Source organism: Girardinichthys multiradiatus, chromosome 20 (genome assembly GCF_021462225.1).
Source record: "Girardinichthys multiradiatus isolate DD_20200921_A chromosome 20, DD_fGirMul_XY1, whole genome shotgun sequence".
NCBI classification, from domain to species: domain Eukaryota; kingdom Metazoa; phylum Chordata; class Actinopteri; order Cyprinodontiformes; family Goodeidae; genus Girardinichthys; species Girardinichthys multiradiatus.
In genome coordinates, this window is record NC_061812.1 from 37,117,853 (window position 1) to 37,262,031 (window position 144,179).

The 144,179-nt window shown below is 40.3% G+C and overlaps 6 protein-coding genes and 1 long non-coding RNA gene across 13 annotated transcripts in view; 2 read left to right on the top strand and 5 right to left on the bottom strand.

The window, feature by feature from the left end:
- Positions 1 to 14,623: 14,623 nt before the first annotated feature.
- drd5a (dopamine receptor D5a) lies at positions 14,624 to 17,979 on the bottom strand. The gene has a single exon (XM_047348175.1). The coding sequence runs from the start codon at positions 17,708 to 17,710 to the stop codon at positions 16,328 to 16,330; it is 1,383 nt and encodes a 460-aa protein (XP_047204131.1). The 5' UTR covers positions 17,711 to 17,979; the 3' UTR covers positions 14,624 to 16,327.
- Positions 17,980 to 21,763: 3,784 nt separating this feature from the next.
- On the bottom strand, positions 21,764 to 34,405 carry otop1 (otopetrin 1). The gene is made up of 6 exons (XM_047346836.1): positions 31,026 to 34,405; positions 30,067 to 30,203; positions 29,675 to 29,733; positions 29,315 to 29,445; positions 23,949 to 24,841; positions 21,764 to 23,098 (listed from the first exon to the last, which is right to left on the bottom strand). Exons 1-6 carry the CDS (start codon positions 31,375 to 31,377, stop codon positions 22,928 to 22,930), a joined length of 1,743 nt encoding a protein of 580 aa, XP_047202792.1. The 5' UTR covers positions 31,378 to 34,405; the 3' UTR covers positions 21,764 to 22,927.
- A 3,059-nt stretch (positions 34,406 to 37,464) lies between these two features.
- Positions 37,465 to 57,413, bottom strand: tmem128 (transmembrane protein 128). 4 transcript variants are annotated; one of them, XM_047348711.1, is made up of 5 exons: positions 57,231 to 57,412; positions 53,620 to 53,752; positions 49,861 to 50,022; positions 47,429 to 47,539; positions 37,465 to 37,795 (listed from the first exon to the last, which is right to left on the bottom strand). In XM_047348711.1, the coding sequence occupies exons 1-4, from the start codon at positions 57,328 to 57,330 to the stop codon at positions 47,440 to 47,442; spliced, it is 495 nt and encodes a 164-aa protein (XP_047204667.1). In that variant the 5' UTR covers positions 57,331 to 57,412; the 3' UTR covers positions 37,465 to 37,795; positions 47,429 to 47,439. The 4 variants fall into 4 exon arrangements, with proteins under 4 accessions (XP_047204667.1, XP_047204671.1, XP_047204670.1 ...); XM_047348715.1 differs by lacking the exon at positions 37,465 to 37,795 and adding an exon at positions 43,111 to 43,132 and having other exon boundaries at positions 57,231 to 57,413; XM_047348714.1 differs by lacking the exon at positions 37,465 to 37,795 and adding an exon at positions 45,891 to 46,587 and having other exon boundaries at positions 57,231 to 57,413.
- Positions 57,414 to 59,174: 1,761 nt separating this feature from the next.
- lyar (Ly1 antibody reactive homolog (mouse)) lies at positions 59,175 to 65,650 on the bottom strand. The gene is made up of 8 exons (XM_047346669.1): positions 65,214 to 65,650; positions 63,311 to 63,425; positions 63,117 to 63,224; positions 61,660 to 61,740; positions 60,084 to 60,402; positions 59,881 to 59,949; positions 59,568 to 59,653; positions 59,175 to 59,435 (listed from the first exon to the last, which is right to left on the bottom strand). The coding sequence occupies exons 1-8, from the start codon at positions 65,333 to 65,335 to the stop codon at positions 59,298 to 59,300; spliced, it is 1,038 nt and encodes a 345-aa protein (XP_047202625.1). The 5' UTR covers positions 65,336 to 65,650; the 3' UTR covers positions 59,175 to 59,297.
- A 1,366-nt stretch (positions 65,651 to 67,016) lies between these two features.
- zbtb49 (zinc finger and BTB domain containing 49) lies at positions 67,017 to 81,579 on the top strand. Of its 2 annotated transcripts, none has more exons than XM_047348909.1 (8): positions 67,017 to 67,086; positions 67,453 to 67,623; positions 69,437 to 70,566; positions 70,672 to 70,718; positions 70,806 to 70,879; positions 74,817 to 74,899; positions 75,001 to 75,162; positions 80,346 to 81,579. In XM_047348909.1, the coding sequence occupies exons 2-8, from the start codon at positions 67,472 to 67,474 to the stop codon at positions 81,065 to 81,067; spliced, it is 2,370 nt and encodes a 789-aa protein (XP_047204865.1). In that variant the 5' UTR covers positions 67,017 to 67,086; positions 67,453 to 67,471; the 3' UTR covers positions 81,068 to 81,579. The 2 variants fall into 2 exon arrangements, with proteins under 2 accessions (XP_047204865.1, XP_047204864.1); XM_047348908.1 differs by lacking the exon at positions 67,017 to 67,086 and adding an exon at positions 67,311 to 67,327.
- Positions 81,580 to 83,547: 1,968 nt separating this feature from the next.
- On the bottom strand, positions 83,548 to 84,750 carry LOC124856158. Its single transcript, XR_007035262.1, has 2 exons — positions 84,520 to 84,750; positions 83,548 to 83,977 (listed from the first exon to the last, which is right to left on the bottom strand). It is a non-coding gene; the product is annotated as an uncharacterized LOC124856158 (long non-coding RNA).
- Positions 84,751 to 97,129: 12,379 nt separating this feature from the next.
- Positions 97,130 to 144,179, top strand: part of synpra (synaptoporin a) — a 57,053-nt gene continuing 10,003 nt past the window's right edge. The window contains exons 1-2 of one of the 3 annotated variants that reach the window (XM_047347107.1): positions 97,130 to 97,394; positions 97,533 to 97,598. In XM_047347107.1, the coding sequence (XP_047203063.1) occupies positions 97,377 to 97,394; positions 97,533 to 97,598 (84 nt within the window). In that variant the 5' untranslated portion in view covers positions 97,130 to 97,376. Of the gene's footprint in view, positions 97,475 to 97,532; positions 97,599 to 144,179 lie in introns of all 3 variants that reach the window. The other 2 variants (XM_047347108.1, XM_047347109.1) reach the window with 2 other exon arrangements.

The window sequence follows — 144,179 nt, forward strand, 5'->3', positions numbered from 1 at the left end:
GCCTGAGGCCCGTGAGCCATAGATTGTGGGTCAGTGAAGAAAATGTAAATAAATCAATAAAGGTATGCCATTTAACAGAACAGAGTACATTCAAATAAAAAAAACAACCCAAAATACTACACTTATTAAATAAACGATCTAAGGCAATGAGGGGTTCTGGCTTTAAAGTCTATTAATACTCAGATTAGGTTTCTACTCTGGGGAACACAGACTGAGGCTGAAGGTTGTTTTGGAGCCAGGGCTAGGATTCAGGAAATTAAAACTCATAGTGACTAAAGTCCTTTATAACAGAATGAAGGCAGAAGTAATTAGGGTTCAGGAATTAAAATCCTAGGAAAGACCATTATGGGACATAAAGGCAGGTAAAGTCCTTCATTTTAGAGATAAATAAAGGCCCCTCTTTTAACATTAAAGAGGAAGAGCGGCTCAAACTCCAGTCTCCTCCCCGGCGAGAAATGATTGATTTCATGACAACTTGGATGAGTTTGAAAATGTTCAAATAAAGGTTTCATTTTTGGGGACTTATAGGATAAAAGAATAATTAAATCCTTTACTACCTAGGAGTACCAAACAAATTTCAAATTAGTACAAAAGATTATTTCAAATGACCAATATTTCAAATAATGGAACATTTTCTAGCATTTGAATTATAACAGAGGGGTCCTGAGAATAACTTTCTTCCCCAACTTTAAAAACTTTAATAACCCTGATTTAAAGAAAATTATGTCCAATTATGTCTTTTGAAGTGCTATAATGAAATAAAATATAATTGGGGATTAAACTTAATTGTTCATTTGTCTGTTTAAGTTTAAACCCTGCAGTGTTTGTGTTTGTTTAGTGCCTGGGTATAACCATAAAATGTCAATGCGATCAAATTAAACTTAACAAAAAGAGAACTTTAACAGCAACTCTGCTGTCATTACAATGTTTAAAGTATGAAGAATTAGCAAAGAGTTTCAGCAGCAAAACATTTGGATTCATATAAGAGAAGACTGCTGCTGTGCTTCTAAATTATTTGAGATCTCTTTGGATTGTGTGCACTTATCTTTAAACAGGATCCTGATGATTATCAATCAAAGCATCTGGAGATATGCTAAGAAAAACATTTTTGAAAAGAGATTTCTTTAAATTCCTGAAGCTTCATTAAGTCACTGAGTAGATTTGAGACCATTAAAACATTTATTAAAATTGATATTTACAATTTGATCGGGAAAAAAAAAACAACTAAAGTTTGGCCAACGGTGTCTCTGTCTTCTTAACTCCTAAGAAGCAGCGTGTTTTTGATGTGAGTTGATGTTAATAGTTCTGCAGTCTAAGGTCCACTAAGATGGGTTGGAAGGACAGAACCGTGTGGACTGCCCACAGCCCACCTACAGACAGCCTATCAGAGGTTGGTTCCGCCTGGCTCCGCCCACCTACCAGGTTTGAACACACCTTAACTTCCATGGAAACGCTCACCCCTCCCTTCCTGAGTTCAACACTGTTTGAAAGAAAAGTGAGAATAATAAAGGGGGCTTGTTGTGATAACTGCGTTAAAATGCATGTTTATAAAATGATTGACTAAGGATAAAGCATGAAATTTAGATTTATGTGTTTTATAATTAAAATGTTAATGAAATAGTTTAAACTTCTTCAAATTAGTTTTGCTTGCAGAATCATTGGGGATTTAATGGACTGAAAACATTATCCGGGTGCCAATAAATTAAACAAGCTGAAAGTTCAAGATATGCCACAAATAAGGAATATATTTGATAACAAACCTGAGTCATGATCCTATACTATAATTAATGATTAGGTTCAATTGGTAGGATTTATGCATTAAACCTGCATGATTTAAATTTACTCATCTTAAACCAAGACAAATCAAGATGATGTGACTCATTTATAATTGAAACATAAAAATTAACTCCATAACATTTAATGTTTTATTGTTAAAACTGAGGTGACTGCAAATAGAAACAACCAGGTTGTTTTTTCCAAATGTTATTTAGGTAAATTCACAGTGGTGAACTCTGAGACCAATTTAATTAATACTAATTCATTTGAAATACATGACAATAAATTAATTCATTATTAATGAATAATTCTAATGATGTAAATGGCTAAAAAAAAGCTAACAAAAGCTATAAATATTTTAAATACATCAATCCTATGTGGTTCTAACTAGGTTAAAATTATATGCATGACTTCAAATGAAATTTAAAGGAAAATGCCACATTACCTACACAAACTGAAGCTAACGGAATTATAAAATAAACAGTCTAATAGGGAAAATAGACCTTTATATTCATGTACAAAATGAACCTTTTGAGGAGCAATCTACTGAAATAGATTCTTAATTTTTTCTTTAAATTATATTTAATGTGGTCTTGGTTGCTAAAACATTTTTTTCAATCATTAAAGACAAAAGACAAATGCTAAATTGACTAATTGGTTGAACCATGCGTAAAAAGAGGGGATGTCAGCCTTAATAAAAAAAAATGAAACAATGGGTTACAAAAGTTTTAGTACATATGGGAGCAGTACTGTAACTATGGGGAAGGTTGCTCATATCTCCAGTGAGGACATAGTGACATTGTGAGAGAAGATTACACTTTGTGTTTTGTCTAAAAAACTGGTGCCCAGCTCCCCAAAGCCTCATCTTGAGAACCTGTCTGAATGTACGGGGTTAATTCTTCTAAATTAGTCAAAAGATTAATTCTCCTTTGCTGGATATTTTGATGAAGATCCATGTAATTATTAAAGTAGTTTCTGCTTAATGGAAAAGGTAAAAATACAAACAAAATGATTTTAACCCTCAGTAACTGAACCAACTGTTGGAAATAAAGGAGTTCAGACTGCAGCAGATCTAAAGTTTGACATCGCCAAGTGATACAGTGGATAAAATGCAGACTCAGAATGGACCAGTCTTACTTATCAAAGTAAATATCCCTATTTGAAGAGTTTTGAGCTTTGATATGATGCAAACTGAGTTAAGCACCTGGGGTAATAATGAACCACTGCATTTGAATTTCATGCAAAATAAGAGACATAAATTTCATTGTTTTGGTGCAATAAAACATAGAACAGTTTATTTATTCTAGAACTGTTGAAGGCCACTGAAAACAGCTATCTGCAGCAAGGGTTATTGGACCAGCCAAGGACGAGACATCGAAGGTCCAAATGCAAACAGAGACCATTCCAAGGTGCTGCTGGTGGCTCGAACAGTGGCTTCTTACCGCAGACGGCTTCCTAATCCACCAGACGACTCCACTCCTGAGGGACGTCGGCCCAGGCCAACAGGCTAGAGCACTAGGCCTGCTCCAACCATCACAGGATGTAAAGAAAGGAGATCACCCCATGAAGGACAACGGCCCACCACAAGAGAAAGAACTGTGAGCTAATCACTGGAGAGTGATTGAAGAGGTGGAGGGCATAATAATCCCTTGGGCAGTGCAACGTTTGCTTTAAATAAGATCACGGATGAGAAGAAAATGTCTTTTATCTACTTCAAGTCTCCCAAATTGAAGATGTACAGAAGATGGGACTTTTTGCATGTTTGTTCTCTGTCTTCATCATTGTTATGTTATGTTGGTTTATTCTTTCCATGTTTTTTTTTAATCAAAGCTTATCAGGTCTGACAGAGTTGTCTCCACATCAGAACAACTGAGACAGGCAACCTTAAAGGTAACCCTAAGAATACCACAGTGGAGCAAGGATTGACCTCTGTGATGTGGTCCCCTGCAGAGGTTATGACAGTTGGTTTCAGAATGCAGATGTGTACATTTGTGTCCGCACACCTTGGAGGCTAGCAATTGGAAAATGGTGTCCGGACTGGACTTATGTGTACTGGAATTCAGATCCAAAAGGTTATGTCAACCCGAACTCTAACTATATTCCACAGGGCCTGTGGCAACACATCAGTTTGATTAGAGACAAGTCCACCCAACGAGCTGACACCACTAGATATAATCCCCTGGTAATAACAGTCAGAGAAATGTGGAAGAATCCTTGACCTACTGTAAATCATGCAGAACTTAATGAACTTGTTTTGGTTTTAGGAGCTGATGTCTCTGGAAGAGACCCACTGGGATTGTTTCAAATTCAGTTTGTGGATCTACCTAAACCTCCTGATGAAGTTCTAGATATTACTGGTGTTAGCCCTTCTCCTAGCCCAACCACCTCCTCAATCATTGGTCACTTACTTAAATGTCTCATCACCTGAAGTAATATTGCAGGTTGAAACTGGATTTTCTGACAAAAACACCTGGTTAGAATGGATAACATTTACGCTAAAAGCAATAACATGACAGAGTGTATTGCCTGTTCATCAGCCAGACCACAACTTTTCACCACTCCTGCACTCCCACGTGGTGTTAGCCAATCCTGTAGTCAATGGGTTTGAATCAATATTTCTTTTGATTACTCTTAACAAAAACGTTGATCGCATTAAAGCAAACATCACCAGAGATGTAATGGTCAGCGTAACTGACCAATTATCCTCCAGTTCTCTTATGTCTTGGCAAACCAGAATGGCTTTATACATGTCGTTGGCTGAAAAGGGATGTGTTTGTGCCATGTTTGGTCCTTTATGTTGTACTTTTATTCCAAATAACAGGTCCTGATGGTTCAGTAACCAGAGCTCTGGATGGATTATGCTCCCTGGCTCCCTGGTTCCCTGACTGGTGCTGATTCTTTGTCTGATTGGTTTACTGCTACCTTTGGTAAATGGAAGGGTTTTATTATTGCAGCTATGACTTCTTTTGTCACCTTCGCAGGTATCCTCATTTGCTGTGGCCTGCCTGCATACTCTAATTAATAGATTGATTACCTCTAGGTCATATCAGATGCCCCTCCTCACAGGTGAAGGGGAACCTTTGGATTGCTCTGATGATGATGTTTTTTTTAATAAGTTTTATCAATGGTCAATTTCCATCTGTTCAGATAATCTTCTTAATTCTAATGATGTAGATATGTACCGAACACACACAGGGTACATGATAACTCATGATTTCATTTTGGTAGTATATTGGTTTTCTTCATTAAATTTTTTGAGTGTTTGAATTCTTTATATTATTTGTGTATTCATTGTATCTGATCATTCCTTAAAAGGTTGTTGATTGAAGAGATGTTTTTGTTTCCATCAAAATGACAAATTGTTTCCAACAAATAGATTTGTTGTAGTGTTTAGCTTTGTGATAATGTATCATTATTCATTTTACATTATTTAGTCAATTTGTATTACTACTTATTTCATATAATCAATTTTTGATTCGTTTTTATTATTCATTTTATTACTAATCAATTCACATTTTGAAATTCATTTTCTTGTACTTTCCTTCTTTGTCATTCAGTAAAAATTTTCTTGGGAGTTCGATAACATATGAAGCTTGTTTCATTATAATCGAAGAGGGTGGATTGTTATGGAAAGTTTTAGTGCCTTGCTTGATTTGCTCTTTTATACTCTACAGGAACTGACAAAAGTATTAGAACCTCTCTGGTGTTGTTCCATTCTTCTCTTGTTTAGTCTTAGAGTAATGGTTTCTCAGCCTTCTGCTTGCAGCTGTGTGAGATAATATGTATGCCACACTGTTAAGATTATGTCTAGGACAACAGGTCTCATGAGAGTCACCTTGAAAACTGTTGTAGCTTATAGGATAACTTTTTCTTTGTCTGCTCAGAATGATTTGGCAGCACTACTGAGCGCATCTCCAATGCTGTAAAAAATTCTTCTATCTTGCAAGATTATAATAAAGCTGATTCTGAGTGACAATCATCTGTGTCTGTCTTGGTAAAAACAAATTTTTCTACAACACTTCCAATGAAGAGCTGCTTTGCAATGACTATAATGACCTGACTAAAGTGCAACATGCTATTGCTGTTTTGGAAGAGAAGTTTGAGAAATACACTCCAACTTGTGCTCAGTTTTCCTTAGAGACGTGTAAGGCATTTCTAGTGTTTAATCTTATAGTCTCATGGATGTTAGACTCAGGACAACTTTGTCTGTTGTTAAGGCAGATGAATTTTTAATATCCCCGAAACTCAGTGGAATCTCTGGTTTCTCTATGTCACCATCAGGACAGACTATGAAGGAAGATGTTAAAAAGCTCATCGCATGTGTAACACCTGAAGGGTTGTCCTTCATACATTGTTTTCTGCTGTCAGAACTGTGCCCGACAAATCTTATGGCTCGAGACCTTATATGCAAGCTTTGAATAATGTTAGCTTCCATTTCGGAGGGAGTTAAGGTCTCCACTCAGTCTGACACAGTAGTGACAGCAACACAGTTTTGTCCACAGGCATTAATGTATGCTTATGAATGGAAGGTTGTTTTCACAGCAGTTGCTGGAGGAGGTTAGAGCTGTTATTCCCTCTACTGATTTTTGGCAGGCTGTTGATTTAAACAGTTCTGTGCATATGTCCTTGGGTCATGACAAGGAATATGAGAAAGCCTGGCTCCCAATTTCTTGTGAAAAACTAACCACTTCCATACAAGTATTGGACTTCAAACACAGCCGTGCTTGCTGTCTGTCTGAAACCACACCAGCTGCGTTTTGTTTTTTTAAATAACAGGCTCTGTCCCACACATCCCTTTGGCAAAATCTGTAATACAACATTGAACAGACATGGGTTATTTTGTGTCAGAGTTGGAAAAAGAATCTGATTGGACTGCAGTTCCACAAAATTCTAATCTTACGTTTTCTAAGAGACTCTATTCAAAATGTCTTATCTCAGGACAGTGCATTGTCAAAGAATTGTTCAATTGGTCCCAGAAAGTGATCCTTTCGCCCAGCATGGCTAATTTGTTGAAACCGACGTCACCACAGATCCATTGTTGGCCCAGGTGTTTCTTGGCAAAAAGTAAATATGATGTGGGACTCAGAAAAAAGTGTGAACCTGTGGCTGTGACTCCAAAATCTAATTTACATAAGAAGTTTGCACACCACAACCTGACCTTTCTGTTGTACCTCTGGAGAACCCAGAGAAATGCTTTTATTTGTTGACCGTTCTGCTTCTTGAAACACTGCTACTGGTGTAAATCAGGTGGGTTTTGTAGTGTGTTCTTTGCATGAAACTCTTGTTTCTGGCTCGCTGCACAAACACCTCTCTACCCAAGCTACTGAGCTTGTGGCCCTAACTGACCATAGGGTCTAATATGTTCATTTTGAAATGGATGCAAACCGTCTATATGTACAGTATATTTACATTTTACATACATGTGGTATTCTAGCTCATGCTGACTTCAGTAAGCTGCATTCCACCTGTGACAGACCCACTATTTACATGGTTGCAGAAGTTTTCCACCCTTGGCAAACAAAGCAAGGTATGTCATGTTACAGATTCATATTGTTCCTAATTTTAGGAACTTTGCTTGTTATTCTATATAAAAGTGTTTGATTTTGTCTTTGAATGCAACAGTGCCACACATTAACAGTTTTTTTTTTTTTTTTGCCTTTATTTTGCATTTTATGACAATGTAAATCTATGTTCTGAAGGCAGGACTGTGATGCAGTTTTCGAGCTTGCCACTAGGGGCAACGCCGGTTTGTAATGAACAGAAAGAAACAAAGCAGTGAGAATCATCGAAAGGCGAGTTTGGATAAAATTTATGTAGTATCTTTGAATGGTGAGTTGTGGATACTGTTCTATATTAAGGTTTGTTGTTCTGGACATTTTCTGTTAGCTCTTTTTACCTGCTAGAAGATATGGCTAACAAAGCTAAAGTTGTTACCTTGAGTTGGTCATTTTTGTTATATTTAGTTGCCCTTTTCTAACTTGATAACCACATCATAAGCGATTGTAACACAGGACTGAAGTCATGATAAAATGGTATATTTGATTTGTCACCAAATATAGTTCTGGCTACAAATGAAGACTTTTGGCCCAATTAGTTAGGCTAAAAATATAGCTTGTGGCCATAATATTCTATGTAAACTACTAACGTGAAAAGCTGTGATTACAGTGGCTGACGCCATACAATCTCAGCCATCACCCACCCCCTTGGCTTCAGAAAACTCCTTCCCTAGCCCCCTCACATCTCATGAAGACCCTCGAGAAGTTGGTCTTCATTCATCTTCGGCCCCTGGTAAGGTCAATGATCTACCTCCTGCACTAAGCTCTGACCCACCTAGAGCAGCCTGGAAGCACTCTAGTGGTCATGTTCTTTGATTTCTCTAGTGCTTTTAATACCATCCAAAAGGACTTCTAAAGAGACAACCTGGAGCTTTTAGGAGTGGACCACCATCTGTACCAATGGATACTGGACAACCTCACTGGCTAGCAACAGTACAGGTCCTTCTCAAAAAATTTGCATATTGTGATAAAGTTCATTATTTTCTATAATGTAATGATGAAAATTTAACATTCATATATTTTAGATTTATTGCACACTAACTGAAATATTTCAGGTCTTTTATTGTCTTAATACGGATGATTTTGGCATACAGCTCATGAAAACCCAAAATTCCTATCTCACAAAATTAGCATATTTCATCCGACCAATAAAAGAAAAGTGTTTTTAATACAAAAAACGTCAACCTTCAAATAATAATGTACAGTTATGCACTCAATACTTGGTCGGGAATCCTTTGGCAGAAATGACTGCTTCAATGCGGCGTGGCATGGAGGCAATCAGCCTGTGGCACTGCTGAGGTCTTATGGAGGCCCAGGATGCTTCGATAGCGGCCTTTAGCTCATCCAGAGTGTTGGGTCTTGAGTCTCTCAACGTTCTCTTCACAATATCCCACAGATTCTCTATGGGGTTCAGGTCAGGAGAGTTGGCAGGCCAATTGAGCACAGTGATACCATGGTCAGTAAACCATTTACCAGTGGTTTTGGCACTGTGAGCAGGTGCCAGGTCATGCTGAAAAATGAAATCTTCATCTCCATAAAGCTTTTCAGCAGATGGAAGCATGAAGTGCTCCAAAATCTCCTGATAGCTAGCTGCATTGACCCTGCCCTTGATAAAACACAGTGGACCAACACCAGCAGCTGACACGGCACCCCAGACCATCACTGACTGTGGGTACTTGACACTGGACTTCTGGCATTTTGGCATTTCCTTCTCCCTAGTCTTCCTCCAGACTCTGGCACCTTGATTTCCGAATGACATGCAGAATTTGCTTTCATCCGAAAAAAGTACTTTGGACCACTGAGCAACAGTCCAGTGCTGCTTCTCTGTAGCCCAGGTCAGGCGCTTCTGCCGCTGTTTCTGGTTCAAAAGTGGCTTGACCTGGGGAATGCGGCACCTGTAGCCCATTTCCTGCACACGCCTGTGCACGGTGGCTCTGGATGTTTCTACTCCAGACTCAGTCCACTGCTTCCGCAGGTCCCCCAAGGTCTGGAATCGGCCCTTCTCCACAATCTTCCTCAGGGTCCGGTCACCTCTTCTCGTTGTGCAGCGTTTTCTGCCACACTTTTTCCTTCCCACAGACTTCCCACTGAGGTGCCTTGATACAGCACTCTGGGAACAGCCTATTCGTTCAGAAATTTCTTTCTGTGTCTTACCCTCTTGCTTGAGGGTGTCAATAGTGGCCTTCTGGACAGCAGTCAGGTCGGCAGTCTTACCCATGATTGAGGTTTTGAGTGATAAACCAGGCTGGGAGTTTTAAAGGCCTCAGGAATCTTTTGCAGGTGTTTAGAGTTAACTCGTTGATTCAGATGATTAGGTTCATAGCTCGTTTAGAAACCCTTTTAATGATATGCTAATTTTGTGAGATAGGAATTTTGGGTTTTCATGAGCTGTATGCCAAAATCATCCGTATTAAGACAATAAAAGACCTGAAATATTTCAGTTAGTGTGCAATGAATCTAAAATATATGAATGTTAAATTTTCATCATGACATTATGGAAAATAATGAACTTTATCACAATATGCTAATATTTTGAGAAGGACCTGTATGTGAAAACACAGGGCTGTGTCTCTGACATGCTGGTCTGCGGTAGGGGGCCCTGTGAGTTCTCTGATGACTCTGCCATTGTCTGCCCCATCACTGGTGAGGGCGACTCAAAGTACAGACAGTGGACATTGGAACTGTCACCTGATCAAACCAGGGAAATCATAAAAGCTGTGGTATATTTTTACAGACACCGACCCATCACATCGACACAGTTGAACATCCAGGGAACTGACATTGAGATGGTGGACTCTTTTAAGTACCTGGGTGTTCGCCTGAACAATAAACTGGGCTGGAGTCACAACAATGATGCTCTTTACAGGAAGGGTCAGAGCAAACTCTACTTGCTAAGAAGACTGAGAGTGCAGGGGGTGCTCCAGAAGACCTTGTTTTCACTCAGTTGTGGCTTCAGCCATTTTCTATGGTGTAGTATGTTGGAGCAGCAGCTTATCTACAGCTGAGATGAAGTGGTTAGATAAGCTAGGATGTCCCCTTGAGCTAGTGCAGGTAGTAGAAGACAGAAGCACTCTAGCAAATATAACATTACTGTTGGACAATCTCCCCTACCCCATATATGAAGCAGTTGCAGAACTGAAGAGCTCCTCACTTGAAAGACTGCTACATCCTAGGTGCACAAAGCACTATCACAGATCCTTCCTCCCAGCAGCTGTTAGGCTTTATATGTAAATAGTCTGCTGTTGTTGGTTTTTACGCACATATATACATGCATGTTTTGTTTTTGTTTTTTTAAATCATCATACTCAGGTATGGTTTAATCTGAGTATGCTATTTTTAAAACTGTACAGTATGTTTCTTGTTGTGTAAATGTTTTTTTTTACAGTGCAATTCCTTATGCTTATTTTTGTTTTATTATGTTTTTGTTTTTGTTATTCAAGCTTCCATTTGCCTTTTACTGTGCTGCTGGTATACCTGAATTTCCCCCACTGTGGAACAATAAAGGATATTTCTATTCTATTCTATTCTAATGACACCTGAAAGCTGCAAGAAAAAAGCAGTTCATTTCCAAGTTTATGTGTCAGTCTAAAAAGAGCAAACAAAACTGATAAGAGGCAGCACCTGGAAAGTTTAAAAAAATGAAATTATTTTGATGATAATTATGTGTCTTGTTGTCTTGTTAAACATGAACATGTTGCAGTAAATAGGCCTCTTGAGGGTTTGCAGGATTTTTGTAAGATAAAGTTTGTGTTCGACTTATTGTAAGATGAACACAAACTTGGATCTTCTCTTGGCAGTTGCAGTAATTTGGACACGGTACCCTATGATTTTCTGTGTCAGTGTGGCTTCTTTTCTGCTTGATTTTGCAAAAACATTCAACTTGCACTAAAAGAAACAACTTTTAATTCTGTTTTTTGTATACTTGGGGTGATGACATCACAGGAGGGACAAGAATTAAGCTTGTATTAGAAAAAATCAAGGCAGACCTTTGACAGAAATCGATATGGGTTCTGAATTATTTCAAGGGGTTTAGAGTCATGTGTTTGAGCCAGAGTTTAACTCCAATGACCACCAAGCCAGGATGGATGTGGCTGTGGATAGGTGAAGATGATAAGATGAAGTAGACGGCGACAATGGCAGTCATCTTCAGAATTCTACCTAGTGTGAATCTCTTTATATTCCTGTTTTAAATTTTTAATCTAATTGGTTTCTGTACATATATGTACTTTTTAAAACAAGTAATTGATTATCTGTTTGAAATACCTTAAATAGATATGTTATTTACCAGAGGAGTGGCATTGTATGTTGTCTAAAGTCCTCGTTTCTTGAGAGAATCCCGGCTGCGGAACACAGAGAGAGGCAGGGTCGAATAGTAGGCAAAGTTGGACGCCCAACTCGCTCCTGAGCGCAGTGGTTTGCTTAGTGAACAAAGTCCAATCGTTTTAGGCAAAAGTACAAGGAAATACCATTGGAAACTGAAATTTAAGGGATTGCATTACCAAACCGTGTGGCTTTTATACCAACTTTGCTAGAAATGAAGACCTTTAAGATAAAACCTAGCCTTTCCAGACTGTTTTTTTCCTCATTACAAACCGCTTCAATGGACTTTATTTTTACCAGTTTTTCCTGAAATTCTGTATATTGAATGTTCTGATATACAACTCAAGCAACAAGAAAATTACACACTCAAAAGCACTCTCAGCGCTGATCAGTTTTGGTAGGATACATTTTATCTCCATTACAAAACAATAATGAAAGCTTAACATACAGAACAACTGAACATGACAAGTTGTTCTGACAAAACTACATCTGAGGTAAGTTTGATTGATTTTATAGAAATGTCTGGCCAGCAGCTTCAAGACTCAATAGTGAAACAAAATGGAGACACCGTCATTTTTTCAGGGCAATCCACTAGCAACCCACTTAAACAAAGTACTACATACTTTTTTAAGTGCTTTTTAAATAGTTGAAGTATTGTTAGATTTTTATGACTGATTGGTTCAAAAGAACAAAGTATTACAAGCACCAGAAAACACTACAGTGAGAAACAAAGCTTCTGTTTTAGGATCTGCTTTACTTCCATAGTGTCTATGCTTTGAGAATTCCACTGTTATAACTTAAATTTCTGATTTGTAAATGTGTGGAAAAAGTCCAGACCAAAGAAGAGTCCTGGGAAGCAGCTCAATAAAGCAGACAATAAAGTCACCATTTACTAAAATAAAAATTAAGATGTAGTGCCCTTTTGAAGTTTTTAAACATTTATCATCTGCTTGAATGCCATATTAGCTTGGGGATTTTAATAATTTATTTGAATCATTCATTTCTTAAAGAGAAAGAATAATACAAAAGTCATCCTCAATTATTTAAAAAGGTGCACATACAAGTTAAAACTATACATACATCCACCACTAATAATAAAAAAAAACTTCCTTCACCAAGTTTCACACTTTGTGTGTTCATGAACAAGCTTTTGGGATAATTCCAGATGGATATTTAACCCGTCTGCTTTTCAGAAATGATCTAGTTCATTTAAATTGATTAATTTCCCGGCACAGTTTCAATATAGACCATATATGTCCAATATAGTTGGGCTCACCTTCATTCCAGAAGCATAATGCAATCAAAATGCAAGAAGTCATTTAATACTGGGGTGGGATAAAATGCAGTGCTGTCCTGCACAAAACATGTAACACAGTCTTTTATTCTCAGCAGAGCTTTGGGGGCACAAATACCCAATATACATTTTTGACACAACTGACAGGTATGTTTGATTTTATTCTGGTGCTTGTCTGGGGCTGTACAGTGGTGCAATTATTAGCGCTGTTGCCTTGCAGCAAAGGAGTCATGGGTTCAAATCCCAGCCTAGGGTCTTTCTGCATAGAGTTTGCATGTACTCACTGTGCATGTATGGTTTCTCACCAGTTACTCTGACCTTTTCCCACAGTCTAACATATGATTGTTAGGTTAAATGGTCTCTCTAAATTGTCCTTAATTGTCCTAATGTGTATGCATGGTTTTTTGTCATGAGTGTATCTGTGATGGACTGGCGAGTTGTCCAGGGTGGAGACCGCTTCTCACCCAATGAATGCTGGAGAAAGCCACCAGCCCCTCCCGCAACCCTGCATCCATAAGCAGGTATAGACGATGGATGGATGGTGCTGTCGGACCATATCGCCCATATCAAAAACCGACCTTTATGCCAATGACATGTGTATGTAAACTTCAGAGCCTATCACCTCAATTATATATTTTTCTGTAAGCCAACAGGTTTGTCTATTTAAACAAACAATAAAACAATAGCCTCATGCACCGTACTCCTTTATGCATGACAGCCTTTAATTAGACAAATTATGACACACTTCACAATTTAAAAGGACAGTAAGTACATTCAGATCAGTTCATCCTTACAGCACAAAGATGTGGAAGAAGTGACATGACATCCAATTGTATTGTCCGATTGGTCTGAGGTATGTAGGGGTGATTTTTTTCTTTCCATCTGATCAGATGGAGTTGAGTTTGGCTCACACAACTGAAGCATTACAAAAGTTTTGGCCTCTTTGTGAAATTAAAGATAATAGAAAAGAATTCTAATAATAATGACGTGTTAAAATTATTTTTATTTTAAGAGGTGGATTAGAAATTCCAGTGCACACAGATTGCCTTTATGAGTCCCTCACATTAGTTTTTGTGCTTTTGCCTTTCTATCAAAATGTCTGTGGAAGCTTAGATCAAAGTGTCCACATGACCTGAGCACATGTGCTAAAAGGAGTCACCTGGGAGGTTGGTGTGGCGAAACGCTTCAATAATGCATTTTGGCATCATGTAACTTAAACTCTACAGGACACATTCCTTGCATGTCTCAAATCTCTTGGTTCACCAGGCTGTAAGGCGCTGAAATGACTGCATTGGACTGTTTTAGTCACACTGTCTGTAAGGCTGCCCTCAGTTTTCACGCTCAGTAGAAAGGTGAGCACTGGGTGCGCTTTATGGTTAATTAGGAGGCAAAAAGTCTGCTTCATGAATCCTCGGAGTAGACGGACATTATAGACATTGGTACTCCGAGTAAAGCCTTTGAGTTAGCAACAATTTCAGCAAAACTAAACCGAACGAAGGAACACAGACTTTAATTGTCAAGTAAATAAACACCTACACATCACGTTTCAGAACAGGACAACATCACTTGTTATATATGATGTAAAGCTGTATCAGGGTTGTCTCTTGTGTCTACGGGAAGGTCATTAAACCCCACCACCCCACCACCCCACTCCCAACCCCCACCACCCCATCTGCCTTGGTGCTCAGTAGCTCAGGGAACCCCTATCCTATGCCCCACCCCTCTAGAGAGGGCCTTCTGGGAAAGTAAATGATGGTGGACTTATCAGAGCCGCCCCAAGGCAGGAAGTGCTGTTGCTTTGGTAGCTCTCTGCTGGCCCAGAGTGCACCTAAGATTATAGGACAAGTTGACAGTTGTGGGAGTTGTGAAAAAAATTTACAATGCCTTGCCTTTTCAGAAGATAAAGTCCCTTGCAAAAGTATAAATGCCCCTTGAACCTTTTCACATTTTGTCACATCAGAACCACCTACTTCAATGTAGTTTATTGAGATTTTTATGTGATCGACTATTACAAAGTGTGATATGGTAGAAAAAGGTTGTAGAGATGTGGTAGAGAATGGTTATCATTTTTTTATAAACTGAAATCTAAAATGTGTAGATGTGTGGATTTGTATTCAGTCGACTAGAGTAAATACTGCATAGATCCACATTTTGCTGCAGCTACACATGCAAGTCTTTTGGGGTATGTCTCAAATAGCTTTGCATATCTAGAGACACATTTTTGCAGATTATTTTAAGAAAAGCAAAATATCTCAAGCTCAGTAATATATAAATATAATATGCTTTCATGTAAACCGTTTCATTGTAGCTCTGGTTGTGTGTTTAGGGTAAAGGTTATGCTGGAAGTCAAAAAACTGGTTCAGAACTACTTTGGGGTGGCTTAAGACCCATTTCACTCCAAAGCCACAGGTTGCAGATTTCTTACTTAGGTAGACAGCCATGTTTTGGTGGGTTTGCAGTTGTTCCATATGTTTTCCATTTTCAGATTATGGGTTCAACAGTGCACTCCGAGATGTTCAAAGCTTGGCGTATTGTTTTATAACCTAACCCTGCTTTGAACCTCTCCACAACTTTATACATGATTTTACAACTATGTTTTTTGGTCTTCATGATGGTGTTTGTTCACTAATGTTTTCTAACGAACATCCAAGGCCTTCAAAAAAAAAAAAAAACTGGATTTATACTGAGATTAAATTACAAATAGGTGATACAATATACTAGTTAGGGGACTTTACATAAAATATTAATGAAATACACTAATTTCTGTAATGCGGCAAAATGTAAAAAGGTTCAATAGTTATGAGTACTTTTGCAGGTCACAGAAGTTACACAGACCAGACTGGCTGAGCACAGTGCGTTTCACATAAAGGGCCACTATAGACCATGACCAGTTTAAATACCTATTGCTTTTTTACTTTAATAACCACTTTCAATGCAAAGATGATGGCAGTTTAAAGGTTCATATATTGGTTGTTCCCCTAAACCTCTGTGAAAATTTTGAGACTGGAGCTCTCCTATGATGCTCTTGATAGCTCTGATAGGCCAGCCTCCAGTTAAAAGTAATCTGTATTCAATTAACATACAATAACTACAAAATAAAAATTTTAACTATCCTCTAAGGAATTATTTATTTATTTATTCATTTTTGTTTATTTGTTTCTTCGTTTTGGCTGACCAGTTAACTCTAAAAAAATTGTAATAAATGCAGAATGCAAAAATGCTCGAGCATGAATATAAAATAGACATTAGTGCTGCTTTTGTTGCTGATGGACATTGAGCTCAACCAGAAGTGGGCCTGTAAATCAAATTCTGGCCAGGGCCATGTAAATGTTTGGGCCGGCTCTGAAAAGCATCAACACACCCAGTGACGCACCGTGTGAAGTCAGTGTAATCCGTTTGGGGTGAACGGTGACAACCTGTCCAGACTGATGTCCGCCTCGCAGTCCTCCAAGTCGCAAACGGAGTCTGTGGCGTTGTCGTTGTTGTTAGAAAACTGTGAAATCCTGTCGAACGTCTCTTCGTGCTCCATACATTCAACCACGTTGGGGATCATGTTGACATACGCGTTCGCGATCTCCTTGTGGATGATCGTGTCCTGGTTATAGGAGACCAGTTCGTTGCTGATGTTCACAGTCTCCACGGGTGTGCTAGAGCAGAAGTAGCGACAGCCTAGGAGGCTGGCAAATGCCTTCCTGAACTCGTTGTTGAAGGCGTAGATGATGGGGTTGAGGGAGGAGTTGGCCCAGCCGAACCACACGAAGACGTCAAAGGTCGTCTCGCTGACGCACGGCAGGCCCGCGTCCCTGTCCGCAGCAGGCCTGTTGCAGAACGGGACCATGCAGTTTAATACAAAAAACGGCAACCAACAGCACACGAAGACCCCCATGATCACTGAAAGAGTTTTAAACACTTTGGTTTCCCTTTTAATTGAAGTTTTCAGCGTGTTGTGGTGTTGGCATTCTATCCTATTGGTCCTGCAGCTTTGCGCGTGTTCCGCCGCTCTCTCCAGAGACGCTATCCTTCTGATCTGAATCTGAGCGATGCGATATATCCTGGTGTATGTTACAATCATGATCGCCACAGGAATATAGAAACTTATGAGCGAGGAGGATATCGCGTATTCTCTGCTCAGGCTGGAGTCGCAGTTTTCCTCCAGCTGCCGATTTGTGGAATAGTTGTGCGCTCCGGCTAACCCGACAGCAGTGGCTTTGTGCCAGTTCAGCTGGACCGGTATGAATGAAATGAGTACAGACAGCGTCCAGGTGATGCTGATCATAACAAAGGCGACTCGCTGGGTCATTTTCCTCTCGTAGCGAAAGGGGCTGGAGATGGCCCAGTACCTATCCACGCTGATGATGCAAAGGTTAAGGATGGATGCGGTGGAACACATGATGTCAAAAGCGACCCAGACGTTGCAAAAAGTGCCAAAGGGCCAGTACCCTATCACCTCTGCCACAGCCTTCCATGGCATCACCAGCACGGCCACGAATAAATCCGACAGAGCCAGGGAGACTATGAAGATGTTGGTGACTTTGGTCCTCAGGTGCCGAAAGCGCAGCACCGCGGAGCACACTAGGATGTTACCCAACAGAGTCCAAAGGATGAGCAGGGACAAGAGACAGCCCGTCACTGTGCGCACCACCATATCCTTCCCCCCGTCGTTCGTCGCCTCTGTTTCAGTGCTGTTCCACATGATCTCTCCGAGGGGCGCCGGGACGGAATCTGTCCCCTGCACCGAAGAGAGATACCTGGCCGGGTTCTCCATTTCCCACTCTTCAGGTAAAGCTGCAGTCCGTTTCTCCGTGCGTACGAGCGGGCTCAGCTTTCAGCCAGTTGCCTACCTGTCCCCGATGACCCGCTTGGCGGCCACCTTGATGCGAAACGCAAAAAATGTGGAAAGAAAGAGCAAAGAGCTTTAGAATTAAACCAGAAGATGCACCCGGCACATTTAGGGACCCAAACGCAGCAAGCAACGGAGAAAGCATATTGAAATGCCGGGCGGTCCGGTCGTGTGACCATGCTGCCCCTGTGGATCTGTCAGTCCTATGTTCTGAACATGGTGTGGATGAGAAAGGAGTCCCTACAGCTTTTCTATCTCTCTCTCCCACTTTCTCTCTCTCTTTCCCTCTCTCTCTCACACACAGACACACACATCTACCAACCAGGGCTCGCGCATGCATTACGCATTCATTGTGTGTGGCATTAACGCACAACTGCGCACTGGGGAAATCAAGAATTTGTCTCGTTGGGATACTCTAAAGTGCGTAATTAAAAGCTTAATAATTAATACAAAAGTTATCGTCCAATTCTGAACGTTCTATCTCTGTTTCGTGTTTGACATCATGCAGCAGGGACCGGAAATAAACAGGTTGGAGACGCAGGCAGTCCACATAAGATAGACGAGCAGAACGTACCGTGCTTTGCAAAAGTATTGACATCTTTGAACTTTCTCATATTTGTTTTAGGTCACAACGACAAAACCTAATAGATTTCATTTAGATTTTTTGGGGAAAACACAACAATACAAAGCCAAAAAAAATTTAGCTGCACACGTAATAGTAGACAAGACAGATAAATAACAAAAATAGACGTTAAAAATAAAAAGTGCGAGCAGTTTGACTAGTGAAGTTTAGGATTAATAATTAATATGATTTTCCTGTACAGTGCTTTGTGACTTTGTGTCTGTGAAAGGCACTTTGTAAATTTACTTTATTTACTTACCTAATAGGAGTTATTGTAAAAGTAACAATTTCAAATCTAAAAACAGTAGCAATTTAAGATTTATTGTTTGAATGATTTCCATTGTCTCTTTCTTAAGATAGAGCGGAAGTCTTTCGATGAAACAAGTTCTGACAGTTTCAGTTCAGATTAGAAGGTATTCCAAGCAGAGGGTTAGAGAAAATGAAAGCTTTTCTCCTGTTTCAGTTCAAACACGAGGGGCAGAGAAATACATAATTCCTCTTCAAATTTGTTGCCTCAAACTTCAATGTAGTTTTCTGGGATTTTATGTGATAGAACAACACAAAGTAACACCCAATTACAAAGTGGGAGGAAAATGAAGCATGGTTATATTTATTGTACATAAAAATCTAAAACTGTGGCAGCATCTATTTATTCTGATACCCCTAAATAAAATGTTGCGTAGCCAATTGCCTTCAGAAGCCAGAAGTAGTAATCAGAATCAACCTGTGTGTATTTAAATTAAATTGAAACTCCAGATCTTCTGTGAAGACCTCTGATGTTCGTTAGAGAACATTAGTAAATAAACCCCCTCGTGAAGACCAAGGAACACAACAAACAGGGTCAGAGATAAAGTTGTGGAGATTTTGAAAGCAGGGTTATTAAACAATATGAGCTTTGAACATGTCACAAAACCCTGTCCAATCCATTCTCTGAAAATGTATGGCACGACTGCAAACCAACCAAAACACAGCCAACCTAAACTGACAGGCAAGGAGAGCAGAGACGCAGACAAAATGCATATAAGAAAAAAAAATCAGAGATCCAAGTTCAGGTGGAAGAACCTGTCAACACAGGATAATTATTGGTCAAACACTCCACAAATCTAGGTAGATGAAACCAAACTTGCTAACATGCAAACCAGTTTCTGGAGGAAAACTAACATGGCACACACAACATCCCGAGGGTTAAACACACTTCTCAAATTTTTATTTGTAAAAATAAAAAAAAATCCAACCCCTATATCTTCATCGACAAAATGTGAAAAAGTTCCAATGAGCTCGAATAGGCGATGTACTCGGAAACACCAAACGCTTGACACTGTTTATAGAACAACTAACAGAGCTGTCCATGGTGCTGACATTCAGACCGTCTGCAGCAAAGCGGATCATGATGCAGATTGGGAGCATAAAAAGCTTAGTCTTATGTCATTGGCTGCTTTTATTCTAAAAACTCATACTTCTAAAACGTTTAAACGTCACATGATACTGAAAAATATTTTATTGTACTTTTTTATATGCGCTATCATTTCCACATTTCAGTCTGTTGGAACACATTTCTCGGACTGTCCCTGATCACAGGTGCTTGTTTATCTCCTCTAACAATCCCCGACTGGAGGTCAAAGCTCACCTCCTTCAGAGACTTTTCAGAACGGGTGAGTCATATTCACACTCATCGGGCATATAAAGCGTGGAGCTCCGCTTCGCCGTGTGTCAGTGCAGCAGAAGCAGCACGGTTTCCGCCTTTGAAACGTCACGGTTATTTTTAGATGCGTCTGCGTGCCTGTCAAATCGTTCAGACACTACGCTGGAATAATTCCCTTGACGCCCGGTGCCAAATTCACTGGAGTAGCCTGACCCATAATCTGCAGGATCAGCCAGCGTCAGGAGGCAAAACGGCGTCCCACGCAGCATTTAGGATACCTCTTTACTTACAAACGTGCCAAAGCATAATGTAAAAATGTAAAAGTGTTGTGGATAAACGTTTATTTTTTTATCGCAAAAGCTTCAAGGAACTGATTCCATTTCTAAATGAGAAATATAAACCATACCTTCATTTTAAAAATCCACATGAAAACAGAAATATGTGTTTGAGCTTATTTTTGCCATTGTTGTTTATAACTGAGTTTGTGTGAATCCCGTTTGCTTATGATTGTATCTCTTCCCTGTATTTTTCTTCACACGCATTTTGTAAAAAGCCCATACATTAGAAATAAGGGCTGTTCTGCTTTGAACAAATCTGGCTTCACCCAGTGGTGTAAAGTAATGTTGCAGCTGGTGTCCAACATCTTACTGCCTCACAAAAGAGCACATAAATGTGATGGAGAATATCTGTAAAAAGCAGTTTTTAAGTCATCTCAACATTTAGGTCTGGACATTGACAGGGATATTCTAATACATTAATATACTTTGATGTAAACCCATCTATTGTGGCTCAAGCTGTATGTTTAGTATCATTATCCTGTTGAAAGGTAAACCTCTGCCATTGACTCAAGCCTACAGTGTCTAACAAGTTTTCTACAACAATTGCCCAGTATTTAGCTCCATCCATCTTGCCACCAACTCTTGCCAGCTTCCCCCTCCATGCTGAAGAAAAGCATCCCCACAGCATGATGCTGCCACCACCATGTTTCACTGTGGGGATGATGTGTTCAAGATTATGTGGAGTGTTAGTTTCTGCCACACACAGTATTTTCAATGTGTGAGAGAGGAAAGCTATGTTTTACTATAATCTGAGCAGAGCATTTTCCTTCTCATACTTGATGTTACAATGAACCTTTTAGTAGCCTCTCATTTTAATGCTCTCATTGCATGGCTATTTGATTTATAATGATGGAATGTCTTGGTAGGTTTGCAGTTGTGCCATATTCGTTCCATTTTCAGATGAAGGAATAAACATCATTCTGTGAGCTGTCCAAAAGTTTGGGATATTGTTTTATAGCTTACCCTGCTTTAAACCTTTCCAGATTTTTATTCCCTGACCTGTCTGCTGTGTTCCTTGGTTTTCGTGACGGTGTTTGTTTAGTAATGTTCACTAACAAACCTCTGAGGCCTTTGCAGAGAAGTTGGAATAATACAGAGATCATATTACACACAGGAGGGCTATATGTACTTCTAAAACCAGATGGTGGTATGAACAGAAAAATGCACCCAATTTCAGATTTTTATTAGGGGAAAAAATTACACATATATCCTTTTCCTCCAACTTCACAATTATGCCTTTTTCTGTTTTCTAACACATAAAATCCCAATAAAATACACTCAAGTTTATAGTTTTAAAGTGACATGTGGAAACGTTCAAGGGGCATTAATACTTTGTGAGGTGGTGTATATGACAAAAGATAGGCAAGATATAAGTCTTACGGTTGCAAAAGAAAAACTTCTTTTTATTATAAAATGCACAGAATATTGTTACACAATGTCTTGTAAGCACAATTTGATCAAATATGCACAAAATTACACCATTGTAGCTGAGGGATTTTGATTAGAGTAGCACTATATACAAGACTACAGAATTATGCAAACAATTTTATTTTTTTTTTTGTTTCCCACAACTTGGCACATAGAAAACCCAGAGGGAGGATAGCACCTAGCTGAGAACTTAATTGGACCCCTGAATAAAACTTACAGCAAATTTTATAACACATGTCTTTAGTGCAAACTTTGTCCCAGACTGATTGTTTTTATTGCATTACCGCCAGGGGTAGCTCCTTCCCTGGTGACTGGTAATGGCTGTAATAGTATTGTTTTCTAGTATTAAATTAAAGACGTGCCCATCCTGATGCATGATAATATTATGAATGTTATCTGGTTAACAAAAGAAAACGTTTTAGAGGAATCATTTTGAATATATCTTTCCATCAGCTCAACAGAAAGGATCAGAGTGCACATGGACTCTGATCATTGGCTAAGAGATGAAGGGGCTACTTGTGAAAACAAAAGGCCAACTAATAATGTGTAAAAATATAGTAAGTTTGTAACTACAAACTTGCAGTTCTACTATGCATTCTGTTCTACAACTCTATCTAAACTTTAAATATGAATAAGGGAGAACGTTTTCCATATACTTTATATACAGTGGCTGCACTGTTAACTTTCAGATATTGTGATTCTGTCAATAGTGCATAATATGTCTATAGTCATGATTATGAGATTATAAAATGTGTATTTCAGATGATGCATTCAGGCCTATATTGTAGATCATGTCCCAATAAATACAATAATGAGATCAGAATAAAAAGTATGAAAGAGTCCCTCTAAAACTAGCAAAATGTCTACATACATTTCCCCCATAAACATGTATAAGAAGCTTTCTGTTATTCGTCAAGAACCACAGGCTCTATTGTTCGTCTCTCCAAAGTTTTGTTTGTCTGTGATTTCCTTTCAGGTATGCATAACAGAAGTGACTCTGATGACCTTCTGAACAGTTGATCTGCGCTTTGATACAACCATGGGAATGGTTCCTGTGGTGCTGACAAGGGTTCCTGTGCATCTTGTCAGCACCATTCACTGGTTCCTTTCAGTCAGACTCGGCGGAACACCTCGAACAAGGAGGCCACAGAGTGAAAACGGTAAAAAAGGTTTAGAGGAATGGCAAAATTGACAACTGTTGCCCACACGCTAAAGCCGAACGTCTCCTCTTCCAACCCATTGTCATACTGTGGCCTGCAGCCAAAGGCGGGAAGGATCCACAACTGAAAGAGGAAAAGAGCCATTAGGACAACCTTGACTTGCTGTGGCAGGGATGATACAATACACTTACTATTTCTGGAGCTATATGTCCATCCAGCTGAATACAAACTATTTGAGATTTTGTTAGAGCTACAAACTTTACAGGGATTTTATGTGATAGACAAACACAAAGTAGTATATCATCAGAAAGTAGAAAAAATTATAGATTTCCAAAGTAAAAAAAACTAACTCTGAAACAATGTGTGGTGTGCATATGTATTCAGTCCCCTTTACTCTGATACTCCTAAATGAAATCCAGTGCAACTTTTGCCTTCAGAAGCAATCTATTTAGTGAACCAATTCCAATTAGTTGTACTTAAATCTCGGTAGAAATGCAGATGTTCTGTGAAGGCTTCAGAGGTTTCTAGGGAACATTAGTAAACAATCACCACCATAAAGACCAGGAACAGCAAACAGGTCAGGGAGACAGTTGTGGATAAGTTCAGAGATGGGTTAGGGTAGGAATAAATATCCCAAGCTTTGATTATCTCAAAGAGCACTGTTCAACCCATCATCTGAAAGAGAAAAGAGAATGGCATAACTGAAAACCCACCAAGACATGGCCATCCACCTACACTGATAGATAAAATACATTATATCCAAGTAGTTAAATACATCACCAGATTGTTAGGAACTCTGCTGTGTGGTTATGTGCATGTAATGTCTTGTGTAAATTTAGGGTTTCACATTTGTAAACCACAAGTTTCCAAAAGTGTCTTAAAACAAAACCTATGAGACTGAACCAAAACCGTAATAAGCAAAAATCAGTACAATACTTATTAAACTGAGTGTCTACTTTCTAGAAAAACTTACCGAAATATTGCACAATAACAGTAAAATAGCAATGTTCTTCAGGACCAGCCTCTTCATATTTAGGGGATCCTCTACAGGCAGCCGCACATCTGACTGCTTCCGCTGACATCCGTGCACCTGTCCATTATCCTCCTGCTCGTTCTCCACGGAACTGCGACCCCCGTCAGGAGACTCATAAGCCTGATTGATGATCCCATTTAAGGAAGGTGGAGACAAAGTCACTGAGAACACTTCCGGAGCAGCGGGCAACTCTGGGTCCGTTCTCTGTACATTCTCTTGCTGGCGATAAAGTGACTCAATGATGAAGAGGTTCTGAACATACTTCTCCAGAATAATTAGGAGGGAGTAGATTAGGTTTGTCCAGCGGTGAGGAGGGTCGCTGGGGTTGCTAAATACTGACACAATGCTGCACCAGGACATTAACCAGGAGCCCAGAGAGAATCCAAACAGCAGCTCTGTGTCCAACTGTCTTGAAGGGTTCTTTGATGCATCAAACGGCATGTGGTTTACTCGGTATATGAGCAAACCTGAAGCACAGGCAGAAACCATGACCACCAGCATGATGATGCCATATATGTAGAACATAGAAATGGCCGACTGTCGTACTTCCAGGGGGCCCTCTAAACGTGTAATGTAGACCACAAGTATTCCAATAGTACTGACCAGTGCAAGGAGACCCAAAATGGGGCCTAAGGTTAATCCCTGCGTTTTGGTCACCAGACTTTTTCTATTGGAGGACATATCAATGGTGCGTCCGATGTTTTTCCACATGACGAAAAGCAGTGCAGAGACAAAGATGTGGTACTCAATGTTGAACGGGAACAGATAAGTGAAGCTTTGGGAGAGCAGGGAGCATGTGGTTGTTGTGCAGTTGCAAGGCACTTCAGGCTCCCCTGGAAAACAGATAAAATAAAAATGTGTACAAAGATCTTAGAGACAATTGTTAGCTAACACAACACAATACCATAGTTATGGCAAGCATTATTAAAACAACACAAAAGTCCCACCCATCCATTGAGGCATAACAGTGACCGAAACAACAAGAAGCCAAAGGGCTTATATGTGTCAGTATTCCTGGAAAGCATTTAGAGTTGTAAGTAAAGAAGAGGGCAGATAGAAACTGTAAACGACTAACAATGACACAATGGAAACCCAAAACAAAATGGACGTATTGTTGAATAACATAACAATGACTGTACAGGCCAAAGAGAAATGTAGCACCCACCATAAATTTGCAATAATAATTGGATGAAATAAAAGAGAAACTCGGGCAGATTTTTGGTCATCTAATAGGAATCTCATAAAGTCATTAAGGCCCACTTCTAACTTAAGGTTAATTTATATGCAGTCATTGTTGCTATTTTGACGTGCAGATAGGATTATTTTGGGTTAGAGTTAGGGTATTCACAACACCTTGTTGTAACACAGTCTCGATTGCACAGACACAAACACTGGCCTTTTAAAGCTACTGTAATGTAATGGACCTTACAAACGTATACGTGGATCCATTGAGGAAGTTGCTTTTTTAATGCCTTTGCAGAGTTCAAAAAGCCAAATAATAACAAAATAATAAGTAAATCGTGAACATTTACCTTTTCTATTAGTTCTTGTTAAGGCATTCTGTTGTTCCCCAGCATTTAACATTCAGAGATATTTACAACAATTCATTATGCACTTGTATCTGAGTTTTCTTTTAATGCTTCTTTTATTTTCCTGCTCAGACATTTCACACAGACATTTGGTGACTTTTACTCAAATGAACTGGAATAATTTAAGCTGAATTTAGATTGAAATAGATTGTATATAACTGGATATGAATCAGACCTGTTTGTAAAATGGCTCGAGGTGACATGTATTGTTCTGGTGGTTCATGGATACAGTCCAACTACAAATTTCAATGACATAATGAGACTTATTCCAAACAATAGAAATAAGTCACACTATTCATCAGATAATTAAAGAGCTAGAGCTATTTAAAAATGTTATGCCAAGTGTCACCTTTATTGTTTAGCGGGAGTCTAAACTTTGGGTTTAAGTGAGAACTATCTATCTAACATGTTATATATGTGTATAATGAAAACTATAGCCTATTATGATCCTAACCACACATATGTTTGTTTGTTTTTTTTAATCCGGTAAGGATTTTGAGAATCTTTACAGGCTTTAACTAGGGAAATATTGTTGAGATTTCGGTGGAATGAATCCCTTGAGAATGCTATTGTAAATGTAAACTATACAGGAATTTTATCTGAAAATTTTACCATTTCTAATGGGGCAGTTTGGTCCCCGCCCTGGTAAATGCTGATGACATTCCCCATTTTTACCCTACCCTGTGAGGTGAAAAGATGTGAGAAGTGTGCTGCTGAATAATGTATATGTAAAATACAACCTAAATACAATATACTTATAGTAATATAAGTACATTTTTAGTATTTAGAGGGTTAGGGGCAACAATTATCTTATAATATTTTCAGTGGGGACAAGGAATGAATTTTGGTGGTGCTACAATCATTTCTATGCAAACGTTTGCCATTTAAAATGTTTCAAAATAATTAATTTTAACACTTTTGTATCTTTTCTATTTCTTTTCATGCTCCAACTTAGACATTTATACTAAAGTACCTAAAGTTGTGTATTAGAGAAAGGGATGTTTGAATGTAACTAAAGATATTTTTGATTGAAGAACCAAGTAATACTGGAGCAAATGTCTGTATTATATGACTTCAACTAAATTGTAATACCTTTAAACATATGTTTTCTTGCTATGGCCACCAGAGGTACATTTTTAAACCTAATGATTGTTAATTACAGTCCTCTTGGGTTCCCCAGGCCAGCAGGGATCCCTGAGCAGTTACGAAGTTTGCTTATATCAGATGGGCTCTGACATGTTTGCTCAAATTTCCTTTTAACATTATAGATCGAAAGGGTAATTACTATTTTACAGTATTTATTTTGCATACTTACAAACCGGGTTTGTGAAGAATAGAAAGAATAATCTGTTAAATAATAAGCCGGTCTAACCAGTCCAATCAGTCTGGTATAATCCTTTTCATTTCTTTCATGAAACAAGGGCGTGGTTAGCATCAATCCAACAGGTTTCAAATTGCCAACAGTTCAATTCATTGTTTGAGTATATACATTTATCCCTCATTAGCAACATTCCAAATAAAAAGCAAATATGCATCACAACTTAGCATTAGCTCCAATTTCTGAAGCATCAGAATTAATATTCTTACATGGTATATATATAACACTAAACATTTTATATGTTAGATTCTTCTAGATATCCACCCTTTGCTTGAATTACTGCTTTGATCTCTTGGCATTCTCGCCATGAGCTTCATGAGGAGGTCACCTGAAATAGTTTTCCAAAGAGTCTTGAAAGAACTTCCCAGAGGTTCATTGAGAGATGGCCAAATATTAATATTTCTGTCATCACAGCAAAGGGCGGCTACTTTAAGGATTCTAAAATATAACATATGCAATTATGTAGCAAATGAAAATTTGCAAAATAACTTTAAATATGTGTTCATTCACTGTTTTGATGCCTTGAGTCAGAATCTACACACAATGTAAATAGTCATAAACATAAAGAAATACATTAAATGTAAAAGTTGTTCTAAAGCTTTTGACCAGTAGTGTATGCTTTAAGTTAAAAAACATCGACGATTTAATATTAATTTACACTGTGTGAAAAGGCATTTTCTGCCTCACTGTCTGACAAGAAGTCAAATTAAAATTGTTCTGTTTTAGTTCAGTTAGGATGAGAGAGAGACATTATCAAAGATTTTCTTTTTACTAAATTTTTAAAATTCAGAAGTTAAACTAACATTACAGTGTCTTTAAGTTATTTAGCAAAGCCCAGCTGACATGGCTAGGTAAGGTTAATTCACAACATTTTAGTTAAATAGTGCCATGCCTCTGGATGCATTTTAAGGCAATGTCTCAAAAGCATGGATTCCTACGTCCCAGAGTGAAATCTTGGAAAAATCAAGACTTTCCTTTTTGTGAGACATGTCCTGTGGTCTGATGAAACACGTTTTGAAGTGTTTGGCCTTAACAAGCATTGTCACATTTGGAGGAAAAAGGGGGAAGCTTGCAAGCCTGAGAACAACATCCCAACTGTGAAGTATGGAGGTGGCAGTATCATGTTGTGTGAGTGTTATCCTGCAAGAGGAATTGGTGCACTTCACAAAAAATGGCACTATGAGCAAAGAACATTATGTGGAAATATTAAAGCAGCATTTCGAGAAATTTGCCAGGAAGTGAAAGTTTGGGCACAAGAGGGTCTTCCAAACCCTAATCATACAGCCAAATAATTTACAAAGTGGCTTAAAGACAACAAAGTCAAGGTTTTGGAGTGATCATCACAAAACCCTGATCTAGGCCCCAAAATTTGTGGGAGATAAAAAGCTGTATGGGAACAATGCAGCCTACAAACCTGGCTTAATTACAGCAGTGATGTCAGGATGAGTGAGGGATAATTTACAGCATAAAAAAAATACTGTACAGTTATTAAGAGTAGTATACTCAGATTAAAAGAAATGTGCAACTGAATAGGATCATTAAAAAAAAAATTAGATGTGCATGTAGTTTATATGCTGTTATCTAACTTGGCTAAGCAATTGAACTCATTCTTAAGTATGTTATTAAGTGCTTTTGTTAACAGCTACCCATTCAATTAAAGTTTCACCTGTATTGTTTTTTTTTATTGCATTTGCGTGTTCAGTCATAAGAGGTAATATTTTACAGATCAGAAATTTCTCCCATTACATGAACACACCTGCAGTTGAATGTATGGTTCATACTTACCCACTGCTTGTAAAGCCCACTGTGGTTATTGGTTGTCCCCAGGGTCACACCTTAACAAAACCCTGCCGTGTGCCCCCCTCCCACAGCCCACAAGAGGCCACTACCGTGGAGCTGCGCCTTTTAATTAAAAGGGGAACAGTCAGGGTGCAGCCACCCTCACAGTTAGCCGGATATGAGGAGGAGCGACTGAACCCCCAACTGCAGGCTTAGGTGTATCAGTTACTGTAATTGCAGCACCCTTGGGACTAAGCAGCCTTGGGATAAAGATGTCTAGGGTCAAGCGGGGGGTTGCCAAGGAGGGCAGCGGTGGCTGAAGTGTGCAGAAAGGACCAGGAAGGGGGGCGCCAGGACCTGCAAATCTGTGTTACTCTGTGAAACCTAATAGAGAGACATTTGACACAAACAAGACCTACTGGGAGGCTAAGCTTCTCTCCCTTCCCCTTTCAGACCCTCCTCTCTTTTAGATTTCTTTCATCCATTGAAGCCAGCTCTCAAGTGGACAAGTGTACTTTTCTTCTGAGGTACAAGGTAGCAATCGACCCATTGGCCCTTACCTTCAGTGATATTTTCAAATTCCAGGGCGAAGATTCTTTTCATGTGGTTGCTCATGAAGTGCTCAGTCTCTGACATCACACTGTTGCACCACAGGAGGAGGTTGGTAAAGACTGCGTGAATCACACCGAACCTTAAGAGACAGATGTGTAATAGGTATCTAACAGCCTGTGGAGAGAATTGACTGCCTTACGATGCAAGGTTGAGTTATTATTTTTACTTTTAATTTTTAAAAGTAAAGAAAAAAGTATTTTTCAGATACAGTACCTATTGATACATGGTATAGAAAAATCTGAAAAGCATGGTGTGCATTTGCATTCTTTTGATATATGTGAAATAATAAGACACCAGATTTAAAATACCTTCCAAATGTCTCAAAGCTCTTGATCACATCCTTGATGTAAAACCAGACAAAATGTACCTAAAGAAGTCCAAAAAACAAAAGTAACAGCTTGTGAAACTTAAATCAAAACAAGTTCCATGAGTTTCATCATTTGACACATACACTACTGTTATATGTACCAAAGGAATACTAATCTTTAGCTGAGCATTTAAGTCTCTTTACCACACGGATCTGCTTTGCCATATGGGGTTACACTCAAATAACATGGAAAAGCACATGATTATAGTGTTACTACAACAAAGGACACATTATCCAGTCCATTGGTGGTACAAAGATAATAAGAGCCCAGCTGGTAAAATGCTGACAAAAGATTATCACTTCATTGAGATGAAACCAGGTCTGTAAACTTACCTGTGCTACAGTGTGAATTGCATGGATGACAGGATATACTACGAACACAGCTGACAAGCAAGACCAAAAGCCGACAAAGTATCCAATTTTCAAGGTGTCCATGATCAATGAGAGGACAGCAAGGAGAGTTAAACCACCTACCAAACAAAAAGAACCAAATTACACAAAATTTGTCATTTACATTGTCTTGAAAAAGAAGTCATATCACTTGAACCTTCCACTATTGCCTATTGTAATGTGATATAACACGAAGTAGCACATAAGTGGGGATTTCTTTAATGAATAAAAGTGTGGCACACATTTGCATTCAGCCCACAACCCCTCTCCCCAGCTCCTTCCACACCTTGTAGAACCACCTGTTATTTCAGAAGCAATTGTTTTAAAGTAAGTCACTGACAGCTGTGCACATCAAGAGACGGCTAAACATCTGTCAGATTGGATGGGAGCATCTATGAACATCAGTTTTCAAGTCTTACTAATTCTCACTGATTCTTAATAGGATTAAAGGCTAGACTTTGACAAGATCATTCAGACAGAGTATACTATTGGCAGTCTAGTATTGCTGGTCTTTATGATACTGTTTGTTCAAGATAAATTACACACAGGTAAATGTTGTACTATTTAGGCAACTTGGGTTACCTATGATCTTATCTAGGGGTATGGCAGTAAAGGGGGCTGAATACATATGCAGGCCACACTTTTCAGATTTTTTCACAAGAAATCCCATTAAAACACAGTGGAATGTGTTGTAACCCGACAAAATGTGAAAATGTTCAAGGAGTGAATACTTTTTAAAGGCACTCCATACCAATATTTAAAAAATAGAAATCATTTGTATGTTTGTGGTAAAACAAAATGCTTAAATGAAAAATGTTTGAATGTCCACAACTTTCTCTCCTACAGCTTTTATAACTGCAAGCCTTTTACGCATCCAACTATGTCTCCTTTTCCAAGCTCACCTCTTATCCAGCATGTTGTGGCAGTCACGTCTCTCTGAGTTTGTTTTTTCCTCTGGCTGTGCCGCATCACGATGTACCACAGCATCCAGAGCAGCTGCACTATCATGAGGCCGGTGGTGAAGGACAGCAGGTCCTTCTCCTTAACGAAGGAGTCATGCCGCGCAATGGCCAGCATCAGCGCCACCCCGACCAGAAGCAGGTTGATCCCATACTGAGCGCTGAGCAGCTCTGCGTTCTTCTTCGGGTAGTCTCCTGTCAGGCCGAGCTTCAGATTGGAAAAGACCTTCTTGTCCCGTATGGAGCTGGAGGAAGATGAAGAAGAGGAGCTCTGGCAGTACTTGTTCAGGGACATGATGTTCAGACTGCCGTGTTCCACTATTGTGGCGAGTTTAATGTGCAAAACTGCAAAGGTGTGTGAGAAAAATCAAAGTTTTGTGGGCTATAAGTGCATCAGAGGGAGGCCAGGTGCGTTACGGGTTTCCGCAGGGCGCCGACTCAGACGGATACAAAGAGTGCCAAGCATGAACTCGATCTTCGAGGTCCGGCTCAGTGGTTACGCACAAGATCCAGTGTCCAACCTCGCCGTGGACTTGATAGATGCCAATGTCGCACCGTGGGCCTTACGCCGAAACGCAAATATCTGCACGTCTAATAAGCCCGCTGAGTCACATCAAATGAGGGATTAAATTACAGCTAAAGGTGATCCCAGCCATCCGCCCTGTCGAAACACCCACGTGTTTCTAAGAAATTAGTTGATCTCAATTTGACAGCCATGCCAACCATTCATTGTCTAAAAAAAACAAAACAAAAAAAAACAAAAAAACAGGTAAGAACCCAAACCGCAGAGTTAACCACATAAGAGGAAAGCAAATAGTCCAAATCCTGCGCCTCAGTCCAACTGGCAAACGTCTTTTCTCAGTATTTTCGCTGGCAGCCTTCCAGATGTTGGGCTGAAAGAGACGATCACTGTTTCACACTAGTTTAACCGATATTAGGTGATACATTTTAGAGGCAGCTCACCGATATTCAATGATCAAGAAGTAAAACGTAGACGTGTACTGTATAATTTACAATGGCTTGTTGTGCAGAAAGGTCACAAAGATTTAATAGATGATCGGGAGGGACAGACTGTTTAAGGCTGTGGTCGTGGTGCGTAATTTGCATATCAATGCGTGGGACTGCCCAGAAACATTGAGGTCGGATGGGTGATAGATGGGAATTGGATGAATCTAGTTTAATATAAGCAATATGTTATGGGAATCTGTTTGCATACTGTAGAATATTAATAAAACAGAAGCTGGAAACCAGGTGAGTTGGGTTTTATGTTACCCTCTTTTTTTTCCATTCTTTTCATTTATTTATAAATAAAATGCATACAATTATTTTCCTAAGTTGTTGTCCGTTCAAAAAAAAGCTAAAATAAACATCAACGAAATAAATAATTTAAAGGAAACCTAGACATTGCAGAACTTAATAGTAAAAAAAGAATACAGTAAAGAAGTAAACCTCAGTTTTAGCAAACAAAAATGTAAACATGTTTGTAAAGATCGCTCTTTATGCAAAAGAGATAAATAAATACCAAACCGCATCTTAAAAAATCATTGCGGAAATACCTGGAGATGTTTTAAGCAAGCATTGTTCACACATTTATTGTAGAAAGACTTTATTGGCGAAAAACCCCATACAAAGTACAGCCAGTAATTAATTAATTAGGCTATTAAATAAAACTTACAATGTGATCAGAATATTTCAAATAAAAATGGTAGAAAACGCAGTGTATTTATGACGAGCAGAAACAGGTGTCAACGACAAACTGTTTTAATAAATCATGTTTTGTTAAATGCTTTTTTAAATGCGCGCTATTACTACAAAAAAAGGGCCAAAAATGAATAAAAAGCAAGCTCAAACTTTTGAAAAAAAAACTTCAGGATTAAGGAATAGCCCATTTTAAATCTTGACTATTACACAACGGCGGCTGCCCAGAGACAAAGTATGGAAAAACGATGACGAAATGTTTCTGCACCCCGTTGAATATCGTTAAATCACGGGGCTCACTGACATATGATTGGTTACCAACGCGACTCAATGGACAACAGCACTAATCTACTTTCAAGTGATAACATTAACAGTTCCAGCTTCCTTCTTGGTCAGTCTGTCGGAAAGGATAAACAATACATCACGTAGCTGCAAGGCGCACCTTAAAGTGGGAGGATCGCCTGCTGGAACAATGCATTATTTAGAAAATCCATCTGTTTCCCGGTAGCAAAACACTTCACCAAAATGTACTGGAATGGAAAAAAAACAAAAAAAAACACATGGAGTTACTGCTTCAATTCAGCGTCATCCGTTTGAGTATTGACTTCTTGATCATTGATGGTACACAAGACAACAGAAACCAGAGATCCGCTCATTATCAGCAGGCTGTAGAGAGGAACAGATTAGGTTTAAACGCTGATTGAATTTGAAGGGCGCTTCAGGACAATCAAGCAAACAGTTCAGCAACATTTAGGTCACAAGGTGTGGGCACGACTTTGGATTTTGGCTTTTGCTGAACTAAAGATTACATTATGTGGGCATACAGTATCTTACCAAAGTATTTACACCCTTCAACTTCCTGTGTCTCTAGTGTCCGTTTGATGACAGCAAAATTTAACTTTTCAGTCTAAATGGAAAAAAAGTTGTTTAAAACAAGCTATCACTCACATTATGAGGAAGAATAATTAACGTTCTGTCTGTAGATGGGTAAACCTGATAGAGATGTAGCTCATGTGGCCACTGAAAAACGTTACAAAGCATCGTAGGAGATAGTTTCCTCTACACGAACCTAGAGAAAAATTCTGAATGTAGAACAAATAATTCTGTAAAAAAAAAAAAAAAAAACATTCAGAAAATGTGCCTTATTTTGTTGCAGGCCAGCAGAAGGGCTGATCTAAAAAGAGCCTCATTATTATCCTTATCTTACCCCAAGAGTGTTTAGAAGTTCAAAGTGTCAAGTGCTTGAAGGCACAGTCAAGAAAAAGAGGCAAACACACACCAGTGGTCACAAACAGTCTATATAATTCAGTTGGCTGGGCAGAATAGGAGTCAAGATATTGAAAAAAAAATGCCTTCCTGCAGTACTCCTACTTCCATTCTACTGAGACCTAATGGATTCCTTTCAAATTTGAGACTCAAACGAAGACAGAAGAAAGTACATCCCCTTTGAGCAACTCTTCAGAGGCTGCAGTTGTTGTTTAGGGCTAAGTTGATGAACAGTTTAAGAAAGTGACTGCACTAGGAAATCTTTCTGAAAACTGTTTTCAAAGTCTAAGACAGAACAAATATTTTCACCAATGCAAGGTGCAAAATCACTTTGTGGATGACAATAATGTTTGTTTTTTTTTGTTTGACAATATAATGCAACCCACAGAAATCATTTGGTTAACACATTTAAGCTTTTAATGTTCCGTGCTATAATTACTAAAGACCCTAAAGGAGCCCAATATGTTCATTTAATGCTAGGCAAGGCCATTTTATTTATATAGCACATGTCATATTTACATGTCAGTAAGACATGTACATCAGTAAGTGCTGTACATCAAAAAAGAGAAAGATAAATAATAGATAAAGTACTTTACAGTGACATAAAGGTACTTAAATAATTAAATGAACACAAACAATTAAAGATAATAAAAATTACTAATTAAAATAAGATGATAATAAAAAAGGAAAAAAAAAAAAAAATTAATGACAAAATTATATGAAAATGGAAGAAAAGTTGGACTGAAAACGTAACTAATAATGTTTAGATAATACATTCAAAGGCCACTCTAAACAAATACATTTTTAATCTTGATTTAAAGCAACTTAGGGTTTCGGCGCTTTTACGGTTTTCTGGGAGTTTATTCCAGATTAGTGGAGCATAAGAACTAAAAGCTGCTTCTCCATGATTGGTTCTGGTTCTGGATATGCAGAGTAGATTTGAGCAAGATGACCTGAGAGGTCTGGGTGGTTGATACACTGACAACAAGTCTGTAATGTATTTTGGTGCTAAACCATTCAGTGATTTATAGACTAACAGAAGTATTTTAAACTCTATTCTCTGAGCTACAGGGAGCCAGTGTAGGGACTTTAGAACCGGGGTGATGTGCTCCACTTTCTTAGTTCTAGTGAGGACGTGGGCATCAGCGTTCTGGATCAACTGCAGCTGTCTGATCCACTTTTTAGGCAGACTTGTGAAGACACTGTTGCAGTAATCTATTCTACTAAAGAGGAACGCATGAATTAGTTTTTCCTGCTGAGACATTAGTCCTTTAATCCTGGAGATGTTCTTTAGGTGATAGAAGGCCGACCTTGTTACTGTCTTTATGTGCCTCTGAAGGTTCAGGTCTGAGTCCATCACGACACCCAGGTTTCGAGCCTGATTGGTGGTTTGTAGCTGTATTAACTGAAGCTGTGTGCTAACTATTAAACGCTCTTCCTTTGGTCCAAAAAAATTACTTCAGTTTTGTTTTGATTCAGTTCAAGAAAATATTGGCCCATCCATCCATTGATTTCTTCTAAGCATTTACCCAACGCTTGAATGGGTTCATGGTCACCTGGTGACATCGTAACGTATAGCTGTGTGTCGTCTGCATGATAACTTATGTTGTTGTTTATTATAATCTGAGTTAGGGGGAGCATGTAGATATTGAATAGGAGGGGCCCCAAGATGGACCCTTGCGGAACGCCACATGTGATTTTTGTGGTCTCTGATGCAAAGTTACCTACTGACACAAAAAACTACCTGCCCTTTAAGTAGGATTTAAGCCAATACAGTGCTGTTCCAAAAAGGCAGACAGTTTTTCAGGCGCTCTAATAAAATGGACTGATCAACAGTGTCGAATGCTGCACTAAGGTCCAATAATACCAGCACTGTGGTTCTTCCACAGTCTGCATTTATACGGATGTCATTGAACACCTTGACAAGAGCAGTCTCTGTACTGTGGTGAGCACGGAAGCCTGACTGGAAGACATCGAAGCGGTTGGTCATTATTAGGAAGTTGTTTAACTGCTAAAACACAGCTTTTTCAATTATCTTACTGATGAAGGGGAGGTTTGTCCAAGTTGCTCTTTTTCAATAGAGGTTTGATAATTGCTGTTTTCCTGGGGAAAAACACCTGACAAAAGGGATGTGTTTATTTGTGTTAAATCAGATGTTATTACAGGCAAAGCTTTCTTAAGGAAAGCTGTACGATTGCTGTACGATTTCTTCCAAGATTTTGCAGTTTATTTGGTGAAATTGGGAAATTTTGTCAAAATCAGTTCTAGTTGGAGACAACTTTGGTACTGGAGTTGATGTGGATGTGCTGACTGCCCCTCTGATCTTTTGGGTTTTTTCAGTAAAGAATTTAGCAAATTCATTGCAAGTTCAGATGCTACAGTTACAGGAGGATTTATTAACCTGTCGACCGTGGCAAATAATGCACAAGCATTGTTAATGTTTTTGCTGATGATCTCAGAGAAGAAAGATTCTCTTGCATTTTTCAGTTGTAGGTTATATCTGTATAGTCTCTCTTTATAGATAATATAGTGAACCTGGAGTCCAGTCTTTCCCCACCTGTGTTCAGCTTTTCAACACTCCCTCTTTTCACTTCTGACTGGTGGAGCACTTCTCCACGAAGACTTTTTCTTCCCAGCAAAGACCTTTACTTTAATTGGAGCGATTGAATCAATAATGTCCGAGATTTTAGAATGAAAGTTATCTACTAGCTCATCTACAGTGTTACAGGGCAAAGTGGAGGTAGAAGAGTAAATCTGGTTAAAGGTTTCAGCAGCACTGTCCTTAAAGATGTGTTTTCTTATCATGTCTCTTTGGCAAACTGAGTCATTGCAGATGATGCTTTCAAAAATAACAGAAAAGTGGTCAGATAGAGCAACATCAGTTACAGACACCTTGGAAATGTTTAGACCCTTAGTGATGATTTCCAAGGGTGTCACATAGATCTATTGCACTTCTGTCTTCAGGATTGTCAATATGAATGTTGAAGTCTCCCACAATAATTAAACAGTCATAATCAACATATATCCCAGATAAAAGCTCATTAAAAATCACTGAAAAAGTTAGTTTTGGACTTGGGAGGCCTGCAAATATTCAAGAATATGATTCGGACCGGGCTCTTTACCTGGAGAGGCATTTATTCAAACATTTGCCCAGAAACACCTTTTTACACTTTAGTGAATCTTTAAACAAAGGGGCCACCCCTCCACTATTTCTTTGCTGTCTGCTCTCACAAAGAAAATTGTAGTTCGGAGGCGTCAACCTTCAGAATGGGAGCTTCATTAAATTCATGTAACCATGTTTCTGTTAACACATAACATCAAGATTATGGTCAGTAATGAAGTCACTGATTAAAAATTATTTTCCTGACAGAGATCTAATGTTCAATAAAGCCAGTTGAGTCAACAAGGTCACACACTCTTTGAAAGTGGTTAGAAGAGTTTATTTGAAAAAACATTAAAACTGTAGAAAATACAATAAAGAATAAGCAGGTGTCCTAAAAACAAAAACTCCACATTTGATTTTCTAGCATTATCTTGTGATTTTGCATGTTCATATGCTCACAATACCTCTACAAGTTTGTGTTGCAAACACAACAAGCACAAGGGTGCAAAGAAATATCACAATAATAGTACTTTATCAAACGGTGAGTTTAGATCAGCTTCTTAAATGCATTCAAGCTGACTTAGTGAGAGATTTAGAGAGGATGACAGGGAGAACGTCTCACTTATCTCATTTCTGATGTTTGGGCCTAAAAAGACAGAACACAAGGATGGCATCAGATAATGCAGGTGCAAAAGGTTCACAGTGACTTTGAGAACAAACTGAGGCCACAGTTGGGCTGTCAGCCAGCAGCGGCTTGTTTAAGATAGGGTGTGAAGGAATTAGATGCCATCAACAACTTCAGAAAGGCTCTAAGGAGTATGGCATCTTTCCTTTTATTTACACTTTATATGAACAGAGGACACCAACAGCTAGAGCAGCTGAACAGTTTCCAGTTATCAGTCTCTGACTCTGGTCTCATTTGGCACCAGTTTCAACAGAAGACCTGTTGGCAAATGAGTCAACAACATGCACCATGTATACAAGTGACACTATTGTAATGCAGATAGGGAAGTATCCCATTTAACGAGACACTACAGTAATATCTGCCTCAAAAATACAAATATGATCCTCTGTCTACACCAATACATGCCCCCGCGTGCCATCAGAGACTGGCTTTTTGCACGTCTGCTACCCAGCAACTAAAGCCCGTCTGTTATTTCCAAGAAGAAAAGCTTAAACATGGACTTTGACCATGGAACACTTGTCTTCTGTCTTTCAGTCAATCTGAGATGAAACGTTCGTTTCAAAGGAACCTGTCTGTGTGTTTGCACAGAGCTGATATATGGATTTCTCTTTACGCAATAGTTCCTGGTTAAATTACTGTAAGCTGAGTCACGTTTGCTTTCTGATTCCAAAACCATCTTACATTGCTTTAGGAACTTAGTCTGTAACAACTGAGATTCCCTCCCAGGCATTTGGTTCTGTAAATGCTGAGAGAACTAAGCTCTTTGCAATATTTGCAACCTAACTTGGAAAAACAGGCCTTCAGTTGACACAGCTTTCCCAATCATGACCGATTGATACATCTTTATTAAACTGATGATTTCCCAATTTCCAACATAGAACTACTTTAACTTTATTGCATTTTTTGATCTTCTCTTTTGAAGTGTATTGCTTAAATCAGTTTCTAGATTTGTGTGAAATTTCAAAATAAAGTTGATCCATCAAGGCTCTGAGAATGCATATACAGTGCCTTGCGAAAGTAAAACCTCTTGCCACATTTCAGGCTTCAAACATAAAGATATAAAATAAAAAATTTTTGTGAAGAATCAACAACAAGTGGGACACAATCGTGAAGTGGAATGACATTTATTGGATGTGTCAAACCTTTTTAACAAATAAAAAACTGAAAAGTGGGGCATGCAATATTATTGGGCCCCCTTCCGTTAATACTTTGTAGCGCCACCCTTTGCTGCAATTACAGCTGCAAGTCGCCTGGGGTATGTCTCTATCAGTTTTGCACATCGAGAGACTGAAATTCTTGCCCATTCTTCCTTGCAAAACAGCTGGAGCTCAGTGAGGTTGGATGGAGAGCGTTTGTGAACAGCAGTCTTCAGCTCTTTCCACAGATTCTCGATTGGATTCAGGTCTGGACTTTGACTTGGCCATTCCAACACCTGGATACGTTTATTTGTGAACCATTCCATTGAAGATTTGGCTTTATGTTTTGGATCATTGTCTTGTTGGAAGATAAATCTCCATCCCGGTCTCAGGTCTCTTGCAGACTCCAACAGGTTTTCTTCCAGAATGGTTCTGCATTTGGCCCCATCCATCTTCCCATCAATTTTGACCATCTTCCCTGTCCCTGCTGACAGGGACAAGAGTGATCATGGGCCTCTTAGCTGCATCTCTGATCAATCTTCTCCTTGTTCAAGATGAAAGTTTAGAGGGACGGCCGGGTCTTGGTAGATTTGCAGTGGTCTGATACTCCTTCCATTTTAATATGATTGCTTGCACAGTGCTCCATGGGATGTTTAAAGCTTGGGAAATCTTTTTGTATAAAAATCCGGCTTTAAACTTCTCCACAACAGTATATCGGACCTGCCTGGTGTGTTTCTTGGTCTTCATGATGCTCTCTGCGCTTTGAACAGAACCCTGAGACTATCACAGAGCAGGTGCATTTATACAGAGACTTGATTACACACAAGTGGATTCTATTTATCATCATCAGTCATTTGGGACAACATTGGATCATTCAGAGATCCTCACTAAACTTCTGGAGTGAGTTTGCTGCACTGAAAGTAAGGGGGCCAAATAATATTGCACGCCCCACTTTTCAGATTTTTATTTGTTAAAAAAGTTTGACACATCCAATAAATTTCATTCCACTTCACGATTGTGTCCAACTTGTTGTTGATTCTTCACAAAAAATTTGAATTTTATACCTTTATGTTTGAAGCCTGAAATGTGGCAAGAGGTTGACCAGTTCAAGGGGGTCGAGTACTTTCACAAGGCACTGTATATGCATATCCTTGCTTTTGACTTAAGGATTTAAATAATTGAACAAATTAAACATTACCATAAATTCAGCCCTGGGCCTAATATCTTTTATTTCCTTGAAACTGGGTAAAGGTGAACCATTTTTCGCAACATTTAGGATGGAAATAATGCATACATCAGACATGGTTTGGCTGCCCCCTTGGTAAAGCTTTGTAATAAGCCTTGAAATAAAGACATTTTTATTGCAATTCGATAATCTCACATTGAAAATGTTTATAAAATCGCACATTTAGGTAGAGTACAATTATTCAATGGGAAAAATGTTCAAGTTAAGAAATAACTTAAATCACAGATGGCACACATGATTAAATAAATATACATTTTTAGCTTCATCAGAGTTTCTAGGAATGTCTGATTATTAATCTATGACTTTCCGTTTCCCTGGGAGTAAGTATGATGTAATACATAAGCCTATTTCCAAAGTTCTCACTGTTACAGAACTGCAACAAAAAGTGACATCTCAGGTATGGAGGACCGATCCTGACAAAATTAAAAATAAAAGCAGAAATATATATATATTGTTTTTCCTTTTCCTTAAACATGCGTTTTCATCAAGAAATGTAAATGTTTTCTTTTTCCTTTTCCTTACACATGCTTTTTTTCTTTTGACATTTCCTTGCCTCTCTTTTTCCTTTACCGTTTGCATTTCTGCTTCATTATGCAAATGAGGAGGGCTGCCTTCTTCTCTCCAGCTCCTCTCCTATTGGTCAATATACAGGAAGGAGGAGGATCCATGTGCAGGCCGAGGGTGTGTCCCAATTCAGGGGCTGGATCCTTCCAAGTGCGTACTTGTGGGCTGATTACGTCACAGCGCGGCGAGTAAGGTCTGTCAGATGCTGCCGACAAATGTGTCCTTCTTTTGCCCGATTTGAAGGATGACTTGTGAGTATCCTTCGCGGTCCATCTTTTCCCATGATTCATTACGGGTCGAAGCAGTTTGGTCAAACAGGGGCAGCCATGGCGGACCACACTGGCAAAAGCTGTGAGTAAACTGTGAAAAATTACACTTTCTGTGACACAAATGAACTTTTACAATGTTTTTAGTGCGGGAATATAACTGTGTAGACGGGAAATATCTGCTTGATTTATCAAGACATCGCTCAATTTCAAACGTGCTCCGACATGTTCCGAGTTTTCCGCTCCCACCATAGTAACTGCCGGTTTGCTTCGCCAGCCCTACCGGCGGTGGGGCGAGCTAGACCTGGTAGAGATCTGACCGGACTATCGGCACTGAGCTCCTGCTGCCAGTCATCACAGTGAACGTTTAACACAAGTGATTTCTAACAGTTTATGTTAGTATTATTTTAACGTATTGTGTCATTTGTTCATGTAAGTCGATTTGACATTACAGGTGATATTAAAGTTAACCTGAATAAATGGACGATTTTATGTAATCCTACCGTATCACTGAAGAGTGTGATTGAGAATAAATAAGCTTTTAAATATTCATATTTGATGAAGAAATGTGCTACATGTGTTTTTAAAGGTATATTTATAATTCAGCTAGCATTATAATTCATGATTCCAGGTACAGCTGAAGAGAAATACACTTTCAAATGCAAACAAATCTCAGTAAAGAAGTGAAAAGTTTGAAAGAGCTTGTTTTAGGCATTTGCATAGAAATATTTTAGTATGTTCTGCAAATTGAGACAAATGTAAAATAAAAATAAAAAGACTTGTTTTACACTGATATTAAGCAAGATGTTTTTTTTTGTTTTTGTTTAGGGACAAAGAAGCAGACGGACCAGTTTATTAAGCTCAGGGGTGAGAACCACCACCTTTTTACTGGAGCTAAAAACTCAGCCACCGTGGCTTGGAGGTACAATAATAACATTCTTTGCAGTCAGTTTCTGTCCAGTTTCAATAACTCCTATCATTCTAACTTTCATAAATATCCATCCAGTGATTAACATACTTCTTTTGGTTTTCCCTCTTTCCTTTTGCTTGTTTAGGACAATTCTGGAGAAGATGGGCCAACAGGGGAAGGCCACCCCCATGCAGGCCAAAAAAAAGAGGGACAATATTAAAAGGAAATATAAAGTTTGTTCAGAAGTTCTCATGTCACACACAAATAAAAAATATTTTTCAAAGTCTTATTGGTTTCAACTCTTTTTTTCTTCCTTCTAACTTTAGGATTGCAAGTATCCAGGGTCAGGAGAGGGAGTCAGTGAAAAGCCCACTGCTGCTACTTGGCCCTGGTTTGTCCTTATGGATGAGGTGTTGGGACAGAGGTCTTCCACAACACCTCCTGTCCTAATTGCCTCCATCCCTGAGGACACTCCAGGGCCAAGTGGAGCGGTGGGCAACCAGATGGAGAAGGAAGACAGTGAGCCAGCAGGAAGAGGTCAGAAAAGAAAGAGGGACAGAGATGGAGTTGATCATGGAGGACATGAGGGCACAAAGAATGGGCACTGTTTTTCCATCTTAGAAAGAATGGTACCAAAATAAGGTGCTATATAAGAAATAAGTTTTGTTCAGATAGTTTCTTAAAGTTTTAAGCTGTTCTAATAAATTTCAATATTGTTTTTGTCACCAATGTATTTTATTTCCATTTGACCTAACAATACATCAACTTCATTTAAATTTCTAAACACAGTTTATTTTGAAAATTACAAATAGCATTTTAAACAGAATGTAGAAAAAAAAGAACATTTAAACAGATCAAGATTACAAGACAAAAGGCATAAAATAAAACTATGTACAAATATTTACAATGGCGAAAGCAGGATCAACCTGAGTGACCGGTTCCTGGAAAAACCTCTTGAACAGAACAAAGAGGCAGATGTCTGTCTGAACAGAAAGTCTGGCGGTGTGGCTAAATCTCTCACAAGGTCAGAGACATGGATGGGATGCTGCAACTGAGACCTGTGGTTTGTCTTTCTGGATGGTGAGCGAAGCATCACACAGGTGGTCTGCAGATGTTTGTGATGCCTCTCTCCGCTGTCCACGTCATCAAGTTTAAAGGACTGGCTGGACCACATCACTAATCAGGAATGTAATCAGAAATATGCAGAATTAGAAGATGGTGCTCACAAAATATGACAATTAGTTATACCCCTCAAACATTAATCACATCAATAATATTATACCTGCCTGCATACAGTAGTCATGTTCTGGTGGTGTGTGTATATATATTTTTATATATATATATATAAAAATAAAGGGAACCCTTAAACAACACAATATAACTCCAAGTGAATCAAACTTCTGTGAAATCAAACTGTCCACTTAGGAAGCAACACTGATTGACAATCAGTTTCACATGATGTTGTACAAATGGATTAGACAACAGGGGAAAATCTTTGGCGATTAGCAAAACACTCAATAAAGGAGTGGTTCTGCAGGTGGGGACCACAGACCACTTCTCAGTATCTATGCTTTCTGGCTGATGTTTTGGTCACTTTTGAATGTTGGTGGTGCTTTCACACTCGTGGTAGCATGAGACGGACTCTACAACCCACACAAGTGGCTCAGGTAGTGCAGCTCATCCAGGACGGCACATCAATGCGAGCTGTGGCAAGAAAGTTTGCTGTGTCTGTCAGCGTAGTCTCCAGAGCCTGGAGGCGCTACCAGGAGACAGGCCAGTACACCAGGAGGCGTGGAGGAGGCCGTAGGAGGACAACAACCCAGCAGCAGGACCGCTACCTCCGCCTTTGTGCAAGGAGGAACAGGAGGAGCACTGCCAGAGCCCTGCAAAATGACCTCCAGCAGGCCTCAAATGTGCATGTGTCTGCACAAACGGTTAGAAACCGACTCCATGAGGATGGTATGAGGGCCCGACGTCCACAAATGGGGGTTGTGCTCACAGCCCAACACCGTGCAGGACGCTTGGCATTTGCCAGAGAACACCAGGATTGGCAAATTTGCCACTGGCGCCCTGTGCTCTTCACAGATGAAAACAGGTTCACACTGAGCACATGTGACAGACGTGACAGAGTCTGGAGACACCGTGGAGAGAGATCTGCTGCCTGCAACATCCTTCAGCATGACCGGTTTGGCAGTGGGTCAGTAATGGTGTGGGGTGGCATTTCTTTCCATGTGCTTGCCAGAGGTAGCCTGACTGCCATTAGGCACAGAGATGAGATCCTTAGAGCCCTTCTGAGACCATATGCTGGTGCGGTTGGCCCTGGGTTCCTCCTAATGTAGGACAATGCTAGACCTCATGTGGCTGGAGTGTGTCAGCAGTTCCTGCAAGATGAAGACATTGAAGCTGTATTAGACCCACTCTAAGGGCCTAATACCCTTCAAGTGGGTCTAATGTGCTCAATCAGATTCAAACCTGAATCCGATTGAGCACATCTGGAACATCATGTCTCGCTCCATCCACCAACGTTACGTTGCAACACAGACTGTCCAGGAGTTGGCGGATGCTTTAGTCCAGGTCTGGGAGGAGATCTCTCAGGAGACCATCCACCGTCTCATCAGGAGCATGTCCAGGCGTTGTAAGGAGGTCATACACAATACTGAGCCTCATTTTGACTTGTTTTAAGGACATTACATCAAAGTTGGATCAGTCTGTAGTGTGTTTTTCCACTTTAATTTTGTGTGTGACTCCAAATCCAGGCCTCCATTGGTTTTTTTTCAGATCTCTACCGGGCTAGATTGCCCCACCGCCGGTAGGGCTGGCGAAGCAAGCCGGCAGTTACTACGGTGGGAGCGGAAAACTCGAACACGTCGGAGCACGTTTGAAATTAAGCGAAGCACATACTAAAATATTTCTATGCAAATGCCTAAAACAAGCTCTTTCAAACTTTTCACTTCTTTACTGAGATTTGTTTGCATTTGAAAGTGTATTTCTCTTCAGCTGTACCTGGAATCATGAATTATAATGCTAGCTGAATTATAAATACACTTTTAAAAACACATATAGCATATTTCTTCATCAAATATGAATATTTAAAAGCTTATTTATTCTCAATCACACTCTTCAGTGATACGGTAGGATTACATAAAATCGTCCATTTATTCAGGTTAACTTTAATATCACCTGTAATGTCGAATCGACTTACATGAACAAATGACACAATACATTAAAATAATACTAACATAAACTGTTAGAAATCACTTGTGTTAAACGTTCACTGTGATGACTGGCAGCAGGAGCTCAGTGCCGATAGTCCGGTCAGATCTCTACCAGGTCTAGCTCGCCCCACCGCCGGTAGGGCTGGCGAAGCAAACCGGCAGTTACTACGGTGGGAGCGGAAAACTCGGAACATGTCGGAGCACGTTTGAAATTGAGCGATGTCTTGATAAATCAAGCAGATATTTCACGTCTACACAGTTATGGTGTGGTCCGCCATGGCTGCCCGTTTGACCAAACCGCTTCGGCCCGCAATGAATCATGGGAAAAGATGGACCGCAAAGGATACTCACACGTCATTCTTCAAATCGGGCAAAAGGACACATTTGTCGGCAGCATCTGACAGACCTTACGCGCCGCGCTGTGACGTAATCAGCCCACAAGTACGCACTTGGAAGGATCCAGCCCCTGAATTGGGACACACCCTCGGCCTGCACATGGATCCTCCTCCTTCCTGTATATTGACCAATAGGAGAGGAGCTGGAGAGAAGAAGGCAGCCCTCCTCATTTGCATAATGAAGCAGAAATGCAAACGGTAAAGGAAAAAGAGAGGCAAGGAAATGTCAAAAGATAAAATGCATGTTTAAGGACAAGGGAAAAGAAAACATTTACATTTCTTGATGAAAACGCATGTTTAAGGAAAAAGGAAAAACAAAATATATATATTTCTGCTTTTATTTTTTATTTTGTCAGGATCGGTCCTCCATACTCAGGGGCCAAACAGGTTTAAATATCAATCAGCCAATTAGTCTCTATTTATAGAGCACTTTTCATGCACAATGAGGGCAAGAAGAATGTACGTAAGATAATCAAGGTGAAGGTAATAACAAATAAATAAATCAACAACAATGACCAGACAAACAAACAAGAGAAACAATGAGCTTGGAAAAGGTAAAAAATACTTTATGCAAAATGTGCCGTTAACAGAGGTGATGTTGGTTTGAAGGATTGAGGAAACACAGTTGTGTTAATGCTGATGAGGAGACAGAGGTAGACAAAAATTTTACGAACAGAATCTAAAATAAGAATGTTAAAAGTGAGATCAGAAAGAATAAAAAGGAAATACAACCATTTCTGTGTACACTGGCTGTTTAGGATCGATACCAGGAAAAAAACCTTTTCTGTCCATCATAAACATTATCATGAGGATTTAGCAAAAGTTTACTGTAACTTTAACTGGAGCCACGTGCTTTAATCAGATTCGATATAAGTCAAGCTTTCCTGCAAAAACACTGATGGAAGGTTTGATGTAAAAAATAAGGATGAAAATATAGAAACGCGCCTAATTACCACTGTTTAGTACGGTAGAGATTCTATGCTGCTGTGGGCCTGGTTCTTTTCCAAAGATCTTGTAAACCCTGTTAGAGAGAATTGCATCAGAAACGATCTAAAATGCCATACTTTAGTTAAAGATCATGGGGACTCTACAACTAAACTGAAAAATGGTTCATCGTTTTCTGAAACAAGATACTGAGATAATCAGCACAATATTAGCCAAAACGTATGCCCAAATCAACATAGAAATCGTTCACCAGATGCTAAATTAACCTTTTTCAATGGCTATCTCAGTCTCCATACTTAAAAAAAACCTTTAGAGTGATCTGAACAGATGAGAGCAAGAGAGAAGATGCAGGATTTTGGACAATCTAGACAAAGTGTACAAAGAGGACTGGTCAATGATTCCTCTTCTATATGAGCCACAGCGAAGCCACCAGCGAAGAAGTCTAAAGCAGACCTACCAACAAAAGGGGCTAGTGTAAAAAAAATGAGTAGTCACACCAACAACTCTGCATAAATATTTCTTGCCTTGGAAATGTTTCCCCACTGTATAAATGTAAATTAAAGGTTGCAGTTATTAAGCGTGAGATTATGCTACGGCACTAAAGTTTTACACGTCTTTACAATTTGTCTATGTCTGTATCTAGAACCCATGAAGCTCATTAAGGCCAATATTCAGCACTGATTAAAGTTTTACTGTTTCTTTGTTTTTACAAGATGTATATCAGAAAAGCAGTAGAATTAAAGACTTTTAACTGGCGTTCTGTTTGGTCCTAGTAAGCTGTCAGTACCTTTAGGTCTGGACAAGAACGCTAATGTAAAATTGTGAATCAACACTTTTTTAGCAAATGTATTAAAGACAATGTTAATCCAAGGGGTAAACACAAAAACAATCAATATGACCAAAAACCTCATTCCCACCTTTTGATCATTCATCCAAGCAGAGAGATAAACATGACAACGCCCATGAACTGCGTGGAGAGGATTACTGGAGTGAAGAAGGACCACACTGGCCACAGTGCAATATTAAAGCTGCAAGAAAAAAAGACATGTGTAATAAAAAATTAACAGATCTGCCATTGAGTGGATAGGCAAGCATTGTATGTAATTGCATAACATGCAATGAGTTCTTTATTGGAGGAATCAATAAGCTCTGAGAACAGGTTTAAAAAAAACTACATTTATTATTTTAAGCCATATAATGGAGAAAAGTAGCAGGCTAATTATTCAAATTAAGATTAAAATATCAAGGGCTGAACTAATTAAATTTTAATAATTTATCAATAGTTTATTTAACTATACGATGAATAACTAGAGCTATGAAAAAAAATAAAACCATGCAGAAGGTATAAAATTACCAATGAATATCAATAAATTACCAGATGCAAAATTTTAGTTATTTCAGTTTTTTTATTCAAAAACTTTAACTCATTCAGTATCGCTACACAGAGGGATTCATTTCAAAAATGTTTTTCCCAGAATTTAAATAATAATGGCATAAAATTTAGTTTCCTAATAAAATTTGAATATTGCCTGAAAGCAATAAAAAATATTTATGAAATGCTGAAATGTTGGCCTGCAGGTAACTACTTCCAGGAACTGTTCATTATATGCACTGAATACTTGCTTGTTGCTCCTTTTGCATGACTTACGGCATCAGTGCTGTGTTGCATGGAGCCTGTGGCTCTGCTGGGGCAACAGGGAGGACCAGGATGCTTTGAATGTACCCTTCTCCTTGTCTGCATTGTTAAGCTCTGGTATCTCATCTTCTTCTTGACAATACCCAGTAGATTCTTTATAGGGTTTAGGTCAGGCCAGTTTTCTGCCCAAACAACCACAGTGATATCGTGGTTATTCAAAAAGCTTTTGGTACTTTTGGCAAGTTGGGCAGGTTCCAAGTCCTGCTAGAAAAGGACATCTGTGTCTTCATAAAGCTTGTACAAACTGTTCCAGAATTTCCTGGTAGACAGCTGTGCTGACTTTGGACTTGACCCAGTGGACCAACACCAGCGGATGAAATGGCTCCCAACACCGTCACCGACTGGAATTTTCCCACTCGACCTCAGCCAACTTGATTTTGTTCCTCTCAACTCTAACTCCAGACTCTGAAAAGATGACTTTAAAATCAAATGGAAATTTTACCTTGATCACAAAAGAGGAATTTGGACCACAGAGCAACAATCCACTCCTTTTTCTTCTTAGCCCAGGTAGGAGGCTTCTGGAGTCTCCTGTTTAGGAGTGGCTGAACATACAGCATGTGGCAGTGGTATTCCATGTTTTAGATATATCTGTGTTGTGGCTCTTCAAGCTCTGATTCCACTACTTGAGAATCTCCTCCAAACTCGTAAAAGGGTTTTGTTTCACAATCCTCCCAAGGTTGCAGTTATCACCGTTGCTTGCAAACAGCTAGCTTTATTAGCAATGCCTTTTTGCTTCCATGTGGAGGTCAATGACTATCTGCTGGACAACTGTCAAGTCAGAGGTCTTCCCTATGATTCTGTAGGCCATAACCTGGAAATAACATTTCCGCATTACAAATTATTTTTTATTGGTCTTACATAATATATTGTTATTTCCTGAGAAGTTGATGCATCATCAGCACATACAAAGAATTGTATTTGCTGGCATCAAGAGGTCCGAGCTATGACCAACTATACATTTGTTAACTTTTTAATACTAAACACCTAAACGTGTCCTGTATCTGCTGTGTGTTCCATAGTCATTAAAATTAATTGACTAAAGTCATCAATTCATTAAGAATCTGATTCAGAGTAAAAACTTGTTTGTATAATTGTAAATAAATCCAGGCAGTATGTGGTAAAAAGAAATAACACCAGAAGTACATCACATTTGAGTTTAATGAATCTGTATAATATGCAGTTAACAATCATTGTTTCAAATTACTGAAAAAGGTTTTCGATCATATTCTACAGGTACATTTTGACTATGAGTTTGCAAACGTTTTATTCCCTGAACTGAGTTTCCCAAGGATGTTTTAGTTATTAGTACCTAATAACTAAAACTTTTTAAATGTTGAATTACCCTTCGTTTTGAAAAAGCAAACCAGTTACTGTAGTCTGGAAAGCTAAAGCTATTACCAAGACTTTCTTTTGAGGATTTTTAAATTCCATGGCCAGTCATATCGTTCAACAGGGCAGCAAAAAAAATCTTTTGTATTACAGTTTTAATATTTTCAACAATAAAAAAAAGTCACCTGTAACATAATTTAAAGAGGAAATACATTTTCTATTCAGAGAATGCTTCTTCCCTTGAATTGTAGATGTTTTTGCCATAAAAACACCTTAGCTAAACAAACGCAGCAATTTTTCCTTCTCTTTTTGTGTGCGTTTTACCTGCAGGATGCAGCAATAAAGGCTGCAGTGGTAATGGGAGGAATGGCAGGGAACTTTTGGTCATAATGTTGAATGCCTTTGAACCACTCCAGGTACACAATGCAGAACATGGCCAGAGACAAGCAGATCCCAAGGAGTATCAGGCCGACATTAAACCACCAGCTGAGAAAAGAAGGGAAGGTGCATGTAATCCGTCAGCTGTAGAGGTTCAATAGAAATATAAATAACATCATAGCCTTCAAGTGGTCTCATATATCAATGGTTTCTTCTGTATGAAAAAAGCCTTTTTGACAATGACTATGACTAAGCACTTTTGAACACAAAGTTCCTTTCTTAGAATTTGAACCATGTCTGAACTTGATATTTACCTACAATGTACCGTGTACAATCAAAAGTCCTCTCCGAGTTTTAATTACTTATCACAGCACAAGCCACCGATACAAAATGTCGTGCTACTTTTATCCCCTTGCAACTCAACAGGAAAACAAACAAATCTGCTCAGTTTAAAAAATGTGGGAATAAAAGTTGCTTGCATGTGCATACCCATGAAATATTTTTTAAGCTCTCTTTACATTCAGCGTCAGCATTCAGTCTTCTTTAATAGAAGTATCAGTATGTCACAACTTGATTTGGCAATATTTGTCTGTTTGTTCCCATCTATCAGATCAGACCACAGCCTTCTTCAAGTGACGTCACACACTCTCTGTAAGATTTAGTTCAGGACTCCTACTGTGTAGGCCATTCCAAAACTACAAATGAAGAAATGCTTGGATACTGTATACGTTTAGGCTACTGTACACGACGTCACTTCCTCTGCAGTTTCCAGCAGATACCAAGCAGTTTTAATTCAGACTGAAGAGGTATTTGGAACCGTTTACAGTATTATCTACGTTAAACAACAAACAAACAGCTTCATCTTAAGTAAAGTAAGCCCAGAGCATTTTGATGCTACCATTACGCAACAGCATCAACCCCTTTGAAAAGCAATTTTACAAGGTCTATGGGAGATTTTGCAGCTTTCTCCAAAACCTACTCCTTAATCCAGATATTCAGTATAAAGAATACAGGAAGTTGTTGTCACATGAAGACTAAAAGTAGTGCTTGGCAGAAATTCCCTTCAGTGTTGTTGTGTTTCTTTTGAAAGCCTGCTTGAGCCATTTCTGGCTTATCTTTTACAGAGCCCACGAAGGGACAAGGGGGAATTTTTTTTCTTTTGCGTTCGCTCGCAAAAGTTGTTAATCACCTTGAGAAAGCTGTGCATTTTGGAACAGCAGCACAGATGACAAACTGCTCACAAAACAAACAGCACTGATATGGCATTGATATGGTTTATTTGTCATATGCAGGTTAACACGCAGTCAACAATGCGATTAAATGCTTAGGATAAGACGAACCGTTCAAATCACTATAAAAACAAAAGTGGCGTGCAAAAAAAGTACACATCATGCAGCAGTAATTAGCAAAAAAGTGTCAGATGTGGTTTCGTGCAGTATTATTGTCCAAAGTTCAGCAGTTTGACAGCATGTGGATAATAACTGTCTTTAAGTCTGATTGAAGATCCTTTTATTTAAGGCCAATTTCAAAATAAAACTCAATAAATCTCAAAAACGGGTCTTCCACAAAGTATTGCGAGATAACGCAAAGACTATTGCGTGGGGACGCAAAAGAAAAAAATTCCCCCATGTCCCCTCACAGGCTCCGTAATCTTTAAACCTGTTTTGGAAAAAAATAAAATAACGGTTCTGTTTTTGTCCACTTACTGTCTTCTTTGTGTATTGTAATACGCACAATGCTGGTTGTGACTGACTGATACCTGACCAACACCTTGGTACAATGAGATCCTTTGTAACCTACCTACAAACTATGGCTTTAGCTACAGGAAGTAAATTAAAAGCTCTCTCTCCACATATAAATATATACACTGAACAAAAACTACAACTGTATATGAGCATTTGCTTACATTTTATTGTACAAAAGTAATATTTCTCTTGATTTGTGTATAATTTGCTGCCAGTGAGCATTACTCAGTGAGTTGTTTTTTTACTTTTTTTACTGGGTGGGGCATGTCCAGTGGGTGATCAGACAAAATGAGCAACAGCTGGGGACAATAAAAGGCCACCCCAAAATGTCAAATTTCATCACAAGTCATATTGCCTCAGATGTCGCAAGTTATGCGGGAGCATGCCATTGGCATGTTGGATGCAGGGATGTCCCCCAGAGCAGTAGCTGCACGGCACAATGTCCATTATCGGACCATAGGTTGTTTAAGAGTTCATTTTCAACAGACTGGCACTACTGCAAATCGACCTCATCCTCGTCTGCCACATGTGACCACTCCAGCACAAGATCGCCACATCCGGCTCGTCCATCTGCGGGATCGGCTAAGACCAGCGACACACACAGCTGATGAGACTATTGGTCTGCACAACAGACGCATCACACCTCAGACTGTCCGTAACCGCCTACAAGAAGCCAACTTGCATGCTCCGCGCCCTCACCGTGGTCTGGAACTCACTGCTGTCTGGCGTAGGAATCGACTCGCGTTGGCGAATGCATATGTCCGGTGGTCCTTGGCACGCTAGAAGAGTGATGTTCACGGATGAATCCAGGTTGCAGATGTATCGTGTAGATGTAAGACAGCGTGTCTGGCGATGCGTGGGTGAACGGTTTGCAGATGCAAATGTTATGCCCAGGGTTGCCCATGGAGGTGGTGGCATTATGGTGTGGTCAGGCATCACATACGGGCAAAGAACACCATTGCACTTCATTGAAGGGAACCTTAATGCACAAAGATATCGGGACGAGATTCTCACTCCATTTGTGGTGCCGTTTGTGCGCCAGCATGACATCACCTTTCAACATGACAATGCCCGAACTCATGTTGCCCGCATCTGCATGGAGTTCCTTCAAACAGAGGACATTGAAGTTCTGGACTGGCCTGCATATTTGCCAGACACGTCCCCAATAGAGCTTCTTTGGGATGTTCTGGATAGGCGTGTCTGGGACCGTGTTCCAGTTCCAGGCAATGTGGGTCAGCTCCGTGTGGCACTCCAGGAGGAATGGAATAACATTTCACAGGCCACCATAGACAATCTGATCAACTCCATGCGAAGATGTGTTGCTCTTTTGCAGCTGGCGGACACACAAGATACTGAAAAATCTAACTCCTCAACCTGACCCCTATCATGTTCAAAGGACTGTCAATCCGCTACAATGGCCATACCACGATGTTATCAATGCCGATATGATGATCAGTAATTACTGAAAATATATTTTGAATTTCTCTATATATTGCGTAACCCAAATGTTAATAAAACTCTTATATTTGACATGGGGCACTTATATTTTTGTTCAGTGTATATTATATATATATAAATTTATACATATGCATTCTGATGTTCTTGCATTGGAGAGAATATATGCTGTGAAACTATCTTCCATGTTAATAACTATAAGCAATAAATCTCTCTGACTTATTATAGCATCCTTTTTAGTATTAAAATTGCACAGTAGATATATGATTTAGAATTCAAAATAGTACATCTGTAAAGAGGTTTACATTTTTGTCCCATGACTACACCGCATCTATATACTGCTCACTTTAGCCACAATACAGTATTAGCTTCATTCTACTGCTATGTTTTTGCTAACATTTTCCTAACAATTCACAATACTAATGAATGAATTTTGCATTGATTAAATCTAATGTTATTTTACTTTTGCTACAGCTACAGCTTTGTTTCTGGAAGCCACTTTTACCTTTTAACATCATCACTCTCCATAATGACATGCAGGAAATCTGTATAGTAGGTCACAACTACTGATGCCACAATCCAGAAAATGGAGTGTTTGTTGATGCGAGGGAGGGGTTTCAGCTCTTTTTCATCCTGACCTGAAAAGTAACACACATGTCAAAGGTTTGTGTGGCAACTTATACATGTAAGACTAATTATGTTCCAAGAAGATTTATATGGTATGCAGAATTAATTACTGGTCTTTAATTGTGCATTTTATGCCATTTTTTTTCCAGCGTAGAACGATAGAAAGACCAATATCTTCAGGGATTTTTAACAACAATTGGATGCATAAGATTGAACTTACTGTGGATTTTGACCCTTTGTTGATCTAGACAACCTATGATCAAAACTACACATACAGGAACAAATATACAAACACTAATATTTGCCTCAATGTCTCTTAAGAAGTGGCAAAGAAACAGCCTGCTCTTTGTAGCCATCATCCAACTTGTGTAATAAGTCTGGCAAGATATTTGACCAGAGTTCCAGGCAGAACTGGTAGAACCAATTTTTATTTTACTTTGATAAAATAAAAAGTATCAGTGTTGTATCCCTTAATCTGTTACTATCAAGGAAAGCTAAAAAGGAAATACTGAAAAACTATGAGGAACTGAGTATTACCTTATAGTATTGCTTTTACAAGTGAATATGAGCTTTATCTTGACTTAGCAGAATGTGCCAATCTTCTCCTGTCAGATTTAAGCAGCTTTTGAGGAGAAACCGATAGGTTTCTCTGAGATAATCTTGCCTTTCGGAAACCTATTAATCGCTATAATTTACTGGCTGATTAAACGTCTCTGAGCCTCTTATTGGCTGCTGAAGTGGTTAGGCATGCTGGACTCCTCTGTGCAGAGTTCCCAATGAACTCACTGGCCTAGAAAATAAGCTACATAAGGTTTAAAAATCGAAAAGAAAAACATTACCCATTTAATAAATCTTGTCAAATAAATCATATTTGCATGGATACTTAATAAGCCATGACTCCCAGGGATGTATAAGAGTAGTTTATCTCTCATGTAAGCTGAAAAAGCTTTTGTTCACAATCAAAACAATCATGAATTGCTGGATTTATGCCAGCGATAGCCTCAAAGCTGGACAATTGTCCACTGTCCCCTCTTGGAAAAAAAGACACAATCAGAAAAATAAAGAAGCTGCAACCAGTAATGTGATCCATTTTGCCATATAGCAGCGGGTTACCATTTCATTGGCAACATGTTTTTAAAGGAAAATCTGTTAAATGAATGACTAGGTAAAAAATGGCCACAAGCTGTACATGGCTACAAGACAATAATGTGAGATAAACAATCTAGGAGTCAGATGAACTGTGAAATGTCAATTAATGCAGGGCTTTGCTGAAGTATTCCTACCACTTAAATGTTTCCATATTTTGTCAACCACAGACTTCAGTGTTTCATATCATAGACAAACAGAATTACTGCACAATTTAAGGGAACATGTTTTTTACAAAAAAAAAAAAAACATCTGAAAAGACTAGTGTGCATTACTAAAAGGACTCTTTTACTTGATACCCCTAAACAAAGTTCTTTGCAACCTACTGCCTTCTTGGAGTCCATCTGTGTCTAATTTAATCTTACTATGTATACAGCTGTTCTACGAGTCCTCAGAGGTTTCTTAGAGAACATTAGTAAACAACCAAAGCTGGATTTCCTGGAAATCTGTCTGCTAATTGGAAACCCAATTAACAGAGAAATCATGGATAAAGTTGTGGAGAAGTTTAAATAGGGATTGGGCTATGGAACAATTTGCCAAGCTTTGAACATCGTTAGGGAGCACTGTATCATATCTCATTCAAAATAGAATGACTGTGGCACAAATGTAACCTAATACGACAACTAGTGGTCATGCAAATCCAAAAATCTGGCCTTAATGGTACAGTGCAAGAAGAAAGGCACTGTTGAAAGAAAGCCAAAACAAGTCCCATGTCTAGTTCGCCAATAGCAATGTAAGAAACGCAGTAAACACGTGGAGAAGGTTCCCTGGACAGATGAGTCCAAAACCAAACTTTTAGACCATGTCCATTGAGAAGCGTTGTGGCAGCAGCATCATGCTGCAGGAATGTTTTTCTTTAGCAGGGACAGGGAAGCTTGTCAGAGTTTATGTGAAGATGATATACAGATAAGAGAGCAATCCTGATGGGGAAACCAGGGCTGTAAAATATTTGGCACCGGTGTGGATGTTTACCTTCCATCAGGATGACAAACCTAAACATAAAGCCATGCTACAACAAAAAAGGTTTACATCAAAACACAATCATGTGTTACTATGGCCCAGTCACAGTTTAGACCTAAACCAATGGGTAAGTGCAAAGAAAGGCTGGAAAATTTACGTTCACAAAGGCTGTCTATCCAATTAAACTGAAGCTGAGCTACTTTAAGATTAACTCCTTTTAAAAAGAATGAGCAAAACAATCTAGTAAAGGGTGGTTTAACATAGTGGTTCAGTAAAGCTGAATGGTTTTATTTCTCCTTAAAAATTATACACTATTTGGTGCTGGTCTATAATATCAAAGTTTTAGCTGTTGTCACAAACTGAAAAGGCTCAACAAGTATGAAAGCTTTTGTAAGACACTATATACGTGTGAGTCATTAGACTGATTGCAAATACCAAATAATCCAAATGCAATTAAAGATAATTACAATATACAGTTTGATAGATTCATCAAAAACTTCCTGGAATTCTGTCTGCTGTTTTAGGGTTGCGTGCTTTGGACAAATAAATAATTAGCCTATGCAAGAGGTGTCAAATTATTATGCAAGTCCTATACTGTGCAGTATTCATACCATAACGTTAATCTATTGTTTTATACACCATTTCCATCCAATAATAAACCAAACTGTCACAATGAAATTACCTGATTATTAAACGCTACAGTGATGGAAGCAATTAACTTAACCTACAAGTCTTTTAATATTCCAGTTTGAATGCAGCTCTTTTCTTCTTCTCTCCTGTTAATGGCTGTTGGAGTTTGTTACCTAGAACTCCTGCGTGCTCGTTTGTTTTGGTAAAGCTAAGTCCTGCTATACTGTTTCAGTAAAATCTAGATAATAAAAGAAAATAAAAAGACTGCGCAGTCACGTTATTCTGGCCAGGCAGGACAAACGCTGCAGCCCCGTTGCTGCTCACCATGAACGCTTCTGCCTTTCTCCCCAGCTTCAGCAGTTTTTATTGAAAAGCCAGGCATGTACATGCAAAACAAAACATACATTCTTATCAAATGTCAGTTGGACTGACTGATATATCCAAGTCAAACACACACAGAAGGCCCGCCAACCAGGCCACCAAGCCACACAATACATTTTATTTCACACATTATTAAACATAACTTGAGCATAACAATTCAGACCCTATTAAGTATTTTAAATGTTTCCAACATGGCTCAGTCTCATATTCTTGTCTACCACTTCTTTAATGCACTAAGTGTATTTGACACGTAATTTTGCAACAACAGTTTGAGGTGTAAAACTTTATGCTGTCTTCCAGTTCCAACGTTCCTAGCTTAGACATAAGTTCAACAAGCTAACTACGTTAGCAGCATAGCATTCTGAAGCTTACTCGTTTCACCATCACCGGTCGACGTCGTCGTTTGCATGAGCAGCTCCGCATCTCTTTTAAATCTGTTCCGAAGCGTCGCCAACTCGCTGTCATTAAACATTTTGTTGTTCTTTAACTCACATGAAAGCCAACTGAACAAAAGGCACTTCCTGTTGCGACGCGGCGTCGCTTGTCAATGACGCAATATAAGGGACAATTGTATTTTTTTTTTGTATTACAAATGAGTAATGACAATGAAAACATAACCAAATTATTGCACATAATGCCTGTACAATGTAAAAACAGAGTAGCTAATCGAGTATGGGTAGCATATTCATAACTATGACAAAACCATTTCATGTTTGACACAGAATACAGTTTTGACTTGGCTGGCTAATCATTTTGGCTTTGCTACCTTATAATCATGATTTAGTTAAGTCATAACTTAACATCTAATAATTGCGCAATATAATTTTAACTTTGCGTTTCATAATTATAATTGAGGTTTCTCATAAATTTAATCTGGCTAATGATATATCATAAATCACGCTTAATAAATATTTTTCATCACAACTGAAATTGGCTTCCCTTATATGCTTAGACATGTGCAGCAAAAGGAACACAAACAAAAATAATCTTTTTTGTGGGTTTATTAATGTGTTTTAAATCCACTGGTAATGTCATTACACAACTTCAGTTATTTCATGCTGTACCACCTTTCCTGGAAAATGTTTAGTGAGTTTAGTTCACCATTTGTTCTCTGCGACACGTAAACAAAGGATACCATACATTTTATCTACAAAGGATCATTCAAGTTTAAGATGTTTTTTTTTGTTTTTTTTGCTGTATTTTTACTTGCAGACAATAAAGAACACTTAATGAAATAAAAGGACTATAGTCTTTAGTTTTTATAAATACATAAATGTATCTATATAGTAGCTGGCTATGTGCCAGACCTCATCTTGAGTTCACTGTATAGCTTTATAAAGAACAAGAATCTAACACTGTTGTCCCACTTCTGAACTCTCTGAAGTGAAAAGCATGACAACATATACACTGATAGTGAGTACATTATGATCTTTTTAGATGAACAGGTATCACTGATGTCCTTTCTATAAATTTGTAGTGCAATCCAACAATTCACAGGTGGAACTTTGCACAACTATGGCAAGTCCAAAATTGTGTTGTTCTAATAACCAGAATACCATTCTATTTTTTCTAGACCCAACTAGAATGGTGCTGCCAGGACCTTTTGACAACCTATGACTAGTTGCTATAGTTTTATGAGAAATATTTAACTAAAAGAATGCTATGTTTTTTAGACCCCCAACAGTAAAGATGTGATTAACTCAATATCCTATGTGGTCTGGACCAAAAGACTTAAATGCAGCTGACTCACGCTGGATGAAAAACATAATTCTAACACTAGAAAACTTGAGTAACAGCTCAACTAAAACCCAGAGTATGCAATATAGTGTTACAGGTAAGCAGTGTGATGAATGAGAATCAGTGTTAAACCTCCTGGGGTTAGAGGAGCTTCATAAAGCTGGGCAGGTTTACTCATTCCATGTGTGTGCGTACGTGTGTGTGTGTGTACAGGGTAAAGAAACTGCTTTTTCTAGCTGTGGAAAATCAGAAAGCATTAAAACTTCACCTGAGGCTGACACCAAGCGTCTTGCTTCTATGGAGCTTCTGTGTCCTCGGCCAAGTGAACCCCGTTCGCAGTGCGGAGGAATGTGCATTAGCTTCGTCCCGTATGAATCGGATTCAGCTCAGGTGCACCTCTCTCCGTGTCTCTTCCTCCCACACCAACATCCAATCCCGCAGATAAGGTGCCATTTCCCAGCCTTACCGTGAGCTTGGAATGCGCAACTGAGCAGCTTTCCATTGCAACCGTATTTTAGACATTAAACTGTACTCGCAAGTTCTAAGCAAACATGTATTAATTACACCGAGCAGACTCACTGCATAAAACCATTTAATCCTGGAGATTGGTCATTTGTATAAAAAGCTACAAGGGAGAACAGCAATAATAACTTTTGTTTAAAACGAGAAATCCATGAACAACATGCTATTAAGGAGGAGTCTCTACTTGACAAGTTTTACTCTGTCTTTTAGAACTCTAAACTTGGGATTTTTAGTGATCTTCTTGTTGAAAAGTGCCAAAACCTCCTCTTCCGTTTTGAAATTCCTGTCACCAGTGAAAGAGTAGTAGGCTGCCAAAACCTGCAAAGCACGGAAAGTAATCCGTTTACCTGATGGTAAGTCATACTTTAAATTTGTGCTTCAGGGTAAAGGACTAATGTAACATTAAAAAACCGCGCCATGTATACAGACATGCATTGCTTCCCGTCTCACCTTCTTTCTGACTTTTTTCACTGACAGCTCCTGGTCAGGTGACTCTGTCAGCACTGCCTTGATGTTTCCCTTCCAGTTGAATTTGCCTGTATGAGTGATCGGAAACATAATTAGGCTTTCTGGTGCTCGAAATCTTTGGTGAGGGTCGTTTCCACTGTGTAAACACTGAAATCTGCTGGCGTTCTTAATACACAATAGTATTTTCTTATTTATTGTTGTTCAAAGAAATGAGCCTTACACATACAGTATTTACACAACAGGATGGCAAAATGTGCCAAAACGTTTGCTTTAAGTCAGTCTAAAGCCTTGTTACCCTGAGATGCAGTTTTATCTTCAGTCTCCTCAGACATGTGAACATCTGCAGCCTCTGCAGCTCCATCATCTGCAAAAGAACAAGAGAAGATATAAAAGCTGAAGCAAACAGAAACACAGCCTTATTTAGTAAATGATATTATTACAAAAAGCATGCTCTTTCAAACAAACTATGTGAATGTAAAGGAATAAAATTTTATTTACACTTTGTTTTCTTGACATCCTTTTCATCAACACCATTCTCATACTGGTCTTCCTCTTCTTTGCGTTTTCTCTTTCTATCCTTTTTCTTTTTGCCCGTCTGGCATTTCTCTGGTTCTCCTTCTGCAGCTCTTTTTTCATCCCTTTTGGTAGCTTTTCCATTCTTTTGCTGACGGGCCTCTTTGCGTTCCCGTTTGTTCGGCTTCTTCTCCTTCTCTTCAGTATTTAGTTGTTCTTCTTGGTTCTCAGTTCCGTTAGTGTCCACTTGGATATCAGTCGCTGTGTCTGTAGATTCTTTGGTCGCCTGTGTGCCCGGTGGAGCCTAACAGATGATGGATAGGTGATAAAAAATTAAGTCAAGTTTTTTTCTAGATCTTTATCCTTTTTCTTTTACATCCATTAATAAACAGGCCTACGGTCCACTGTTTGCAGATGTAAGTCTAATCAGTTTTTCTCTTACAGTAACACCCATCAGTCATTAAGGCACTGGACCCTTTTGTGTTCTTTTCCCTTATGGCTGCATCTAGGTATTCAAATGAAAGGCCAGCGCCACAGAGTGCAAAGCTTCATTTCTTGTTGTGACATATAAGTGTTAAAAAAAACAACACTGGAGATCAATTAACATTAATACAATAAACAATACAATGAAAACGTGTGTAAGATGTTGCAAAAACATTAAATTCAACTTTTTCTAAATACACCTCAGCAAGCCATGAGATCTAGGCCAGGTGACATCTGTTTGCTTCTGACTGTTCCAAATGTCAAAAGTACAACAATAAGCATATAAAGAAGTTAAACGGACCGGGAACCTACAACTGTATGCAAAAGGCTAACTTCTGTCAGAAGTCTGAATGCCACTAATAATTAGGAATAACAATTTTAAAACATAAGCAACAATCTGGAGAAAGGGAACATGATGATTTAGAATGCGTCCATACTCTGAACTTTTCCACATAATTTATTTATTTTTTTGTACATATGCAAACTTCCCCATGTGTGACAGAAAACGCATCATCCACACTGTGAAACATGGTGGTGGCAGCATCATGCTGTGGGGATGCTTTTCTTCAGCTGGGACAGGGAAGTGGAAGATATAATCAGGTAAATAAAGGGTAGTCCTGGGAGAGCAAAAGATTTGAGACTGGGTTGGAGATTCATTATTCAACAGCAGCCGAAGCTACATTGAAACTGTTTATACTGAAGCATATTCATGTATTAGAAAAGCCCAGTCAAAGTCCAGACATAAATATGTGGAACACATTTATATTCATGGAGGTTTTCCATTTAACCTAACTGAGCTTAAGCTATGTTGTGAAGCAGAATAGGCAAATATGGCTATATGTAGATATTAAAACCATCCCCAAAAGACTAAGTTTTACAACATCAAAGGGAATTAATATACTTTTCATATTTGTACTAACAACTGTTAATAAAACTGCATGTTGTGTCGGTCGATCACATAAAATCTAAAAACCAAGAATGTTTGTTCTTGTTAAGTGAAGAAATGTGAAAAAATTCAAGGTTTTGATGGTTTTCTGAACAAACCTTTAACTTGTCAAAACAGGATAAAATCACTTACATTGTCTGCAGCAGAAATTATGTCCCAAGCCTCTTCCTGCAGCCCAGTGTTTGGTATTTTTAAACTGTTTCTCATCCAGTTCTGTAGAGGGGAAAAAAATGAACTTATTACTGGTCACAAGGCTTTATTTTCCCAGTTCATCCATAGATTTCCTCCCTCTCTTAAAGGGGACATCATCATGCAAAATACACTTTTTTAGCCCTTACATACAGTTTCTTGTGTACCTAAAGTCTGTAGGAGTGCAAAAAGGTTGAACTTAGTCTCTCCAGGTGCTCCGCAGACATCTTTATATTCTGCTTGGTTCATATTTTTCAATCCATTCGGTTTTCTCTACGTTTTTATTCCATCACAGTATTTGCTGCGGAACTGCTAAACAAGATCATGACTAACCAGTTTCACCATTTTTATTTTTCGCTGTGATCTTGTAGTCCAAGCTCAAGTATGCTGAAGCTGCAGGTGGATAAGTCTAAATGAATGTTCAGCTGTTGGGTGTATTAACCCAGACACACCATTATAACGTCCCCCAGCATCAGAACCTCTTCAAAGTGCCTGGTTAAATTTACATTTTCATGGAAATGTTCCCACCTCAGTGGGGAAATTTCTATTTCCCCCACTTCAAGGACGAATGCCTTCATCAACCTCCGCCAATATCAAGACGGATTTGCCCAAAGACTTCATCTGATTAACGGGTAATTTCCTTCTGTCTACGGAAACGAAGGACACAGCAAAGTGGTAAGCTGCAAATAACACTAAGATGACAACAAACTTTATTTTAGACATGAATTTATTGTGATATGACGTCCTAGCCATTGTGTTGATAGCAGTAGCATTGTGCCTTCCGCTCTCGCTCTGGGTCAGACTCTGGCTTGAACACGCATGGCTGGATGAACAAGTCTTGTTGACATCTTTTAATTGTTTTGGGAATGAAAGGTTTCTGTGCTGCTGGATTATTGTACCTCTGCTATCAAAGTACAAAAATGGCCAAAAAAGGTGGAGTGGATTGCTCTCTGACCTGTATGGGGCAGTTGTGAAGCACCTCAATAGCATTTAAAAAGACCACGCCAAAACGAGTTGCTCTCAGACGCACCTCAGACCAGAGGCAAAAGATGGTCCTTGTGTAGAAGCAATTTACTTTGTTAAAACTGTGTGCTTGGTATAAGAAAGCATGTTCCTGCCAAAAGACAAAGTAACAGCTTTGTTTTGTGTCTAAATTGTTTAACGTAATAATACTGCCACGCTCTTCCACAAGTTACAATGTCAAGGATTTCAGACCAAAGCATTGAAGTTCCACTTTATATAGACAACAATGAATGATTTAAATGTGACAAGGAAGGATCTAAAAGCATGATGTGTCCCCTTTAAACAAGATGCTGCTGCCAGTCTCATATTCTGAATACCAGATTGGCTTGGCATGCACCGGTAAAATAAAAGCTTTTACTGTTTAATGTAACACTGACCTGAAACTTTGCTTTCTTCCTCGGTACGTTTTCATAAGTACTAACTTGATTGAGCACATCTCTCAGTTTAGCACTGACCCCAGGTTTGCTCATGGCTTCATTGATTCTCTGCATAACAAAAGTATAACAAGTTAGCAGGAAGAAAAACAAACCTCCTTGCATACACATATACATGTAACATAAGGACTGGTCACCTGTAACCACTGCTGCTGTTTCACATCTCCTTTCTTTGCCTTGGCCTCGTAACCTTTTCCGCCATACTTCTGGTCCTCACTGATACATTTAACATGGTTTTTGTAGTCCTTGCCCCTGTGTGATACACAAACAAGAGAAGATCAATCCTCAATGTGGTGAAGTGACTTTTAGTGTCTTGTAAACAGTTTGAAACCCCTGGAACTCTTTTACGTTTTCTAATGTCATGTTGCAACCACAAATTACAAGGAAGGAAAATCATACATAATTTTCCAAATGTGGTTAGCATTTATATTTAGCCCCCTTTGCTCTGAGACCCCTAAATAAAATTATGTGCAACTAAGCTTTTAGAAGAATCTTAATTGGCAAGTATGCTCTACCCCTGTGTAATTTAATCTCTGCTATTCTGTTTAATGCCTCAGAGGTTTGTTAGAGAAAATTAGTGAACAAGCAAGATCACAAAGACCACAGAACACACAGGAGACACATCACGGACAACAATGTGGAGACGTTTAATAGCATGGTAAAGTCAGACTGCATAAGCAGCCAACAGTCCTACAAGACAACCATCAGCTGGGCACTCCATTGTTCTCGTCTTTACAGAAAAGTGGCAAGAATTAAAAATGCCATAAGAAGTCCTGTTTGCAGGTTACAGTAAAAACCATGTAAGGAAGGAGGTACTCTGGTCAGATATGGCTAAGATTAAAATGTTCGCCTACATGTAAAACGCTATGTGTAGCACAAAACTAACACCGCATATCATCCTGAACATACCACCCCCACTGTCAAGAACACGATGGTGGCATCATTATGCTTTCGGGCTGCTTTTCTTCAGTGGGTACAGGAAAGCTGGTTAGAGTTGATGAATGGAGCTAAACAGAAGGCAATCCTGGAAGAAACCGTCAGTCTAAAGTTGGTTTAGGACAATGACACTAAACATACAGCTAGAACGTCACTGAAATTGTTTAAATCAAAGCACATTCATGTTTTAGAGAGTCCCAGCCAATGGGAAGACCTAAATCTAACTGAGAATGTTTAACAAGATAAAACATCACTGTTCTCAGTCTGTATCTCCCCGAATGAGATTTCTGCAAAGAAGAATGCGGGGATAATCCAGTCTGTAGATGTGCATATCTGTAAGAGAAATCTACGGAGCAATAATTTTGCGTTCGCTCACAATAAATTTTGCGTTCTCTCACAATACTTTGTGGGAGAGTTTTCAAACCAGACAACTGCAAAAATGGAACAAACACTACACCCGTTTTTGAAATATATCGAGTTTTATTTTGAAATCTTCCTTAAATATAAGGATAATCAGTCAGAGTTAAAGATAGTTCTTATCCACAAGCCGTCAGACTACTGAACTCTGGACAATAATACTGCATTAAACAACATATTAAACAACTCTTGATTATATATATATATATATATATATATATAGCTTTTGTTTTTATAGTGAGTTGAACGGTTCTTCTTATCCCAAGCATTTCATTGCATTGCTGACTGTGTGTTAACCTGCAAATGACAAATAAACCATATCAATGCCATTTCAGTAGGCTACTGTTTGTTTTGTGAGCAGTTTGTTATGTGTGCTGCTGTTCCTAAACGCACAGCTTTCTCAAAGGGATTAACAACTTTTGCGAGGGAACACAAAGGTATTGCGTGGTAACGCAAAAAGTATTGCAAGCGAACACAAAAGATAAAAATTCCCCCATGTCCTTTTCGCGGGCTCCGTAGAAATCCTCAAAAGATTTACACCAAGACACAAGTTTGGCCAATATTTTAGTTTTATTAGTAAAAAAAAAATATTTGAAAACCACGTATAACTTTTCTCTCATGTGTAATCATTGCAGGATGACTGTACATCAAGTTAAACAACAACTAGTTAAAGAAAACGTTTATTACCAGAAATCTTTTCCACAGTCGATACAGGAAAGAACTTGGCACCCACGGCATTTCATTACATGTTTATCGACCTGGGCTTTTTTCAGGGATTCGCCACATGCGTTGCAGGTGAAGAATACCATCGTTGGTGCGGTTTTGTTCGTGTGTTCTTTACACTTAACTCCTCTCAGCCAGCCAACATGCGGGACAAACTAATGGCACTCCGGTAAAATCAACCGAAATAGGTTAAAACCTTCACGCTTAAATAGGACCCTTACGCTCAGTGAAACTAACGCGGTTTAACTGGTATAACGAGTAGCTGCAAGTAGAAAATAATATCTGAACACGTATAAATAAAAATTAGCGTGAAAACCGCACGTGAGGATAAACGTTCCTGCTTCTTTCGTATCAACTTTTCAAAACACACGTGACAACGTCCGCACTTAGGAACTACATGATTAGCATTCCGTGGTCAAACGCAACCGAAAACAGAGTTCCTAGCAATGGTGCCGCCATGTTGTGAGTGAAAAGTAGTTTAAGAACAAAGGCAAGAATATGTACCTTGAGTAATGATTTTTTCCTTGCGTTTTGTTTTTTATTTTAAAGATCTTATAGTTTTATTTGATTGTATGTGTCTCGCCATGTTTTTGTTTCTTATTTTAACTTACTCACGTTTTAAATTGTTTTTGTCCGATGTGATCCGTGTTGCACTTTGGACTCTTTATAGCACTTCGTGTCCCTATGGTTTTTTAAAGTGTTCTGCAAATAAAGTTGCATTGGATTGCATTGGATGACGACTTTCCATTTGGCAGACCTACCAATTAATCCAAACAGCCAGGGTCGGTTCCTTAATAATATTAGTGTTTAGGTAAGGTTATACTACTACCCCTACTACTACTACACTGCTCCTTTAGTCATTTCATCTAGGAAGAAAGAACAGATAAACTCTGAGCCATTTTTCAAGGTTAGAGTATAAAAGAGAGCACATATAATTAGTCATAGTAAAAGTTCAGTCAGTAGCTATGTCTAGGAGAGAGACAGGGTTAAACATTTAAAGACAGGGCCAAGTGTATCATCGGTAGAAGTTGAGCATTAAGTTGTTGCCAGCAGAAGCTTGGACGATGCCCCCTCCAGGAAAGTGTCACAGGTAGACACATAGTCAGGTCAGGTGTAGCTTCTAGGAAGAGAAAAGAGAGAGAACATAAAGTTAAAAGCTGAAATAACAGCAAATAATGCAAAATTTGAGAGTAGTATGAGAATTTAGCGAAGAAAGTGATCATGTCCTCCAGCAGCCTAAGCCTAAAGCAGACCTCTCTCTCTCTCTATATATATATATATATATATATATATATATATATATAGATATATATATATATACATATATATATATTTATATATATATCTATATATATATATATACATATATATATTAATATCTATATATTTCTTAGTAATGATTTTATTCGTTCTAAACCTGGAATACATTATTGTGTGTAAAACAGCTCATCAGAATTAACTAAATGTAAACTTTAGAGCTCATTTATTGGGGAAAACCGTTCCAACATTACTTTCGTACTGGAGCTGTCAGACGTGCCACACACAATATGGCAGGGGCGCTGACGTATTGGCTTCTACGGGGCACGGAAGGTGTAATTTGCTTTTGTGCCTGTGGTCAGAACAACGTTCACCAATTTTTCAAGTTTAAAAACAACATCCTCCACAGTTTTAAGCAGTAAATTATTTCGTCTTACGAATCACTAAATGTAAGAAAAAATATTCTGCAACAACTACTGGTACTGTAAGTATCATGTTTTGGGTAGTTTAAATACGTGTTGCATAAGGAAGTGACGTAGTATTGATACTGTGGTGAAGTGACCTATCATCCCAATAAAAGGTGGGGGTATTTTTATTCTAATTCTGACTCATTTTAGACATGCTCTTACTAAACAACTGACCATTAGAGATATATATCTAATGGAAACTGTACATTTTCTCAAAGAGGTGCGCCATACAGGTTTACGTCACTTTCTATGGCCTTGGCGCTACCTCGACTGTTCCGTCCAATTTTTGCATGGGTGGTCTCGTAGCTCAGGCTCCGTGTATTCCGCGCTGTTGTTGAACAACATAGGCTGCATGTAAATTATAATAGTAAAAGTGCTACCATGATGCTGCCTGACTTGAAATGTTAATACGAACTATGTTTGGCCAGTTGTTGTTGTTGACTCGTGGCTCTTGTTTGTTTTGGTTTTTATTGGAGTAGTTCCAGCAGCTGGTTGACCATGGACACCCTGTCCGGCCACAGCTCCTACCTCCTCCAGCAGCTCCAGGAGCAGAGGATTCAGGGGCTTCTCTGTGACTGCATGCTGGTGGTCAAAGGTGTCTGCTTCAAAGCCCACAAAAATGTCCTGGCTGCTTTCAGCTCCTATTTCAGGTGCCTTGATGTCTTGATTTAATCCATCTTTGTTAGCTTACTTACTGTTAAATCAAACTGAGATGTTACAAGACAACCAAATGTGCGCAGATGCATCTCAAACTGCACTATTATCAAAAAGTTAGTTTATTTTAGTAATTCAATTAAAATTGAAACTCACTTATAGAATCTTGATACACAAATTGATTTTTTTAAAAGTTATTTCAAGCGTTTATTTCTGTTCATTTTTAAGATTATGATGTAATTACAGCTAATGAAATCCCACAATTCAGAATCGAAACATAGAAGACAAATCAAAAAAAGAATTTTAATAAACAGCTATTATGCTATGGCCTACACATTCATGGGGAATGGTGCTTACTTAACAGATGTCCAGCAGACAATCAGTGACACCCACCTCAAGGATGGTTAGCTGGCTTTATCCGACCATATTAATGGTCACGCCAGGCCAGGAGAGTTTTACTAATTCCTTAAAGGGCAATTTGTTTACCGTCACCCAGTTCGTGTGCAGTCCAGGAAGGGAGACAAAACCTATATACATACACTAAATATAAATAAGTATGAAGCATAACAGAAAGTTGAGTATGATAAAGTGCGTTAGAAAAAGGTTTACAAGCAACAACAATAATCACAGTCTTGAGAATCAAGGGCCATTGTGAGGCTGGAGTGGGGGCTTCAAGAGCCACCACCCATAGATGTACCAAGGATATATGTGGCAACTGTCACGTTCCTTATGTTAAGTCGGCCCTGAACCAGAGACAGTGCCGAACCTGTCTTACCTGGGCTGAGGTTAAAAAGGACTGGACTTTTACTCAGTGGTCCAAACTCCTCTTCTCAGAAGAAAGTATATTGCGTATTTCATAACGAAATCAATGCCCCAGAGTGTGGAAGACGAGTTTAAAGGCACACAACCCAATTTTCTTGAGGTCCAATGTGAAGTTTTGACAGTCAAAAGTGATTTATGAGCCATGTCATCTGATGGTGTTGTTCCTCAGTGTTTTACCAAGTCTAAAGTCAGTGTAGCCTTCTACCCGGACATTTTTAGAGCACTTCTTAGTATTCTGCTAACAGTCTTCATGTAGATTTTGATTTCGGGACCTACTTGCACTGCCTACATTACTTGAATCTGATTGAGAAGTTGTAAAAGGAGCTAAAGATTAGGGTGATGGCAAGGTGCCTTCCAGCCTCAAAGACTAGACTTGGAGCTCATCACCACCAAAGATAAATAATCAGAATACCAGTAGAAACAAGCAAAACAAACTGGTCAGTAATTATAAAAAGGGTTGATTGCTGTAATGCCAAACAAAAGTTTTTTCCATTGATTATTGAGAAAGGTTTAAATGACTTTTGCCTTGCCATTACTATTAAAATGTACATTGAACAAGAATAATAATTTTACTCAAAATTAATACACCTTTAACATTGATGCATTATCTTTTGAGAGATGCCTGTCACATTTCCTATCAGAAACAAACTTGTGGGTTGAACAAAAGTACGTTTACATCAAACTCTTCCAGGGTTATGAATAATCTTGGTTTTAACTTTAAATTTCAGTAGACTGAGATTTCTGTGGTAGAAATGCTTTTCAATTGGTCATGAGTAATATTCAATTTTTATAGGAAACTGAATGTTGGGTTTCATGATCTCTAAGCCATAATTATCCAAATTAAAAAGAAATAATGGCTTGAAAAGTATTTATATTATAGTCACTTTTTGAATGGAATTACTGAAAGAAAAAAAACTGTTCAGTGGTGTTCTAATTTATTGAGATACTTCTGTATATGTTACTTTATCTATGACTTGATCTCTTCAGGTCTTTGTTCCAAAACTCTCCCAGTCAAAAGAGCGACGTGTTCAACTTAGTGATCCAGGATGTCAGCGGCATCGGCCAGATACTGGACTACATGTACACCTCCCATATCGACATTAATCAGGATAATGTACAAGCGCTCCTGGACATTGCTCAGAGTCTGCAGGTTCCAAATGTGCAGAGCATGTGCAATGCTTTCCTGAAACCTTGCCCACCTCCTGTAGAGATGCCTTCGTTTGCGCTGCCAGGCATGCTGAGCTCAGAGCACGACTGCCTTTTGGGGAGTAATCTGCCTCACGATGTTGACCTCCACTGTCCGTCTGATCCCCAGAGGTCCAGCTTTTATAGTGACATGGATCACACAAGGAGGATGCCAGTAACTGTGTCTAACAACAGCTCAGCATGTGACATACAAAGCAGCTCCCATGCCCCAGCAGAAAAGCAGCTTGTTCAGGGTTACAAACTCCGCAATTTCTACAGTAAGCAGTACTTTAAGCAAAGTGCAATACAATATAACAATGCAAATCAAGGCCCAGGTCCATTGGTATTGGTGGAAGAGCAGCAAGGTCAGCTGGGAATGAGCCAGGGTGGCAATAACGCTCCTGTGAGTTTAGGAAACACAGTTCAGCCTACCCCACCGTGTACAGCTGTAACAGTGGAAAAAAATGCTGCCTCTTCTTTGACACCCTCAAATAATTTAAACACCCCTACCTGTGAGTCAGAGGACTCCACCATCAATAAGCCTGTCCGGCCAAAAAAGGCAGTTTACCTGAAGAAATACAACTACCTCCGGTCTCAGAAAGCTTTAGAGGAGATGTGCACTGAGTCGGTCACCAAGCCCATTCTCAGCTGTCCCAAAGAGAGCCATCAAGGGGAGCCTGTTGCCCAGGCTGAAGCTCCAGATGAAACTCCAGAAGCCCCCATAGGCAGCAGCCCTCTGGGAAGAGAGGGGTGTTCTGAGGCAGCAGACACCCAGCTTCCCAGTCCTCCACCTGAAAACCAAGAGGAGCAAAATTTGAAGCCTCAGCCAGAGCCTCCTCAGCAAGGAGGGCACAAGCAGTACTGCTGTGAAGTGTGTGGGAAGATCTTCAAACATCCGAGCAACCTGGAGCTCCACAAGCGCTCTCACACTGGTACATACTGGTACATCTAAGTACATACTAATACACAGTGATGGCCTTCATCTTGAATGATTCCTTGAATTGTTTCAAAACACAGCCTGAAATTTTGTGTTTCAGGTGAAAAGCCATTTCAGTGTAATATTTGTGGCAAAAACTTTTCTCAGGTATTTTCTGCTGCATAATCTCACTTTGCACATTTGTTCTTTAAAATTTTTGTTATAAAGAGATGTCAAAGGGATTTTATCTTACAGGCAGGGAACTTACAGACCCATCTGCGGCGACATTCTGGAGAGAAGCCGTACATATGTGAGCTATGTGGTAAAAGGTAACTTCTTGTGTAATGCGGGTTATTTTCTAAATCAACTTATTTAATAATTTTCCTTTTAATCATGTTTTATGTGGTTATTTTTTTTTTTTGAAAAATGAAGTAAATGTTTCAATTTTACAAGCTTTTTAATTTAAATGATCTCACAAATAACAATTTAGAATTTTATTTATATAAAATTTTACTTGACCTTGTTGCAGCATATTTGTTATATATATATATGTATATATATATACATATATATATATATGTATATATATATACATATATATATATATATATATATATATATATATATATATATATATATATATACACTGCTCAAAAAATAAAGGGAACACGCAAATAACATCCTAGATCTGAATGAATGACAAATTTTCATTGAATACTTTGTTCTGTACAAAGTTGAATGCGCTGACAACAAAATCACACAAAAATCATCAATGGAAATCAAATGTATTAACTAATGGAGGCCTGGATTTGGAGTCACATACAAAATTAAAGTGGAAAAACACACTAGAGGCTGATCCAACTTTGATGTAATGTCCTTAAAACAAGTCAAAATGAAGCCAGTATTGCGTGTGACCTCCACATGCTGGTATGACCTCCTTACATGCTCCTGATGAAACAGTGGATGGTCTCCTGAGGGATCTCCTCCCAGACCTGGACTAAAGCATCCGTTGGTGTATGGAGCGAGACATGTTGTCCCAGATGTGCTCAATCGGATTCAGGTCGGGGGAACGGGCGGGCCGGTCCATACCTTCAATGTCTTCATCTTGCAGGAACTGCTGACACACTCCAGCCACATGAGGTCTAGCATTGTCCTGCATTAGGAGGAACCCAGGGCCAACCGTACCAGCATATGGTCTCACAAGGGGTCTGAGGATCTCATCTCGGTACCTAATGGCAGTCAGGCTACCTCTGGCGAGCACATGGAGGGCCATGCGGCCCTCCAAAGAAATGCCACCCCACACCATTACTGACCCACTGCCAAACCGGTCATGCTGAAGAATGTTGCAGGCAGCAGATCGCTCTCCACGGTGTCTCCAGACTCTGTCACGTCTGTCACATGTGCTCAGTGTGAACCTGTTTTCATCTGTGAAGAGCACAGGGCGCCAATGGCGAATTTGCCAATCCTGGTGTTCTCTGGCAAATGCCAAGCGTCCTGCACGGTGTTGGGCTGTGAGCACAATCCCCATTTGTGGACGTCGGGCCCTCATACCATCCTCATGGAGTCGGTTTCTAACCGTTTGTGCAGACACATGCACATTTGTCTGGAGACACCACGGAGAGAGATCTGCTGCCTGCAACATCCTTCAGCATGAACGGTTTGGCAGTGGGTCAGTAATGGTGAGGGGTGGCATTTCTTTGGAAGGCCGCATGGCCCTCCATGTGCTCGCCAGAGGTAGCCTGACTGTCATTAGGTACCGAGATGAGATCCTTAGAGCCCTTGTGAGACCATATGCTGGTACGGTTGGTCCTGGGTTCCTCCTAATGCAGGACAATGCTAGACCTCATGTGGCTGGAGTGTGTCAGCAGTTCCTGCAAGATGAAGACATTGAAGCTATGGACTGGCCCGCCCGTTCCCCAGACCTGAATCCGATTGAGCACATCTGGGAAGTCATGTCTCGCTCCATCCACCAACATCACGTTGCACCACAGACTGTCTAGGAGTTGGCGGATGATTTAGTCCAGGTCTGGGAGGAGATCCCTCAGGAGACCATCCGCCGTTTCATCAGGAGCATGTAGGGAGGTCATACAGGCACGTGGAGGCAACACACAATACTGAGCCTCATTTTGACTTGTTTTAAGGACATTACATCAAAGTTGGATCAGCCTGTAGTGTGTTTTTCCACTTTAATTTTGTGTGTGACTCCAAATTCAGGCTTCCATTGGTTAATAAATTTGATTTCCATTGATAATTATTGTGTGATTTTGTTGTCAGCATTTTCAACTTTGGACAGAACAAAGTATTCAATGAGAATATTTCATTCATTCAGATCTAGGATGTGTTATTTGAGTGTTCCCTATATTTTTTTGAGCAGTATATATACAGGGGTTGGACAATGAAACTGAAACACCTGGTTTTAGACCACAATAATTTATTAGTATGGTGTAGGGCCTCCTTTTGCGGCCAATACAGCGTGAATTCGTCTTGGGAATGACATATACAAGTCCTGCACAGTGGTCAGAGGGATTTTAAGCCATTCTTCTTGCAGGATAGTGGCCAGGTCACTACGTGATACTGGTGGAGGAAAACGTTTCCAGACTCGCTCCTCCAACACACCCCAAAGTGGCTCAATAATATTTAGATCTGGTGACTGTGCAGGCCATGGGAGATGTTCAACTTCACTTTCATGTTCATCAAACCAATCTTTCACCAGTCTTGCTGTGTATATTGGTGCATTGTCATCCTGATACACAGCACCACCTTCATGATACAATGTTTGAATCATTGGATGCACATGGTCCTCAAGAATGGTTCGGTAGTCCTTGGCAGTGACGCGCCCATCTAGCACAAGTATTGGACCAAGGGAATGCCATGATATGGCAGCCCAAACCATCACTGATCCACCCCCATGCTTCACTCTGGGCATGCAACAGTCTGGGTGGTACGCTTCTTTGGGGCTTCTCCACACCGTAACTCTCCCGGATGTGGGGAAAACAGTAAAGGTGGACTCATCAGAGAACAATACATGTTTCACATTGTCCACAGCCCAAGATTTGCGCTCCTTGCACCATTGAAACCGACGTTTGGCATTGGCATGAGTGACCAAAGGTTTGGCTATAGCACCCCGGCCGTGTATATAGACCCTCTGGAGCTCCCGACGGACAGTTCTGGTGGAAACAGGAGCGTTGAGGTGCACATTTAATTCTGCTGTGATTTGGGCAGCCGTGGTTTTATGTTTTTTGGATACAATCCGGGTTAGCACCCGAACATCCCTTTCAGACAGCTTCCTCTTGCGTCCACAGTTAATCCTGTTGGATGTGGTTCGTCCTTCTTGGTGGTATGCTGACATTACCCTGGATACCGTGGCTCTTGATACATCACAAAGACTTGCTGTCTTGGTCACAGATGCGCCAGCAAGACGTGCACCAACAATTTGTCCTCTTTTGAACTCTGGTATGTCACCCATAATGTTGTGTGCATTTCAATATTTTGAGCAAAACTGTGCTCTTACCCTGCTAATTGAACCTTCACACTCTGCTCTTACTGGTGCAATGTGCAATCAATGAAGACTGGCTACCAGGCTGGTCCAATTTAGCCATGAAAGCTCTCACACTAAAATGACAGGTGTTTCAGTTTCATTGTCCAACCCCTGTATATGTATGTATATATATATATAATGTTAGGTATGGTATAAAATCTGTGATGCTATGGGCCCATTTCTCTTCCGAAGGTACAGTGTTTAGAGTGCATAGCATCGTGAACTCCTAACAGGAGATTTTAAATAAACATCTGGTGGTTTCTATAGGTATTCCTTTCAATAGGATAATAATCAAACCACATGGCATATTCAAGACAGGAATGATTCACCAGACAGAAAATCAAACTTCTTTCATTATCACCTCTGTCCCCAGACCTAAATCTTGCAGAAAGCCTGTGAGATGAACTGAAGAGTAGACTCAATCAAAAAGGAGCCCGAAGAGATTTTGCATGGAGGAATGGTTAAAAATTCCTCCCTCTGTTTGCTTCAACCTTGATTTCCAAACGAGAAGCACTGTTCTATTGGGGTCTGTAAAACATATGGAAAGCAGGGTCAGATTATGCTATATACACATCTATAAAATGGGTGCCAAATTTGTCTATCTGTGCATGTCCTCCCATTGTAATAGTACCCTGTCTATCAGCACATATCCCCAATTATCCCTTTAGGCTTATTTTAACTAAATAATACATTTGATTTAAATATTAAAACAACTCTTTGTTTACCAGCTTCACTGCATCAGGGGATGTCCAACGTCACAAAGTGGTTCACACAGGAGAGAAGCCACATTTGTGTGATATATGCGGCCGAGGTAACGTTGCATCTCTTGGTCTAAACAACAGTTTTCATTACTTACATGTTTCTTCAAATGCTCAGCTGGAAAATGACATTCTTTGTATATCTCTTGTTTAGGATTTAATAATTTGAGCAATCTCAAGGAGCACAAGAGGACTCATGCAACAGACAGGACATTCACCTGTGACCAGTGTGGAAAGTCCTTTAACACACACAGAAAGCTGCTGAAGCACAAGGTCCGCCACACTGGAGAAAAACCCCACAGCTGTGCCACTTGTGGTAAGGAATTATCCATCTGGTTAGGGATTAGTAGTAGTAGTTTATAATTTCAGTTTTTTTTTTCCAATACATGAATTTTCTCTGTTGAGTCGAGACCAGCTTTACACAGGGGACCGGAGGGGGCAATGCCCCCTCAAACAAATGTCTTGGCTCCTCAAATCAGTTCTCAATCACACAAGCACAACCCCCCGCCTCTCCTCTCCCTCCTCCTCCTTCATTTAGCCATCGTGTAGTGCTAGACTGGAGGGGAAACCGCAGCATCCGCCGCCACGCTCTTAGACGGGTATTGGCGAAAGATGTTTGGTGCAAAATTAACCACAATGCTTAACACTATAGCGCTGCGGAAAACATTATGCAGTTTCTTGCCCAATGTTTCTTTAAAAAAAAGGGTCGGAGAGGGGGGCATTTCGGCTTGACACCTGCTGAAAAACGCTTTCATTTTCTTCCAATCAGCATCCATGCATGGCTGCATAACTCATTTGCCTACACGTTTTGTACTAATAACATCCGTGATTTCAAAGCCTTTTCCAGCTGCTGACTGATGTTTGTCAGGTTTAATGAAGAGAGAAAGAGAGGAAGATATACAACCCAACATGCAAATTAGACCATTTCACTCATTTCAATTGATTATTTTGATGTTAATGTCTGAAGTAGAAAAGCAAAAGCATCGCCACAGCCATTTTTCTAAATTTAGTAACTCTTACAATAAAGTGTTGAAAATAAAAACAAACATACAGTATTTTTATAATTACAGCATGCTGGCCAAAACTCTGTTCTATGTAGGTAATAGTCACTTTATCTCAAGGAGCTCTTTTCTTGCAAGCATTTCTACAGTTGAGGAATAATTTTGCTAGGTTATTAACGTTACAGGCTAATATATGTCGAAGGCTAAATATAATGCTCTCTGATATAGAGCGGCACACAAAAACTGTTCGAAATAGGAAAATGTTACTTAGCTGTCTGTTTGACTTTATTAGCATAATAATAGACCCAATGTTAACATTAACTACCTAAAGTAAGTTTGTGATTTAAAATGAAAGGTAGATCTTGAAGCAGGGCTGTGTTTGTGTGTGCTTGGTTCACTGTATGGAGCTTCAGGGACCTTAAGGGAAGCTGCTAATAGACTGGAGGAAATAGAACGCTGTGTAGAGGTCGGACACCGAATGTCTGCGTGCCGAGTTCATCATTGATAAATGCTTTTTGGTGGGGAAAAGCCATTCAGATTGGAACTATGCAGGCTAAAGGTAACCAGCCAATAGGCAGAAGTTGACGCCTGCAGACACAGCCCCTCCTCATTTGCATAATGAGGCAGAAAAGAATACAGAAATGTAAAGAGCACAGGCATAAATAAATAGCATTAAACAAATAAATAGAGTAAAAAAATACCAAGGAAAAATAAAACAAACAAAAAATATTAAAACCTACACATAAATATGCCCCTGGTAGGGTCACCCAAGGCAAACAGGTCCTAGGTGAGGGATCAGACAAAGCGCAGCCCACAGACCCCTTATGATGATTACCATAAATGGAAACAGTGTCACCTCGCCCGGACGCGGGTCACTGGGGCCCCACTCTGGAGCCAGGCCTGGAGATGGGGCACACTGGTGAGCGCCTGGTGGCCGGGCTTTCACCCATGGAGCCTGGCCAGGCACAGCCCGAAGAGGAAACGTGGGTCCCCCTTCCGATGGGCTCACCACCCGTGGGAGGGGCCAAAGGGGTCGGGTGCAATGAGGTATGGGTGACGGCCAAAGGCCAAGACCTTGGCGGTCTGATCCACGGCTGCAGAAGGTGGCTCTTGGGTCGTGGAATGTCTCCTCTCTGGTGGGGAAGGAGCCTGAGTTGGTGTGGGAGGTAGAGAGGTTCCGGCTAGAAATAGTCGGGCACGGCTCAGGCTTTGGAACCAGTCTCCTTGAGAGGGATTGGACACTCTTCCACTCTGGAGTTTCTCTTGGTGAGAGACGCAGAGCTGGGGTGGGCATACATACACCAAACAGCAGTTCAGACTACGAACCCTGTTTGGAAACCTTGGAAGGGGTGTTGGAGAGAGCCCCTCCGGGGGACTCCCTTGTTCTGCTGAAGGACTTCAACGCCTACGTTGGCAATAACAGTGAGACCTGGAGTGGTGTGGTTGGGAGGAATGACCCTCCCGTTCAGAAACCGAGTGGTGTTTTGTTATTGGACTTCTGTGCTCGTCATGGCTTGTCCATAACTAACACCATGTTCAAGCATAAGGGTGTCCATATGTGCTCTTGGCACCAGGACACCCTAGGTTGCAGTTCAATGATCGACTGTGTTGTCGTGTCATATAATCTGGGCTGCATGTCTTGGACACTCGGGTGAGGAGGGGAGCGGAGCTATCCACTGACCACTACCTGGTGGTGAGCTGGCTCCGATGGTGGGGGAGGATGCCAGTCAGACCTGGCACACCCAAACGAATCTTGAGGGTCAACCTGGGAATGCCTGGTGGAGTCTCCCGTGAGGCGGCGCTTCAACTCCCACCTCCGGGAGAGCTTCTAACACGGTGGGCATAGTACTTCAAAGACCTCCTTAATCCCACCAGCTGAGCCTGGGGACATTAGGCTCTCCGGTCTCTGGTGCTGAGGTCACCAAGGTGATTAAAAAGCTCCTCGGTGGTAAGGCCCCGGGGGTGTATGAGATTCGCCTGGAGTTTCTTAAGGCTCTGGATGCTGTAGGGTTTTGTTGGCTAACGCGATTCTGCAGCATCAAGTGGACATCGGGGGCAGTTCCACGGGATTGGCAGACTGGGGTGGGGGTCCCCCTATTCAAAATGGGGGACCGTAGAGTGTGTTCCAATTATAGAGGAGTCACACTCTTAAGCCTCCCTGGTAAGGTCTATTCGGGGGTTCTGGAGAGGAGGGTCCATCGGATAGTTGAGTAGTGTGGTTTTCGTCCTGCCTTTTGGAACACTGGACCAGCTCTGCACCCTCCGCGGATTCCTTGAGGGTGCAATCAGTCTACATGTGCTTTGTGAACTTGGAGAAGGCGTTCGACCGTGTCCCTCAGGGAATCCTGTGGGGGGTGCTCCAGGAATATAGGGTACCAGGCCATTTGATACGGGCTGTTAGATCCCTGTATGATCAGTGTCAGAGCTTGGTCCACATTGCCGGCAGTAAGTCGGACTCGTTTCCAGTGAAGGTTGGACTCCGCCAAGGTTGCCCTTTGTCACAGATTCTGTTCATAACTTTTATGGACAGAATTTCTAGGCGCAGCAAAAGTGTTGAGGGGATCCGTTTTGGTGGCCGTAGGATTGCGTCTCGGCTTTTTGCGGATGATGTGGTCCTATTGGCTTCATAAGCTCATGATCTACAGCTCTCACTGTAGCAGTTTGCTGCCGAGTGTGAAGCGGCCGGGATGAGAATCAGTGCCTCCAAGTCCGAGCCCATGTTCTTGAGATGGAAAAGGGTAGAGTACCTTCTCCGAGTGGCAGGGAGGTCCTGCCTCAAGTGGAGGAGTTCAAGTATCTTGGGGTCTTGTTCACGAATGAGGGAAAAATGGAGTGGGAGATCGATAGACGGATTGGTGCTGCGTCAGCAGTGATGCGGGAGCTGTGCTGGTCTGTCGTGGTGAAGAGAGAGCTGAGTCAAAAAGCGAAGGTCTCGACTTACCGGTCGATCTACGTTCCTACTCTCATCTATGGTCCTATGGTCATGAGCTTTGGGTCGTGACCGAAAGAACGAGATCACGGATACAAGCGGCTGAAATTAGTTTCCTCCACAAGGTGTCTGGACTCTCCCTTAGAGATAAGGTGAGAAGCTCGGTCACCTGGGAGTAGAGCCGCTGCTTCTCCACGTCGAGAGGACCCAGTTGAGGTGGCTCAGGCATCTGGTTAGGATGCCTCCTGGACGCCTCGCTGGTGAGGTGTTCTGGGCACATCCCACCAGGAGGAGGCCCAGAGGAAGACCCAGGACACGCTGGAGGGACTATGTTTCTCGGCTGGCCTGGGAATGCCTTGGGATTCCCGCTGACAAGCTGGCCCAACCCAAGTGGCTGGGGAGAGGGAGGTCTGGGTCTCTTTGCTTAGGATGCTGCCCCCGCGACCCGACCCCGGATAAGCAGAAGACGATAGATAGATGGATGGATGGATGGATGGCATACACAAAAATAAATACATTTAAAAATAATTCCTTAATAATAATAAAGTAATGGATAATAAATAAATAAGGTAATTATTATAAAGGTGAATAAATAAAGAAGCTAATTAAATTAGATATGTACATTTTTTGTCTCATTGAATTATTTAATTATAACTTTTTTATGGTGGCCAAAATGCAAAAATCAGGTAACTGTGGAATAGATTGCCTTTAATAATTTACTTGAAATTTAATAATCACCCTCGATTATTTAATTTAAACTGTTGCCTTGCAGCAAGAAGGCTACACGGTGGCGCAGTTGGTAGCACTGTTGCTTTACAGCAAGAAGGTCCTGGGTTCGACTCCTGGCCGGGGGACTTTCTGGATGGAGTTTGCATGTTCTCCCCGTGCATGCGTGGGTTCTCACTGGGTACTCCAGCTTCCTCCCACAGTCCAAAAACATGACTGTTAGGTTAATTGGTCTCCCTAATTTGCCCTTCGGTGTGAATGAGTGTCTGCGTGGTTGTTTGTCCTGTGTGTCTCTGTGTTGCCCTGCGATGGACTGGCGACCTGTCCAGGGTGTACCCTGCTTCTCACCCGTAGACTGCGGGAGATAGGCACCAGTTCCCCCACGACCCACTATGGAAGAAGCGGTATAGAAAATGACTGACTAAATAATCGGCTAGAAATATGTTCAAACACCAGATTTAAAAACTGTTAATGAAATTATTGCACAATAATGCAAGGATAATTATTTGACGTAAAATTGATGTGGTGAAGTTGACAGAGATGAAAGTTCAGTTCTCAACAGATTTTTTTGAGTCTAAAGATGGAGTGTAAAGTTGATTTTAGGCTGTGTATTGTTCTGTGTGTTGGTTAGAAACGTTTGCTACTGTTTACTGTAACCATTAAAAACGTCTTTCTTTCTTTCTTTCTTTCTTTCTTTCTTTCTTCTGTTTGTTGCACCAAATACAAATTAATATCTGTTTAATCTTACTGCTGAAACCCCAGGATAAGAAATCTCAGTATAATTGGTGGATTAATCCAATATGTTTACAGTGTTTTACATGTACGATGTTTTATTTCATCCAGGGAAGTGCTTCATTGGCTCAGGAGACCTTCAGCGCCATATACGATCACACACTGGTGAGAAACCCTATATCTGTGATACCTGCGGAAAGAGCTTTACCCGCTCTGCCATGCTGAGGAGACACAGCAATATGCACTGTAAGGGGCCCCCTGTCTCAAGCCCGGCCACGGACAGCCCTGAGCAGACTCAAAACTCAGATGGACCAGCCTCATTCGCTAAACCTCTCAGCCAGAATAAACCAATAGCTGCCACCACTGAGCAGCACTTCTCTGCTATGATTCCCGACACAGACTTAGGGAAAGCCTCTTCATGTAGTCCTCCACCAACACAAGCAATACAACCTTTAGAGACTCCAGGTCCCAGCATGCACCTTAGCCCAGCACTTACCTCCCTTCCAGAGCTGCGCTCCCTGGTTCCCCATCACCTCCTTACATCCAGCCACCAGGAGAGAGGCGCAGCTTTGCTACCTGCAGACCGCATAAAGCTGAACAAACCGACTCAGGAGGCTGTGTATGGTCCGTATGTGGAAAACGGGAATACATGTATTGACAGAGACCCTGCAGGGAGACCCTACCTGCCTCCCTCAGACAATCACTGCAGTTCCTTCACAGGGTCCAGCAGGCCCTACAGGTCGAGTGAAGGTCAGTTTATCTCCAGCGTGACTCTGTGGGGCCTGGCAATGAAGACTCTGCAGAATGAGAACGATAATGACATGGAGCAGTGAATTATTGCATCTGTTTCAACTAGGAATAGCTAAGCCACAATTAAAAGTTGCTCTCTTTAAAGTTAGCTTTATCACATAAACAGATGCTTTTATCTGAAAGAAAATGTATAATAGGGCTAATACAGGTCACTGAACTCATGAAATAAAGTATAACCTTTTAAACGTCTGGGAGTTGTACTTAAAACTTGAAATTAAACCAATAAATTGATGTAGCCCTTTAAATACATGGTTTTCCTGTCATAATCCAGTCTGAAAATGAACCTGCAGATGTTTACTCTATGTCAGCTCGCAATGGACACCCACTACTCATTAGGATGTGCCAAAAACATTTAACACTTTAGTCATCTACTTTAGGATGAATTACTGTTCTATTAGCACGAAAGCCTGTAACACAGCAGAAATGTTTAACTTTTATATACAGCATTGCACTTTAAAATCATTGCTTAAAACACAGATGTATTTTCATGTAATATTGAATTATATTCAGTTATCAATAAACCAGCTATGCTTTATCTAAGTCTCTGTGCTTTAATAAAAATGATTTCTCATTGATTTTAAATAAAAATCTTTGTGACTGTATGAATCTCTTTTATCAAGTTATCCTGCTTGGAAACACATTGATCAGACCTTATTACACATCCGACTTCACTACACAATTATGTAGATTCATTCGATCCCCCACCCTGACAGACAGGCTCCTGAATTAACATCTACAGAAACTACAAAAAAGAAGACTGATCAAAGCAAACATTTAAATGTAAAGGATTTTAATCAGAACCCACCTCTAAATTTTACAACTTTTTTTGCATGGTCACATGAAACAAGTTGCATGTGCTTTAGGGAAATATTGGCCTTGTGATCAACACGGAAAGCATCGTTCTTGAACACCATTTTTTCCAACTGAACATAAAGACTAATTTGAAACAAGCACTTAGTGCAAGTATTAAGCATTTGAGGGGAATGATAATAACATTCTGTTGGCTTTTAAAGTGATATAGGTCAGGAGAAATGGTAGAGGCACACCTAAGATACAGGGTAGGACAGAGGTTTGCCTACATTCTTCACTGGAATGTATTTTTAGATTTTTTAGATACATTTTAACTGCTAAATATATACACATAACTCAAATTCAATAAATAAATAAAACTATATATTTTATATAATATAATATGTATAATTCACAAGTTTGAATTTATGATGTACTGTATTGCCAAACTTCGCTCACCAATCCAAATCATTGAATTCACGTGTTATAATCACTTTCATGGCCACAAGTGTATAAATCCAGCACGTAGGCATTCAGGGTTACAGCCCTTCAGCGTGATACTACCACCACCATGACAGTACTGAGTTTTGGATTAAAAGCCTCACTTTAACTTCTTCAACATTCTTCTCTTTCTTATGGCAAAAAAGCTCAATCTTTTTCTTATCTGACCCGACCGCACCAGTCTTGTTCAGGTGGGCAGCTGCAAACTTTTGGGCAAGCTTAAATGGGATGATTTTGTTCTAGTGCTTCACATTTGGACCCATCTAAATAAAGTACCTTCTTCCACATGTTTGTTCTGTCCCCTAAATGGCTTTCTGTTACCCTCTCATTCCACGTTGACATTAAACTAGCTTCACTGTGGACAGTCACACTGGTTTTCCAGAGTTGTTCTTGAACATCCTACCCAACTTCCTTTTATCCAAGGGGGGCAGTTTGTGTTAGATGAATGTAGTTTAAACACCATTAGGTGTCCCAACAACAAAGACACAATTGAAAATGTGTGGACCATGCTCAAAGGCTTGGTATGTGCCAGGAAACCAGCCAATTTAAATGAGCTCTACCCAGATGAGTTGTCAAATACCCAACCAGAATTTTGCCAGAAGCTCGCTGATGGCAACAAAAAGTGTGTGCTAAGGCACATTTATCCAACTGGGGGTATAAAGTATGTAAATATTTTATCCTGTGTGTATAATTTTGACCATGTGCAGAGTAGTAAAAATCCACAGTAAAATTAAGGTTATTTTGAAAATAGTGAGCAGGATGGTAAGGGAGGTAAAATAAAATCCTAAACTTCATTGTCAGAGAGGTGCAGCAGAGAGTGGTATGTTCTGTGAGTCGTGAGGTCTCCATACCAACAGTTAGATGCTATCTCCATGCCAACCAGTTGCTTGAGAGGCATGCTGGGGAAAGGCCTGGGACTGTGTCCAGTCCGGGTGGGTTTGGCATGAGATAAAATTAGATTTTATTCATCCCCCAAATTGGAAATTGAATGGTCAAAGCAGAATGACAGAGTAAAAAGGTTACATATCTAGGGAGATAAGTTAAAGAAAAATTAATAATAAAAATAAAAACTAGTGCAAGCAAAGCAACAACAAGAATAAATAAACACTAAAAATAAATAAATGCTATATCTAAAATAATGTTACAACAATTATGAACACTATATTAAAAAATAAGAGATGTAAATGAAATTAAACATATATGTACAGTATTGTACATTTACAGGTTTTTATTATAAAGTCTTAAACATGATGGGAGGAAGGACCTTCTCAAGCATTCCTTCCTGTACTGTAGCAGCTGACGCCAGATGCTGAAGGAGCTGCTCCAAGCACCCACAGTGTCATAGAGGGGGATGAGAGATGTTGTTCATGATAGATGTCAGTACAGCCAACATCCTCCTCTTCCCCACCTCCACTGTAGAGTCCAGGGGACAGCCCACAGCTGAACCGGTACTCCTGACCAGCCTGTCCAGTCTACTTCTGTCCCACTCCAGTCAAGCCGCTCCCCCAGCAGTCCACAATATAGAACACTGTAGAGGCTAATGGTGCCGTATCAGAATAAAAGACAAATATGTGGAAAAACTCCTTGTGCCCATTGTAAGGTACAGTAGAGGATCTGTGATTCTTCGTTGGTTTCCAAATACCCTGGAAAGTTTAATAAAGTGCATAGCATGAACACTTTTAAATACCATGAATAGAAACATAATACAAATCTGGTGGTCTCTGTCATCAAACTAAAAACAGGTTACGCCTGGGTCTTTCAACAGAATAATGACCAAAAACATACCATTTTGTGGAAAAAGAAATTAGTTGACATGAGAACCCTGCTTACATTGACAGGCCACACTGGGCTTGCTTTGAGCTCCTGACTTTCAAGGTAAAACATGTATAACTGTTGCCAAAGCTGTATGCCGCCTTATTCACCTTTAACAGCTGGAACAATTAATACCCGCAGTTTTTAAGTTAATGTAATGCTTCTGAAAACCCTGTAGAGGGAGCTAAAACTATGTGGTTTATAACTAAATATCTACACCGACAAGAAGCCTCCGTAGAACCAGATGTGACAGAGGTTTCCCTGATCGGCTAACTGAATGCATCTCTTGCAGATTACACAACACTGGGTCAACAACAAAGCACCAAATAGTGTATAATGTAGCAAATAATGCAATGTATGTGCACTCACTTACTGTGCCTTAAGGTATGAACATTGCTCATGAGAGTGATATGGTTTTATGGACGCCATTAGTGAAGTGAAGCTGTCTGAAATGAGAAACACATCCAGGATACATCCAGTAAACTCTATGCACCAGTAATCATTGTGCAGCCTCGCTGCCTAATGTCAGACATGTAAACACTGTGCAGAGTAGGCACCATTCACGAAGCTTCCAGTCATTGTCACTACATACAGGCCTTGTTAACCCGTGCCTGCTGGACTGGTTGCCTAGCAACCCATAGGATAAGTCTGTTATCACAGTGTCCATTCTCCTCAATTATCCTTTACATCACTCCTCCACACTATGATGAGCAGGAGGGAGAAATGTTTGGCATGATGGTCTGCCTGACCCTCATGTGCCTCTTGTGCTCCTAAAGGACACTTTGTCCAAATACTTTGACAATGTCCCAGTATTTGCGTTTCATGTCCCTGTATTCACAGTACTTGTTTTCATTCTATTTTCTTTAAAATTTTATTCTTTGTTGATTCCACTTGGGTTTCTTGAAATATGTTTTAGAAATCAAAGTTTTTTATTTAATTAAATTTAATATGGTATTATAAACACACTACTTGGTTTTCTTGAAATGTACAATATAATCAATAATATAACAATAATAATAATATTATAAAGTTTTTTATGTTACTTTATTTTATCCTGGTACTTAGTTTTCTTAAAATCTGTTTGATGAATTGTTTAATTTTTTATTTATTATTCACCCTTTGTAAAGTGTGCTTGGGTTTCTTAAAATACACTATAAAATTTGTATTTTATTATTTTTTTGTTTAGGCTTTTCCTTGCTAAAATGTAGAAAGGTTTCACCACATAAAGAAATTATCCATACCCTTGACATCTTGAGCATCTTCTCACTTTATAACTTACATCAAATCGTGAGAGAATAAGGAAACTCCTTCTGTGCGTCTCTTCCTCATAAACGCTCTTCCTCATAAACGCAGGCCTTTGTGGTGCTGTGATCCCCTTGCTTGTTTACAGATTTATGACTAGAGCTATTCCCGTCACCTATTTGCACATGTTCATGAAGAAGGTCATTACATTTTTCTATATGCACATCACCTTGTTTTGATTCACATCGTAACACAATCTGTTTAGGTCACTTAATTTTTTTTCTCTTTATTGTCATTAAGATTTTACATTCCCTTGCATTCAATGTCATAAGTTCAAAATCTCTGGCTGAACAACTTTCTAACTTTATGTTTATGTCCTTGTCTACCTAACTCTGCACCACTTTTGTCTAAAATGCACCCAGTTTGTAGTCTATGGCAAGCTGCTCTCTTAATTAATCAATTTGAATGGAAAAGATAATGAAAACATCCTTTTGATGTGCTTACAACCAAAATAATCAATATTTGTGCACATCCCACAGTGTTATTGCTGCTATTACCAGTATTAACCAATAATCTGAGATAACATGTTGACCTTAAAGTATATTTTTGTTCATTCATTCATTCATCTTCTATACCACTTATTCCATAGTGGGTCACGGGGGAGCTGGTGCCTATCTCCATCAATCTACGGGCGAGAGGCAGGGTAGACCCTAGACAGGTCGCCAATTTATCGCAGGGCAAATGTCTTCTTACCAAGTAAAATTATACTCTACTTTGATTTCTTTTTTTTTTTTTGCTTTTTGCCAATGTAATGCTCCACTTGTCATTATGGGACATATGTTTGCCTGTCCATAGTCTGAAACCACTCAAATAAAAAATGAGCATCTATGTTTAGATTGTGACTCATTAAGGGATTATGATGACAACACTGTCATTTATTCAAATGATCTCCAAAAATGGTGGTACAGCTAGTATCAAACAAATTTGTATTCCAGAATTGTTCTCTATTTAGCTCCATCAATCCTCCCATTAACTCAGAGCCGCTTTCCTATCCCTGCTGAAGAAAAGCGTCCCCCCAGCATAATACTGCCACTACCATGTTTCACCGCTGGGATTGTGTATTCAGGGTAATGTGTAGTGTAAGTTTTCCTCTGCATAGCCTTTTACATAAAGGCCAAAGGGATTATGTTTTTTGCCTCATCTGACCTGAGCACCTTTCCTAAAAGGCTTGTGGTTAAAAATAAAGCAGACTTCTTATATCTTGGGTGTTGTTAGTTATAAATCTGCTGCAGTTTTTCAAAAATATGTTAACTTATACTACAAAATCTTCAACAAACATCCACTATTTATTCATGTGTTAACATGTCATACAGATTCAACATTTACAAGCTGCACCAATTTTACTCTCAACACAATGATTGCCTTTGTTGGGGGATCCCATTCTCTTCACGAATCTCTCTCCTCGCCATTTCTTTGCTCCTTTTCTCCCCTCATCATGCTGGAGTTAATCCTGATTAAGTGTGCTGTCTAACTGGTGCAAAGTGAGACCCAGCCTAATGCCCTTTTCTGCAGAAAAATTTCCGAAGGCCGCCTTTTGTTCCAATATCTAATCACGTTTCATTGCTTTGTGTTATCAGAGGCATACGAGGATAGGCTTTATTAACAAGCGGGTGTAAAATATATGAATCCATCCAAATATGCCTCTGTAGAAAATATGTCACTGCAGGAAAAACAGCAATCAGGTTTTGCGTCAAGTGAATATTTCATTTTATTGCACCTAATTGCACTATAACTGTTAATAAAAAGCTTCTATTTGCACCGTGTTTGTCCCTGTATCTGTTCTCGCTTGAAGAAATACCTGCCTCCCTTACAACTCACTAGTTACTGTAAAAAGATTCAGTGGTCTAGCATCAGCACTAGAAGATGAGGACATGTTCTGGCAGCGACTGCAGTCCAGCGGTAATTGCTGTGAAGTTGTGGCTTGTTGCTGTGTTGAGATGGACAAGGGGCTGACCTAGTCTCTGTGCTGTAATTCCTATTTGTGCCACATTATAAAGGAGGCTTAAGCAGAAGAGAAGAATGGTGATTGTTCCTACTGTTACTGTTTCACTGTCCCTCTGCTATGTTTCATGGTGCTTTACTCTTTCTCCCAAACATTACCAGCTTTTACAGCACTTGATGGTGTAAATGGTGTACATATAACAGTGCTGTGAGAAAGTGTTGGGCCCCTTACAGTTTTCTTCTGTTTTTTGCTTTGTCAAACTTAAATGTTTCAGATGATGCAAAAATAACCAAATAGCCCATGAATGGCATTGGGGGAAAAACTATCCAAAACAACCAGGCCCTTTGTGAGAATATAAATGTACCTTTTGTAAAATCATGGATTTATTGTGATTAGCCACACTTTTTGGTTACATTTCTCTAGCCACACCCATACCTGGTTACTGCCAGACCTGTAGAAAAACAAAATCACTTAAATGGAACCTGTCTGATAACATGAAGTAGGCCAGAATATCTCTGAAAGCAACCCGCCATGTCCTGATCTAAAGAACTTCATGGACAGATGAAAAATAAAGTCACTAATGGCTTTTAGTCTTGAAGGGTTCACAAAGCCATTTAAAGGCTTTAGGACTCCAGCAAACAAACCACGGTGAGAGTGAAAACATTGAACAGTGATTAACTTTCCAGTATTGGTCAGCTTACCATAATTACTCTTAGAACCCATTGACAACTCTTCCAGGATGTTTAAAAAAAAAGAGAACAATATCTAAAGCACTGCATGCCTCACTTGCCTCAGTTAAGTGGCAAAAAGGACTTGGCAAAACTGGTCTGTATACAAAAACCACTGCTGACCAAAAACAACACAAACTGAAAAACATCTTGATGATCCCCAAGACTTTTGGAAAACTGTTCTGGAAGGTGTGCGTCCCATCTTCTTTACATCTGGTGTAAAACTAACAGGGTATCAGCAGTCAAACATGATGGTGGTAGTGTGACAGTATGGGGCTGCTTTGCTTTTTCTGTACTTGCTGTAACTGATGGAACCATGAATTTTGCTCTCTACTAGGAAATCCTGATGGAGAATGTCTGATCATTTGTGTTCGACCTTTAAATTGAAATGCACTGTGTATATGCAACATGACAATGATCTGAAGAACATAAGCAATTTCATCTCTAAATAGCTAGAGGAAGAAGGTTTTTGGAGAGGGCTAGTTAAAGTCAAATTAAATCCAGTTGAGATATTGTGGCATGACTTTAAACCAGACTGTTCATACTCAAAAGGCAAAGAATTAAAACATGATCATAGTTGTTGCTACCAAAGGTGGTAGAAGCAGGTTATTATTAGGTTAGAAGGCAGTTACCATTTCCCCATAAGGCCTGGCTGGTTTAAAATACCAATATTAATAATGATAATAATGATATTAAAATGTGTTTAATGATCTGAAACATGTAAGAGTAACAACCAAGCATATTGTTTACTTATTATTTGCTGCTCTAATAATTCACTTGCTTGCTTAACACACACACATAGAAACACACACACACACACACACACACACACACACACACACACACACACAGACACTATGTCTTTCTACCTTAACAAGGATTTTGTATTGACTTCCATTTATTTTCCATTCATTTCTATGACCTAATCTTGACCCTAACCCTTAACCTAATGTTGGGACCCCAGACATTAATTGGAATATGGACCCAGCTCAGCCCAGGACGAGGAGGAGTCAGAGCTGAATCTCTGAACAAAAACCCTATGCCAACTTCCATTCGGTATCTTCACAGTGACTACGATCTGACAGTCGAATACTGAAAATAATATTTCCTCAAATATTATTTCACCAAATAAAGACAGCTTATTAAACGTTAGGAGGTTATCAAGAAGGTTGTGTTTTATTCAGCAAATCATTCTTTGAAATATTATTTTATTAAATTAATATTTTATGCGATGTTGCATCGTGATTGGTGGTTTGAAGATATACCAATTATTGTCTAAGTTAGTTCTAATACTAACTTAGCCTCATTTTAAGATTCCTCAAGATAATCATTAGTTCTCAAACATAAATAACATTGAATGGTAATGTCGCATCACTATATTGGTCATGGTTTTTAACCATCTTTTATTCCCTTGTTTATATTATATATAATTATTGGTCTTCCTTATTGTTTTATTTGGCTTGGTAGTTTTAGTTGAATTGTTCTAGTATAGTAAAGAGTTTGTTGATTGAAATATGTTTGAGTTGACTTATTTTTGTTAATGAATTCTTGTATTTTAAGAAATTGTGTGAATTATTACATGTGCGTTCAGAGTTTTGCTGTTCAGTAATGTCAAAGCCTGTTTCATCTGTTTCTTTATTGTCCTAATACTACTGCCTTATTGGCTGGTATACACAGGACATCAATTAAAAGACCAAATTATTACTTAATTAAACATTGAATATTTTAATCATAATAATTACAAAACTAACCATTACCTGTCCATACCTTTACCTAAACCTAACCTGAACTTAACTCACACCTAACCCCTAACTCCTGAACCTAACCCCTAACCCAAAACCAAAACCAAAAAAGCCCCTTTTAGGGCCCTAATCCGGCTCTAAGTCCATATGGAGCATTTTGTGGGTCCTCACAACATACTATGCATTGGCCTTACACTGTAACAAATGCTAGAACACACACACACATAAACACACACACTGTCTGGCCTTCCGCTACTGAACCCAGGTGTGTTTTCTGTCTGGTTCTGCAGTGCACGTCCACTTTCCTCAGATGCGTTTCGACACCTGTCACTGTGTGAGACAAATTATTCTCCCTCGGGCACAAAAATCTGGTTGTCACAGCACACAAAGCAAAACCCGGGACAGGAAATAAAGTTTGCTTTGTAGCCAAATATATGTTTGTGGTTATTTGTATTTCTGCTTCCACTTAATTTTGTAACTTTACTCCAAACTATGTACTGTATTGAAATTGAGGCATGACTGATATCTGGGACTGTTTCATATTGGAATGTCTGTATATGTGAAGACATGGAAATAATGTGTACAGAAAACTGTGTTTTAAGAACCTGCATTCTAAAAACTGCTACAGTAAAAGAAACCCAATTTGTGTTATTTTGCTAATCTAGTCCTGAGTGAAAGATGGACCAATCCAGCCCTGGGTTGATGTAACACATGTCGGGTATGGGTTTCACTAACTATACTGGGTTAGGATTTTAACCCCAAACATGTGTGGAAGTGCTGATGTCTATCATTAAGGCTAAGGTAGAGAGTGTGTTAAACAGAATAACTCATAACCTGAATTAATAAACAATATTTGAGTTAAATTGAATTATTTACATTTGTTCATCTATCTATTTTTTATACTTGCTTTATCCTTGCAGGGTTTTGGGCAGTCTGGTGCTTATCTGCAGTGTTTAGTGGGCAAGAGGTGGGGTCCAGCACAGGGCAACTAACGACAATTTAGAGTGGCCAATTAACTTAGCATGCAGGTTTTTCATTGGTAGGAGAAAGCCAGAATACACCAAGAGAACCTACATATGTTCAATGAGAACTTAAATGTGTAAACCTCATAATGTCTTTATCTTTTATAACAAACAATTACATTTGGATAGCAGAATCCATAATTATTATGTTGATCATTTGACCAATTGTTTAGCCAAAGTATAAATGCTGAACGAGGCTTGCACTACCTTGCGCTACCTGCTTTGCAGGTAAAAGGCCAATGATATCTCAAGTGAGCAAAGTCATTAACAAACCAACTGAAATTAACATTAATATGAAGCATAATTTTACCAAAATCACATTTATTCTTCATCCTGTGGAATAGATTGAGTGAAGTCTGATCAGGGCATTATCTGGGCTAGTTCAAAATGGTGAAGAACAATGAGGCTCTGGGATACAATTTTTTATCCAGTGTTTGGTTAAAACTACCCAGCCTTTTTCTTTAACCCATAGTTGTGTTTAAAAGAATACCAGTAGAATGTTGGGTCCAGCAGATAATGAATTAGAAAAATATAAATTAGGGTTAAGTTTTTTTGAAGTAAAGCTATAGAGCTTCTTGCTGATGGTCTGAGAAGCCCAGAGATGGTTAGCATTAATGATAAGAATGTGATGCTGTTTTTGTTTCCCAAACTTTCATCTATATATATTCCTGTTTTCCAGCTGCAGAGTCATATTATAGCCAGTAGACAAACTCATCTAATTATATGAAACAGTTCAATGCTAAAAAAACGGAGAAAGAAGTGGAATCCATTACTCTTGTTCACATTATTTTGATTTCATGCGGTGAAAACATTAACCAATCAGATGCAACAATTTTGTAATTGCGAAGACAGGGAGAAATGTGTGCGCTCATGTGGGACGATCGAAGATATGTTGTAAAATTAGCTATGCTGTCAGGGCATTTTGCACTCTGCTTTAAAGGAACTGTCACCAGTGGGCAGATCCAGGGAAGCCCTCACCGCTCTCTCTCCCATTCCCTCTATCTTTTTGCCTGCAGTGAAACTCAGGGTTGTTCTCTTATGGGAAGCTCATTAGGTAACAAATTACGTCAGCCCTTTGTGGACTTGGACATTAGTGCCATTTAGACAGTTGACAAACATGGCAAAAAGTGATCTTTGTGTGTGTGCACTCCCACTGATAAAAAAAATTATGTACAACGTCCTTCTGACACAGAATACATTGTGCCCCAAAATTTAGTCATATTTCTAGTGGGCAAGTAATGAGATTTTTTTCATGAGTGTTTTGCTTCTGAATTCTATTCAAAATTTAGGAAAAACCAAATGAGCCTATCTGAATGAAAATGCATATTTTTCCCAAATCCACTTTAAAAACCAGAAGGTTATGTTGTAATTATGATTATGATTATATTGTTTAATATTAAATATTAATATTTTTATATTTTATTAAATAGTAATTTGGTCTGTTAAGTGTTGTCCTGTGTACAGGTCCTTCTCAAAATATTAGCATATTGTGATAAAGTTCATTATTTTCCATAATGTCATGATGAAAATTTAACATTCATATATTTTAGATTCATTGCACACTAACTGAAATATTTCAGGTCTTTTATTGTCTTAATACGGATGATTTTGGCAAACAGCTCATGAAAACCCCAAATTCCTATCTCACAAAATTAGCATATTTCATTCGACCAATAAAAGAAAAGTGTTTTTAATACAAAAAACGTCAACCTTCAAATAATCATGTACAGTTATGCACTCAATACTTGGTCGGGAATCCTTTTGCAGAAATTACTGCTTCAATGCGGCGTGGCATGGAGGCAATCAGCCTGTGGCACTGCTGAGGTCTTATGGAGGCCCAGGATGCTTCGATAGCGGCCTTTAGCTCATCCAGAGTGTTGGGTCTTGAGTCTCTCAACGTTCTCTTCGCAATATCCCACAGATTCTCTATGGGGTTCAGGTCAGGAGAGTTGGCAGGCCAATTGAGCACAGTGATACCATGGTCAGTAAACCATTTACCAGTGGTTTTGGCACTGTGAGCAGGTGCCAGGTCGTGCTGAAAAATGAAATCTTCATCTCCATAAAGCTTTTCAGCAGATGGAAGCATGAAGTGCTCCAAAATCTCCTGATAGCTAGCTGCATTGACCCTGCCCTTGATAAAACACAGTGGACCAACACCTGCAGCTGACACGGCACCCCAGACCATCACTGACTGTGTGTACTTGACACTGGACTTCTGGCATTTTGGCATTTCCTTCTCCCCAGTCTTCCTCCAGACTCTGGCACCTTGATTTCCGAATGACATGCAGAATTTGCTTTCATCTGAAAAAAGTACTTTGGACCACTGAGCAACAGTCCAGTGCTGCTTCTCTGTAGCCCAGGTCAGGCGCTTCTGCCGCTGTTTCTGGTTCAAAAGTGGCTTGACCTGGGGAATGCGGCACCTGTAGCCCATTTCCTGCACACGCCTGTGCACGGTGGCTCTGGATGTTTCTACTCCAGACTCAGTCCACTGCTTCCGCAGGTCCCCCAAGGTCTGGAATCGGCCCTTCTCCACAATCTTCCTCAGGGTCCGGTCACCTCTTCTCGTTGTGCAGCGTTTTCTGCCACACGTTTTCCTTCCCACAGACTTCCCACTGAGGTGCCTTGATACAGCACTCTGGGAACAGCCTATTCGTTCAGAAATTTCTTTCTGTGTCTTACCCTCTTGCTTGAGGGTGTCGATAGTGGCCTTCTGGACAGCAGTCAGGTCGGCAGTCTTACCCATGATTGGGGTTTTGAGTGATGAACCAGGCTGGGAGTTTTAAAGGCCTCAGGAATCTTTTGCTGGTGTTTAGAGTTAACTCGTTGATTCAGATGATTAGGTTCATAGCTCATTTAGAGACCCTTTTAATGATATGCTAATTTTGTGAGATAGAAATTTTGGGTTTTCATGAGCTGTATGCCAAAATCATCCGTATTAAGACAATGAAAGACCTGAAATATTTCAGTTAGTGTGCAATGAATCTAAAATATATGAATGTTAAATTTTCATCATGACATTATGGAAAATAATGAACTTTATCACAATATGCTAATATTTTGAGAAGGACCTGTATACCAGCCCAATAAGGCGGTAGTATTAGGACAATAGAGAAAAGGGTGAAACGAGCTCTGACATTACTGAAAAGCAAAACTCTGCACACACATGTAATAATTCACACAGATTCTTAAAATACAAAAATGTATTAACAAAAATAAGTCATCTCAAAGTGAAACACGTTTCAATTACCAAACTCTTTAATTTTAATTGGCCCTCACCTGGTGACGACAAAGCCTACGGACTCATAAGGGTCCGTAGGCTTTGTCGTAGGCGAGACATGTGTTAGCCTTAGCAGTTAGCAATTGGAGCTAACAAAAAGAAACTTAAAGCTTGCTACCACTCCTTCAAAGTGATACATGTACCTTTAAAATACCATTAATAAAATGATTAAAATTCATAAGCGTTGACAGTGCATTATGGTCGATCTGTGCTTAAAAACCACCTTTTAAACAAAGTTCGTCTTAAATTTAAAAACACAACACAGACCAAATCATTAGCAGAGCAGCTAGTCTGCTAGCACTTAGCTGAGTTTTCTCAACACAAACAAAAAGCAAACGTCTTTAAATAAACATTAAGATTATTTCATCCGAAACGTATTTTCTCTGCCAAAACACCACCTCTTATGTGAACCACGCTAATGAAAAGGTTTCCTGGGCAATAAGTTGAGGGAAGCAAAGCTGTCCGGTCATGCAGGTGTGGTTGAATAATGGGACTAGAATTGATGCTACTCTCAGTAGCTGTAGGGTAGACTTTGCATCTACTTTAGTTGCCGCAGTGTGGCTGGTAGCTCTCAATACCTAGACGTGCACGCAGAGAGGTGTGCGGTGCTGCGGTCCCGTTGTCCTCTGTCAGGCTGGGGAAAATCAATTCACTTCGAGAAGTCTCTTGGGAGCTTCTGTTGTTTCTGCATGCCTCAAAGGAAAGTCAAGCCATGCTTGTCTTATTACTCTCTTTATGAATGAATGCTGGATTATGTGAGCAGCATATCAATGCTTAACTTGTGGTTGTTTTCGATCGGCCGAGGTTCGTAGTTACTTTGGTTCCAAGGATTCTTTGAAGGTAGGCCTTAGCCTCAAGTTTATGGGCCTTCAGTGGTCTCTCTATTAGCTGCGGTCCTCTTCCTGGGCTTTGTTAGGAGCAAGGTTAATGTGATTTCTTTTAGAGTTCCAGAAAAGCTCATACCAGCCTTTACTTTTTTAACCCATGGCTGGGGTCCCAACAATTATGTCTTTAACCCACATGCTGGGGTTATGATGTTGGATCAGACATTGGGTAGTTTTCACCAATCATTGGCTAAAATATTGTAACCCGGGTTTTTTTAGTCAGAGAAAGAGCCTAGTCGTTGAGTGTGTTCATGTAAGATTACTTTAGCCTTTTAGCTGCTAAGTAGTTAGAGCAAGTTAATGCTAGCTGTGTTCAACATTCACACTTTATTCAAAGAATTTGTTATAAAGTCAACATATAGTTTATGCTTTATACCAGTTAAATAATCAGTTTTGTTAGGACTTTTGTTTTCTAGATTAACTTGTTTGTCAATAAAAGTACTGTTAGATCAAATGTAATTGTTCACTTTATTTCATTAAATCTAATATATTTTACTGCACATTTTTACTAAAAGTAGAAATCATTCAAGGCTGCATAGTGTTGCAGTAACAAGGAATTGCAACTTGATCCCAGTCGAGGCCTTCCTGTGTGATGTTAGAATGCTTTTCATGTGGATATCCATCCTTGGGTTGTCTCTGGGTTTCTGACTTCCTCCCACCAACCATGCAAGTTCATGTTAAGCATTTTAACCACTCTATATTCTTCGGATGTTTGAGTCTGCATGTACATCGTTGTTTGTCTGGTTTGTCTGCCTTTGTGTTGTACTGTGACGGAGAAGTGACCTTATCGTGTATGGGCACATATGGATTTCGCTCCACCTGAATGAGACTCCAGCTTCATCTAAGGTAAGAGGAGAGTGTCATAATTACACCTCCACAGAGACTCAGGCTGGTTCCTTGAGCTCATAAACAACAAGGAACTACACCTTAACTAAGGCTTTCTATTCTCTTAGTTGTCTTGGCTGTCTGGCACAAGCAAAGTTGCTGGGCCACAAAGATGGTCCTAACATCTGATTTTGCCTCCTATTTCCATTTTATCCACATTTAAGTATTAGAAATCAGAATCAGGCAACAAAATCCTTGTGGTAAGCAATAAGCTCTGGATAATTCTTGGATTTTTAGCCTGTTTATTTATTTATTTATTTATTGATGCGTGTTCATTTTTTGTTTATTAATTCTTCCTCTAATAAGTGGTGAATAGGTTTTAATCTGTATTGCTTTGTTTTTGTTTTGTTTTTTGTTAGTTGTGTGATGTTAGTTTTAGTTGTAAGTAAATATTGGTAGTTAATAATAAAATTAATTTTTGAGTTTATCTGTCAGCAGCTTTCTACAATTGTAAAATTTTTAAATAAAGAGCAAATTTCCGTGTGGATTTTAAAATAAATTTTGAATTCCAAGAAACAAACTGAAATCTCTCAGGGCTTTATATAGTGTAATGTACATGATTCCATGAAAATGTCTGGGAAACGTATTATTTCTTCAGACTGACTTGCAGTGTTATTTTTTTATATAGGCCATGTGGGCAGCTCCCCAGGGTGGCACTAGAAGACGGGGTATTTAAATAACAGATGTAAAAAAAAAAAAAATGTCTCCTTCATTTTCGCCCTTAAAGAGGTTTATGATCTTTTCATGCATGTCAAGGTCCCCTACATTTAGGGTAGGCACCCCGGCTTGCTGCTAGGAAGAGAAAGATCAGGCTGGGTTTATTGTCAATCAGACTGAACTTTCATTAAGTAAGGCACAAATGTTTGATGTTTTCATGAACATTATAATATGATGTAAGTTCAACACACTATTTTTATATGCATGAGATGGAACAGTTGTTTTACTATTATTTTATGTACAACATGCTGACCCTTTTGGGGCTCCATATATTTAGAACAACCAGTGTTAGTGAAGAGAAAAATGTGACGTTTGAAATATGACTTAAGTTTCTTGATTAAAATCTGAAAGTTGATTTTATACTCGGGCAATTTGCTTTCAACATCCTAGGAGTTTAAACGAAAAGCATAGACCAATTTATTAAAATTTTATAAGGGGACATTGGGCACTATAAATTGACAAAATGGCACAAAATGAGGTCGCACTCCTTGTCTTGTGTCTCTCCGTGTGTGTTTCCATGGCAAACAACAGCTTCTGTCTTCATTAAGAAAAATAAAAAATTAAATAGATGAACATTTTCTACCAGTGTTCGGGCTTTTTCGCTCGGAGTCGGACTCCGAGCCCCTGTGTGTTTACGCGGCAGATACATCAGTCGGTTCTCTTGTTTTTTTGCGGTCTAAGATTTTCGCGTCATTACCAACAAGGATAAATTACAGTTTCCAGCATCTGACATGGACACCGCTAACCAAGTGAGAGAAAACGCTGAAGGAATGACCAAATAAATGTGAAACATGAACGTTCGGATGATTAATTACAACTCAATTAGTCGGTGAGTCCGTTAATTGGTGAAATTAATGTTTTCATCCTCTTTCTTTGTCTCTGTGCAGCTGGCATCCGTGGGGACATTTCAGGTACTCAAATTACCTTTGGGATTTATCCGTGTTTTGGAATGGGTGAGTTAGGATTTCATTATTTCTTGGGTGCAGTAACTTAGTTGTACATTGTTAATACAATTAAAAGATTCATTCTATACGCTATTTCACATGAGTGCTGGTACTGAACATACGATTTTTTTGCATGGAGTAGCTAAACGTGATTATTCTAACTAAATTCGCGCATTTGGATGGTGAAACTTTCCCTGGATCTGTTGGATTTTTGCACACCTTACGCGCAAGCATTTTCTTTTAATCCAATTCGCCATGACCAAAGGTTGATGTTTATGCTTATTCAATCGTTACTTGTCTTTTCCAAATTCCAATTATGGCTGCGTGTCCAAACCGTGTGCATTTATTTTTTTCGCGCCAGCCGACAAAAAAAAAATGCCCCATTTATCCCCGAATGAAATGATATAACAGGGCGTCCTCGCTGTGACTGAATCAAAGCTTTACTACAACCTCTCTCTGTCTGGCTGTGGGCTGTGTTGACTGTGTTTATTGTACAGTGCAGAGAAGCCCGGAGCTAAAAAAAAAAAAGAAGAAAAAAAGATAAGTGACTTTCTTTGATGTGAGTTTAGAGAAATTGCCATAGCCGCCAGGGTGCTCAGCAATTGCTCAGATTATGTGCGTGTGTGTATCATTCTGCCTGTGAGTGTTATTCTTTGCCAGTGTAAAGGGAATCACAGTTTTCATTAGCTGAAGAACAATGAGATTTTCTTACAGTTATATGAAATGGTGTGATGAACCTTACTTTCAACATACTAGACCATTAAGGTGAGTTCACACTGCAGACTGACCTGCCATTTTGCTGCTGTTCAGGGCTACCTGCTTGCCTCTGGGCCACCAAGAGAACTTGAAATTACACAACTGGTTGAAAAATGCACCTATTTACTTATACCAAGGAAAACATACATAGCCAGCCAGCATGTGTATGGGGGCTCAATATAGATGGAGAAGTGCACCTAGGCTCACAATGGGCTTCTTGTATGGAACTCATTTGGTTTGACTAAATACAGCCAGTAGCATAAATCCAGTAGGGCACTCTATATAGGTCTGAAATGGTTCTGAATGGTTGTTAAAATATCAGCTCAAGATGCCCAACATATCTAGGATCCATTTGGGTACCAGTTTTTGCCTAGTGTTGTCCTGCAGTAATAGGGCAGAGTATATAACCTTTGGATAATCCCATTTGGTGCCCCTTTCCTCCCTCTATGGACCCCATATGTAATTGTTGACTGACGGGTTAGTCTCTAAAACCATTTCGTTGGTAGCCCTAACATTGGACACATTTGGGAATTCTTTTTTGCCCATTTCGTACTCAAAAGAGTCAAATAAGTTAATTTTGTCTGGGTAGTTTGAAAGTTAGATTAACATTAACTCAAAACTAATTAAATAACTTCTGTTGCATGTCTATTACCTAGGAAAGCACTTCATGCACAATATAATTTGGTGCCAGTAGATCAGAACGTAATGATTTTGTTGTGCTTAGTTTTTTTGTGAACATAACATTAAACTTGGTCTTTCCTAAAAGACGGTGTTCCGTTCTAAAAAAAAGCCTCACTGCACCTGACTGCAATAAAAGGGCTGACACAGACATCAGAATAATTTGAAACCTTATTTGAGTTTGTTCTGTTTGCATGTCAGGAAATCAATGTGATTTACTAATTGCTGAGTTGCTACCTACTCTTTGTAATGTTAAATGACCATGTCTTTATTTATGTCTTTGTTTACGTTAGCTTATGTGATAACCTTGCATAAAAATACTACAGTATTTACAGCTAAATTTAAAAGAAGAATGTATAACATCATCTAATTATTTATTTAAAACAGAAGAGCAAAATGTATTTGTATTCCTGCTCAAATAATAAAATTTTGATTATTACAGTTCTAACGTTATGTTTAACAAAGTATGATACATAAACATGAAAAATACGGAACATATCCTGAATTTACATTTGCTCATTGTGCAATCAATAATCCTTTTTACTGCGGTCTATAGAGTAACACAAGCACCACAAGATAATATTAGCTGGTTAGTTTTCTTTTTTGGTACTTTTTTGTATCTGAACAGAACAACTTTAAAACCTTTGTAGACCAAGGATGATGTTGCAGATGATGTGGTTCTGTTAGCATATTCTGGCCAAGACCTTCAGCATACACTGCAGCGGTTCACAGTCAAATGTGAAGCGGTCGGGATAAAGTTATGGCCTCCAACTGTGAGACCATGGTTCTCAGCTTGTAAAAAGGTGGTTTGCTCTCTCCAGGTCGGTGCTCCGTCTCTGCTTGAATTGGGGAATTTTAGATGGGAGATGGATAGATAGATTCATCTGCGATGATGCGGGTGCTGCTCCTGTCTGCTTTAATAAGGAAAGAGCTGAGCCAGAAAGCAGTGCTCTCAGTTTATCAATCTATCCTTGTTCAAACTTTCACCTTTGGCAATGATGTATGGATCATGACCAAAGGAATGAGATCAGGAGTGGCTGAAATGAGCTTCCTCCACAGGGTGGCTTGGCTCAGCTATAGAGATAGGGTGAGAAGCTCCTTCATCAGGGGGAGTTCAAAGTAGAGCCATTTCTCCTCTTCATTGAAATGAGTCATTTGAGGTGGTTTGTACAACTTATCAGGATGTCTCCTGGGTCATTTCTTTTTGAGGTTTTCCAGGCACACATCATTTGCCCTCTGGTCTGGGAATACCCTGGATGGACGAATGGACAGATGGAAACTGGCTCACACCTTGTCAGATTGAGAGAACAGAAGAAGCAGAAGATCCATCTATAGCTCATAGCTCATATGTCTATGTCCTTGTTACTCTTTGTGTGCATGTGTGGAGGGAAGTGTGAGTTATGTGAGCTTCACTGCCTCCCACAGCACACACCATCTCCATACCACACATTTTTGGCACTACAAGTGACCTTTTCATTGCTACACCTTTGTCTTCCCTGGAAAGAGATTATTCCTCAGTGTATCTGATGGCCTGTGGGTTCATGCAGTATACACATAACTAACCATTTTAATTAAGGCCAAAGTATTCTGATTTATTCTGCCGTGACAACGGCAATGGTTCTTCTTTCTTTAAGCTGTTTTTCTCTAATAACAAAAGAGGGGAAGGATCTGTTATTATTTTCTTTAATTATTTGGAGTTTGATGCTGTTTGCCCTAATTTGACCCAAAATTGCAGTCTTATTTTTGATTTGATGTGAAGAACCTGCACAGACAGTCCTAGAGTATTCCAGCTGGGACATGTTTCTGCACAGGATTCATTCCTGCAGGATGCAGCCTTTTTGAAATTGCTAAACCGAATAACCCCTTTTTGATTATATTCAGGGCCTAAACTCAATATTGCTGACATAAGCACTATCCAGAAAAGGTGTTGCACATTTCCTCTATACCCAATGGGTTTGCTGTCCAAATCTGTTTATTATTTCAAATACAAACAAAGATCTATCCATTCATTGTTTTTGTCATATTTGAGATCAAGTTATGGGGGTGACATGACCAAGTGGGAAACCCAGACAGGCAACCCTCTCCCCAGCAAAACTCTTTCTCATTGTGGGGATACCATTATGTTCCAGACCTAAAGAGATATATACAGGGGTTGGACAATGAAACTGAAACACCTAGTTTTAGACCACAATAATTTATTAGTATGGTGTGGGGCCTCCTTTTGCGGCCAATACAGCGTCAATTTGTCGCGGGAATGACATATATAAGTCCTGCACAGTGATCAGAGGGATTTTAAGCCATTCTTCTTGCAGGATAGTGGCCAGGTCACTATGTGATACTGGTGGAGGAAAACGTTTCCTGACTCGCTCCTCCAAAACACCCCAAAGTGGCTCAGTAATATTTAGATCTGGTGACTGTGCAGGCCATGGGAGATGTTCAACTTCACTTTCATGTCCATCAAACCAATCTTTCACCAGTCTTGCTGTGTGTATTGGTGCATTGTCATCCTGATACACGGCACCGCCTTCAGGATACAATGTTTGAACCATTGGATGCACATGGTCCTCAAGAATGGTTCGGTAGTCCTTGGCAGTGACGCACCCATTTAGCACAAGTATTGGGCCAAGGAAATGCCATGATATGGCAGCCCAAACCATCACTGATCCACCCCCATGCTTCACTCTGGGCATCCAACAGTCTGGGTGGTACGCTTCTTTGGGGCTTCTCCACACCGTAACTCTCCCGGATGTGGGGAAAACAATAAAGGTAGACACATCAGAGAACGATACGTGTTTCACATTGTCTACAGCCCAAGATTTGCGCTCCTTGCACCATTGAAACCGACGTTTGGCATTGGCATGAGTGACCAAAGGTTTGGCTATAGCAGCCCGGCTGTGTATATTGACCCTGTGGAGCTCCCGACGGACAGTTCTGGTGGAAACAGAAGAGTTGAGGTGCACATTTAATTCTGCCATGATTTGGGCAGCCGTGGTTTTATGTTTTTTGGATACAATCCGGGTTAGCACCCGAACATCCCTTTCAGACAGCTTCCTCTTGCATCCACAGTTAATCCTTTTGGATGTGGTTCGTCTTTCTTGGTGGTATGCTGACATTACCCTGGATACTGTGGCTCTTGATACATCACAAAGACTTGCTGTCTTGGTCACAGATGCGCCAGCAAGACGTGCACCAACAATTTGTCCTCTTTTGAACTCTGGTATGTCACCCATAATGTTGTGTGCATTTCAATATTTTGAGCAAAACTGTGATCTTACCCTACTAATTGAACCTTCACACTCTGCTCTTACTGGTGCAATGTGCAATCAATGAAGACTGGCTACCAGGCTGGTCCAATTTAGCCATAAAACCTCCCACACTAAAATGACAGGTGTTTCAGTTTCATTGTCCAACCCCTGTAGTTCCTCCAGTGATTTATGGGTCTACCCCGGGATTTCCTTCCTTAGGACATGCCCATAAAACGTTCAAATGGGCAATCTCAAATGACTCGTTTCAAAGTAAATTCCTCCTCTTTTATTTGGTTATGATCCATGGTTAAGGCCATAGGTGAGGATCAGAACATAGACGGACTGATAAACTGAGAGCTTTGGTTTTTGGCTCAGCTCTTCCGTAATCACAACAGATGAGCTGTGCCAACGCTACTGCGGGCCCAATCCATCTATCCATCTCCTGCTCTATCCTTTGGCTTTAACTGTATTTCTTATGGCTCAACAGTAGCCAATGGGAATGAGGGATGAAGAAGATAGGGATGAAGGGACAGTTGAAAGTTAGGGAGGGTGGAGTATAAATAGACTTGTGGGTAATTAGAGGTGTGGTTGAGGCATGTACCTGCTCTATCCAAATCTAGCACATGAACTCCATTAAAAATGTATTTAACAGGTTACTGGTTTAAAGCATGTGTCTTACCTCAGCCACTCTGTAGCTGGATCCTGTCTGCAACACTGAGACGTTGTTATTGACAGTTAAAACCCACAAATGCAAAGCTTGGAGCGATAGTTTGATTTTGTTATGATTGGAATCTGGTGAATTCCAGCTGTTCTGATAGGTGAGAGATTTCCAGATTGTGTTTCGAATGGTAGCTTGCCTTTAGTCTGACATGAAACGTCTGGAATCAGTAACACCACAAAAATCAGCCACAGTATTTCCTGTTTATAATGACCATGAGTTATAATCTTAAGCCGTGTGGTAGATTTCTATAAACAGTACCTTACTGACCAGCATAAACGCCCCCAGGCACTGAAGGCTTTTGCAAAGGCAGCAACTAATATTTAGTTTGCCGATGATGAACCTTTGGTTGTACCTCTGGTTGGTTGTGGACAAACAGTGGGCTGTTTAAAGGTTATGTTAACTATAGTCAAGATTTTCTAGTAAGATGCTATACGTTTCGGTTTCCTGCATTCAGCTAAGGATCTGCACAAGCATAATGTATATTCATAATTAGTCAGGCCTGCAGGCAAACACGTATGTGTACACTTATTTTCCCATATCTCTGAAACACAGAAACAAAGACCAAACTATTAAATGGAGGCTGTAGATCTTAGAGTAGAACTAACTACTGAGGCTAAGAATTTAGTTTAAAGGGTTAGCATTATAGCACTTGGCTTGAGAATCTATTATATCAATAGTGGGCTCTTATGAATACAGAAACATTGTGTACGTGTGTGCAGCTCTTGTTCTGCCTGGCACGCTATCAGCGGCTGGCATATTTTGCTCCAAACAGCTGTAAGGTCCCCTCCTCTCCCTTGTTGACCAACTCATGCAGAAGCTGTCCTTTGAGATCTGCCCAAACTCTTCACCGTTTCCAGCTTTATGCTTATGCATGCGTGTCTGAGGAAGAAACGGGGAAAGCGGGGAGAGGGAGAAAAGAATTGTACAGTTGCTTGAGCACATAACTGCAAATGATTACCATAGCCATGCTGCTGAAGCATGTCACACAGAGAAGCTCTACAAGTACAGTACATGAGACCTTGTGACTCATGGGGCAAAGCACCGGCCTCCATCATAAGTCTCATTCATGAGTAATGGTGGTCCTCTCATCCAAACCCTCGTTTAACTAACTATTGTGTGATGTCATCCTGAATACATTACTGTACACCAGCTTTGTTTCCACCTGGGTGGTCAGGTGTGCACAAATTAAAGGGTCCCGCTCTCTTAGTGACAGACACAGTGCTTCTGTTTTGTGGTATTTGTGGCCGTCTGAACTCACCTAAAATTCACATTGTGCTAGATTTAACACAAAAGATTTAAAAACATGTTTTTTAGTTGTATGTATTGTAGTTTGACCTTTAAAGGGCTGACTTCTGTGGAATAAATTGTTATGATTTGGAGTTGTTTGGTTTTTGGTTTTGGGTTTTTTCTTTATATGTTTTTCACAGTTAAGGTTTTGAATCGTTCTTCTATTTATTATTATTATTATTCTTAGATTTTGAATCATGTTTCTGTTTGTTTTCCTGGTCATGCTTTAGTTTTTGTATTCATGTTTTGTCAAGTTTGGTTTTTGGATTTGGTTATGCTTTAGTTTCATGTTTTTCTAGTTTCTGTTAGTTTGTACTCATGAGTCTCTGTTTTGCTCCAGCCACGTTTTGTTCTGTCTGTCAATTATCTTAATTATCTTACTCCACCTGGTTCACACTCCATATGTACACACCTGTTCAGTTATTCATCGCGGTAACATTTTCAATTCATGCTCATGTCGTGCTGTTCACTCCAAGCCTGTCTTGCCAGCCTGCCCATGTCAGTTTTGCCTGTGCGTTTATTGTTTTGGTTTCTGCCTCCTAGTGAGTAAATTTTTTGTTATTAAATCTTTTTCCACTTACCGTCATGCTGCCTGCTAGTCTGCATTCCGGGTTTGTCCGTTGCTCAAGCCTTAACAGAATGTTTCCGCCAACCACGAACCTCGCGGACAAGCAGAAGGCAGACGCTTTGGATCGCTGGGTTCAGCGTCATTAGGAGGAGGCAATGAGGAATCTGCCAACCAACCTGGAGGTTCTGCCCTCTCCACTGCTGCTGGAGCAGTTGGAGCGTGAGGCGGTTCGGCGCCGTTCTCCGCTTGCACTCCGGTCTGCGCACTCTGGTCCGGCAGTGAAGCCTTCACCCTCCTCCCGCCGCACGAAACGTTGACGCGGAGCACCTTCCTGTGGTTCGGCTGGCGAGGAGGTGGTTTCCCTGCCAGCCAACGTGAGGGCTGCGGCATGTAAGCCTGCATCTTCGTCTCCCACAGCACAGTCTCCCAGGCTCGCTGCAGCTCCGCCCATGCCGTCTTCGCTCGCTCCAGCACGGTGTTCTGAGGCAACACCTGACGAGCTGGAGCAGCGTTTAAGGTTCTATGCACTCCAAATCAAGAGCTTCAGGACGACCTGCCTCATGTATTCCTCTCCTGAGCTGATGGAGAGGATTAGACAGATGGAGAGGGATTATGAAACGGCAGTAAGGCGGTTTTACTGCCATCCTCCTTCATCCACACCAAGCCACATGAGCGGTGCTGCAGCTCAGTCCACGTCATGTCTCCAGAACGGTGCTACTGCTACTGCAGAGCAGCCCACGCCAGGACTCCAGGGAGCTGCTGCAGAGCAGTCCACGTCAGGTCCACGTCAGGTCCACAGCCTGACCCACCACAGCCTGACCCTAAGTCTGCCTCAACCTCCTCTACACGCTGCAGAGGACGTCGTAAGAGGGGCGCCTAGGCTGAAGTCATCGGGGGTCCCAGCAACGGTTCTGCCCACGCCACAGAGGGTCTCGGCAACAACTCAGCCCCTGCGCACGCCACTGAGGGTCTCTGCGACGCCTCAGCCTCTGCTCCTAGTCTACAGGGGTTCTCTGAGAGTCTGGTCCTTGTCTTGGTCCTCGAACCCTGATGAAGGGTACGAGGACGACCCACCCCCAGACCCTGTTCATGTCATTGAGGGCTTCAAGGAGCAGCTTGTCCTTGTTCTGGCCTCAGAACCCATAGATGAGGGTTTCGAAGAGGAAGCACCGCTGGATCCTGTCTCTGGGGAATTCAAGGAGCAGCTTTTCCTCGTTCTGGTCACCGAGGGTTCCCCAGACTCTGTTCCTGTCTCCGGTGGCCCCGCCGGCTCTGCTTCAGCCTCTGAGGGCCACTTCAGCCTCTGAGGGTTCGCCTGGCTCCACGCCTCTGGAGTTCCACAGATTTTCCGGGGGGTCCTCTACTCTGCTCAGTTGGCCTCCTGACCAACCTGCAGGTTCCCGTCGCAGGTCGCCACGGTCTCTACGCTTCTGTCGGCCTCCACGTCTTTGTCGCCGGTCTCCACGCCTTCGCCGCCGATCGCCAAGGACTCTGTGTTGCAGGTCCTGGTGCCCGCCTGAACTCTGTGCCTGCTCGGTACGACCTCCCGGTCGCCTGCCTGAACTCTGTGCCTGCTCGGGACGACCTCCCGGTCGCCCGCCTGAAGTTTGTTTTTGTTTCTGAGTATCTTAATCTCAGTATAAACCCAGCTGTTCTCTGAATGCCTAGGAGGTTTGTTAGAGAAACTTAGTGATCAAACAGCATCATGAAGGTCAAGGAAAAGAGCAGACAGGACAGGGATAAAGTTGTGATGAAATGTAAAGCAAGGTTCAGCTATACAACAATATCCAAAGAGTAGAACATCTCACAGACCATGATTTAATCCATCATCCTAAAATGAAAATTGTAAAGCTCAATTGCAAACACTGAAGATATGGCCATCCTCATGAACTGATGAAGTGTTGACGCAACGGGACAGAATCCCATGCCATACCGTTGATATTTTTCTTTGTAAATAATGTAGAATATCATATACTCGTTTCTTACCACCTCAGAATCTACTGCTTTGAGTTGGTCTAACACATAAAATCCTAATAAAATATATTTGACACTTGTAGGTTTTAACCTGAAAAATGTGGAATAATCTCAAGCAGCATGAATATTCTTGCCACCCATTTTAAGTGCTTGCATGCAAAGAAAAAGTGCATGCACACAATGTTGGAACAAGCTACCAAACATAGTGCTTATTGTTTAACACTCAAATTGACACACGTTCTTTTTATTGGAGATCCAAATGAATTAAAGCCAAGAAAATAATCCCAGATTAAACCAATTGTGAAGATTATATGAGATCCATCTCTTGTGTATTTATTGCATCTATCTTGCATCCATATCCAACTTCAGATGTTCTATTTTCTGTTTCTTTATTCTTCTGCCACTTTCCTTAATCTGTCAATATCTAGCCTTTCACCATTAGGTGCCAAGTGGACATGATAAGCATTTTCTTGCAGGAGCATCAGTGCACACTCACACAGACACACAGAGGCACACACACACAAAAAAAACTAGTCGAAGGGAGATGTAGTGAGATTGGCAACAGCTGTTGACTGATATAGCTAGAGACTTGCCAGGTCAGTGATCTGTTTGTCACCACTAAAATAAATCTGGTTCTTTCGACAGGGAGGCACAGGACTGGATAAGAATATAACCATTTAAAATGTTGAAGGAGTGTGTTATCTCTTTTTGCAAATTTCCTAGAACCCACTGGGTTCAGAGCTCTGAATAACTTCATAGCTGACATTCAGATGTAGTAACTTAGTATTAATGTGAAGGTGAGAAATGTTCTTCCCTTGTCTCTCGATGTTGCTTGAAAATAGGTTTGGTAGATGAAGGCATTCCATATGACTGTCACACAAGCTTCTTCAGCTGTTGATATAAACATCAGCAATAGGGATGAACCAGTTCATCTGCTGGTAATTTAAATTGACTAATTCTTCCTTGATTGTTCCTGTCCAATGATCATTCACTTAATAAATCAAACCTGAAAGTTCCCTCATTTTTGGTAAACACGTGATTAAATCAGCATGTCCTCTGATATACTTTTTTTTTTAGTTAATTAAAAATCTGGTGAAAGTTAAAGACATGCTTTGATGCAAAGATAGGAATACATTTTATATGATTTTTTGTTGGATTAAAAACAACTAACCCTATCAAGGAAATTTCTGTATTTTTCTTTCTTTTATGGTCAATGCTTACATTTAAAGGACAGTTTACACAAATGGGTTTGTATGGGTTATAGTCCTTTAAAAAAAAAAGATACAGTGGATTCGACCCTTAAAGAAAACCAGAACTCAGAATTGGTCAGTAAAACCCAGTGTTATAGTTTTAGCCGCTGATTTGACCCACATACAGAGACACTGAGAGCAGTTTAGGTGTTTATTTGACCAGAGACAGGGGCACAACAAAACCCACGGACTGGAACCAGGTAACTGAAAGGGAAAAGGGCTGATCAGATATGAGCTCACTTAGAAAACGGTTCAGATTATTTGGAAACAGCTTACAGTGCGCCGAGAATGATCCACCAGGGATTGAGGCTGTCGAGTGTGGGAATGATGTGTTGGTCTGCTGAGTGTGATTATCCTGGCCTGGCAACGTTGGAGGGTGGACAGGGTTTGCTCAGACTGGGGGACCGGATCTGCAGACTGCCACCTGGGACTGATCCAAGGCAATGGCTACGATTCAACTCTTACTGTGGTCCTCCTCCGAGTGGGAGGGTGGCTTGGTCCTGAAACCTGACGTGAAGACAAGGCAAGATTAGTTCAAGGCTGTTTACAAAATAGTTCAAGGCTGTTTACAAAATAGCTCAAGGCTGTGGAACGACCAGAAATCTGGCCAGACTGTGATACCCCAATTAGGCAAAACACTCAGGCGTTTTAGCCCCCCGGCTGATGAGGGAACAAGGAACACCTGCCACTGCTTCGGCTGCCAGGCTCCGGCGGCACCTGGTGGTGAAGGGGAGTTAGCAGCAGGCAGACAAAATCCCAGACTCTGACACCCAGAGCAATGTCTAGTCAGTTGTAAGTGTCACAATCCATGTAGTAATCCAAACCCAAAGTAATAATATTGCTAGATATCTGCAAGTATCCTGAGATGATTTGTTTCCACATCAATCCAGATATTTTTGATTAGTTAATTATCACTTCACACACCAAGAAATCAGTTATTGACAAGAATTGGAGATTTTCAGCTTGCTCGGCCCTGACAGGTGACTGGAACAATCCCCATTTGATAATCATTGACTTGGCTTTTGGGTATAATTTGTTAATTATGGAGTGGACAGTTTTATTTTGACAGCTTTCCACCTGCACATTATGTCAGCACTGGCTGACTAATCCAAACCAAAACTCATCCAATATAGCAAAAACTTCCTTATGCAGTGGAGCGACTCGCAAGACCTCCAGTCCACTGGGGATTTGGTTCTCTACCAGAGCTCACTTCTGATTCCAGTGAAATCAGTGGGAAAAGGGAGCCTACCGGAGGGACCAGTCGGAAAAATAGGAAGCCAGGTAAATTGGCCGGTGTACGTGAGAGACTGAGAAAACAACCTCTCTCTCGCATCCCCATGCTTTCTGTCAAGTTCTCTGTGCGTTGTCAGCATGAATTTAGTGATGCCTATTTACTGGCGATTACAGAGACTTGGTTTCAGAGAGAGATTTGGACATGACAGTGGCTGTAGATGGTTTTGGTGCACCTAGACCAAGTAACCGACATGCTGTATCCTTTTAATATGTTTGATATATCTGTCATGATTGACTCTTTCAGGCATATCAAAGCTAGAAAGAGTCCTGGGCCTGATAACATCTGTAGCACTCTGCTTATCTCTTGTGCTGAGCAACTTGCTTTTATGTGCTATCACATTTTCCAACTTTCCCCCACTCAACAGAAACTTCGTAAAATTTGAAAACAGTCTGTAGTGGTTCCAGTGCCCAAACACTCTTACCCCAAGGTTCTTAACGATTTTAGGCCACTGTCCCTGACTTCTTTGGTTGGTAAATGTTTTGAGAAACTGCTGGTAAAAGTCCTCCTACAGAAAACAGAGAACCTCTGCTTAAAGGACTAAATAAAGGGTAGAAGATGCCACTGCTACTCTGCTTACTCTGATATGTAAACATATTTTTATTTGCTGATTTCTTATCTTTTAATACAATCCAACCACACATTTAGTTGATGAACTTTTAGATCTTTTAATCTGGATTTTAACCTGACAGGCTGAATTCTGGATTTTTAACAAACATAACTCAGAGAGTAAGAGTAAATGGATAGCTGTCAGAAGAGCTGTCGTCTTACACTGGCTCACTCGAGGGGTGTGTCTCCCTTGCTGTAGTTCTTTTACAATAATGACTGTCAAAGCCATCATAACAACAGGTATATTTTAACATTTGCAGAGGACTCAGCTATTGTCAGCCTACTGCAAGAAGAGGAACATGATAACGATCCTGTTTTAACTGATTGTATATCTTGGTACCTGCTGTCTTTTTTACAGCTTAATTTGTCCTAGATCAATGACATGATCATAGCTTCCTCTTCTTGGATTTTAACCATCATGGGGCAGGGGGCTGAGATTGTTCATACTTTAAATATCTAGGCACTGTGATCAACAGACTCAAGTTTTTTTTTTGTTTTACTAACTTTTTACTTTTTTGCAGAAGCAGCAGTAGTGGCCTCTATTTTTATTTTTGCAAAGTAGGCAGACAAGTTTTTAGATAAGTTTGTAGATAAGTTAGGATTGCCAAGATTATTTTTATCTGCTAAATGCCACTATAATGAGAGATTTGTTTTAGACGTGACTTATTGACTTTCTTCATAATTTAGAAGTCTAAATGCATTCCTTAATATTTGGTAGAAATGCATTTTGAATTATCTGACTTGGGTCAAATATGTTGGCTATCCTTCCGCAAGTGTTCTTGCAATACTTTGCAGGAATTTAAGCCCATTACTCCTGATAGTTCTGGTATAACTGGGTCAAGTTTACTCACACACACTATTTCAGCTCGGCCCACAAATTTTCTATGGAGCTGAGATCAGAGCCTTATGATAATCACTCCAAAACTTTGACTTTGTTGTCCTTAAGCAAATGTGTTACTAATTTGGCAGTATGCCTAGAGTCATTGTCCTTTTCAAACACTCATTTGTGCCGAAGCTTTGACTTCCTGGCAAATATCTTCAGATGTTGCTTAATTATTTCCATATACTTTTTTTCCCTCATGATACTATCTATCGTGTGGACTGCACCAGTCCTTCCTGCAGCCAAATACCCCCACAACATAATGTACTGCAGAGTTAGGATGACGTTTTCAGGCTTTAAAGCTTCAATCTTTTTCCTGCTAATGTACCAGTGGCCATTATGGACAAACATTTGTCTCTAAAATGATGGTCTTTGTCACTAAATGTACTTGTAAACTGTAATCTGTTGCTTTTGGTGTAATGTTTTCTTCCTCTCTGGGTGGCCTTTCATCCCATTTTACAACAGCATCAATTTCTGTGTATAATGACACTCTCCTATTTAGCCAGTATCTTTACTAGGTTTTCTTTCTTTTGTTCAGGGGTTGATCTGCACAATTCCCACCAAAACAGTGTTGTAAATATGTTATTTAATATAAATATTTTAGTATTTTTTAAAAATAATAATTCGGTCTCTTAAGTGTTGTCCTGTGAATACCAGCCAAATAAATCGGTGGTATTAGGACAACAGAGAAAGGTGTAAACCGGGCCTAAACAGTAAAACTCTGCACACACATGGAATAAATTCACACAATTTCTTAAAATACAAGAATTTATTAACAAAAATAAGTCAACTCAAAGTCAAACATATTTCAATCAACAAAGTCTTTAGTATGCTGGAACAATCCAACTAAAATACCAAGCAGAATGAAAGAATAAGGAAGACCATGTATATACAATATGAACTAGGGAATTAAAGATGGCTAAAAACCATTGCCAATTCAATGTTATTTATGTTTGAGAACCAATGATTATCTTGAGAAATCTGGAAATGAGGTTGTATTCAGCCAACCGAATGGAGGTCCCAATACCTCTCCTTCAGGTTGTAGGGGAAAACCGCTTCAATTAGAGCTGCTATGGTTCTCTGGGGCACAAGTCGCTCCTGTAGGCCTCAGAAGAGAATATCAAGCTCGTCTTAATTACCCCTTTTTTATGAACAGGTGCTGGGTACTTGAATAGCAAATCATTACCTAACCTTGTTGCATGCGATTGGTGTGATCGTAGCCACTTTTGGATCCAAGGATTCTTCAAAGTAGAAGCCTTAATCGCACACGAATTTCAAGGTCTTCAGCCGACGCATGGTCTGGTCCCTCCATTACCCACTGTCGGCATCCAGAATAAGACCAAGCGGAAGGGGGAACATGCCCTTGGGTCAGAGATTCCAGCTCTGACTCCTTCTTTTCCTGGGCTGAGTTAGGCACAAGTTAGTGTGATACTGAAAGGTGTAGAAAGGGTCATACTGGCCTTTGATTTTGTGCAGTTCAGGGTCCATGTTCATCCATATTGTAATCCATGGATGGCGTCCCAACAACAGGTTCACCTCAGGGCCACAGTAGCAGCCTCCTTCCTGAACGGTGTACTGGCTGAAGATTCCCATACTTTTGATACTCCCTATAGTTATTTAAACAGATGAATATGGCTCCTAATTATCTGCAGTTTGTACCCAGGGATGAACCAGACTTGTGGAGCTCCACAATTCTCTTCCTGATATTTTGTCTAATTTCCTTTGATTTCTCCATTATGTCACTCAAATAGCAGTGTGCCTTAAAGTATATCAATGTTTGTGCATCCATTTAGCAAATGTTCTGAAATAAAGCCATAACATCATCATCTTGGCTTTCCAAGATGTTTAAAGGCATCTTTAAACATCTTGGAAATCTTAGTACATTTAAAATTCTGACTTTGCTGAAAGTAATAATAATTATCCAAAAATTATCTCTCTTATAATTCTGGTATTTAGCAAAGAGAAGTTATTTTGGTAATCCTGACTGACTTAAAACTGTAAACACTTAATTTTATTTATTGTGAGACAGCAAGAGAAACAAGGTTACATGTCGTTTTAAGCAGTAAATGTAATTATGTTTTTTTAACTGTATGTTAACCAAACTAAACTCTTAAATACTGATGTCATAGTTGTCTTATCATCTTATTGGTCTATACAAGTACATTTAGAGGATGTGATCTGACTAAAGATCATATCTTCTTTGCTCTCAGGATGGGACCTTAAAATAAGCTCAGGTTAGTTGAATGTTGAAGTAACAGATGAACTTCTGGATGTGATGTTCTCTTTCCTGACACATTAGCTTCATAGTGGGCCTATGCCTTTCCCTAGACCCTCAGAGGATGCTACTTCCTCTTTGTGTCAGACAGTAAAAGGTCACCTGTTCTCTCATTGAGGCCCACTGGTGTCCAGATATTGTATACACAAGCCAGAGCATAAAGATCTGTAGCATTCCATAGATCATTAATTTATGCAACAAAGTTGCAATAAGAGTAACATATTTAATTAAAAAAAACTTTTCTGTTGTCTTTCTTCATAACTACATGTCAATTATACTTTCCCATATTAAATTAATCACCAATTTGTCCACTTTGTTTCTTACAGATGAAAGCATAAAAATTTAACTGTAGGTTCTGTTTATAAATAATTACCTAAAATATTTTAAGCAGGATCTGAAGGTTTTAGTAAAGACTTTTCAGAAAAAACAAACTGATCGTAACTAGAAATTACCTAAATGTTTGGTTAGAACAAATCATTGAATAATAAGCAGATTTAAAAGTGAGATCCTTTCCACATGAAGGTAGGGCAATGAAAAGACCACTATTTATTCCAGTGACTGACTATATGGTAATCGTCAGGCCACTAGTTATCACTCTATCCTGCATGTCATTGTCCAACTTTTTAATTTTCTATTGTTTAAATAGTAAGATGTAATTACCACTACCAATGTGTGAAATTAATTTCTTTAACCTTAACAAATATGGGGGGGTTCCACCAAACTGGATCCAGAAGTTAACCCGGGCTGGTGCTAAAGCCAGGTCTATGGAAAAACTAGTTTGGGTTTTCCACAGCCAGAGAGGCATTGAATCATTAAAAATGCGTTATGTTATGTGTTATGTTACACATTGTAGTTTGTCATCAACCAGGGAAACAGTTTAACTCTGCATGTAGCATTTTAGGAACTGTTAGAAAAAAGAAATAGTAAAGAAGCAACTGAAAAAAACAAAAGATTAACAAATTATTTGAGAATACAGTGCATGGCCGAGAGTAACCCACTGACACAGTCATCTATGTGTAAGCTTCCTAGCCATCCTGGATAATCTGTTGTTTAAATCCGAAAACATTTGATTGATTAAACTCTGAACTGAGTAATTCTAAACTGAACACAGATTCATGCATCTTGAGATTTGGGAAAACTTTTTTTCTATTTGTAAAAGCACAAAGAAGAAAGCATTTGAAATGCCTTCAGCACTAGAAAGGCTTTGGAATTAAAAAAGCATTAAACAGCAACACAAGGATCAATAAAACAGATTATTATGCACTGATTACACATTTTTCAAAAGACAGTTTGAATTATTCCCCTCCTTGAACCGCCACCTTAACGTGGTGGAGGGGTTTGAGTGCCCGAATGATCCTAAAGGCTATGTTGTCTGGGGCTTAAATGCCCCTGGTAGGGTCTCCCATGGCAAACAGGCTGTAGGTGACGGGTTAGACAAAGACCAGTTCAAGACACCCTCTTGAGGACTACAAGGCACGTGATGTCGCCAGGTACGGCGGAGCCGGGGTCCCACCCTGGAGCCAGGCCTGGGGTTAGGACCCGTCGGAGAGCGCCTGGTGGCTGGGTTGCTCTTCGTGGGACCCAGCCGGGCCAAGCCCGAAGGAAAGACGTGAGGCCATCCCCCTGTGGGCCCACCACCTGCAGGGGGAACCGTGAGGGACCGGTGCAAAGAGGATTGGGCGGCGGACGAAGGTGGCCTGATCCTTGGATGCTTAGGCTGCCTCTAGGGAAGTGGAATGTCACCTCACTGGGGGGAAGGAGTCTGAGCTTGTGCCGGAGATCGAGAGATATTGACTAGAAATACAGGTCCTTCTCAAAATATTAGCATATTGTGATAAAGTTAATTAGTTTCCATAATGTAATGATGAAAATTTAACATTCATATATTTTAGATTCATTGCACACTAACTGAAATATTTCAGGTCTTTTATTGTCTTAATACAGATGATTTTGGCATACAGCTCATAAAAACCCAAAATTCCTATCTCACAAAATTAGCATATTTCATCCGACCAATAAAAGAAAAGTATTTTTAATACAAAAAACGTCAACCTACAAATAATCATGTACAGTTATGCACTCAATACTTGGTCGGGAATCCTTTTGCAGAAATGACTGCTTCAATGCGGCGTGGAATGGAGGCAATCAGCCTGTGGCACTGCTGAGGTCTTATGGAGGCCCAGGATGCTTCGATAGCGGCCTTTAGCTCATCCAGAGTGTTGGATCTTGAGTCTCTCAACGTTCTCTTCACAATATCCCACAGATTCTCTATGTGGTTCAGGTCAGGAGAGTTGGCAGGTCAATTGAGCACAGTGATACCATGGTCAGTAAACCATTTACCAGTGGTTTTGGCACTGTGAGCAGGTGCCAGATCGTGCTGAAAAATGAAATCTTCATCTCCATAAAGCTTTTCAGCAGATGGAAGCATGAAGTGCTCCAAAATCTCCTGATAGCTAGCTGCATTGACCCTGCCCTTGATAAAACACAGTGGACCAACACCAGCAGCTGACACGGCACCCCAGACCATCACTGACTGTGGGTACTTGACACTGGACTTCTAGCATTTTGGCATTTCCTTCTCCCCAGTCTTCCTCCAGACTCTGGCACCTTGATTTCCGAATGACATGCAGACATGCTTTCATCTGAAAAACGTACTTTGGACCACTGAGCAACAGTCCAGTGCTGCTTCTCTGTAGCCCAGGTCAGGCGCTTCTGCCACTGTTTCTGGTTCAAAAGTGGCTTGACCTGGGGAATGCGGCACCTGTAGCCCATTTCCTGCACACGCCTGTGCACCGTGGCTCTGAATGTTTCTACTCCAGACTCAGTCCACTGCTTCCGCAGGTCCCCCAAGGTCTGGAATCGGCCCTTCTCCACAATCTTCCTCAGGGTCCAGTCACCTCTTCTCGTTGTGCAGCGTTTTCTGCCACACTTTTTCCTTCCCACAGACTTCCCATTGAGGTGCCCTGATACAGCACTCTGGGAACAGCCTATTCATTCAGAAATTTCTTTCTGTGTCTTACCCTCTTGCTTGAGGGTGTCAATAGTGGCCTTCTGGACAGCAGTCAGGTTGGCAGTCTTACCCATGATTGGGGTTTTGAGTGATGAACCAGGCTGGGAGTTTTAAAGGCCTCAGGAATCTTTTGCTGGTGTTTAGAGTTAACTCGTTGATTCAGATGATTAGGTTCATAGCTCGTTTAGAGACCCTTTTAATGATATGCTAATTTTGTGAGATAGGACTTTTGGGTTTTCATGAGCTGTATGCCAAAATCATCCGTATTAAGACAATAAAAGACCTGAAATATTTCAGTTAGTGTGCAATGAATCTAAAATATATGAATGTTAAATTTTCATCGTGACATTATGGAAAATAATTAACTTTATCACAATATGCTAATTTTTTGAGGACAGGTCTCTGACTGTGGTTTCGGCCTACGGGCCGGGCGGTAGTGCGGAGTACCCGGCCTTCTTGGCGTCCCTGTTGGGGGTGCTAGATAGTGCCCCTCCCGGGGACTCCATTATTCTGCTGGGGGACTTCAATGCCGACGTGGGAAATGACAGTGACTCCTGGAGAGGCGTGATCGGGAGGAATGGCCTCCCCAATCTGAATCCGAGTGGTGTTACGTTATTGGACTTCTGTGCTAGTCATGGATTGTCCATAATGAACACCATGTTCAAGCATAAGGGTGTCCATCAGTGCACTTGGCACCAGGACACCCTAGGCAAGAGGTCGATGATCTACTTTGTTGTCGTATCGTCAGACCTCCAGCCGCTGTTTTGGACACTCGGGTGAAGAGAGGGGCTGAGCTGTCCACTGATCACCACCTGGTGGTGAGTTGGATCCGCTGAAAGAGGAGAAAGCCGGACAGACTTTGCAGGCCCAAGCACATAGTGAAGGTCTGCCGGGAATGTCTGACAGAGCCCTCGGCCAGGGATGTATTCAACTCCCACCTCCGGGAGAGCTTTGACCAGATTCCGGGGGATGTTGGAGACATAGAGTCCGAGTGCACCATGTTCTCTGCATCTATTGTCGATGCTGCTGCCCATACCTGCGGGCGTAAGGTCTGCGGTGCCTGTCGTGGCGGCAATCCCCGAACCCGGTGGTGGACACGGGCAGTAAGAGACGCTGTCAAGCTGAAGGAGTCCTATCGGCTGTGGTTGACTTGTGGGACTCCTAAGGCGGCTGACAGGTACCCTGAGGCCAAGCGTGCCGTGGCACGGGCTGTGGCAGAGGCAAAAACCCGGGCTTGGGAGGAGTTCGATGAGAGAAGGACTACCGGTTGACCTCGAAGCGATTCTGGCAAACCGTCCGGGGCCTCAGGAGGGAGAAGCAGTGCTTCGCCAACACTGTTTACAGAGGGGGTGGGAGGCTGCTAACCTCAACTGGGGACATTATCAGACGGTGGAAGGAGTACTTTGAGGATCTCCTCAATCCTGCCATCACGCATTCCCTGGTGGAAACAGAGGCTGGGGACTCGGGGTTAGACTCTTTCATCATCCAGGCTGAAGTCACCGAGGTGGTTAAAAAGCTCCGCAGTGGCAGGCCTCTCTGGATGTTGTAGGGCTGTCATGGTTGACACACCTCTTGAACATTGCGTGGTGGTTGGGGACAGTGCCTCTGGACTGGCAGACTGGGTTGGTGGTCCCCCTTCATAAGAAGGGTGACCGGAGGGTGTGTTCCAACTACAGGGGGATCACAATCCTCAGCCTCCCTGGTAAGGCCTACGCCAGGGTATTGGAGAGGAGAGTCCGGCCGATAGTCGAACCTCGGATTCAGGAGGAGCAGTGTGGTTTTCGTCCTGGCTGTGCAACACTGGACCAGCTCTATACCCTCTACAGGGTACTCGAGGGGTCATGGGAGCCCAACCGGTCCACATGTGTTTTGTGGACCTGGAGAAGGCATTCGACTGGGTCCCTCGTGGTGCCCTGTGGGGGGTGCTCCAGGAGTATGGAATAGGGGGCCCTTTATTAGGGGCCACCCGGTCTCTGTACAAGTGGAGCAGGAGTTTGGTCCGCATTGCTGGCACTAAGTCAGACCTGTTCCTGGTGCATGTTGGACTCCGGCAGGGCTGCCCTTTGTCACCGGTCCTGTTCATAATTTTTATGGACAGGATTTCTAGGCGCAGCCAAGGGCCGGAGGGGGTCTGGTTTGGGGACCAGTGGATTTCGTCTCTTTTTTTTGCAGATGACGTGGTTCTGCAGGCCCACTCTAGCCAAGCCCTACAGCATGCACTGGGGCGGTTCGCAGCTGAGTGTGAAGCAGCTGGGATGAAAATCAGATCCTCCAAGTCCAAGGCCATGGTTCTCGACCGGAAAAGAGTGACTTGTCCTCTTCAGGTTGGAGGGGAGTTCCTGCCTCAAGTGGAGGAGTTCAAGTATCTCGGGGTCTTGTTTACGAGTGAGGGAAGAATGGAGCGGGAGATCGACAGACGGATCGGTGCGGCTGCCACAGTAATGGGGGCACTGTGCTGGTCCGTTGTGGTCAAGAGAGAGCTGAGCCGAAAAGCGAAGCTCTCGATTTACCGGTCGGTCTACGTTCCTACCCTCACCTATGACCATGAACTTTGGGTCATGACCGAAAGAATGAGATCCCGGATACAAGCGGCTGAAATGAGCTTCCTCCGTAGGGTGGCCGGGCACTCCCTTAGAGACAGGGTGAGGAGCTCGGCCATCTGGGAGCGGCTCGGAGTAGAGCTCCTTCTACATCTAGAGGAGCCAGTTGAGGTGGCTCGGGCATCTATATCGGATGCCTCCTGGACGCCTTCCTCGGGCAGGAGGCATCCGTTCCAGACACGTCCCACCAGGAGGAGACCCAGGGGAAAGCCCCGAACACGCTGGAGGGACTATGTCTCTCGGCTTCCCTGGGAACACCTTGGGCTCCCCCCGGATGAGCTGGAGGAGGTCTGGTGCGAGAGACGTCTGGGCGTCTCTGCTGAGTCTGCTGCCCCCGCGACCCGGTTCCGGATAAAGCGGAAGAGTACGAGTAAGACTTTGAATTATTAAACATTAACAAAATGTTTTTTTTAAATTTCAAATAATTGTTGTAAAATACTGTAATATGTATCGTCTTGGAATGTGGATGTGTCAGTACCCTCTTGGTCCCCTCTATTAAATAAGCTCTGGCACCAGTTTAACACTGGAACCTGTCACATGGATAATTCCTTAAGAGTGCACTGTTTTCTCCTTTTATCCAACTCAAATACTATTGTTCTGGCCAATTTTTGTATATACTTTACACTGTCGCTACATGCTCATTCAGGAGGAGGGATTGACTGGGTTTCCTTAGATAAAAAACTTTTCACCAGTTGATAATAAACTGGTCCACAGTGGACAACAGGAGCACCAAAAAGAACGCTGTAACTAAAATAAATGTCAATTTTCTTGTGGTCAGTCAACCTTAGAGCTGACTGGAACAAAGAGACAGAGGGGAAAGATCAGCCTGTGCTTCTGACAAAGATCTCCCTTTGCTGGACAGGATTAGCTGCCTCTAAAGGAGCTACCTGTTTTTAACTAGTGTGTCTTCCAGTGTAGCATTGATCACAAAGCTTTTTACTGAAGACTTGTCTTTTTCATCTTTGGAAAATATAACCTTGCTTTTAAAGGGGTAGAAAAAAAGTAGGGTGAAATAAAAATTCAAAAATATAATTTTTTAGCAGACCATACAAAGTTATGTTTATCAGGGTCATCCTCATCACAATTATGCAAAACTTCAGTTCCAATTTTCATGTGGTAACTATTTCTGATCCGTGTTAGTCATGTTGTTTTGTGCTTAACTCGGTGGCATAAAATTGCAAATGTTTGCACACTGGCGAGTTGCAGCAGTGCGAGCAAGTGTACGTGTACGTGTGTGTGTGTGTGTGTGTGTGTGTGTGTGTGTGTGTGTGTGTGTGTGTGTGTGTGTGTGTGTGTGTTTGTGTGTAATCTGGCTAACAGTTCTGCCTGAGTGGAGGAAGCAGGGTATTTTTACTCTACAATCACATACATTCATATTAACACACAAACAAGCTCTTAAAAGCTGAAATAAACACTTGCACAATAGTGGTTATTCTAATTCAGGGTTGCTAGTACAGTCATGAAATACCAAAACAGGCATTTTAAAAAGTTAGAAATACTAGATGAACATGCAGTATTTGAAAAAAATATATAAATTGATTGGATTTGTTGAGTATTTAATTGCTTTAACAGCCTTTATTGGTAGTAACTATTTTTGGATTTTGTTTTGTTGTGACGGCAGGCTGATGGTAACTAAGACAAGGAATTGTTAATGAGGTAATGCAGTACATACGGTCCCTTGAAAAAGTGCCTCCTTGCACATTTCTTCGGTTTGTGCTTATTTGTCGCACTTAAATGTTCCAAATAATGAAATAAATTTTATTATCAGACAAAAATAACACCAGTTTTTACTGGTGCTTACTAAAGTAAACAAACAGCTTGTGGACACCCGGAGAGGCGGTGGTATTTACAGCATGCTCATAATCTCTGTTCTTCATGACTACAAATCTAATGGGTTGAGAGTGATTATTGTTCTTTCATTTATTTTAATAAGACTGAATGAAGTGATTGTAAACAAATTTACTGGATAACATATCCTTCGTCAGAGCAGTTATGAACCCAGAAAAAGAGCACTGCTTTTCCTGCTTGTGCAGCTTTGTGTCAACTCACCTCTTTGCTCCTTCCTACCTAATGTTTATTCTGAGGACACCAGAACAAATTTTTTATGTCTGCAAGTTTGTCTGCAGCATATGTTTTTTGTGTAACATGGATACGGCTCATCAATGAGCTAAGACCAGAATCAACACTGGAAGCAGAAGGGGTGCTGCCTCGGTATCAGGATATGTGAAATATGCTTATTGGTACGTGCATTTTCAGACTGTTCTTTACTGTTCCCACAACGGTTTGTCATATTTCCAACAAAACTAACAAGTGAGCAAACAAAAAAACATGTTTTATGTGGATGATGATGAAAAAATCCTAACTTCTCCATACATCTCACAACCTAGCAAAGTTCCTTTTCCATGTATGATAGGGAAGAAAGCTAGAAAAGCAAGGTGTTACATTTCTTTTTTTCCTCAATTTCTGATACCTCTGTCTGTGGTCGAGTCAGAACTTTACATGTACTCATAATGGCATTACTCTCATGAAACTACATTACAAACATTCTTTTTCTAGAGCGAAATGATTATGGTGCATAACTCAGAATTTATTATGGGTTTTCTCTAATCAACGCTAGGTCAGAACTACACATACAGGCTCAATTATATACATATACTCTCACTAACAGATTTTCGTCCTTTATACCAAGTTGCCCATCAATAACACACTTTTTGAATCCCTCAATTTTGGCAGAATTAGTATTGACACTTTACGTTTTTAGCGTTCTGGTATAGACTCAGCTTTTAACTTTAGTCCACAATTTTTCCATAGGGTTTAGGTCGGAGCTTTGGAAATGCCGGTCCACAGGCCTCGTGTTAGCCTTCAAAAATGAGTTTTGATGTGTGTTTAGGATTATTGTCCTGTTGGAACCAAATTTCAGCCATCTGACCCAAATTGGAAGGATGTTCAGGAACAGGTGGCACAGTTGTCATGTTGCCTTGCGGCAAGAAAATCCTGGGTTCGAATACTGGCCGAGGTCTCTCTGCATGAAGTTAGCATGTTCTCCCCATTCATATGTAGGTTCTTTCTGGATACTCCAGCTACCTACTCCAGCAACCTCCTACAGTCCAAAACCTGCAAGTTAGGTTAATTGTTCTCTCCAAACTGCCCGTAGGTATTAGTGTGTGTATGCATGGTTGTTTGTCCTTTGAGTGTTTGTGATGAAGTGGCAACCTGTAAAGAGTGTATCCCGCCTCTCACGTATCGACCACTGGAAATAGGCAGCACATCCCCCACCCTACCCCTTTTCCCAGCAACCCTGCAAGGATACGTGGGTATAGATAATTGATAAATGGATGTTCAGGGATAACCCAGGAACCACAGAGGCTTAATTCTTAAAAAAGGAAGCTGCTAGAAGCCCAGTGTCAGTGTCCTGAGTGATGCATATTTTACCTAAACACGGACTGAGATGATGTTGACAAGGAAACAAAGCCCTTCCTCTAAAATCAACACCTTAGAGCACAACTGGAATTGGCCATTTCCCAGATATGCAATCTAAATGCCTTCTGGTGAAAGGCAAACATAACAAAATTATAGAACTGTGTCCTATGAATCTCTGTCCAACTCCCTACTTTATCTTTCTTTTTCTTTGTGGATTCATAAAGAGGACCCTAGATATTTTCCCTCCCTTTTCAGTCTAGCAGGAAGAAGGGTGAACGTCTGTGGTGTTTATTTCCTCCCTCTCAGGCAGCCACTTGTCACAACACCAATGCCTGTCGACATAAATGGAGCAGGTGGATGTGTGGATGTGTGACGCATCTGTTAAGAGAATGCAAAAATATAATGTGTAGTTTAATATTGAATACATATTTTAGCTCAGGGGACACTCACCCCTTGTTTGCTTAATTCTGTAGGTGTATCTCAATAAATTAGAATTTTATAGAAAAGTTCATTTATTTCAATTATCAATTCAAAAGTAAAACTCATAATAAATCGAAAGTGATATATTTTAGGACCTTAATTCTGTTTATTTTGATTATTATGACTTACAGCCAATGAATGCCCAAATCGGAATTTCTCAGAAAAGTAAAATATTACTGATCTCATGTAATATTCTACTTTTCTGATCTCATGTAATATTGTCAGAAAAGTAGAATATTACATGAGATCAGTATTTTCTTATACAGAAATGTTGTTATTACCATGGGGAACTCTGCTAGGCTTGACAATTGTCGATCAGACAGTCAATGACAGTCTCTTCCAGGAGGGTTATCCATAAAAGGTCATGGCTAAAGAAGATGGCTGTTAAAAGTGTTGTATAAAATGATAGTAGAAAGTTAAATGGAAGAAAAAAATGTGGTTAAAAAAGGCATGGACTGTTGTCTGGAGCAGTCTCTTAAATGGGCTTTGCTTCAGTCCTGTACCACATTTTTTCCTTCCACTTAACCTTCCATTAGCACGCTTGGGTACAGCACTGTGAACAACCAGCTTCTTTAGCAATTACCTTTTGTGGCTTACTCTACTTATGGAAGAAGTCAATGACTGCCTGCTAAATATTTGTCAAGGCAGCAGTCTTCTGCTGTTGGCACAGGCTATACCATTGCAATAACATGGCATTTCTGTATTGAAAATCCTTTATTTATTAATGGTCTTTTGTAATATTATTATTTTCTGAGAAACTGAATTTTGGGTTTTCCTTATAGTGATCAAAATGAACAGAAACACTGTCTGAAAGAAATCTGTGCAAGTTTGACTTTTTGATTTAAATTACTGACATACATTAACTTTTTAATAATCTAATTTATTAAAATGCATATTTCTATCAGATTTTTATTATTATTCTTTAGACACATATTTCTCTTTTACAAGGTTACTAAGCTTTAAATGTACAGGGGTTGGACAATGAAACTGAAGCGCCATTGTCCTTGAGAAGAGTGGTGGAACTTTTATCAATCGGCCGCATAGTCCTATCAACACACAGGTGGTAGGGGAGTGCTGGGGAAGAGCATCGTGTTTATAGAACATCCAGGAGATATTTTGTTGATAGCCAGTTAGCAGAAGTTGCCAAGGCCACATTGGGGCGCCAGATTTGGAAAACAATACATGTTGTGGTTCAGGTAGTTGTGAATTTCCAACTACCTTAAGAGTTTTACTAGTACAGAGGTTGGACAATGAAACTGAAACACCTGTCATTTTAGTGTGGGAGGTTTCATGGCTAAATTGGACCAGACTGGTAGCCAGTCTTCATTGATTGCACATTGCATCAGTCAAGAGCAGAGTGTGAAGGTTCAATTAGCAGGGTAAGAGCACAGTTTTACTCAAAATATTGAAATGCACACAACATTATGGGTGACATACCAGAGTTAAAAAGAGGACAAATTGTTGGTGCACGTCTTGCTGGCGCATCTGTGACCAAGACAGCAAGTCTTTGTGATGTATCAAGAGCCACGGTATCCAGGGTAATGTCAGCATACCACCAAGAAGGACAAACCACATCCAACAGGATTAACTGTGGACGCAAGAGGAAGCTGTCTGAAAGGGCTGTTTGGGAGCTAACCCGGATTGTATCCAAAAAACATAAAACCATGACTGCCCAAATCATGGCAGAATTAAATGTGCACCTCAACTCTCCTGTTTCCACCAGAACTGTCCGTCGGGGGCTCCACAGGGTCAATAAACACGGCCGGGCTGCTATAGCCAAACCTTTGGTCACTCATGCCAATGCCAAACGTCGGTTTCAATGGTGCAAGGAGCGCAAATCTTGGGCTGTGGACAATGTGAAACATGTATTGTTCTCTGATGAGTCCACCTTTACTGTTTTCTCCACATCCGAGAGAGCTACGGTGTGGAGAAGCCCCAAAGAAGCGTACCACCCAGACTGTTGCATGCCCAGAGTGAAGCATGGGGGTGGATCAGTGATAGTTTGGGCTTCCATATCATGGCATTTCCTTGGCCCGATACTTGTGCTAAATGGGTGCGTCACTGCCAAGGACTACCGAACCATTCTTGAGGACCATGTGCATCCAATGGTTCAAACATTGTATCCTGAAGGCGGTGCCGTGTATCAGGATGACAATGCACCAATACACACAGCAAGACTGGTGACAGATTGGTTTGATGAACATGAAAGTGAAGTTGAACATCTCCCATGGCCTGCACAGTCACCAGATCTAAATATTATTGAGCCACTTTGGGGTGTGTTGGAGGAGCGAGTCTGGAAACGTTTTCCTCCACCAGTATCACGTAGTGACCTGGCCACTATCCTGCAAGAAGAATGGCTTAAAATCCCTCTGACCACTGTGCAGGACTTGTATATGTCATTCCCAAGACGAATTGATGCTGTATTGGCCGCAATAGGAGGCCCTACACCATACTAATAAATTATTGTGGTCTAAAACCAGGTGTTTCAATTTCATTGTCCAACCCCTGTACATTGCTTTAGTCTCCAGTGGTTTTCCTCTGTCTTTTACATCCATGATTCATCTCACTACAATACTCGCTTCTGTTCTTCTTAGTGATGATTTAGGGCGGCAAACATTGACTCTGACCACTGGTGGCCAAGTTTAGAGCTGATGCATCGTTTTCAAAATCTCCAATCACTGACTACAGAGACTCTATTGAAGCTTTCTAACTTGCTCTAGCTCAATTATTAAAAAGAATCTTTGTCTATCCAATAAAATTGGTAGATAATATCCAGTTGTGTTTTTTATGTTTTAGGTCATGAGAGATTTTAAGTACACCCTTTCATCAAACTTTTTGACAGGTGGGTGGGACTTCCGGTGAGGGCGGGATTTCCGGTGGGCGCCATATGGGCGCCATGTGGTTGCCATGTGGGCAGGAGGTCACGTGGTCAAGCAGGTGGTGTGTCCAAGGGGGGCGTAACAGTGGATGCTGATTGGTTGTCGTCATTAGGGGCAATACCTTAAATGAGTCAATTAAAACACAGGGGTGTGTTTGTTATAAATAGAACAAGACAAATATGGTATTATCGGAAACTGTTTGGCATCAGCACCAATTAAAAATAGAGGGGGTGTGTTTGTAAGCATCGTTAAACCTTGAATAACCCAATGAAAACAATAGGGCGTGCCTTAGTGTTTACTTTAAATACAGAGATAAAACTCTGCACTTTACATGCAGCATTCGTTGGAAAAAAAGAACACCCGTTCAACAATGGCTAGAGTTAAGAGAGTTTATCGTCAAGCGGAGGAGAAACGCAATGCGTGCCAAGATTATGATGATGAACAAGCAACTGCATCATATACTTCCTCAACGGAGATACCTATCGGAATTCCCGTCGTGACATACTCTACCGATGATGAGGATCCAACATCAACTTCAACAACCATGGTTGAAAATCAGACCTCGGTTCGGCCAAGAGGTATGTCAGTTCTGTGCGAAACCCCAGTGACCGTCTACCAGTATTCATCCCGTGAATTGAATGCTCCTAAGAAATCAACATACTACATCTGCAGGGTACAAAGACCCCCGTTCAACACTCTGCAGGAAGAATGGTCTTTGGAGCCATATGGCCTGGTTGGCAGCTGGGGTTATATTTTCATGTATGAAATAGGAGAGCTTTGCCTGTATCAATTGGATCAAGATGAGGTATTTAATGGATCACTGGCTCTGTGTACACTCACCCAGAGCGACTGGGCTGTGTTAAAGCTTGCAATCCCGCACCTTAATAATAGCCCTGAAACAGTCTCAAGGCAGGAGAGGGAGGAAGAAGAAGAAGAAGAAAATGAACTGTCTCCTCGACCTGTAAAACGGGCGAGAATGTTTCATATACCATCCGATGTTGAAATAGCTGAGAGAGAACCTCTCTTTAGCGCAGTGTGGGGGTCAAAAACCACAGCAAATGGCCGCTGGTCTTTTCGGGCAAGCAGACGCAGGAACAACCGGACGAGTCCCTCAGATCTGTTTGTGTTGGAGGCTTTCAATCAAGACTGTGGCGTATTCAAGACAATGCTGGCTCTGCCGTTTGAAGCTTGGGCAGAGAAGATGAGTGAAATTGGACATCGTCTTTCCGACCTTTTCCAAAAGTCACAAAGTTGGATCGATGTCATGTCAGTGAAAAAAACGCTGACGTTTCCTGTTTTACGTTTAGAACGAACCCTCTTCTGAGGACACGCCCCTTCCTATGATATATATATACGGGGGGATAACTGCAAGCTCACAGACACTGAGAATCGTATCATGAGAATGAGTGGACCGACACCATACAGGGATCTCTACAACCACCGAGCAGAGATCCACTTCTCTCCTGAGCACGATGAAAGCTTCAACATTGGACCATATCATCCGCCTTCCCCTGACCTCTTCTCACCATCCACCTCAACATCCTCATTCTCAGAGAACCACTACAGTCCTGCATCACCTACAGGATACAACATGAAATATCTACCGCTTTCTCCAGACCTCTGCTCACCATCACCGCTATTCATGGCTGAGTCTGTAGACGCGAATGTCCTGCCTGAAGATATGAAGGTGGTCGTGGAGGAGGAGGTAGCCACCGGCTACTCACCCTCTACCGAAGCCCCTACACAAACCCTGGGACCGATGGAGGACCCTCAGCCTTCAGCAGAGGATGAGAGTAACCAGGAGGACGAAATTGACGGTTGGTTCTCAACCACCCTCATCAATACGGTGAAAACAGCGATACTTCATTTATTCAACATAACCTCTTTGAACTATCTCAGAGAAACCTGCTATGGATGTATAACGAACCACCCAAGCCAGCGTCAACACCATTGCCTGGAGGTACTGGGGGAGGATTATTACCAAGTCAACTTTCAACGCATCGTACGACGACTCGTAACCCCCAAACTCATTCCTGCTATTCAGAATCTTCTGGTACTTCGAAGCATACAAGCGGATGACTTCAGAGTGAAGACGATTGCCAAGACGGTTTTATATGAACTGAAATCGGTACAAGGCATCCACAGTGCAATAGCGCACGTTTATGATCGCATGGTCGATGAGAAACATCTCAAACAACTTAACTCTGTTTCAGAGTGCTATGGACTGACAAACTGATCTCACATGTTTGATGACTTGTTGTATAATTTTTTTTTTAGTATTCCAGTACTTTAGTTAATCTGCATTATATGATTTTTCTTCTTTTTTCTTTTTACTATTAAATACAATTAAAGTAGGAACATAGTAACCTTTCCCAAAAGTGTTGTTTAAAAGCTAGTAGTGTTTGAATTAATCTGCATTTTATCTGATTTTGTTTTCTGGTTGTTTTTTGTTTATATTAAATACAAAAAAAAAAAAATAATAAAATAAGGATAAATCTACCCTCCTGTGTGTTTTTTCTCATTATTTAACAAGTAATCGTCTGAGTGAGCATAAGGCAGAGATGGCAGGAAGACGGCTGATGAAGAAAGTATATTATAGCTCTTCAAATCCGGGAAGTTTTGGGGGTGTAGATAGGCTGAGGAGGGTTATGCAAGATGAAACGGGAAAGAAGGTTGCGGTTGAAAAAGTTAAAGATTTTTTATCAGGAGAAGATACCTATACTCTACATAAACCTGCAAGAATAAAGTTCCCGAGAAACAGAGTTTTTGTCACCAGACCATTGAGGCAGTTCCAGGCTGATCTCTGTGACATGCAAGCTCTGGCCATGGAAAATGATGGTTATAATTATTTATTAACAGTCATTGACATCTTTTCAAAAAGGGCGTATGTACGAGTTTTGAAGAGGAAAACAGCCGCTGAGGTGGTAAAGGCATTTGAATCAGTTTTTACAGAAAGTCAGATCCCCAAAAAACTTCAGACTGATGCCGGTAAAGAATTTTTTAACAAGAAATTTAAGGTTTTAATGGAGAAACACGGTATTGAACATTTTGCCACAGCGAGTGAAGCAAAAGCTTCAGTGGTCGAGAGATTTAACCGCACATTAAAAACAAGGATGTGGAGATATTTTACAGCTAACAATACCCGGCGGTACGTCGATGTACTGCAAAACCTAGCTAGAAGCTACAACCATTCCTACCACTCCAGCATTAAAATGAGCCCTATGGAAGTGACCCCAGAAAATGCCTTTCAAGTGTTTCAGAATCTGTATGATGTCAAGTCCAACAGATATTGCAAGGACTCAGTGACAACGTTTAAACAAGGGGATCTTGTCAGAATATCCAAGGTCCGTGGAGTGTTTGACAAAAAATACGAACAGAGTTTTACGGATGAAGTGTTTACAGTCTATGACCGGATACTCCGTTCTCCTCCTGTATACAAACTCAAAGATTTGGATGGAGAACCTATCGAGGGTTCCTTTTACGCTGAGGAACTTCAAAAAGTAAAAATATTTAACGACAAGATGTATCAAGTGGAAAAAATATTAAAACGACGTACGGTCAAGGGAGTCAAACAGGTTTTTGTAAGCTGGAAAAACTGGCCTGAGAAATTCAACAGTTGGATCAAGTTTGATGAACTTCGAAACGTATAAAAAAGGTTTGCACTAAACCTCACAGTTGACACAGCATCATGAACCGTCAGGTAGAGGATGATGGCTTTTACGTTACTCTTCCATCTAATGCTAGCATGGAAGTGTTTAAAAATAATACCAGTTCAAGTTTCCGTGTAAATTTAGCTCAACATATTGATTTAGAAGGCCAATGGATGGTTGCATTAGCCGAGATTTCATACCCTCATACATGGCATAATTTACCGGATTATGATGCCTACTTTGAATGGAGGAAGGTTGGTGATGTGGAGATCAATACGCAAAGGATCAGAAGTGGCTACTATAACAGCGTTGTTCAACTCGAGACAGAGATGGAAATGTTTTTCAAAAAATTGAAATCGGGTTTACGCATTAAATTCAGCAAAGTTCAAAAGAGATTTGCATTTCAAGCAAATAGTCCGTATGAAATACGCTTCTTCAGCACTCTAGCTTATATGATTGGCGTGAAACCAGGGGAATGGATTCATGTTTCTGAACCAAAACTGGCTCCTTTTCCGGCGGATATAAAGGCTGGTTTCTATCACCTATACTGTTACAGCGACGTGGTCAGCCCACAAATAGTAGGCGACACTTTTGCACCTTTACTGCGGACCGTCAAAGTACAAGGCACATTCAGTGATATGATTACTCAGACGTTTAACCCCGCCCACTACCTTCCAGTCTCCAGAAGACATATTGAAAATATCAATATAGAAATTAAATCGGACCAAAACGTTCCTGTAAATTTCGTCTATGGAAAGACCGTCATAAGACTACACTTCAGACCGGTGATATCACAACGTAGCCTGAGATAAATTTTATTTGTATAAACTATTCCAGAGATATGTATATAACCTCTAAGATTGATTGGTTATCATTCATATTACGCTGGTCATTCAACACTGCATCAAGCAGGCAAGAGAGAACATGGCACATCTAAGTCTGAGACGTGATCCAAATCGCTTTGTAAATTACTATGTAAGTCAATCAGGCGGTAATCTGCCAGGGTTTTATGGGGCCCCGGTCATGTACGGACGCGGAATTGGATCATTATTTTCAAAATTATTCCGCTTCGTATCCCCTCTGGTTAAAAAAGGATTTGCAATTGCAAAACCCCATCTTAAAACGGCTGCATCAAATATCGCTTCGGATGTCATCGGTAGAGCCGTGAGTAAAATGAGTGGTTCTGCACACATCGACGGTCAAGAAGGTTCAGGAATTATGGTTTTATCCAAAAGACCCAGAACAAGACCCCCTGGTGATCGTTTAAGGACGGTTAAAAAACAACGACAAACGCGAAAAAGGAGATCAGTCGCAGCTGACAAACGAAGAGGAAGGAAGTCATCCGCAAGTTTTGATATATTTAAATAATGGCTCTTTTACATAACAAATCATCAGAGTGCACGCTGGCAGAGTTGGACTTATTTTCTGCCCCGATGACGCAGCTATCGATCGAAGATAAAATTTACACCGAGATCCAGCCTTTATCAGCAATCACTGATGGAGGGCCGATCGAGTTTTTCATTCCGGGAGACGGAGAAAAGTATCTGGATCTCAACGATACGCTGTTGCATCTCAGAGTGAAAATTACTAACGAGAATGGAACAAACCTGCCAGATGATGCACCTGTAGGGCTCATCAACTACCCGTTAAACACCATCTTCAGTCAGTGTGACGTCACTCTCGGAGATCGAATGATTTCACAATCCAGCGCTACACATCCATATAGAGCCATGATTGAGACATTGTTAAACTTTTCTGAGGATTCTTTAAAAACCCAGTTTAGCTCCGGTCTTTTTTATAAAGACACTGCAGGTGCTCTGAACTCTATTGTTACAACTAACGGCCCTAACCAAGGTCTTAACAGCAGAGCAGGCTTTACGGCAAATTCCAGGGAGGTACATCTCCTAGGCCCCCTGCATGCCGACATATTTTTCTGCGAGAGACTTCTTTTAAACTCTGTTGACCTTAAAATTAAACTTACAAGAGCCAACGATGCCTTTTGTCTCATGGCCGCAAGAGACTCCACTTACAAACTCAGGATATTAGGAGCATTTCTTTTTATCAAAAAAGTTACTGTCTCTCCAGCTGTACGACTGGGGCACGCTTCAGCTTTAATGAAAGCAAATGCTCTGTATCCACTTTCACGTGTGAATGTAAAAACATATTCCATCCCTGAAAATTCAAGGGTATGCAACCAAGAGAATCTTTTCTTAGGCATCTTTCCCAAGTATGTGGTGATTGCGTTACTGGATCATGACGCTTTTACAGGAACACGCAATCTCAATCCGTTTGACTTTAATCATTTTGATATGGAATATTTAGCTTTGTGTAAGGATGGCAGACAAATTCCTGCTAAAGCCTTCCAGCCAAATTTTAACCAAGGTCATTCAGTGAGAGAGTATTACAACTTGTTTACGGCTACAGGACGACATCTAAAAGATCTTCCACTGAGTATATCACGTCAGGAATTTAATCAAGGATACTCTCTATTCACATTTAATCTTAACCCGGGTGAGGACACAGATGCTCTATCTCCAGTTTCCAGTGGGAATTTAAGATTGGAAATGCGCTTCAGAAACCCGTTGCCATATACCACCACGCTGATCATCTACGCTTGTTATGATTCTATTTTAGAGATTGATTCAAAGAGGCGTGTGCTGGTGGATTATTATTAATCTAATCAGGCATGAATAATCATGAAATTGAGAGCCTGATGCGTCATCTGCTGGGAGATTTGTTTTGCGGTGTGTGGCCGTGCGACCAGCTGCCGCTGCTAGCTGACAAATTCCCAGGGCCGGCCTACTTTATCGTGAATACACATCCTTCACACATGCCGGGGGAACACTGGCTAGCTCTGACATTGGATGAGAATGGTCAATCCAGCTTTTTTGACTCTTATGGATTCTCTCCGGATTTCGAGTTCTACCCGTCAAGCATCGTAACATTTTTAGAAGACAGATCCTCAAAAATATTGTATCATAATAATCAGCTTCAAAACACTCTGTCCACTGTGTGCGGTCACCATTGCATTTTTTATCTATGTCATAGAGCGTGCGGATTATCAATGCAGCAAGTGTTGTCGAAATACACCGGAGATGTGATTAAGAATGATTTAATGGTATCTAACTTTGTGAAAAAATATCAGAAATGTGTCATTAATCAAAGTTGTACATTTTATACTCACGGAACATGCTCTTTGGAGATGTTTCTGGATTGTTATGGAATTTAAAATGTCTTATTTTTTTTTTCATTGTTTGTTTTTTTTTTCTTCTTATGATTTAATATTTGTGTAATGATATCATATGTTAGTGTGTGAAGTAGAGAACGAAGTTAGACTTGAAAAATATAATCAATAAATATTTTATTGAATAAAAGAAATAGGCTACATGTTTCATTTTCTTATAACGGTTTATGGTGAAAATGTAATCCATCGGGGTGGTAGTGTCGTCTTACGAAGAGACTTTTTTGATCTCCCATCAGCATTTTTTGGATCTTCCAGCTCAGATCTCGACCAGTGGGGAGAATGAGTTATCTGCCTTCTTCTTCTTTTTCTTCTCTGCTTAACGCTGGGTGGTGTACCCCCATTTTCAATCGATGTACCCTCTGTTTTGAAACGTCTATATTCTTCACGAGCATAAGGGTTAATGACTGAAGATATAGGTATGTTTACCTCTGACAAGGTGTGTAGAAAGTCAGACCATCCTCGGGTTTGTGATGCTCCAGATTTTTTAAACGGAAGCATGAGATTTTTCAACAAATCAATCATGTGGGACCCCTTTATAATATTTCCGTTAAATACAAATTCACCTCGCGAAGTCCAACTCTCACTTCTTTCGGATAATTTCTTCAAAATGTACTCGGCATTTTTACGATTGTGTTTAGGAAGGCTTTTCAGTACTTCCGTAAGAACCTGATCCTTAGGGGCCTCGTCCTGCCCTGGGCCTTGTTTTTCTTGGGACCGCTCATGTTCAGGAACCTCTGTGTCACGCTGCAGCGTTAAACTGACCCGCTGTTTTTCTTCTTTGACACCTTGCTTAAGTAAAGTCAGATACCTCTGGAGAAGAGCATCGTATCTCTTGATTTTTTCATAAGAAGTCAAACCCGGCTCGTTTAATATCGCTCTCATTTCAGCATCCAAATTCTCCTCCGCCGTCTGTCTGATGGACGTGTCTGACTGGGTCAGACGCTTGAATTGATGAGGGGAAATGAGAAACATCTTCTGCGATGTTCTGAGAGACATTATCTCCTGATGATTCCACCCACTAGATCACCGATCAAGGGTGCAAGAGCCGTTAAGATGGGCAGAATAAAACCACCTCGTTGCTTTTTGAGAGCCAACTGTTTAGTTTTTATCCCGGTTCTTTTATCACCCAACAATCTGATGATATTTCTTTGTTTCTTCAATTGTCGGTGTTGAGAGGGTGATAGTTTAATGTTACCTTTTAGGATATTCAGTGCAATCTCGCACAGAGCCTGAATAAAGTCGGGAGAGCAGTGTGCGAGAATATCTTTACGTTTCTGTGGACAGGCCTGGTACAAAGCTCTGAATAATGGTAAATTCCTTTTTATACGCGCTGACATGATGACTTACTTTGTTCTGGGTACGTACACAGCAGGCCACTGCTGAGGAAGTATCCCCGTTCTCAGTCTGAAATGTTCTGGGCAGGTAGGCGTAAAATCGATGATTAAATATCCATGAGCTTCTCTCGTTGCGTCTTCAAAACTCTCCAAGAAGAGACCCTTTTGAGATGGAAACATTTGGCGGGCCAATATGTTCAGCTGCAGCTTATCTCTCGGGTTCTTAAACAACACCATATAATTACAGTTCAAACTAATAGTGCGACTGAACTTTCCCTGATGAAATACATTCTGAGTCAACATCATAACACTCATATTACGATGGTGACGAAACTGGGTAAAGACTTTCATCACGTTTTCATCATCTGAGGCTTGAGCAATAACATCGTCTAGAATGATCAAATGATTCTGATCAGGAGGAAACAGGTTTTCATCTTCAAAAGAATGAGGCAATCCTTCCACAAAGGTAATATTTTTATTCATCTTCTGCAATTCAGCATACATGGGTTGAAAAGATGTGTAAATCCATACAATATTTTCTGGAACAATATCCATGACATGATTACAGTTTTGTAAAATACTTTTTACAAAGAAAGTTTTCCCGCAGCCGCTGGGTCCAACTATCATACATGAGAAAGGGGCTCTAAATCTAGGATCAAAATCAATCTCCTGTAAATCCATGTGACTTTTTATTTTATTTCTTCTTCAACTCTAATAACCGAAAGGCAGAGTTGTCCCGTCAGAAAAAAGACGTCTCTTATCATACACCAGTCGAAACTTTTTAAGAAATGTCGCGTTTGTCAAACGGAATCTCTTTTTATCCCTCCTGATCGTGTGCTGAGGGATTTCAATGACACCCTCACTTGACCCCTGTAAGTAGCCCTCGACCAGCCCTTTGATGCTGTCAAAATTGACCCTCTCGCTGCATTCATGCGTCTGAGTGATGCCTTTAGCACGTATCATTACATTTTTACGGTTTTTGGTCTGGTATGCATAACTCTTGGGTCCTGTCGATGCAAACTCCGAAATGCTGTCACCATCTAACTCGTCAGTAAGATCACCCAGATAATTCCCCAATTCCAGAGGAGTTTCACCACTTTTTGTCACATAAATCAAACTGTCCGTGTCAATATAAATCAATCTGTCCTGTAACTTCTCCATGCTGCTGAGAAGTTTTAAACGTGCATAAGCGGTGGTGAATGCTGCTATAAACACATTATTTGTCTTACTTGGTGGATATATGACATGTTTGCTGTAGTTCCATTGCACTACACACATTTCAGGGTTGAAAAAATGAAAATAGTTAACCCTGTATTTACTCGAGAACATGAAGCTGAAAAAGTCTTCAGGATTAGTGATGACTGTGGTCTGAGACAGATCACTTCTTTGCGCAAATTTCCCCCAAAAACTGTTTAAACACAATTTTGCAACCTGCCTTTTGGCAGGATTCATCTCGATTTTCTCAGGGTCTAATTGGATGCCCTGATGCAGTTTGTAGTCGCTTATATACTTTGACTTACTCTCCTGATCCACTGCTTCAGACGGATAGCCTGAAGCCTCCTGCTTACCCTTTAAAAAGCAATGAATGTAACCTTTAAAGATTGTATCACTTCTCTTTTCAAAATGCCACACCTCTGTGATTTTAGCAAGACGATAACTACACTCCAACGCTTTACAGAATTCTGCAGTCACCCAAACTCCCGTCAGAGCTCTTTCTTGATCATTATGCATGCAGGGACCTGACTGGTTATTTAATTCAGCGCATGAGCGGCAGAGAGTGAACACAAGTTTACCTTGGGATGTTCTGTAAGGTAAAACAGGGAACAACAGGTTACGTGGTGGGTAGACCACAGCTTTGATTATACCGAAGTAGCTGCTGGGGTCATCAAAATCTTTGTAAATTATGGTGGGGTGTCCGAGGGGAAAAACGCAGTTGGCGTTTACATAAGGGTACAGAGATGTGTAATCCACATAGTGTACAGTTTCATCCGGTTCCGCTGTGTACCTCAACTTCATAGGACAGGTGCGTCCACCATACAGCGCATCCCGGGGGGATAGCGGTTCGGGTGCATTAACTTTCTCAAGAAAGCTGATCACCCCTGGGTCTGATTTTTTCATTTCAATCCACTCATGCTCCCATATGACTTCGAGACGAAGGCCGTACACAGTTTGTAACACCTTGCTTCTCTCAACAGTGGCTGCGTAAAACTGTTCAAATGCGACCCCTCTCAACGGACACTTGTCATGAGGCATGTAACACTTTTTACAGCCGTGGAAAAAACAGCCATAAAATTCAAACGCAACTTTGACACCGTTAATCTCTGCATACCCATCCACTGAATATGGCCCGATTTTCTTTTCACCCCTATTTAATGCATGCTCGATAAATATGGCTCTGCTGTCTGCAATCCAGCCGAGCCATTGAATGGACGCGCTGGAGAACGTTTTACTGCTACGTCTGTAGTCCAGAGGTGATGGAATGGCTAAGGTTTGAGGAGGAAGGAAATTGGTTACAAAAACCTTCATGCAGGCTGATGCTATTGTGATACTTTTAAACGGATCCACACTTGTCTCCTTAAAGAACTCGTCTCTGAATTTTAAGCATCCTTGAAAAAGAATTTCAACGTCATTTTTACAATAACGAATTGCTTCTTTCTTAAAGTCAAAGACCTCTTTGCTCGCTTCTCTGTACCAGCTGCTAAACACCTGTTGTTCTTGAAGACTCATGCGTTCTACAGCGTAGCAGGATGGAGGAGGAAAAGGCCCCACATACTGGAGATGTTGTTCAGAGGAAAATAGGTGGGGAAAAAAACCCTTGCTTTGATCGGTAAAGCCTAACGCTTTCGGCATGGCACTAAGCTTCATGCACATGAAGGACAGGCTATCAATGTATTTTAACCTGTAATCAGGGTCGGTTAAACAGAGAACTTTACTCCCTACCATGACGATATGTGGTTTAATGCCTAACTGCAGCATTGCTGTGAGAATCAGGTAACCATCGTACCCCCGCGCATTGTGCGCTATTAAGGTGTAACCTTTGTACATTGGCCTCCTGAAATGCAGGATAAATTTTTGGGTGCAATTCAGTCCATAAGCGTACCATTCATCACCTTTCAATGTTTTAGCACAGACCAGAAAGGGGGTATGCACGCCGCTCTCATTGACGAGGCATTCGAAATCATAAAAAATCAGTTTATCATCAAGCTGATTAATTGCACTGCAAGGCAGAATGTAACACTTATGATCATCGCATGTAATGTCTAGGCTGGGGGGTACATTTTCACCGCAAATACTGCATTTTACATTACACACGTGTGGTTTATTCGGTTTACTGATTGGAATAACGTATATCCGTTTGCATACTTTACAGAGTTTTACCAACTCACAGTCACTCATAGGCCTTTCAGCACTATTTCTGATGCGCGGTTCCCTGTGTCTGCTGAAACATGAAGAATTACGACAGATTCTTTGACAGCCTGCACAGCTTACAGGATTGCTAATCTCTTGCATACATTTATATGTTCGACACACTGGACAATAACCTTCACAATGGTGTGTATTGGCATTCTGATAGCTGGCGTAACAGTAATTACAAATATATCTGCACCCCATAAAACCTTTGAGATTTTTTATCCCATAGTAATGACCTTGAAATAACAGCAAAAACAGAGGGTTTGAACGATCGGGGAAACTGGTCTCAAATTTACACAGAGCAGTAGAGCCCGTGGTTCTGTGAAACACTACAATTTTTCTCTTCAGAATGGTTTCAAATTTACCAATATCACTAAAAGTAACTGCTGTTTGCTCGTCAAGGCCTGCCTGATGCTGCCATCTCCTCCCCAGTTCTACAGCACGGTGATCCGTGAGCTCAGGATCAGAGACGTGTGCGAGGCTGATTGCAAAACATAACTGATTACCGGTATTGTTTATAATATACAAATGACGCATTTTCTTATTAAACAGTTCACAGTCTAACGTTCCTGCAGCTTTACGCTTAGAACCTCCTGCTGGGTCATTAACAACCTGAAGAACAAATTCCATGTTATTATCTACAGGTATATTTGCATTCGATTGTACTAAATCGTCGAGGAAGTTTTCGAAAGCAGGCAGGATCATATTTCCATCATCTGTAACAGTAAATGTGATGTGACGATTGAGATTTTCACCCACTAATTCCAGCTGCACAACGTCGTTACGTCTGGTTAACGATCTCGCAGCGTCGGCTAATTCAATTATAATACGCATGATGTCTGTATAGAATGCTGCTAAATCTGGAACGTTACTTGGACAGGGCGGCGGTATGGTAAAAGGTCTCCTTATTTCATGGTTATTAAAATGTTCACGTTCAACCACAGCTGGAGGATCTCGCTCTATTTGATCAGAACTAACCGCTACTCCCGTATTGAAATTACCCCCGTGATGATCTGCGGAGTGTGACGTAGAAGGATTCTGATGAGTGTCAGGTGGATCATTTTCCTCAATGCTGCTGTGTGGAGACGGTTCGCTGTTCAAATCGGAAAGAGCCTGATTGATTACGTTTAAAACGTCACCGTGCCGATCTGCGGCGTGTGACGTAGAAGGATTCTGATGAGTGTCAGGTGAATCCTTTTCCTCAATGCTGCTGTGTGGAGACGGTTCGCTGTTCAAATCGGAAAGAGCCTGATTGATTACGTTTAAAACGTCACCGTGCTGATGTTCATTTATTAAATTTTCACTGTTAGCAGGAGATGCATTAACGGGGATTTCGTTAAGTTCATTAACTAAATTTCTTATTTCATCCAGGGCAAGTCTGATTACTTGATCAGAACTAACCGCTACTCCCGTTTTGAAATGACCCCCGTGATGATCTGCGGAGTGTGTCGTAGAGGGATTATGATAATTTTGCTCAATGCTGTGTGGAGACGGTGTGCTATTTTCTTCTGCATTAACGGGAATTTCGTTAAGTTCATTAACTAAATTTCTTATTTCATCCAGGGCAAGTCTGATTCGGTTATCCATTTTCTATGAACATAAGAAACAAAAATAAAAATAAAACTAACCTACAGAAAAAACAAAAAACAAAAAACAAAAACACAGTGATCAGTTCAGTTTAAAATCACCTTGATGTCACCAAAATGCTTCTTTAACAGAATCTGACATGCAGCCAGAAGCGTTAACGATGAGGTCTTATTACGAAGATTCCGTGAGGCTGTAGAGACTGTCTTCCTGCGCTGTCCGTTTCTGTGACCAATCTGTCCTACCATCAACGTTACCTCTGTAAGGAGAATGAACAAAAAATAAATAAATAGATAATAAATATATATATATATATATATATATATATATTGAAATAATCACATTAAAGCTGAAAAAAAAAAAAAAAAAAAAAAAAGGGGAATTAAAATTAATTCAGTATGTATGTATGAATTAAAACGTACCGTTCATTAAACCACTCACTAGCGTTGCTCTGGTTTGTAGCGCAAAGAGTCGCTGTCTTTTGGCCGGGGTTAAATATTCTGTAAAAACAGAAGACAATAAAAAGTTATCTTACGCTGCGCAGCACAGCGTTCATAAATAAAACGAAAATAGTTTTTAAAATACACAAGTTTTTTTTTTAATCTTACTCCGATTCTTTGCGGTAAAACCTCCAGATTTCACTTCTTGTTGGACTGAAACTGTGCCGTTCTGCTGAAAGCTGTCTTGATCTTTGAAAAGCGACCTTCTGGTGGGCGGATTTAATGTGGCATCTTTGGATGTATCTGTAAACAGGTTTATATGACATTTTTATTGAACTATGCTTAAAATACATATATATATATATTGTTTTTATTTAATTTTTATTTCCTTACCTTGCTCCTGCTCGACAACTATGTCTTCCACAGAGCTCTCAGTCGAATCTGTAAACAGTTTTATCTGAGGTTTAAAACAAAAGTCTCTAATAACACATAAATAAAATACATTCACTCTCAAAGAAAAACAGTTAGTTCTTAGGACTTACTTTCTGGAGGTGCCGGTAACTTATCCGGTGTGTCTTCAGGGGAAATGATGATAATTGGCGGAGGAGTATTCAAAGAATCTGTCGTAATTTCTGTGTTAGAAGAAAGTTCAGATGTTGTTGGGAGTTTTTCTTGTTTGGAAATAATTCGCCTTCTTAATTTGGAGTGTGGATTCCAGCCGCTGAACCCTCCAACTTGATCATTCGGGTTTACCTCTCTCATCAAATCTATAAATTGAAACATTGTCAAGGGTTAACTATAATATATATATATATATATATATATATATATATATATTTTATTGCATTTAACATTTACTTACCATAATCTGATTGTGTCAAGATGAAATCATCAAGGTCATCAGCGGTGGGTTCTATGACAAAGAAACAAATATATATATATATATATATATATATATATATATATATATATATATATATATATATATAAACAATATATATAAACAAAATTTGAGAACATTCACATGCATTTAATGATACTTACTTACTTACGTTTTAAGATGTCATTGTGCTTTTGTGAATTATCAGAAGAAGAAGCCACAATTTCCGGGTTTCCTGAAATATTTACCGACATTTTTTCTTGTCAGTACTGGTATTTTTCAATGTAACAAGTGTTATGGTTCAAAGACATTCAGCATTTGAAGACCCTGACACTGAGGTTAACCAATGAAACAGAGCCCCAACATTTACACACAGTATTTATACCAGAACATGACAGTGTTATCTCAACTGCAAAGACTATGTTTTTAAGACCAAAACCCTTCTTGAGTTCAAAGGTGATATGTTATCTAAGAAACAGACGTAACTGCCCCTTCCAGACATCGCCCCCTAACAGTTGTAACCCTGTAACTCTAAGATGAAAAAGTAAAATGTTTTAGAAAAGCTACAGGTAACTAAAATTATCATTCCTTTTTCCTAAAATGGAGTCTCTCATGATTCAAAAACAAACACATCATTGCTAGTCAATTTGTAACTTGGAAACAGTATACTGATGTTCTTTTTTTTTCTGTTAATCTGATATTCGTCTTACCTATTTCAGCTGCCTATGTTTTTAAGACCAAAACCCTTCTTGAGTTCAAAGGTGATATGTTATCTAAGAAACAGACGTAACTGCCCCTTTCCTGACATCGCCCCTAACAGTTGTAACCCTGTAACTCTAAGATGAAAAAGTAAAAATGTTTTTTAGAAAAGCTACAGGTAACTAAAATTATCATTCCTTTTTTTTTTTTTCCTAAAATGGAGTCTCTCATGATTCAAAAACAAACACATCATTGCTAGTCAATTTGTAACTTGGAAACAGTATACTGATGTTCTTTTTTTTTTCTGTTAATCTGATATTCGTCTTACCTATTTTCAGCTGCTTTTCCAGTATGTTGACGCAGAAGCTGAAGGTTTTTCTCGTTCCATCGATGTAGTGAAGCACAATTTTTTTTTTATTTACTTTTTTAGGTCTTTTCTATTTTGAACGGATTTAGACTGGCTCATATATTCAACAAATAGGTCCTGCTGTAAAGCAAAATTAACTTACAATTCTGTCAGGTTACACAGTTCCTTTATTAGGATTTCATGTGATAGGTCAACATTAAGTTGATTATACCTTTAAAAATATAAAAGGATGCATGTCTTTTTTTTTGTTTGTTTTGTTTTTTAGATGTATTAACGCCTGAAAAAACATACAGATTATTAATAACACCCTTAAACACACCCCTGTGTGTTTTAATTGGCTCATTTAAGGCCTTCCCCGTAACACCCTTAAACACACCCCTGTGTTTTAATTGACTCATTTAAGGTATCGCCCCTAATGACGACAACCAATCAACATCCACTGTTACGCCCCTTGGACACACCCCCCTGCCCACATGGCAACCACATGGCGCCCACATGGCCCCCACCGGAAGTCCCGCCCTCACCGGAAGTCCCGCCCACCTGTCAAAATGTTTGATGAAAGGGTGCACTTAAATTCTCTGTCATGAACTTGCCTCGAAAGCAAATCATAGGTTCCACATTAGGGTTGAGCCTTTTGGTGCCATGTAGGTCAATAGAGATGAGGGATGACTGAGACGTTTCATAGCTTTGTTTACACTGCAGAGGGCTTTAATTCCTCCGCTCCCACTTTACTTTCCTCTTCCCTTGTTTCTGTTTCTCCCCTTAGCCCCCCTCCCCCCTTCTATCGCTTGTTCCCTGAGGAGCCCAGCTGGGAGAGGCAGATAAACACATGGGGGCGTGGGGCTTAGCAACCATCCTCCTTCCACAATGCCACGTTCTCCTGTTCAAATTCAAAGGCCCCAGCTAGAAATGAGAGAGGCTAAAACTTGAGCTGAAAAATCACAGTAAGGGGGAGGCAGCTGCAATAGAGAGTGTGCAAAGAGATGCTTATCTGTGGCTCTTTTTGTTAATTAAACGGTAGCATTTAGTCAATCACTCTTCTGGTTACTATTTTTTATTTGGTTTGTTGTTATTAAAGTCATCTTTCAGTTTTTTTCTGGGAGATTTGTGCTACGATTTCATTGACTCATCTCTGTGGGTGAACTAGTTAAGAGGTTTTTTGCAGAAGTTCCATCTGTGGTCAACGTAAGCAGCATTTAGGCACCACCTGAGGCCCAAAGCTGCAAGAAATTAACCGTAATTAGAGTCTGTTGTTTATCATTAACAGTTTGGCTTTAATCTGGGCTGTTTTAATCAGAGATTAGGCCTACACAGCATCAACACTACATGCTCACGATTATCTCCTCTAGCTTCTTTGCTTCTTGCCAACCACAAGACAAAAACATATATCTTATAAAAAATGTTGTTAATATTGATCAATTTGATCTTTGCAAAAATATCGTGACTTTACATGTTTTTGTTGGCTGGTAAGTGGCACTGCGTTAACTCTAACTGCACTCAAATAACTCAGCTCTACAACAAATACATGTCCTTCTCAAAATATTAGCATATTGTGATAAAGTTCATTATTTTCCATAATGTCATGATGAAAATTTAACATTAATATATTTTAGATTCATTGCACACTAACTGAAATATTTCAGGTCTTTTATTGTCTTAATACGGATGATTTTGGCATACAGCTCATGAAAACCCAAAATTCCTATCTCACAAAATTAGCATATCATTAAAAGGGTCTCTAAACGAGCTATGAACCTAATCATCTGAATCAACGAGTTAACTCTAAACACCTGCAAAAGATTCCTGAGGCCTTTAAAACTCCCAGCCTGGTTCATCGCTCAAAACCCCAATCATGGGTAAGACTGCCGACCTGACTGCTGTCCAGAAGGCCACTATTGACACCCTCAAGCAAGAGGGTAAGACACAGAAAGACATTTCTGAACAAATAAGCTGTTCCCAGAGTGCTGTATCAAGGCACCTCAGTGGGAAGTCTGTGGGAAGGAAAAAGTGTGGCAGAAAACGCTGCACAACGAGAAGAGGTGACCGGACCCTGAGGAAGATTGTGGAGAAGGGCCGATTCCAGACCTTGGGGGACCTGCGGAAGCAGTGGACTGAGTCTGGAGTAGAAACATCCAGAGCCACCGTGCACAGGCGTGTGCAGGAAATGGGCTACAAGTGCCGCATTCCCCAGGTCAAGCCACTTTTGAACCAGAAACAGCGGCAGAAGCGCCTGACCTGGGCTACAGAGAAGCAGCACTGGACTGTTGTTCAGTGGTCCAAAGTACTTTTTTCGGATGAAAGCAAATTCTGCATATCATTCGGAAATCAAGGTGCCAGAGTCTGGAGGAAGACTGGGGAGAAGGAAATGCCAAAATGCCAGAAGTCCAGTGTCAAGTACCCACAGTCAGTGATGGTCTGGGGTGCCGTGTCAGCTGCTGGTGTTGGTCCATTGTGTTTTATCAAGGGCAGGGTCAATGCAGCTAGCTATCAGGAGATTTTGGAGCACTTCATGCTTCCATCTGCTGAAAAGCTTTATGGAGATGAAGATTTCATTTTTCAGCACGACCTGGCACCTGCTCACAGTGCCAAAACCACTGGTAAATGGTTTACTGACCATGGTATCACTGTGCTCAATTGGCCTGCCAACTCTCCTGACCTGAACCCCATAGAGAATCTGTGGGATATTGTGAAGAGAACGTTGAGAGACTCAAGACCCAACACTCTGGATGAGCTAAAGGCCGCTATCGAAGCATCCTGGGCCTCCATAAGACCTCAGCAGTGCCACAGCCTGATTGCCTCCATGCCACGCCGCATTGAAGCAGTCATTTCTGCAAAAGGATTCCCGACCAAGTATTGAGTGCATAACTGTACATGATTATTTGAAGGTTGACGTTTTTTGTAGTAAAAATACTTTTCTTTTATTGGTTGGATGAAATATGCAAATTTTGTGAGATAGGAATTTTGGGTTTTCATGAGCTGTATGCCAAAATCATCTGTATTAAGACAATAAAAGACCTGAAATATTTCAGTTAGTGTGCAATGAATCTAAAATATATGA

Excerpts from the sequence above, each read along its gene's own strand:
- drd5a (XM_047348175.1), bottom strand. The coding sequence starts at position 17,710 with ATGGAGAACCCGGCCAGGTATCTCTCTTCGGTGCAGGGGACAGATTCC.
- otop1 (XM_047346836.1), bottom strand. The coding sequence starts at position 31,377 with ATGTCCCTGAACAAGTACTGCCAGAGCTCCTCTTCTTCATCTTCCTCC. Across the intron at positions 30,204-31,025 it reads CACAACATGCTGGATAAGAG|GTGGTTTAACTCTCCTTGCT; the intron begins GTGAGCTTGGAA and ends TTTGTTTGGTAG. Across the intron at positions 24,842-29,314 it reads ATTTGAAAATATCACTGAAG|GGGAGCCTGAAGTGCCTTGC; the intron begins GTAAGGGCCAAT and ends TCTGTTTTCCAG.
- tmem128 (XM_047348711.1), bottom strand. The coding sequence starts at position 57,330 with ATGTTTAATGACAGCGAGTTGGCGACGCTTCGGAACAGATTTAAAAGA. Across the intron at positions 53,753-57,230 it reads GACCGGTGATGGTGAAACGA|GTCAGGATGAAAAAGAGCTG; the intron begins GTAAGCTTCAGA and ends GTTACTTTTCAG. Across the intron at positions 50,023-53,619 it reads GAGAGTGATGATGTTAAAAG|CTGGTGGTTTAATGTCGGCC; the intron begins GTAAAAGTGGCT and ends TTCTTTTCTCAG.
- lyar (XM_047346669.1), bottom strand. The coding sequence starts at position 65,335 with ATGGTATTCTTCACCTGCAACGCATGTGGCGAATCCCTGAAAAAAGCC. Across the intron at positions 61,741-63,116 it reads GGAAGAAAGCAAAGTTTCAG|AACTGGATGAGAAACAGTTT; the intron begins GTCAGTGTTACA and ends TCCCCTCTACAG. Across the intron at positions 59,436-59,567 it reads TGAAAAAAGTCAGAAAGAAG|GTTTTGGCAGCCTACTACTC; the intron begins GTGAGACGGGAA and ends CGTGCTTTGCAG.
- zbtb49 (XM_047348909.1), top strand. The coding sequence starts at position 67,472 with ATGGACACCCTGTCCGGCCACAGCTCCTACCTCCTCCAGCAGCTCCAG. Across the intron at positions 67,624-69,436 it reads GCTTTCAGCTCCTATTTCAG|GTCTTTGTTCCAAAACTCTC; the intron begins GTGCCTTGATGT and ends TGATCTCTTCAG. Across the intron at positions 75,163-80,345 it reads CCACAGCTGTGCCACTTGTG|GGAAGTGCTTCATTGGCTCA; the intron begins GTAAGGAATTAT and ends TATTTCATCCAG.